The 115,516-nt window shown below is 34.7% G+C and overlaps 8 protein-coding genes across 14 annotated transcripts; 4 read left to right on the forward strand and 4 right to left on the reverse strand.

Annotated features, from left to right (window-relative positions):
* Nucleotides 1-28,845: 28,845 nt before the first annotated feature.
* On the forward strand, nucleotides 28,846-31,262 carry LOC100261057 (scarecrow-like protein 8). Its single transcript, XM_002272435.4, has one exon. It carries the CDS (start codon nucleotides 29,086-29,088, stop codon nucleotides 30,928-30,930), a length of 1,845 nt encoding a protein of 614 aa, XP_002272471.1. The 5' UTR covers nucleotides 28,846-29,085; the 3' UTR covers nucleotides 30,931-31,262.
* A 6,571-nt stretch (nucleotides 31,263-37,833) lies between these two features.
* LOC100262997 (proline--tRNA ligase, chloroplastic/mitochondrial) lies at nucleotides 37,834-54,164 on the forward strand. Its single transcript, XM_002272705.5, has 11 exons — nucleotides 37,834-38,220; nucleotides 38,703-38,759; nucleotides 39,760-39,870; nucleotides 40,016-40,102; nucleotides 40,234-40,347; nucleotides 40,429-40,635; nucleotides 49,382-49,519; nucleotides 49,712-49,873; nucleotides 52,890-53,089; nucleotides 53,635-53,718; nucleotides 53,808-54,164. The coding sequence occupies exons 1-11, from the start codon at nucleotides 37,879-37,881 to the stop codon at nucleotides 53,947-53,949; spliced, it is 1,644 nt and encodes a 547-aa protein (XP_002272741.1). The 5' UTR covers nucleotides 37,834-37,878; the 3' UTR covers nucleotides 53,950-54,164.
* Nucleotides 54,165-59,175: 5,011 nt separating this feature from the next.
* Nucleotides 59,176-66,117, forward strand: LOC104882192 (uncharacterized). 2 transcript variants are annotated; one of them, XM_059743323.1, is made up of 6 exons: nucleotides 59,176-59,668; nucleotides 60,730-60,807; nucleotides 60,958-61,044; nucleotides 61,522-61,825; nucleotides 61,934-64,371; nucleotides 64,454-66,117. In XM_059743323.1, exons 4-6 carry the CDS (start codon nucleotides 61,631-61,633, stop codon nucleotides 65,793-65,795), a joined length of 3,975 nt encoding a protein of 1,324 aa, XP_059599306.1. In that variant the 5' UTR covers nucleotides 59,176-59,668; nucleotides 60,730-60,807; nucleotides 60,958-61,044; nucleotides 61,522-61,630; the 3' UTR covers nucleotides 65,796-66,117. The 2 variants fall into 2 exon arrangements, with proteins under 2 accessions (XP_059599306.1, XP_010662691.1); XM_010664389.3 differs by lacking the exon at nucleotides 60,730-60,807.
* A 1,177-nt stretch (nucleotides 66,118-67,294) lies between these two features.
* On the reverse strand, nucleotides 67,295-80,675 carry LOC100247332 (uncharacterized). Its single transcript, XM_002272800.4, has 15 exons — nucleotides 79,797-80,675; nucleotides 79,586-79,688; nucleotides 79,267-79,452; nucleotides 78,691-78,925; nucleotides 77,695-78,022; nucleotides 77,364-77,607; nucleotides 76,546-77,258; nucleotides 76,306-76,441; nucleotides 70,967-71,196; nucleotides 70,592-70,880; nucleotides 70,275-70,509; nucleotides 69,309-69,636; nucleotides 68,908-69,151; nucleotides 67,916-68,628; nucleotides 67,295-67,522 (listed from the first exon to the last, which is right to left on the reverse strand). The coding sequence occupies exons 1-15, from the start codon at nucleotides 80,017-80,019 to the stop codon at nucleotides 67,383-67,385; spliced, it is 4,347 nt and encodes a 1,448-aa protein (XP_002272836.3). The 5' UTR covers nucleotides 80,020-80,675; the 3' UTR covers nucleotides 67,295-67,382.
* A 313-nt stretch (nucleotides 80,676-80,988) lies between these two features.
* Nucleotides 80,989-86,823, reverse strand: LOC100242195 (uncharacterized). Of its 2 annotated transcripts, none has more exons than XM_002272839.4 (6): nucleotides 86,137-86,823; nucleotides 85,610-85,836; nucleotides 83,630-83,740; nucleotides 82,883-83,038; nucleotides 82,233-82,474; nucleotides 80,989-81,471 (listed from the first exon to the last, which is right to left on the reverse strand). In XM_002272839.4, exons 1-6 carry the CDS (start codon nucleotides 86,559-86,561, stop codon nucleotides 81,148-81,150), a joined length of 1,485 nt encoding a protein of 494 aa, XP_002272875.1. In that variant the 5' UTR covers nucleotides 86,562-86,823; the 3' UTR covers nucleotides 80,989-81,147. The 2 variants fall into 2 exon arrangements, with proteins under 2 accessions (XP_002272875.1, XP_010662690.1); XM_010664388.3 differs by having other exon boundaries at nucleotides 85,610-85,831; nucleotides 86,137-86,226.
* A 341-nt stretch (nucleotides 86,824-87,164) lies between these two features.
* On the reverse strand, nucleotides 87,165-92,588 carry LOC100264478 (uncharacterized). Of its 3 annotated transcripts, none has more exons than XM_010664387.3 (6): nucleotides 92,166-92,588; nucleotides 90,949-91,175; nucleotides 90,322-90,432; nucleotides 88,767-88,922; nucleotides 88,174-88,409; nucleotides 87,165-87,558 (listed from the first exon to the last, which is right to left on the reverse strand). In XM_010664387.3, exons 1-6 carry the CDS (start codon nucleotides 92,453-92,455, stop codon nucleotides 87,235-87,237), a joined length of 1,344 nt encoding a protein of 447 aa, XP_010662689.1. In that variant the 5' UTR covers nucleotides 92,456-92,588; the 3' UTR covers nucleotides 87,165-87,234. The 3 variants fall into 3 exon arrangements, with proteins under 3 accessions (XP_010662689.1, XP_002273113.2, XP_019081363.1); XM_002273077.5 differs by having other exon boundaries at nucleotides 88,174-88,415; nucleotides 92,166-92,586; XM_019225818.2 differs by lacking the exon at nucleotides 88,767-88,922 and having other exon boundaries at nucleotides 88,174-88,415.
* Nucleotides 92,589-93,374: 786 nt separating this feature from the next.
* On the reverse strand, nucleotides 93,375-96,683 carry LOC100259304 (uncharacterized). 3 transcript variants are annotated; one of them, XM_010664386.3, is made up of 5 exons: nucleotides 96,520-96,683; nucleotides 95,140-95,236; nucleotides 94,141-94,214; nucleotides 93,913-94,039; nucleotides 93,375-93,824 (listed from the first exon to the last, which is right to left on the reverse strand). In XM_010664386.3, exons 2-5 carry the CDS (start codon nucleotides 95,194-95,196, stop codon nucleotides 93,516-93,518), a joined length of 567 nt encoding a protein of 188 aa, XP_010662688.1. In that variant the 5' UTR covers nucleotides 95,197-95,236; nucleotides 96,520-96,683; the 3' UTR covers nucleotides 93,375-93,515. The 3 variants fall into 3 exon arrangements, with proteins under 3 accessions (XP_010662688.1, XP_010662686.1, XP_010662687.1); XM_010664384.3 differs by having other exon boundaries at nucleotides 96,359-96,683; XM_010664385.3 differs by having other exon boundaries at nucleotides 96,469-96,657.
* Nucleotides 96,684-102,863: 6,180 nt separating this feature from the next.
* LOC100254190 (probable receptor-like protein kinase At5g24010) lies at nucleotides 102,864-105,960 on the forward strand. Its single transcript, XM_002272950.4, has one exon. It carries the CDS (start codon nucleotides 103,050-103,052, stop codon nucleotides 105,516-105,518), a length of 2,469 nt encoding a protein of 822 aa, XP_002272986.1. The 5' UTR covers nucleotides 102,864-103,049; the 3' UTR covers nucleotides 105,519-105,960.
* Nucleotides 105,961-115,516: the final 9,556 nt, after the last annotated feature.

The following is a 115,516-nucleotide window of genomic DNA, read 5'->3' on the forward strand; positions in this document are numbered from 1 at the left end:
TCCAAGGAAGAGCAAACGACGCTGGCAAAGCGTAGGCACCCGGATAGTCTCCACAACACATCCGGATAATCAGCATGATTCATCCGGATATAAATCGTCTGGATGGTCAATTAAAGTAAAGCGAGTCTTACACGCAATCACAACAAGCAGCCATGGCCCACATCCCATCACCTGCAGAATGAGAAGACAAGAGGAAGTGACAGCAAGTCACTTCCCACGATCATTCTACATAATCACTTCCCACGATCTCTGACAGCCGCATCACCTACCATGGTCTCTGACAGCCATTCGTAGGATGATAGTGCTCCTACTAACACCTATTGTCATCATCACAACAGAAAATATCTCCTCACCATTAATGAGAGGAACAGTACCCCTGAAGCTGTATATATATGACTTCACACGAAGAAGAAAGGGATGATGATCTCCTGGTAACCTCTTGATACCTAGTAAAAGGCCAACTGCCTCATATATCTTATTCTCTTACCATGGCTAACAACATCATCGGAGGGTGCATCCGGACACCCTGTCCGGATGCCTTTTTGCAGGTACAACCACTGAATCAAGAACCCCTTGTGTGTTGAGAATCGCGTGTCCATCCATCTAGCAGCAACGCGGCCCACATGATACGCGAGGTGACAACATTGGCGCCGTCTGTGGGAAAATTTTACTTTTTATTTTGATTCAGTCACTAGCAAAGATGGCCACACCTTCCCAAAGTCGATCATCTGGTAGAGAGGAAGAAGATAATCACGAATGGCGTCAAGCCATCGAAAAAAGACAGTTGGCGAGCGAAAAACAGCTAAGAGCTCTCCTCCAGGAGACGGAGAGGTTAAGGGAAGAAAACGCTGTGTTACGCATTCAAGCCTCAACATCAGGACCTCCTCGTCGTCAGCGCTCAAAAGGTCAAGTGGCAAACTCAAGGCCAGAGCCAGAATCAATATATCCTGGGTCAACAGGAGTTGTCCCAGGAACATACAACGCAAGGCCCCATGAGCCACGCACACCCATGCCTCGAGCTCCCCGTGAGGAAAGCTCAGATTCCACTCATTTCTCAGCAAAAAGACAACGTGATAGAAAATCACAGTTGTCAAGTTCTATGCGCGCAAGACTAGGCTCACAAGAGCCTGGGAGATCAAGGCCACCAGTAGCCACAACTCGGGCGCCACACCCCGATCCTATGATTGCTCCCATGGTGCAGAACGTACCTCCTCATCGTGACCCCATGGTCACCCCAGCGATGCGGAACGTTCACTCACACCTAGCGGAACGACCAGCTGGGAGAAACCTCCCAAACGAGCCACCCATTGGCTCCATCAGCAAAAGGCTGGATGACATGCTCTCCACGCCCTTTTGCTCTCATATCACCCATTACGAGCCCCCAAGAGGATTTCTCGTACCAAAGTTTTCCACATACGATGGGACCAACGATCCCTTCGATCACATCATGCACTATCGACAGCTTATGACGCTCGATATTGGCAACGATGCATTATTATGCAAAGTATTCCCTGCCAGCCTTCAAGGGCAGGCCCTCTCATGGTTTCATCGCCTACCTCCTAACTCTGTTGACAATTTCAGGGACCTCTCTGAAGCATTCGTGGGACAGTACTTATGCTCTGCTCGACACAAGCAGAATATCAGCACCCTCTAGAACATAAAAATGAAAGACAACGAATCCTTGAGGGAATTTGTGAAACGATTTGGCCAAGCCGTACTCCAAATAGAGGTTTGCAGCATGGACGCTGTCCTACAGATCTTCAAAAGAAGCATCTGTCCAGGCACCCCATTTTTCGAATCGCTGGCAAAAAAACCTCCTACAACGATGGACGATTTGTTCAGACGCACTAACAAATATTCAATGCTCGAAGATGACGTACGTGCAGCCACTCAGCAAGTTTTGGTTGCCGGACGGGCCTCTAGAGATAACGTGGACAGACATGCCAAACCTCCGGACCGGCCAAAACCAGTTGACCGGAGGCAGGACGGGCCGAGTCGTCCGGATAGGCCATCCATCACACCCCTATCCATATCATACGAAAAACTTCTCCCAATGATCCAAGGGTTGTCCGACTTCAGGTGGCCTAGACCCCTCGAAACGGACCCATCTATAAGAGACCGCAGCAAGAAATGCGCCTTCCACAAAGACCATGGTCATACAACAGAGACATGTCGGTCCCTCCAGTATCTAGTTAAAAGGCTCATCAAAGCAGGACATTTAAAACAGTACCTCCGCTCAGATACTGGAGGAAGGGACGCATCACAGCATCATAACTCTGGGGCCCCGAGGGCCCCAGTCGCCCCTAAGGTTGTCATAAACTATATCAACGGGGCCCATCTGACGAGGAATACGATTCCAGGCGGAAAAGACAGAAATTGCTGTGAGCCGCGTCAATACGCGAACGCATTAATTCCATCCGGCCGGGTCTTACTGGGGAGGGCCCTCGCCCCATTGATGGGACAATCATTTTCCCACCAGTAGATCCCACCCGAACGCTACAGCCACATCGCGACGCCCTCATCCTCTCTCTAGAAATAGGAGATTTTGATGTAAGACGTATCTTGGTTGATCCAGGCAGTTCAGCCGATCTAGTACAAGCATCAGTCATTGGCCATATGGGACATAGTCTCGCGGGTCTCGAAAACCCCGGACGAATCTTATCCGGATTCAACGGATCATCAACAACATCCTTAGGAGACATTATACTGTCGGTTCGAGCTGGACCAGTCACTCTCAACGTGCAATTCTCGGTGGTACAAGAGTTGTCACCCTTCAATGTCATCTTGGGACGCACATGGCTTCACTACATGAAAGTCATCCCTTCCACATATCATCAAATGGTGAGTTTCCTCACCAACGAAGGGCAAACTGACTTGTATGGCAGCCAGTTAGCCGCTCGCCAGTGCTACCAAATAGCACGTGAAGCAGTCGCTAACCAGGAGGATGCATCTCCCCCTGAATCTAGCGTTGCGCACGACCAATAGCAATTATTGGGTCCGGTGGACAAGGATCCCCCGGTAGCAGATCCCTTACAAACAATCCAAATCTCAGAAAAGAATGATCACCTCACAAACGTCAGTTCCCTCATGACACAAGAAGAAACCCAGAGCATACAAAATATCCTTCGAAGCAACCATGACATCTTCGCATGGACACATTCGGATATGAAGGGAATTCATCCCTCTATCGCCTCTCACAAGCTTAATGTCCTTCCAGCAGCCAGACCCGTTCGACAGAAGATTAGACGCTTTCACCCGGATAGACAAAGAGTTATCCAAGATGAAATTAACAAATTGTTGGAAGCAGGATTCATCAGAGAGGTATCTTATCCGGATTGGTTGGCAAATGTAGTAGTGGTACCAAAGAAAGAGGGCAAATGGCGAGTCTGTGTTGATTACACTAATCTCAATAATGCATGCCCAAAAGACAGTTTTCCCCTACCACGGATAGATCAAATTGTGGATTCCACTTCCGGGCAAGGGATGCTCACTTTCTTGGATGCCTTCTCCGGATATCACCAAATTCTCATGTCTCCGGATGACGAAGAAAAAACAGCATTCATAACGCCACACGGCCTCTATTGCTACAAGGTCATGTCATTCGGACTCAAAAACGCTGGCGCCACGTATCAAAGATTGATGACTAAAATCTTCAAACCTCTTATAGGCCGCTCGGTCGAGGTATACATTGACGATATCGTGGTTAAAAGCAAAACTCGAGAGCAGCATATCCTCCATCTACAAGAAGTATTTTACCTCTTGCGAAAGTATGACATGAAGCTAAATCCTTCCAAATGTGCCTTTGGCGTGAGTGCTGGCAAGTTTCTGGGATTTATGGTCAGCCAAAGAGGCATAGAAGTCAGCCCGGAGCAAGTCAAAGCAGTCATGGAGACACCTCCCCCCAGGAACAAAAAGGAGTTACAACGCCTCACAGGCAAGCTCGTTGCGTTAGGACGTTTTATAGCCCGCTTCACTGATGAGTTGCGACCCTTCTTCTTAGCGATACGAAAAGCTGGAACCCAGGGATGGACGGACAATTGCCAAAACGCGTTGGAAAGAATTAAACATTGTCTTATGCATCCACCCATCTTGAGCAGCCCCATACCAAAGGAGAAGCTATATATGTATTTAGCTGTCTCAGAATGGGCAATCAGCGCCGCTCTATTCCGCTGCCCTTCACCAAAGGAGCAGAAACCTGTCTACTATGTCAGCAGGGCATTGGCAGATGTAGAAACCAGGTATTCAAAAATGGAGCTAACAGCCTTAGCTCTTCGAAGTGCTGCCCAAAAGCTCCGCCCCTATTTTCAAGCCCACCCAGTGATTGTACTGACCGATCAACCCCTTCGCAGCATTCTACACAAACCAGATTTAACTGGGCGAATGCTACAGTGGGCCATCGAATTGAGCGAATTTGGAATCGAATTCCAACCCAGATTATCCAAAAAAGGCCAAGTAATGGCCGACTTTGTGCTCGAATATTCACGAAGACCCAACCAGCACCACGAATCAAGTGAACAGGAGTGGTGGACACTACGAGTTGACGGCGCCTCGCGCTCATCAGGCTCTGGAGTTGGGCTCGTATTACAGTCCCCAACTGGGGAACATCTGGAGCAAGCCATCCGGCTGGGATTCTCTGCGTCTAACAATGAGGCAGAATACGAGGCCATCCTGTCCGGATTGGACCTCGCCCTTGCTCTATCCGTCTCCAAACTCCTGATCTACAGCGACTCACAACTAGTGGTAAGGCACATCCAGAAAGAATATGAGGCTAAGGACTCACGCATGGCGCGATACTTGGCCAAAGTAAGAAGCACCTTACAGCAATTCACCGAGTGGACAATCGAAAAAATTAAGCGAGCTGACAATAGGCACGCTGACGCTTTGGCCGACATAGCTGCCTCTCTACCTATCAAAGAAGCCATTCTATTGCCCATATATGTGCAAGCCAATCCCTCTGTCGCAGAAAATTCCACTTGCAACACCATTGAGGCAACCCAAACGGATAATCAGGAATGGACGCAGGATATTGCAGAATATATCCGGACAGGCACTTTACCCAAAGATCTTAAACAAGCACACAAAATCCGGGTGCAGGCTGCCCGCTTCACCCTGATCGGGGGACACCTGTACAAGCGATCTTTCACAGGGCCTTATCTTCGCTGTCTTGGGCATACAGAGGCCCAGTATGTGCTAGCTGAATTACATGAAGGAATATGCGGAAATCATACGGGAGGACGATCCCTAGCACATAGAGCTCATTCACAAGGATACTATTGGCCAACAATGAAGAAAGACGCGGCAGCATATGTCCAAAAGTGTGATAAATGTCAAAGATACGCCCCCATTCCACATGTGCCATCAGCAGCATTGAAATCGGTCTCAAGCCCATGGCCTTTCGCGCAGTGGGGCATGGACATAGTGGGACCCCTCCCAGCAGCACCTGCCCAAAAGAAATTCCTTCTTGTCGCCACTGATTACTTCAGTAAATGGGTAGAAGCTGAAGCATATGCAAGCATCAAAGATAAAGATGTCACCAAATTCGTATGGAAGAACATTGTTTGCCGCTTTGGAATTCCCCAAATCATCATAGCTGACAATGGTCCACAATTTGACAGCATTGCATTCAGGAATTTCTGTTCGGAATTGAATATCCGGAATTCATACTCCACGCCACGTTATCCTCAAAGCAATGGCCAGGCGGAAGCCACAAACAAAACTTTAATCAATGCCTTGAAGAAAAGGCTGGAGCAAGCCAAAGGAAAGTGGGTGGAGGAGCTACCCGGCGTCCTATGGGCCTATCGAACCACACCCGGACGACCAACAGGAAATACCCCTTTTGCCCTCACATATGGAATGGATGCGGTCATTCCCACTTAAATAGGTCTCCCTACTATCCGGACTGATGCAGCAAAGCAAAAAGACGCCAACACGGAACTAGGAAGAAATTTGGACTGGGCAGACGAAGTCAGAGAAAGCGCATCCATCCGGATGGCAGATTATCAACAAAGAGCATCAGCGCATTACAATCGAAAAGTCAGGCCCAGAAACTTCAAAAATGGTACGCTAGTACTTAGAAAAGTTTTTGAAAATACTGCTGAAGTAGGCGCAGGAAAATTCCAAGCCAATTGGGAAGGACCCTACATAGTGACTAAGGCAAATGAAAATGGAGCCTATCATTTACAAAAGCTAGATGGCACTCCGTTACTCAGACCATGGAATGTGTTCAATTTAAAGCAGTATTATCAGTAGAAAGTGTACACGAGTGCAAATGAGAAAGAAGTAAGTTTTATTGATATGAGTAAATGTAATTACAAAGAGACATCCGGACCACAAAAATATACAGAAGGAAAAATTACAGCAGAAAAATTGCAAAAAGAGATAAACTATCAGGGAGCAGGTTTCTCATGGAGCTTCTTTTCTTCACTTGGAGGAATTGAAGGAGTATCTCGCTTTATACCGTTCTTCTTCATGCAGCAGCGATACCCAAAGATAAATGTATCATCCACTTGTTTCTGGTAATCCGCTGCAAGTTCCTCCCTTTCCACAGCAAACTCCCGTTCAAGTTCCTCTTTTTGCACATCCAGACGCAGCTGCAAGTCTTCCTTCTGTTTCTTTTCATTCAAAACCTCTGTCCGGAGTCGACTCAATTCATCCCTTAGCCGGGCTGCCTCACCCTCCGCCTCATGAAGGCGGCCCGCAGTTGATTCTTCTCGACCCTTTGCCTCAGCCAACTCCACCCGGAGGGCTTCATTTTCCTCTCGCAGGGTGGATAGACTGGCCTCAGCCTCCTCCGTTCTCAGACGCAGTTGATTTTCAATCTCTTGGTGCCGAGAGGAGAAGGTCCTCATATAGTCTGCAGTCTGCAGCAGCTGAGTAAAAAGATCGTGTTGTTGAGACATGCTGCGGAGGCCCCTCACCAGCTGACACACAAACAAGAAAAGCAAAGACATAAATCATACTACAACAAACACATCAGTACAACGAAAAATCAAAAAGCAAAAACACAAGACAACGATATACCGTTTCTATCATATCAAACATCTGAGCAGAGGGCTTGATGGCTTTCCAGTCGGGAGTAATCTGCTTTAACTTAACTTCCAACTCCGCGTAGCTGAAAGGGCTAGCGGGAGCGGCATCGTCAGTAGGTTCCTCCTCAGGTGAGGAAGCAGAGGGTAACTCTTGTCCCGGAATCGGAGCCCCCATATCTTCGTCCGGACACATAGGTCCGGATGCATCCTCAGCCGGAATTATTTCCGGGGCGGCTGAGGTCTCAGTAGCCATCTCCACCTCGCCTCCATCCGGATGAGCGTCATGGGCAGAAACGCAGCTAATTTCAATCTCTTGCTGCCGCTCTTGAAGCCGCTCAAAGAGTCCGGACTGTAGATCGCGTGTCAAACGCGGCTTCTTGAGGGGAGACCCTTTCACCAGGACTATAGCCAGGCGATCCGGGTCGTCGGAAGGCTGACTTTGGCTTTCTGCTCCCGCTTCCTCCAACGGGGCCGTTTCAGCTGCATCAGCATCCGGATTAAGGTTGCCCGGACGGTTGATAGATGCAGCTTCCTCAGCCACGTTAGCCAGACGCGCAGCCGCGACCAAGGAAGGACCTGAGTGATTCAACCCCGACATGCGTCCGGGGCCGCTTGAGATAGAGTGCGGAGCAGCATTTACTGGCTCCTCTATCATTACTTCCCCCTCATAGGTAGTTTGGGGGGGAGGAAACTCCTTGGGAGGAGTGGGTTCCTTCATGTCCTTCTCATGCTTCTTTACCAGCTTTCCCCTTTTTCCTGAAGTTTTCTTTGGAGGAGAGTCCGGACCCCGCTTCTGTCCGGGAGCCTTCCGGATAGTGCCTTCAGTTTTTTTCTGATCTCTATCCTCCAGGAGCTTTCGCCGCCTTTCAGCGTCAGCCTCTTTGGCTTCCTGATAGAGGGGGAGCTCCTTCACAGTATAATGCTCCCCAGGCACTATCTCATCCTTTGCCAGTTTCCTGGGAAGAATATTGATAACATATTCCTGGGGCTCCCGGACGACCTCCGTCAAATTCCGCGCGGAAAGCAATGTTTTGTAGGCCCTCTCCTTGGGGTCTATTTCAAATAATTTGCAGACGCAGGCAAAGGACGCCTTTTCCACCCAATCCACAAGGTGGCCCCTCAATTCCAAACCTGCATTATCAGCAACAAAAGGTGAGAATTCTGTCCGGAAAAATCAGGAAAAATCAGCAAAGCAAAATCCGGATAAAAAATCGCAAAACAAGATTACCCGGCATTTTTAAGGTATAATTCGGAGAAAAAGGCCTCGACGGATGCTGCGATAGCCCCGCCCATCCACCCCAGACTGCCACCAGCCCCTTCGCCCCTCCCTTTGTCGAATCTGGCAGTTCTGTCACCATTTGAAGGGAGGGCAGGTGAGCGGACACACTGAAGATATCATTCTTTGCTTTCTTCAGGGAATAGACAAAGAACAATTCCAGTAGCGTAAGGTCGAGGCTGTACAGCATGTTGATAATGCTGCATCCCATCAGCACCCGGACAAGGTTGGGATGAATGAAGATGGGTGGAATCTGAGAGAAGTGGAGGAATTCCTTGAACAAGGCTGGCAGAGGGAACCGGAGCCCCGCGTTGAATTGTTCCTTTGTGAAGAGGATAGCGTTTTTTCCACCTTTCTCAGTAGGAATAGTCGCCTCCTCGTTCACCAGGTCTATCAATACGTCATGGGGGATGCGGAATCGCTCCCGGAACTCCTTCGCATTTAGTTTATCTATCGCCTTTTCGCCAGCCTCGCTGACCCGGACAGACGAAACAGTCTTTTTTGGAGCCATTTCTTACCACAAAGCCAAAGCAAAATCTACACGCAAAAACAATGCAAACGGTTCAGACCAAGCAATCAGAAAATACACAAACTCAAAGCAGTCAGAAAAACCCCTCAAAAACCCCTCCAAACAAACAACAAAGTACCAACATTAAACAAACAATTGCAAGCGACTTGTTCAAAACAAAGCCAGGAACCAAGTTTAAAGAACCGGCAAACGCAACCAAAGGAATGACAATAGCAAAGAGGTACGTACCAAATAGAGCTCTGGAGAAGAAGAACGGTTACTCTCTCGGTATAAAATCACCGGCAACAAACAAACGAGGTCGTTCGAAGTTTTTCTCAGAAAAGCAAAGGACGGAGAAAAAGTAAGAAGAAGGAAGGCTCTCAAGAGAATGCAGTAGAAAAAATACAAAAGAGGTACAGTGCCCTATTTATAGCAGGACAGCCCCTCGGAAAGCCAAACCAACAGCCGTGTTATCATTGAAACGACATATTGCCTGGGGATACACAGGGTCGGCGGCTCGCCATAAATGCCTTTTTTGGCTTCCGCACCCCCACTCGCCACGTGGCCAAGTTAGACGAATGGACTTTTTCAATTTTCAAAAACCCAGTTATTTTTAACCCGCCCATTTTTTGGCAAAATAGGCAAGTTAAAAAGGAGGGCAATGTAGGGACCCCTCCCCTTGGGAAACACGTGGCACGCAGCTCATGGTGACGCGTGGCACGTGCTATCAGCCGGACCATCATCATCCGGATTCTCCTAAAGATATGCATGGTGCGGCTATCCTATCCGGAACCCCTCAAGGAAAGGCAAACGACGTTTCAGCTTCTCCTATCCAAGGAAGAGCAAACGACGCTGGCAGAGCGTAGGCACCCGGATAGTCTCCACAACACATCCGGATAATCAGCATGATCCATCCGGATATAAATCGTCTGGATGGTCAATTAAAGTAAAGCGAGTCTTACACGCAATCACAACAAGCAGCCATGGCCCACATCCCATCACCTGCAGAATGAGAAGACAAGAGGAAGTGACAGCAAGTCACTTCCCACGATCATTCTACATAATCACTTCCCACGATCTCTGACAGCCGCATCACCTACCATGGTCTCTGACAGCCATTCGTAGGATGATAGTGCTCCTACTAACACCTATTGTCATCATCACAACAGAAAATATCTCCTCACCATTAATGAGAGGAACAGTACCCCTGAAGCTGTATATATATGACTTCACACGAAGAAGAAAGGGATGATGATCTCCTGGTAACCTCTTGATACCTAGTAAAAGGCCAACTGCCTCATATATCTTATTCTCTTACCATGGCTAACAACATCATCGGAGGGTGCATCCGGACACCCTGTCCGGATGCCTTTTTGCAGGTACAACCACTGAATCAAGAACCCCTTGTGTGTTGAGAATCGCGTGTCCATCCATCTAGCAGCAACGCGGCCCACATGATACGCGAGGTGACAACACCATTGGTGTCATCTTGGCATCTTGACCTAACCCACCTTTCATATTATAGCTATCTTGAAGCTCTTTCAAGGTATTTTTGCCAAAGGATGGCAACTACCTAACATTTCTAGTAGGGTTCAAATAAAAATGAAGTTTTTCCATTGGATTTTGACCTACCACTTTATTAGTTTTAGATTGCGTTTTACTTCGAGTATTTTCAGTGAAAATATTTTCTTTAAAAGTGTTTTCAAAAGAATCACAAAATATTAACTTCGACTTCATTTTAATTAACCAAAACAGAAAATTATCACAAACAAGACCATAATATAAGTTTTTTTTTAAATAATTATCAAAGATATATTTTGTATTTATATTTAAAGATTAATTAATTATCCATAAAATTACTTCTAATAAAATTAATATTAACATAAATACTACAAGTTAAAAATACTATTATCATATTTGCTCATAATTGAAATCAAATTATTTATAAAAAAAACAAATACTTTTTATTACATATTTAGGTAAATTCATACATATTTAAATTTTTAAAAAAATAAGGAAGAAGAAGAAGAAATATCTCCTATATGTCATTTAAAAATAATTTTTAAATGGACTAACGGATAAATATTTTTTAAGTATAGAAAAAATACTATGATTTTCCTTAGATATATTATCCATATATTATCATTTTATGTGTTTTTATTGGTTTCATGTGAGAACTAATTGATATTGAATGAAAGGAGATCAAATCTTTAATGTCATTTTATACTTGTTCCAAAAAATCTCATTTTAGTGATCTAATGATTCATTTTTATTCTTATACATAATGCCCGATCTAAATCTAATAAACTCTTCTTATATTGAAACAAGTTTTTAAAGATCCCACTAAGAACACAAGCCTGGACAGCTATTTTCGAGAACCACATTTAACAATTAGAAACTGTATTTTATTTTATATTCTTAAAAATAGAAAATAAGATACTTTCAAAAAAACATTTTTTACTTGTTTTTTTATGACAAGTTTAAAAAAATATTCATATAAATATATAGAATAATTAAAAATAAGACACTATATATAAAAATTATTTTTAAAATATATTTAATATTATTAAAAATAATTTAAAAACATTCCAAATTTTCACACAGAATTTTGTTCAATCAAACATTAGAAAATGATTTTTAGTAAGGGTTGTAAAAAATTGTTTTTAAAAAAAATAGTCCTCAAACAAAGGAAATAATTTATTTTTTTTCCTATTAGAGTTGAAATATCACTGCCTGAACTTAAAAGGATATCATTTCTGCTGGCACACAATCTTTTCAACTATGAAGATACGATCACGATTTGGGGCACTAGACTAAGTCCAAGTACGTCCTTCCTCTTTATGCGTGCCTTTTTTTCTTTGTCTTAGACAACGACAATAATTTGTATCAGCACGGAAATGGTGAATTCCTTGGTTGATGACTGACCCACGTCTAATTCTTTGTTTGGAAGGATGCTCCATAAGTCAGACTCTAGCGTTTCGAGACAAGGCAAGCGCCACGATCACACTACAATGTAGTACAATTATATTGCAATTCCCAACTATCAGTCCTTTATGTCCTAAGCCACTTTGACTAGTTGCTTGTGTACAACAAAATTTGGATGATTTATGCACCACTTTGACTTTTTGTAAAAGCCACTTTGACTAGTCGGATCTGTACAATAAAATTTGGATGATTTATGCAACTTGGTAACCTATTGATGCCGATATTACATTTTTGGATAAGTGAAATAAAATATTCGATAAAACAATAAAACTTTGGCTTTTTTTAGGGTTGGGAAGATAAGTGATCCAAACACCTCTACATGGTCTCTACGTGGTGTCCTCTTTACCAAGTTATACAGTCTTAAAAGGTGTTTGTTTTTTGATTGAATAAAAAAAATCAAAATATTTAATTTTTTCTATTCAATTAAAAATAATATGTTGACATCATTCAACATAACTAAACTGAACCTATTGATAATAAGTTCATTTTAACTAGATTGGATGATATCAACAAATTATTTTTAACTGAATAGAAAAAGTCAAATATTTTAATTTTTTCTATTCAGTAAAAAAAACAAATAATATTAAATTTCCAATCAAAAGTCATGTGGAGCCCACAAGTCAGTGAAGAGGATATTGGACTGGTTGTTCGGAGTTTGGGTTAAGAATAACCCCCTTCACCAAACAAATGTGGATATTTATTGACCCTCTTTTGAATGTTTGTTCAAAATGGTTTCTTTCTCTCTTATTCTTCATCTTTTATGATTATTATTTTTAATTATTTTTTTAAAAGTTATTTGAAAAAAAAAAATTGAAGATGGAGGTGTGGGACTTGGTGGGGCAACCGTGGGCATCGTCAGGAAGGTCCAGCCATGAGCGACACCAACGGCATGACGTCGCTGGCCGACAGTGAGTAGCAGCAGGAGTCGGAGGAAAAGAAAAATGGGTATGGGTGTAGGATGGAGAGAGAGAGAGAGGAGAAAGGGGGTGCCGCCGGTCGAAGAAGGGGGCGACGTCGCCCGCGATGGGTGTGCAGGTGGAAGGAGAAGGAAGAAATGCAATTTCAATTTTATTTTTTTATTTTTAAATAAGAAGAAGGTTAGTTAGAAGTTAGAACACTAGTTTCAACACTGGCCTTAGATTCTTTGTTTGGGTCAAAGTAGCTGTTTGAGTCTTATTATAAGAAAAAAAAATGCATCTTTTTGCCCCAAACAGTTGGTTCATATTTGGTACGTTCCATATACAATTGAATAATATAAAAGAGGGTAGATCATAAGGGTGAAAAAGTTTGATATGATTTATTAATATGACTTAAATTCAACATATTTGTGGAGGGTTTAGATTGAATATAATTAGATTTAAGTCAAATTTATGTCAATCTGAATAAATAAATTATTTTTTGATCAATATGCATAACACGACTTTGAACTGAATTAACCCATTTAACAATTTTATTGATTAACTCAATTATAACAACTTTAAACTATTTAACTAATAATTGATTTATTTTAAATAAATAGATCAATTGAATCATAAGTATATTTGGTTGAAACATTAATCATATAAACTCATAAAACTCAACCCGATAAATTAAATAAGATGACTTAATTATTAAATGGGTTACAAATGTTACTTGTTTAATAAATAGATGGTATTTGAGTTCATATTTATTATTCCACCATTATTCGTGTTGGGCTTTGGTTAACCTATATAGTAGAATCTCTAAACTTTAACACAACCCAAATTGTCACATCTAGGATATTATATCTTATTTTATATTTGATGGTGATAAGATATGATAAGTTATTATCACTCATCTAATCACATGTTCAACAAAGCATGGGATATTATTACTTATAAAATTTAATGTTTATCCTCTTTTTTATATTCATTCTACATGGAATATGTTAATTTTGTGTTAAAATGTACAATATATATATCTCATATATCATAAATTTATATTTTTTTATCAATTTTTTTTTATATTACTTCTTTTGCAAAAAAATATTATTATTATTATTATTATTAAAATTTTGGTTAAAAACTAATATATATATATATATATATATATTTATAAAATAATATTAATGTTTATTATTTTATATATATTATTTTTATATATTGAATAACATAACATAAAAAAATTATTTATAAAGTTTAAATATTTTAATTATGAATATTATTAAATATAAGAGAAATTTTCTTTTTAAAATAAAAAGTATTGGAATGTAATATAATTTTTATTTTAAATATTAAAAAAATTATATATATATATATATATATATATATATTTTTATTTCACAAATTAAATATAAATATATATAAGAGAATAAAGAGGCAAAGAAAATCATTGTGTTTTTGTGATGTCATCTATATATAGATTCACCTTCAATATGATTGTACGATTTATTATTTTGGAATGCTATGAAAAAAGTTTTATTTTTTATTTAGAAAAAAAAAAGTTTTCTTAAGATACCTTAATTTCCTTTGAGTATTTCCTTAATTTCTTTAATTCTATTTTACCTTTTTTTTAGCTTTCTCTTACTTTCTATTTTGTTTTACTTTCCGGATCTACTTAAGATACCTTAAGTTATATTTGGTTCCTAAAAAATTTAAAGGAAAATATAAAAATAAATAAATAAATAAAGAGAAAAAATAGAATTAAAGAAAAAGTAAAGAAAAAAAAATAAAAAAAAAATCGAAAGTCAATAAATTATTTTTAAATGCTTAGAATTTGTTTAACAATAATTTTTTATAGTTTTTTTAATACTTAAATAATAATTAAAAATTTAAATATTAGAAAGATTATAAACGCTTCCTATAATTACTACCAAATGAGCTCATATTCAAACTCATTTTACTTACTTTCCTCTATTATATAAAAATTAAATAATTTTAAAATACATAAACTCTTAATTAATTTTAATTATATTTAATTTTTTATTTGCTATTTTCTAACGTGAAACCAAATATAAGAAAAACATTTTTCTTCTTTCCAAATACTTTCCAGGAACCGAACACAACCTTAGAGTCCCACGAGGCTAATCTCGTATGATTAGAAGTAAAAAAAGATATATAAAAAAATAAAAAACAAAACAAAATGAAACTTATTTATTTTCCTTAATAAATTGAAATCCCATACAATATTTTTTCCTTCACTTTAACTTTAAGCTTATTCAACACTTCTGACCTATGATTTTAGGCCCAGCCCAGTCACACCCACATCCCCATTTTCAAAATTGTAGACCCAAGTTAAAGGTTTTGTAACAATAATGGGCCCAACATTGGGTCCTAAAAGCCCATCTATCAAACCATTATTTTGAAGGACCCTCTGGGCTCAAAGCCCATGCCACAAAACCACGAACCAAGAGGCCAACCAGCTCTCTTCAATTCCTTTTAGCTTTATATTTGTAAGCCCGGTTCCCCACTAAAATGACCACCTTTTTTTTATCAATTTCATATATATATATATATCTATCTTTTTAACCAAAATTTTAAATTTCTTTCTTCTCCTTAAGCCTATCTTACTAGATTTTTTATTTTCTTATTCAACTAAGGAAGTATTTGATAAAACTTAATACTTATTACTTAATGATTTAAATTGACTTTAAGTTATATTATATTTAATTTGTTAACTTAAAACTTATTACTTAATTCTTACTTTAAGTATTAAGGTTATTTAATAAAATTAACTTAAAACATATTTTAAATCATCAAACTGACATTCTTATCGTCATAAATTATAATTAAGATAAAAGAGCCGAATAACAAAGAAGATCGTGAAGATAATTATAACAAACGAGGGTAAAAAGATAAAACAAGAATGTGTACTTAAAAATAAATAATTTATTTTTACTTATTGGTTAAAATTATTTTTTACTTGGAGTCATACCATTAAATTATTTTATCAAATATACTTAATTTATTTAATGACTTAAATTAAGTTATTAAGTTAGTTTATCAAACACCAATTAAAAGTTAAAGTTAAAGCTAAAATCATGTAACAATTTTTTACTAAATATAAAATATTTTTGTAAGAATTAAAAAAAATGAATTATTTTAAATATGGAATCTCTTTAATATTTATATTAAACTCTTTTTCAATTTTTATTTTTTTTAAATATCAGGTAAAATTCTCTTCTTAAAATTAAAAAATAAAAATAAAAATTTACCTTCTAAAAAGTCAATCCAAACATGATTTTGAAAGGGGATATTTTCTAAATTTATGTTTCATTAAACCTATCAATCCAAAATTAAGAACATCAACCATCATAATCAGTCTTTGGTGCCCACACGCTTCGTTGAGACTTGAGAGGCAAACAAAAGGAAAAACCAATAGCAATAATTGGGGAAAATATCCCATGACATGTGACATTAAAAAATTTATAAGCCCTCTAAGATTACTTAAAAGCATTCCTCAAAGTATAATTTGCTAATTCCCCATCTTGTTTAATAGTTTATTTTTTTTTTTAAAATGATTAAAATATAAGGCTGTGTTTGATAATTGTTTTTCAAAACGGGTTTTTGTGTTCCCAAAATAAAAAATAAAAAATAAAAACACATATTTAATAAATAAAGAACATAAAATAATTTTTTATTCTTAAAAACAAAACATGTTTGATGATTATTTTTTGGAATAGTTTTTGGAAAATGTTCTCTAATTTTTGTAGAACAAAAGTTTGTTTGAAATCTAAAATATCTTTAACACATTTTTAATAGTTTTAAATATGTTTTTAAAATAATTTTTATATCTAGTGTTTTATTTTTAAGCACTTTACATATTTGTATAATTATTTTTTAAAACATCCATAAAAAAAATGAAAACAGTAAAAAATAATTAAAAAGTGTTATTTAAATATGTTCTATTTTATGTTCTTAAAAATAAAAAACATGAAACAATTTTTTGTTATCAAATATGTTTTCTGTGTTTTATGTTCCAAATAATAAAAAATTATTCTCAAAAACAATTCTCAAGCCCAAAAAATAAAGTGTTATCAAATAACAATTTTTAATTATTTTTAATCATTTTCTAATTATTATTTTTTTAAATAATTATATGGAGAATAATTAAAAATAAAGTTATTTATAAAATATATTTAAAAATATTAAAAAATAAGTTAAAAATATTTCAAGTTCTTAAACAAACTTTTATCTTACAAAACATTCAAAACTTATTTTTTAAAAACACTTTCCAAACAAAACCTTACATTCTCCATTATACATCACAATAATGCAAATTTTTATTAATTTCACCCCAAAAAAATCACTCAATGAGGCCCAAAGAATTGAAAGATAACCAAGTTGAGAGACAAATAAATTGAAAGCAATAGCAATAATTGGGGAAAATATCCTATGGCATGTGACATTGAAAATGAACAAGCCCTTTAAGATTTCTTAAACTATTCTTCAACAAATAAAGTACATTTTTCCACTTCCCCATCTTATTCAATAATTTATTTTCAAAATTTTATTAATAAATACAACACTCTCCATGTTACATCACAATACTACAAACTTTCATAAAAAATAAAATTAAAAATTTATTTATTTATTTATTAAAAAGTTAGGAGCTTTGTGTTAGGTGTCCAAGAGAGATTGATACAATGATTAAAACCATTTAATACAATCAACCCATGATTATTAGTATAAGAGGCTCAATCAAACTTAAACAACATAAAGGCTAAAGCCCTTGAACTAAATTTAATTGCAATGATGTGCTCTTGATGGAATTGGGTTTTTTTTTGTGAAAAAAATAAGTATAAAATGAAGAATGAGAGATACCAATCAAACACTATTAGAAAGGAGAAGCATGGCCCCAAAAAAAGGGGGTTCCTCTTATATAATTTTTCCACACCCATAAGGTCACTTTCCATTATCTTTTGATTCTAGTGGTCTTGTGTCTAGTGTCTACATCTTTGGCCTCTAAGGGGGGCCATATTTTAGCTTGAAGCTATCTCCCACTCTCCCACTGCCCTATTTCTTTTGACACTTTGAGTTGGGAGAGGTGTGGCCTCTTTTTGCAACTTGTAATTGTGGCCCACTAGGTGGGTGGCAGCATGGCCTATCTTGGAATATGAATTTGGATGTGGGAAAAAGGCATTTTGGGCTTCATATTTTTTTATGCAGTGGTTAATAGTAGGGCAAATTGGCAAAATACCAATCTATTCCTTCCCCATCTTTATTATACTATTATTTTTACTAAAAAGTGATGGCATGCACTTACACCGACCATAAAATATCTCAACATATGAAAGGAATATTAATGGTGAATATAATATGTGGGGTGGCCTCATTGTTATTTAAGTCTCAAGATGTAAGGATTTGTTGAAATAAAAAATAGAAATAAATATAAAATAATAAAAATATCATTTACTTTCGATATTTCATATAAAAGTTTAGGTGTGTTTGATAATTATTTTCAATAACAATTCTTTATTTTTTATTTTTAAAAAAACATGTTGAACAACTAAAAACTGTTTTTTATTTTTTGTTTTTAAGGAAAAAAAAGTGTTTTAAAAGAATATTTTTAAATTGTTTTATATTATTTTTATTTGTTTTTTTATGATTGCTTATAGAATTATTAAAAATAAAATCATAAACATAAAAATTATTTTTTAAATATATTTAAAAATATTAAAAAGAAGTTAAAAATATTTTAATTTTTTTTAAATAAACTTTTATTTCATACAACATTACAAAACAATTTTTAAAAAGTATTATCAAAAACTATTTTTTAAAACTATTTTAAAAAATAGTTACTAAACAAATCCTTAGCCACAATGTTTTTGAAAATGGTTGTTAAAAATAGTTTTTAATTATAAACTCAAATATAAAAACAACTTTTTCACATTATTCTTCGTGAAAATACTGCATACTTTTATGTATATAGTATAAAAAATTTAAAAGATTCTTCATATTTTCAATTTTTGCTTGGAATATTATAAAAAAAAACAATTAAAAATACTTAAAATTTCTTCTAAAAAACAATATGTTTCAAAACAAATTCTTAAAAAACTATTTTATCTCGGAAGTTTGTCAAATATATTTATTAAATCATAAAATAGTTTTTATTTTTAAGAACATAAATTTATTTTCAAGATTAGTTAACAAATATGATTGAAAATTTTCATCTCTATATTTTAGATAAAATATTTGAAAATAAGACTAAAATAAAAATAATACAAGAGCTTGGTATTGTGTCTTTTAAGTTTGTATACAGGATTTTTAAAAAATATAAAAATTAGCCAGTTTTGTAAACAAAAAGAAAAAAAATTAGAAATATTATTAAGGGTGGAATCATATGTAAAAATATTATCAAAAAAAGGTAGAAAAATTGCATGTATATGTGAGTGGAAAAGTTGAGTCAATATAAAAGGACATAACAAGATGAGAGATGGAAAAAAAATTAAAAATTTAATTGATGTTTTTAAAATAATTTGAATTATTAATACTTTATTTATAAATTAAATTATCATGAAGTAAGAGCTAACATGGAAGCAAGCCTATTCGCTTTCCAATAGTATAAATTCGGAATCAATATTTTATGTTTGGGTTGTAAAAGTTGTTCTGATAATCATTTTTTTTTTTAAAAAAAAATTATTTTAATATCTATGCAAGAAAAAAAAAATATTCGTATGCTAAATGGGCTGAAAGAGGCCGGAGTTTATAAAGGCCCAAACTACTCCAAGCCATAGGGGGAGAAATTTGGGGTGGGCTGGGCTGAAGAGTAGGGTTTGGTGCACACACCTTAATATTTTTAGTATCAAAAATTAGAATTTAAGAATGAATACAAAAGGAGATATTTTCCATAATAATTGAGAGCAAGGGTCCATTTGAGATACCTTTTTTTCTTTCTGGCGTTTAGTCGCCAAAATCAAAGTAATACTTTTTAAAAAAATATATTAATAATACAAAAAATTATTAAATAATATGTGTATATATATATATATATATTTACATGGAAAAAAAAACTACTAATGTTAATTTTTTTTTTAAATCATAAACCATTTTAGAAAATTTCTAACAAAATAAAAGTTCATTTAGAGCTTGTGCGGAGCCATTGGGTAAGAAAATATATTTAAAATTTTAATTTCACAAAATTTTAAATATGCGATGTTTGGAAAGTTAAAAATATTTTCTAATAATTAGAAGAGTTTTTTTATTGGATATTTTTTGAAAATTATGTGTTTGTTACCTATAATATCGAATAAGAGATAACATGGGTCTCTCTGAACCTGGAAAAAACAATATCTATAATGCAAATCACTACAAAGGTTTCGATGTAATGAGTTGTTTAGACCAATGAGGTATGTTTGTTTGTTTGACTCTGTAATCTTATAAGACACAACGAGAACATTGTATCTGCATTGTGATATCTCACACCAGTTACTCACATTGCTTAGAAGAAAAAGTTTTAAGTATAAACTCTTCTTAATTTTATAGACGTAGTTTAAAACCATTAGAATTCTTTAGACGTTGAACCAATAATATTTATAAAATGTTGTCATCATTATTAAAAATAATATTTTTATTTATTTATATTATAATGAATTATGTTTTTTTTTTTTTTTAATAAAATCTAAGAACCTAAGTATCATATTCACATAGCTTACATCAATCAAAACTAATTTTACAAAAGTGACACAAAAACTCAAAAAAAAAAAAGAAAAAAAGAAAAAAAAAAGTTTATAAGTCTAGCTCTCAGTTTGGCAATTTGCTCCCACCATAGATTAGGTCCCCTACCAAGAAAATTAGACAGAACCAAAAAAAAAAAAAAAAAGAAGAAGAAGGGTAAAGCTGACAGCTTAATGAACCGCAAACTTCCAACTGTACCAAACCCAAACTAATGCCCATTGCCCACCATTAATTACACCGATTCCTTTTGCCAGAGGGATGCTAAATCATGGGTACCGATCACTGACACTTGTCCACAATCTTCTAACCGCCGTCGGACACGTGTTCCTGGCAACCTCTCTTTTTCTACCAATCCAACGGCTCCGATGGTTTACGGCGCAAGAAAAAGGCGAAAAAGGTAGGTGCATGGTATGCAGCTGTCACGTGACGTCGGGTGCCACGGTGTTCGAGAATGTAGGGCTGAGTGGTAGGATGCCGGAGGATGACCGGATGTAACCGGTGACTAAGGGGTGGGAAGAAGATGCGTACGGATAAAGTGGGTTCGCTTTCAGGAATTTCAACGTGGTAACGGAAATTATAACGGCTAACTGAAGATGGCCCTTTAATGACAGCTATTAAATGCTATTTAATAAAAAGTCATTCTTCGGGGACTCTGGTGATTTAACCTCAGAAAATACAGTTACTTTTGCAATTTATATATATATATATTATTTTTATCATTTATGTCCTCAAATTTTACTATTTTGCAAGAAAATTATTAAAATTTAAGACATTGGAGTGGTAAAGCATGTTATCATGAAAAATATTTAAATTTTGTTATTTTTATGTTTATTCCCATTTGAGTTTCACATGTATTTTCTATTGTAAGATTGCAAAATATTTATTCAATTGTTGAGGTGTATCTTAATACCAAATATAAGAAACATTCATGATCTACTTAGTGACTTTTTGTCCCAACATTTTTGAATTATTCTTTTGAAATGCTTCTTCCAATCAAGACAATAAATAAAAACTTAATTTTATTAAGTCACATGTGAATGCCTTGGGAACCATTTCAATATATTTAATAATGATGGAAAATAATTAGTTTTTTAAGTGCTTCATCCAATTATAATTATTATTATTTTCTGATTTAGTATTATTGTTGTATTTTATTTTACTTTTATTCTATACTATAAAACTTTAAGTGTTCCTAAAAATTTATTTGACAATTATTTTAAGAAGCGTTTCAATTTTTTTAGGATTTAAAAACAATTATTTTAATAAAAAAATTCAGGTATTATAAATATTAGAAATGTTTTCTAAAATTACTATTAAATAAATTCTAAATTTGTGTGAATTTGTGATTATTAGTAAATCCAAAAGGCATCATATCATCATAAGTTAAGTCAATAAAAATATTATAATAAAAAATTAAACGATACGGAATATTATTTATAGAAATTGTGTAAATTAACCTTATATGTTATATAATAATACGATACTATATTAAAATGATGCTTTTACCCCCGTTGTTTGTTTGTTTTTTTTTTTTTCTTTTAAGAAAAAAAACTACAAAGTAGAGTATTTATACATTCAGTCGAACAAAAAAAATGCAATAATCTTTGAAACCAAACTTTATAACATTTTCAAAAAAATTTGACCTCAAAGTGATAAATTCTAAATTACAGATATATTTTTTAGCTAAATAATATGTTGTTTTATAAAATATAATTGCATTTCCAATATTTGCTAGCAAATAGCAAACATAATTTGTATATCCAATGATATTTTATAAAATAAAATAAAAAATTATATAATATATATTGTTAAAAAAAATCATTTGAATAAATAATTCAAAAAAGCTAATATTACATAATTACCCATACCTAAATCATAACTTATTGTGGCACAATAAAAAAATTGGTAGTAAATAATAGAGAGTTGAAATTAGCTTAAAATATTGGAGGATATTTTAGAGATGGAAGAATAATCATAGCTATTTAATAAAAAAATAAGCAAAAGAATAGTCCAACTTCACATACTTTTAATAATTTGATTCATATTTTATATGTCTAATTATAAACCCATCTATACTTCCTTGACCATTCACATGTGATTAATTGCCAGAAATTCCATCTATATTTAATCTATACTTCCTTGACCATGTACATGTGATTAATTGCCATAAATTCCATCCATATGAGTTTTTTTTTTTTTTTTAAAAAAAAAAAAAACTTAGATTAGAAGTGAACTTAAACCAAAATCCTAATTTTAAATAATAAATACTGACAATGAGAAAATAATTTTTGGGGAAGTGTGTTTCGGTGCAAAAGTTAAATATATATATATATATATATATATATATATATATATATATATATATATATATATATATCAAAAAATAATTAAAATTTCATGTACTTTTGCGTGAAATGTGATATTTATTCGAGCCAAATGTATGAACTGTATTATTAAAAGGTAACACCTTCTGTCTTTAATCTAAAAGTATATAAAATAAAAAATAATTTTAAAATATGAAAACATGTATACCTTTTCTTGTAAGATTTTATAAGCTAAAACAAGACTTGGAGTCTTTTTTTAGAGCAATTTTGAAAGAGATTAAAAGCTTTTTTAATACTTAAAAATATTTTATTATAAAACTTAAGCATTTAATAATTTTAATTTTAAAATTACTTTAAAAAATCTGGTGAATCAATTGGAGTCAACTTGATAAGTGATTCTTTGAATAATCACCTTTTTTATTGTATAATTATATTACCGAAAAATTTTCAAAATAGAAATGAATGATTTTGTTTTTTTATTTTTTTTTCTATCATTTAGGGATAATTTTGTATTTATATGGTTTCATAACCAAATATTCATAATTGGCTAGATTGTTGATATAAATAATATTAGAATACAAAAAACGTCCTTATATGAGCTTCCCCGTAAGAAGAAACTCTCGGTAAGATTAAGAAAAAAAAGCTTGTTCTTTCTCTCTAATTAATTATTCAAAAAATTCTAAATCTAGTCTTTTCAAAAAAACAGGTTACAGTACTTTTGTGTTTACGAGCCAAAGTTCAAGCACAAAAAAGTTGAAGTATATATTTGATTATTTATATCAAATTACCAAGGTAGTTTTTGGTAAAACTTATTACTTAATTCTTACTTGTTTGATAAAATTAATATGAAATTTATTCTAAAATATCAAATTGACATATTTATCTTTATAAATTATAATTAGGATAAAAAAAGATTGAATAACAATGAAGGACATGAAGTAGAAAAAGAGATTCGTGAAAGTAATTAAGACAAATGTGAATAAAAATATAAAATAAAAATGCAAACTTACAAATAAATTAATGGTTTTTACTTATTACTTAACGTTATTTTTGGCTTTAAGTCATATTATTAAATTATTTTACCAAATATATTTAATTTACTTAATAGTTTAAATCAAATTAAATTATTAAGTCACTTTAAATTATTAAGTTGGTTTACCATAAGATACGATAACTCTTAAAAACTTACATTAGACAAGAAAAAAAAATTAAATTATTTAAAATTTTGAATATTTTTAAAATTTTAAAATAAATTTATAAATTTTTATATATATTTGGATAATTCTATTGAAATTTTTTTGGACATCTAGGTGTTAATGACTAGGAATAGATATTACTACGAATAAAATCATTATAATATGGAAATTGTCTTTTACCTAAAAAATTATTTATTTTAAATCAAATTTAGAATCATTTTAGGTAATTTAGATTACGTTTGAGAGTTATTTTAGAAAACGTTTCTATCATTTTTAATATTTGAATGATAAAATTTTTTAAGTATTAAAAATGTTAAAAACACTTTACACAATCATCATCCAACGAGTTCTTAATATTTTACATTATTAGTAAAAGGGTTTTTATGTTATTTCTGACCGTAGTCTAAATTCAAATGTTTTGGTACAAATCTTCCAACCAAATCTGAATTGATCTTCAAAATCCCAATTAAAAAAATGTCCACCGTCGATTACGTTGACCGTCACCGCCCATTCCCGTCAACCCTCTGACGAAACGAAAATGTTTATAAGGGCCAAGGGGAGTGTGGATTTCGTGTGCCCTGAAAAGCGTGTTGGGGTAAGAAGGTCGGCGTCGATGGATTCCACCTTCGAAGTTCGAACCCGGATATCCATGGTTTACACACTCACACTAAACCACGTAGCCAAACACGGCCCCACAACCCCGCCCCCCCCCCCCCCCCCCCCCTCCCCCCTTGAAATGACCATAACGCCCTCAGTCGCCACGAGTTAGGAGTGATTCGTTTTTCTGTTAGGCTGTCTCCACCAACTCCGAAACAGAACGCCCCCTCCCATATTATTAGAGAGATATGGATATATATATCCATAAATGACCAAAATGCCCCTGTCGCCCCAAGGTGGTTAGTTATGAATTTAGGTGAGGGTGTTAATCATGAGAAAGCGTTGTGGTGCATTATAGAACAGATAAGAGTTAGGTAAATTTGGAATTTCGGGATTTAAATGTGTCTTCTCGGGAAAAGAATATGCGGTGGAGGGCGTAGGTTGAGGTGGGTGTGTGACACGTGGCACTTTTGACAAATATCTTTGCCACGTGGCAACGCCAAAATGGGTTGATGCTATTTTGAGACAAGTGAAGATAAAGGGGGTAGCTTAGATGGGTCTTTTGCTAACCAATTTCTCCCAAATTTTGCCCACACGCAACAAAGAATGAGTTGGTTTGGTAGAAGTAATCTATGTGAAATTACATACTTGGTTTGTATCTCAAGTTGATATCATTGACCCAAAAACTATATCTACATATACTTTATATTAGGTCTTGGATTCTCTAATCAAGATTCTTGAATGATATCAATTTTTTTCAATGTATTCAAGTTGAATTAGGGAGACCCTAATTTTTAGGCTTATTATTGTGATGATAATAATAATAATGGTTATAATTATGAATGTTGAAAGTTTAATATTCAATTGAGGATATGATTTGACCTTTTAAATAATCAAAATTCAACCATAGGGAGTTGTAGATTAGGTTATGGGCATGGTAAGGATCATGTTCTTTGTTTCAAGCACCAAATAATAATAATAATAATAATAGTTGTTATCTATGACATTGGTTTAGACTTCATAACATTTTTCCACATTATATTTTTATTTTTCTACATAAAAAATTGAAATTTGAAAGACACAAGTTTTTGAGTAATTTTTTTATTATTTGAGTTCCCTTTCCACCAAACTAAAGAATTTAAGGGTATTTTAGAACAATTTTTGGAAATTGTTGTCTAATATTTTATAAAGTAAAAGTCTGTTTAAAAATTTAAAATATTTTTAATTTATTTTTAATATTTTTAAATATGTTTTAAAAATATTTTTTTTATATTTAGTATTTTATTTGTAATCATTTTACATGTTTATATAATTATTTTTTAAAACAACTTTAAAAAAATGAAAACAACATAAAAAAAAACTAAAAAATGTTATATATAACGAAAAATTGAAAACAATTTTTTATTATTATACATTTTTTTTTGGTTTCTCAAAAACAATTGTTAACACAGGCCTTCGAGAATTTTTTTATTTAATTTTTTTTACTACTTTCATAATTCAAATAAGAAAAATATGAGGGTATGGCATCTTATTAAAGTTCTTACGTTGAAGTATGGATAACTAATAGAGATTATAAATAACGATAGTAAGACACAAAAGAATTAAATTAGGTACAGATAATGGAATTAAGGCGTAAAAGAATTAGACCAAGTACAAAATGATGTAATCTCGCATGTAACATGATTGATTTTTTTATTTTTTATTTTTGGTATATACTAATTTGATATTCTATGTGATCCTTTGAATACAACCTAAAAGTTTAATTCGAGGTATAATTTGGTATGTAACTAGAAAACTTAAAGTGGGGAATTTAACTCAATGTAAGCGATTAATACCAAGACTTTTTGGAGATGGTTACCAAAATTGTGAATGAAGATTGTTGGAATATATAGAGAAGAAACGTTTCAATTCAAATCTAAATGACATAAGATCACACATGAAAAATGCTTCCCCAATGGCTTGGTGTTGAAGCCAAAGGAATTGGGAATGTGGACAAGAACTTTCACAATCTTTTTTAGCCACCATTTTGGGTTTCACCAAATATTTATTTGATTGAGAAATTGGGAGGTCACGCTTCTCATGAGGACCAACTTGCTCTCCCATCACATTGATTTAATACATAGCTCAAGCTCTCATGTTCATACCAAAAACATGTGTGCAAAAATAAATACAAAATATTATTAAAAAAAAAATAATTGGGGTGCCACCATAAGTAATTTATGGAAATGGGTCTTTTTTTTTTTTTTTTTTTATCACGAGAAAAAAAAATCAAAAAAACACAACACCCTTTTAATACTTAGATAACAAATCATCACATTTATTAATTTTCCTAATTACATTAGGAATTATTAGAAAGGATTTAAGATAACCTTTTTTTTTTCTAAAAATTAAACATTCTATTAAAATTTATAGAATAATTCTCAAATTAGCAATGATAGTTGTTTTTGAATACTCGTTAATTTTTTATAGAAATATTTTTAATTTTAATGTCATAAATGTGTTTACCATAGTTAGAATTCTTTTAACAATAATTTTAGAAAATATTTTTAAAAATATAAAAAATCACTTATAATATTTTTTGAAGAAACATTTGATAAGTAGGGTGGAATGGGCGGGTATGAAAATTTCCCCCCACTCTATCTTACCTCATCTCATTTAATTTTTTTTAATGGAACGATGATGATAAATTTTTTGAATAAACAGGACGGAATTGAGATATGATCGACTTGTCCCAAACCTATCTCAATGTCATTCCTACTCTATAATAAATCATCAATACTTTTAGAGTTTGTTTCTCATAACATAAAAATATCTTATGTCAAATTATAAAAAAAAAACATTATTATAATATTTGCATTTTTATTCGAAGTAAAAACGATAATTTTTAAATTAGTGAACATGTTATTTGTTTTTCTTTTTTATCAAATTAAATTATATAAAATTCATGAAAGAAACACGTGTAATGATCAATCCATTGCATGATATGATAAGGCAAATTACTTTCATTTTGTAATCATAAAATGCATGTGAAGATCACCTATCTTAATCATTTAATTTTAACCATTTAGAATCAAACATTTCATAAGTGAGAGCCTCGAGTATACAAATATTTCTCAATGTGTTAATAGTGTATAGAAAAAAAATTGGTGTCAAAATTCAAACATAATCATCTTCACTTAGTACTTATGCCAGCCCCCAAAACAACAGTTGGAACCCTTAAAAAATAAAATAAAAATATTAAAAAAAGAAAAAAGAAAAAAGAAAAAAAGAAAGTAAGCTTTGAAATCCATCTTATCTTCTTCATCAATCCATGAAGTGAAAAAACTCATCAAAAGATCAAATGGTTGGTATCTAATCATCCACTTTCAACCCCATTTTTCTGACATGGAGGCCAATTTCAAAATTGGTGGGGGTCCCCTTTTTACCCAACACCACCCTCTTGCAAAACCATGTTACAAATTTTGAGGGTATTTTCGTCAATTAATAATTATTTTGCGATTAAATTAATTGTGAATAATTTACAAAATTGAAGAGAATTTTACTTTAATTTGAAGCAATAGAAGCAGGATGGGCATTTTCTTGGCAGAAACTTTTAGGTATTTTGATTTTTATTATTTAAATGGTTGGGGTTTTGCCAACGTAGACAGCTTTCTGGTTTTTGAAATTCTATACTCAGACGTAAAGTCAGTACACTGGCAGGTGTAAGTCAACCCTCCTAAACCCACCGGCTATTTCCGGTTACGACAAACCCCGTTACTGGATTTCGAATCGACGAGCCGGAGGTGGGGACGTAAGGGTTACAGTGCTGTTATTTAAGTTTGTGCCCAGGACAAACTCGTGAGGTGCCACGTGTGTTATGGATTGCGTTCATGGGTTAATGGGGCTGGGGTTTTGTGAAAGTCTCTCTCACCATGCTGTCGCGGAATCATCGCAGTATAAAGATCATCTCTTGCACATAAACGGAATTCCAAGCGCACGCTTAAATTTAGCGCGTGCTTTGAACCTTTGGTTGGAACTTGGAAGTGGCGGCAGTGCCTTTGTCAGGTGGTTTTGAGAGAACCGACTTACTCGCATTGGATTTCAATTTTGAATTGCAGAGCCTGAACGTGCAATCACGCGTCAAAACACGAGAGTAGGGACGGTTACTCTCCTAACACCGAAGCGGGATAACAGTGTGAAAGCAAGGTGTTCGTCTCACTTAAGAAATCACCGTTCATTGTCTTCAAAAGCGGGAATAAGTCAAATCAGGGAGAATCCAACGGCTCAGAGGCGATGGCGTACGTACTCGTGAGCTTATAAGAATAAATACTATATATATATATAAATATATATGCATATAAAAAAAACTGAAAAACCAAAACCAGAGAACAATAGCTTGTTTGGAAACTGATCTCTGTCTATTTGAAACTCTCCCGTCTCGAAACGACGAGAATCGATTCAATCGCATAGGTGCAAACGCTCATTCTTTTTAAGTTCTCATGTATTTGGCGAGAAACGACGCCGTATAACTCTGCCGGAAACATTCTCGGCGGATCACCATGTCTTCAGGCTTTCCCGGCGGTGCACCGGACTTCTACGCCTCCGGTGGAATCGGTGGAAGATCCGTCGCCATGAACAACAACCCTCATGTTCCGTACAGGTCTCAGATGCCCGGAATTCTCGTCGACCCATCTTCTCAGATCGTTCAACGCCGGCCTGATTGGATCGGAAAACGGTCGCTGGCGGAGTTTCAGGCCCAGCATCAGCAACAGCAACAGCAACAGCAACAGCAGCAACCAGGTTTAGGGCTTCTTCTCCGGTCCGTGAAGCCGAGGATGTACCAGCATGCTTCTCCAATATCTCCTCTTTCACCGGTGGACTATTCAGCCTCCATCTCGCCGGAGTTTCCGTCGGTTTCAGCGGGAAGGTATGGATTGCCTCTTCTTCAACAGCTACGACCGCAACCCATCGCGCTTGGTAACAACGTGATGGCTCCTCGGACCGCTAATTTATCGACTGTGACATACCCAAATTTCCCTCACAATAGAGGTGCGTTACAAGAATCAGAGCCGGAATCAGAGAAGAAGATTATGAATCGGCTCCAGGAACTCGAGAAACAGCTGTTAGACGACGACGACGTCGACCAAGAGGGCGATGCTGTGTCTGTCGTCACGCACAGCGAGTGGTCGGAAGCCATACAGAGCCTCATCATCCCAAATCAAAAGCCCATTTCGCCATCATCTTCGTCTTCTTCAACGTCATCGATCGCTTCTGCGGTACCCATCTGCCCCAAGCAATCGGCCCACGAAGCCGCATCTGCCATATCCGAAGGCATGTTGGACGCAGCGATGGAGTCCCTCACGCGCCTGACCCTGGTCGCCAACGCTCGAGGTAATTCAGAGCAACGTTTAGCGGCGTACATGGCGTCGGCGCTCAAATCCCGATTGAGCGCAGCCGAGAATCCGCCTCCAGTGGCGGAGCTCTACAGCAAGGACCATATAATGGCAACCCAAATGCTGTACGATATGTCTCCGTGCTTCAAGCTGGGGTTCATGGCGGCAAACCTTGCAATTCTTGAAACGACGTCGTCGGAGCAGAGCGCCGCCAAGTTTCACGTTCTCGATTTCGACATCGGCCAAGGAGGCCAATACGTAAACTTGGTCCACGCCCTCGGTGCGCGTCAAAACGGGAAGCACACTTCCTTGAAAATCACCACCATCGCAGATCCCAGCAATGGTGGCACCGACGAGAGGTTGAAAGTGGGCGAAGATCTGAGTCAACTCGCGGAACGGCTTTGCATCAGCTTGAAATTCAAGGTCGTGACTCATAAAATCCATGAACTGAGTCGCGAGTCACTGGGCTGCGAGTCCGATGAGGTCCTGGTGGTGAATTTAGCGTTCAAGCTCTACAAAATGCCGGACGAGAGCGTGACGACGGAGAACCCTCGTGACGAGCTTCTCCGGCGGGTGAAGTCTTTGCAGCCGCGGGTGGTGACTGTGGTGGAGCAAGAGATGAATGCAAATACTGCGCCTTTTTTGACCAGGGTGAACGAGGCCTGCGCATACTATGGTGCTTTGCTCGACTCGCTAGACTCGACCGTGTCAAGAGACAGATCGGAAAGAGTCCAAGTCGAGGAGTGTCTGGGTCGCAAACTGGCAAACTCGGTTGCGTGCGAAGGGAGGGACCGCGTGGAAAGATGCGAGGTGTTTGGGAAGTGGCGGGCCCGGATGGGCATGGCCGGGTTCGAGCCCAGGCCCATGAGTCAACACATTGCCGACTCAATGAGATCCCGCGTCAACTCACACCAGCGCGGTAACCCAGGATTCACCGTCAAAGAAGAAACCGGTGGGATCTGCTTTGGATGGAACGGACGAACTCTCACCGTCGCATCTGCTTGGCGTTAACTTCACTCTCTCTCTCTCTCAAATTATCATTATTATTAATATTATCAATATTAATTGTTATATTTTTAACGTTTTCTCGAGAAAAAAAAAATGAAGGGTAAAGAAAGAAAGACCCACCAACAAAAAAATAAACGGGGGTTGTTTGGATGGAAGGAAAATTCGAGCATAGTGCATTTATTGATATTTGGTGGAAGGGTTGGGGGGGTGTTTGGTAATGGCTGACTTGTAATGGATGGGGCCTCACATTAGTGGCAAAGAAGGGGCTCCACTTATAGATTATTTTTTGTTTCTTTTTTGAGTTTTAGTTGAACTTATTTAGGTAATTTTAGTTATGCGTGAGCCTCGTGTCAACTTCTCATTGGTTACATCACACTTTTCCTTTTCTCCTTCTTCTCTCTCACCCATTTTTATTTTACAAATTACAACAAGGAGTGTATGGGATTTCACGTGCGCATGCTGAGAAATTCAGAAATCAAGATGTTAAATTCGTTGCCAAACATGCTCGTTTCGTTGTTGTTTGTGTGGGGCATAGTGAGTTCTGTGCCCCCAATAGGTGGTGACGTGGGCGTGCTGATGTAGCAAGCAATGACCCCAAAATTATGGAATGTTGTGTGCTTTGGGCCACCCTGCCATCTTTATCTCCATTCAAACTGGCCCATTTCACTGTACTTCCCCAACTGATTCAGACCATCGAAGTTTATATGCCCGGCTCTTTCTTTACTGTGGATTGGTTGAAACTTAAAGCTAGATTGTGTTTGTTGTCTCATTATATTCAAAAAAAAAAAAAAAAAAAAAAACTATGGATTTATTTTCCTTTCAAAGCATTGGCTTTATTTATATTCAATTTTTTTTTTTGGTATACTAACAAAAATACTAAGACTTTGTTTGATTTGTGAAAGAAAAAAAATAAAAAATAGATTCAAAACTAATAAATTATTTTATATCTCTTCAATTTATTTCACTTATTTTCCTCCATTTTATAAATATTAAATAATTTTAAAATATATAATTTTTAGTTAATTTTAATTATATACTATGAAACCAAATACAAGAAAATAATTTATCTTTAACTCTTTTTTTTTACTTGTCAAAACCAAACATAGCCCAAGGGTTATATTATCTTCATGATATCTTATGTTTGGTTTCCCAAGGGAAATACAAGGAAAATAAAATAAAAATAAAAAATAGATTTAAAATTGATAAATTATTCTTATTTACCATTTCAAACTCATTTCACTTGTTAGCTCATTGATGCAAAAATTAAATAATTTGAAATTATGTATGTTTTTAATTTGTTTTAATTATAATTGATTTTTTATATTTTTTATAGGTCAATTAAAAATGAGAATTTTTTTTTTAATTTTCTTAGTATTTTGAAATCATGAATTTCACATAAAATCCAATTTGGCACAAATTATAATAATTTTAGAATTTCTATAAAATGGGAAATATTAATGAAAATGGTCATTAATGATAGTAATGATGGAAAATAAAGAGAGTACAGATGTTATGGATTTTATGTTTTAATCACAAATAAATGCATAATAAAAGGGGGAAGAGATGGGAAGGAGTTACGATTATGATGATGTTATGGTAGAGAGTTATTGATGCGTGACCAAACAAAAATAAATTGAAGCAAATACTCATAAAAATCTTGGATATCAGTGGAAGATTTAACATAAATGATATTGATACCCAAATTTATTGATATTCAACAACATGCCCATGAGAGAACGGGAGAGTTAATTCTAATTAAATATGCATGATAAATGTCGGGATAATTTAGGATTTTTAAATTTAAAAAAAAAAAAAAAAACTACACTAAATTTTCAGGAACATTCTCATATTTTTATCTTTCATTGCAATTCTATGTATTAAATCTTGATTGACTAAGAGGGTAATTATTCATAATAGAAAAATATTCTAATAATTTCTTTTTTTTTTTTAAGGATAATATGCGTATAGACTTTTTTTTTTTTTTAAATATCCTTAATGTCTTTCTATTTTTGGTCATATTTATTAATCAATTCATTGCAATTTTTTTTGTTACTATAATAGTAATATTGATTTTAATTTTTAATTGGTAAGTGTTTTATTGTATTGATTTAATTTACATTTTTGTTTTTATATGAATTTTGACTTATTTAATTTGTAACCTTTCCCATCCAATTTCCTTTTATTTCATTTTATTATAAGAAATATTTTCCATTTTTTAATAACTTGGAAAATGTTCCTTGTATTTTTTTTTCTTATTATAATTATATTGCCAAATATTTTATTTTATTGCTTTAATTTCCTTTGAATATAATAATTCTTGCTTGTCATTTTAATTAGTGATTGTAGTTTGTAAGGAAGTTACCTTATTTTTAAGCTATTTTTATATTTTATGATTTTTATTTATTTTTAATTAATTTCAACTATTCCTTTCAATTCAGGGCCTTCCATGTTACCTTGAACCTTTGTTCCAAGGTTCAAGCCCTCTTCTTCCACGCTTTGAATTTTATTTCAATAAGCTACAATTCATCCCACATCGAAACTTCATGGGGATGAAAAGAGGTTATAAACCTCAGTCAACCTGAATAGGGCATGAGGATTTTGGGCCGTAGAGGCAATGCTGTTAGTGGGCTCTATCTAGTAAAAAGGTAAGGGGCCCATTATGACAGCAATGGAAAACAACGTGAACCAGATGTTTAGGGCCTGTTTGGTTGCTGTTTTTGAAAACTGTTCTGGAAAATAATTTTTGAGAACAGTTTTTGGTGTTTTTAAAAAAAAAATTATGTTTGGAAACTGAATTTTAAAAAACAGTTTTTGTTCTCAAAAACAAAAAAACATGTTTGGTTGAGTTAATAAAAAAAAAATTTAGAACAAATAAAACAAAAGACACGTTTGAAAGATGTTTTTTTTTTCTTTTCTAATTAATAAAATATTTTCTTCAAGTAATTTTATATTATAAATTTATAAATAATTTTTAGATATATAGTTCATTTAAATTAAAAAAATTATTTATTTTATTAATTTTAAAATAAAAATATTTTTTATATTTTTTTAAAATAAATCAAACATAATAAAATTATTTTTATTAATATTTTTTTTATTTAATCTTTAACTTTATTAAAAATGATAGCATATTCTATTAAATTGAGATAAAATTGTTCTCGTATTTGTTAATTTTTTTTTTATCTCTACTAAAACCAAAAATTAAAAATGTCATCCACTTCTCTCTCTCTCAGGCATCAAGAAGCCCTTTTCTGAAGTTGCCCTCCATCGGGCATCAAGAAGCCCCTTTCTGAAGTTGCCCTCCAGCCGAGAGAATCCCTAAAAGGCCCTATTTTCCTCTGCCACTCTCAATCCTCGCAGGTACTAATCTAATCATGTTATTATTATTATTTTTTTTTTGCAACCCCCGTTTGATTCCCAAGAAAATCCATCCCCCATTCGATTTCCGGGAAAATTCATCCTCGTTTGATTTCCGAGAAAATCCAAGCAAAAACCCCAAGGAAAACAAAAAAAAATGGATTTTCTTTTGCTCCCTGTGTTTTCTGGATCCGTTTTAGGGGTCTCTTTGCTATTGTGCCATTGGATTTAAATTTCATGAACCTTGAATCAAGACTGAGACTGTGCTGGAGAAGAGATGAGAACGGGAAGAAATAAAAAAAACACGGAGAACAGATGGTTTTTTTTTGTTTAATTTTGTCTTGTAAACAGTAAAAAAACGGGGAAAACAACATTTTGTTGTTCTCTAACAGTGTCATTTTGAGAACACGGGAAACAACAAAAACAAAAACGACCCTCTCAACCAAACGAGTTTTTTGTGTTTTTTGTTTTCAAGAACAGAAAACAGTTCTTGAAAACACTAAACAAACAGGCCCTTATATTTTGATTTAATTTTATTTTCCTCAACTTCTTTATGCTTACTATATATATATTATTTTCCAGATTTGTCCTTGCAATTACAATCTCATTATGTGCTTCCAGCATCAAGAAAACCAATGGTGAGTTAGCATTTTGGTCTTTTCCTATCCAATGCCCACCATTCACATTCCTCGTGTGAATGACTGGTCTTCCTCTTGTTTATAAATACAAGGAAGGATGAATTGGAAGAAATGGCTGAGCTATAGATTGAATACTCAAGTCCAGTGAATATAAATCATATCCTTCTCCTTCCTGAACTCCCAAGTTACCTTATTGTGAGCTGAAGAACAACGGTCTTGGTTTGATATGGAAGTGGGAATGTTTGATATAATTTATTAACACAATTCGAATTTAATACGATTTTCACGAGTTTTGATTTAGCATAATCGTGTTTTGGTCAACTTATTTAACATGAATTTGACCTAAATTGATGCATTCGATAATTATGTTATTAACCTGCTAATAATTCTAAATTATTTAATTCATATTTAACTTATTTTAAATCTATTTTTGAATAAATATGACAATTGAGTTATAAACACATTGTTTGAGACATTAATCATATAAATTTATATAAAATATAATTCAGTTTGATTATCAAATATGAAGATTTGACTACAAATGGATTAAACGAGTCACAAAATATGTTATGAATTTAATAATTAAGTAATATTTGAATTACGTTTTTAACTTGATTATTATTCGCATCGTGTTTGAGTTAATCTATTTAGTAAAATATCTAAACTTTAACATGATATAGATACGAACATTCGTTATGAATCGACACGATGTTTCTGGTAGTTAGTTGTTGTTTTCATATAAGACTCCCAAGTCATCGGATTCGGATATGGACTGAAAGGACAACTTTCTCTATTTCCTGCTAATGGAGCCCAATTGCACAATGATGGAGACATTGGTCTTGCAAGAATGCTAGTTATTGAAGCTTTGGCTCATGTGATTGTCTTTAATATTATGTTATTTCATTATTTTTCAATCTTCCTTTGCCCTCTAGAACACGTGGATGGATGAAGTGTTTACCCTCTTAGAAGGAAATGGTCCTAGTAACCTTGGGTTTTCATGACTAGATAATAAAAATATCAACAATCATCTTCTATCTTTTTGTTGATCCCCAAACAAATGGGAGCCTTTTCTCAATAATAGAATACTCTAAACCAAGACTTAAAAAAAAAAAAAAAAAAGTGTTTTCATACACTCGTGTCAAAATAATCATAAAATATGAATTCTCGAAACATCATTCACGTTTTATACTTTCACCGATCAAAAACAATACCTAAGATGGTTAGAAGTAGTACCTGAGATGGTTAGAGGTAGTACCTAAGATGGTTAAAGGTAGTACATATGTCATTAAAATGTAGTACTTGAATGATCAATTTGATAAAAAAATATATGAAATGCTAATTATTTTTAAATAACAGCTTGAAATTTGTATTTTATATGCATGAATTCCTATTTTGTGATTTCTTTTTTTAATATAAGTGCATGGAAACACACTTTTTCTCGATACTCTGCTCTCCGATATTTTTAGTAAATTTTCATATTTTGGAGTACTCATGATATTATGGTGGATGTTTTTGACGAAATTTTGAGAATTTTTTGTGATCTACTTAACCTTGTTCTCGATACTTACATTTGCTATATTAAAGTAACACTATGATATATCTATATACAAAATTAAACATTAAAGTAAACTTAGTAAATAGAATAATTTTAATTAATTTATTTTAAATTTGATTTAACTCACTGTGAAAAATATAAAAGCATCATTATAATTTTTATAGTAAGTCTTTTTTATAGCTTTTGTATATATACATATATCCATCGTATCATCATTGTATTATATATGCTATCAACTCCTACAAATTATTACTTAATATCACAAATATTATATATATTATTTTTAATAAAATAACTTTAACATTTATATTATTATTTATTTTATCACTTTTTTATCAAAAAATACAAGGGAAATAAAATAGAAGGAAATAAAAAATATGTTTAAATTTAATAAATTATTTTTATAATATTTTTCAAACTCATTTTACTTATTTCCCTCTTATATATATAAAGATTAAATAATTTGAAAATATATAAAACTTTGTGAAATTTTAATTATATATATATATATTATGGTGAAACCAAATATAAAAAAATTATTTTTTCTAATACTTTTCAGAAACCAAACGTAGCATAAGAGTTTGTAACAAGTGATCGTAAAAGTTTGTAGTTGAGATGTCTTATATTATATATATATATATATTTTATGGTGAAACCAAATATAAAAAATTTATTTTTTATAATACTTTTCTTAATACTTTCCCGGAACCAAACATAACGTAAGAGTTCGTAACAAGTGATCATAAAAGTTTGTAGTTGAAAAATTGTATACTTAAAATTAAAGAGACATTCACATTTTTGTTTATTTTATTTATAGCATTGTATTAATTAAATGATTGATTCAAAATTACGAATATATTTCTTAGTTAAACAATTTGCTGTTATAGTTGATTCCCCATAAATATGAAGACAATAGTAAATATTTAAATTCTTAAATAATTTCCAAATATCCTCTATTAATAACCTAATACAACTAGGAATATAATAATAATGTTGTCATCTACAAATTGTGATACAAAATTTATGAAAATTTATTAAGTTTTATTTATTTATTTATTTTTTCATTTTTTTGTTTTTCTCTTAATTTTTTGGCTCATAACTTTTTCGTCCTATTTTTTTCCTCAAATTTTCCAAAAAAAACTGAAGATAAGGTAATTTGTTTTTTCCTTTTATTAATTATTATAGCTCGTTGATAATTATTTCAGTTTTTTTTGGGAGTAATTTCAATTTTAAGAACGGCTCCCATTCACCCATCACCGGTTGACAAAACCATAGTATAGCAATCGTACGGTGGACAAAGATGAACGACCATAACTCACTATATAGTATATACGCCATAACACACACTTCCATGTCAAAACCTCATCTCCTCCGTTACACGGCCCTCAAAGCGAAAGCCGAATGGTGGTTCTGAGACTACCTTCTCTCTCCTCCCTCTTCTCGCCCTCGGCCGCCATCTCCCGTCGGTTTCCGGAGGTTCTCCGGAGCCGCCACCATGTCCGGCGCTTCAGCGGAGTCTCCGCCCAGAGCACGGCAGAGAAAGAGGCCTCGCCGGAGACCGAGCCGGTCCGAGTCGCGGCGCAGAAGGATCGAATCGAGGACCAAAGCGTCACGCCTCGGTCTCAGGACTTCAATGCTTGGTACCTTGACGTCATAGCCAACGCCGAGCTCGCTGATTACGGTCCGGTTCGCGGCACCATGGTTATTCGTCCTTACGGTTACGCCATTTGGGAAGCAATTCAGGTTGTTTTCTGTTTATTTTTTATTTTTTACTCCGTTATATTGTTTTTGAGTGATTTTTTGAAATGATTTAGGTTTGTTTAGAGTGTTGGTTGTAGTTATCTTGCTTTTGAAAGAAAAAAATTCATTTATTTGGTTCTTGTAGCAAGAAAACTGCTTCAAGATATGGTGAGTAATTGTCCTAAAGTTCAGGTACTTGTCTAGTAAACAATTCTCGGTGGTCTGGGTTCAATTGGTTTCTGTTTCTGATTGATTTTTCCATTGGAGGGTTGCGTGATTTTTGGAAGCTGCTATAGGTGTGGGAGTGATTTGGGTTTGTTGAGTGTATAGAAAGTACTTATCTCATCTTTGAAAAGGAAAATTGTAGTGAATTTTTTTAGCCTAGCTCTTAGTAGAAAGAAAACTATTTTTCGTAGGGTGTTGAATCAGTGCCTTATTTTGTGACTGAATTGGGTTAGTTTTTCTTACCCTTCACTTTGTTGCAGGATTATTTGAACGTGAAATTCAAGGAGACTGGCCACAGCAACATGTATTTCCCGCAGGTGCAGTTCTTAACCCTGTGCGTGGTTACTTAGAAATGTAGGGGAAGCAAAGATATTACAGCTGTGAATCTTGATATCTTCCTGCTTTTGTATATAGTTAATGCTTGTTCTTATTTATTGTCTATTGAAATGAATGGTAGATTAGGTTGACCAATACTTTATTAAAATGTTTCTTAAAAGAACAGCTAGTTATAGTTTTGGCTCTTAAAAATTTCAATATGGGCATTGGGATTAGCCAGTTTTGTTTTATTTTTTAATTAATATGGAATGACCATAGAGGCTTTTGGGTGCATTTTGAGCGTTCTCGATATTATTAGTTGGAAGCTTGAGCTAGCAGTCTCAAGTTCAATCTTCTTTGGAATAACCAGTGAGTTGTTGTCTTGTTTGGTTTTTATAGGAATAATTGAGAGAATAGAGGATATTAGATAAATGAGGGTCTGTTTGGTAACTCTTTTTGTAAACAATTCTGAAAACCAGTTTTTGAGAATCATTTTCAAAAACCGTTCTTTGATATTTTATAGAATAAAAGTTTGTTGGGAAACCTAAAATGTTTTTAACCAATTTTTAATATTTTTAAAAATAATTTTTATATCTAGTATTTTATTTTTAATAATTGTATATGTTTGTATAATTATTTTTTAAAACAACCCTAAAAAAACAAGTCAAAATAACTAAAAGATGTTATCTGAAAATGCTCTATTCCTGTTTTCTGTTTTTGAAAGAATAAAAAACAGAAAGTAGTTTTTGATTGCCAAATGTGTTTTTATGGTTTTTTGTTCTGAAGAACAAAAAACTATTATCGAAAACAATCATCAAACAGATCCCTATTTTCTGCTGTTTGATAGTAGCTTTGTGCAATTCCTGTAAGGCTACAGTACCTTTTAGTAATGCTCTTCCTGATTGGCAGTTAAATTACCAGTGATAAGCATGCTACAGAAAGGAAGAAGGTGTGATAGGCATTTCCAGTTGTTTGATGTCTTTATCCTGTTTTCCATTGCAGTTTATACCATACTCATTTATTGAAAAAGAAGCAAGCCATGTTGAAGGTTTCAGTCCAGAATTAGCACTTGTGACAATTGGAGGGGGAAAGGAACTTGAAGAAAAACTTGTGGTACAATTTTTCCTCACAACTGGTTCATAACAAGTGACCATTGTGTGCTTTATGATTAGAATTGAATTACATGCCAGTTTAAGTTCATGGCAAACTATGATCTGAGTTTTGGCTTTGATTGTTGCACTTCTTGAGGTTCTGGCAGGTTCGACCTACAAGTGAAACCATAGTAAACCACATGTTCACTCAGTGGATTCATAGCTACCGTGATCTTCCTCTCATGATTAATCAGGTGCATTGCTTTTTCTTTTTTCTTTTCTTTTTCCTTACAGACAGGTGCATTGATTTGCATGTTACTCAAATTGTCTCCTGTTATATGATTTATTACCTGTTCACCTTTTGTTTGTAATTGATTTCTTTCAGTGGGCAAATGTTACGAGATGGGAGATGCGGACAAAACCATTTGTGAGGACTCTTGAATTTCTCTGGCAAGAGGGCCACACTGCTCATGCCACCCCTGAAGAGGCAGAAAAAGAGGTATTCATGATATCTATCTGAAAACCACTCCTAATCTTTCTTATGTTTTCTTGTCTTCATTTAACAGATTGTAAACTGCAGGCATTACAGATGATTGATGTCTATACAAAATTTGCTTATGAGCAAGCTGCAATACCTGTTATTACAGGTCGAAAATCAAAAGTGGAGACATTTGCTGGTGCTGTTAGGACCTATACAATTGAGGCTATGATGGGTGATCGGAAGGCTCTACAGGCTGGAACCAGCCACAACCTTGGACAGAATTTTTCTCGTGCTTTTGGAACACAGGTTCTTGTCATTTGACTTCACTTGTTTTCTAATATTCATTCTAGGCCATGTTTTCTGATATTCAGTGCTCAGCTGCGAACTGAGTATATTGTTTACCTAGGTCTATCATTTCTCTCTTAAAAATATTTTTGATTTTTTTAAGCATAGAGTATAACATGTTTATCAATTTGTGAATGGATCAATGGTTTTTGTTGAGGAAATTGTAGAAGATAACAAGCTCTTTTGTTAAACAAGGAATTTCTGTGAACACCTCTCTACTTAGCTAACATCTTCATTTCTAAGTGAGTGCAAAATAAATGTATGGTGAAAACTGATTTTCATTGGTGATGAATAATTGAGATTTTATATGGGATTTTATACATGATAGTATATTCTAGGAAACTATATATTCTGCCTAGGCATAATTCTAGGGTCAATGACAACCTATTTGCTTACAAGATCATTACCTTTTAAGATAGAATGCATACAAGGAAATATACAAAATCTTAGAGAATGAGATTTCCTAATATTATGGAGATTCTATAAGATTATTAGGAATTTCATATGGCAGAATTTCAACACTCCCCCTCAAGCGGATGCAAAGATATTTGGCATGCCAAGCGTGTCCAAGAATTGATGAAATGTTGAGCTTGATAGACCCTTAGTGAGAAAATCGACCAGCTGCTTAGTTGAAGCAACATAAGGAGTACAAATTTTACCCATTGTCCGTTTTTCCTTTGATGAAGTGCCAGTCAATTTCTACATGTTTAGTTCTATCGTGATGCATCAAATTATGTGCTATGTTTGTGGCGGCTTTGTTGTCACAGTATATCATCATAGGCACTTGAGTCTTGACTCTAAGATCTGTAAGCATTATCTTAATCCAAAGTAAATCCCTTAGGCCATTGCCCTGAATTCAGCCTCTGCACTAGACCGAGCTACCATTGACTACTTCTTACCCCTCCAATGTGACAAGATTACCTTTAAGTAGAGTGCAATGCCCTGTAGCAGATTCCTATCAGTTAGGGATCCTGCCCAATTTGCATTGGTTTAGGCCTCTAATAGGACATTTCCATTATTCTTGTACAAAATTCTCTTGTCCGAAGAAGACTTGAGATACTTGAGTGTTTTATACACAACTTTCAAGTGAAGTTTTAGTGAAGAATGCATGAATTGACTCACAATACTAATCGCATATGGAGTATCAGGTTTGGTGTTTGAGAAACAAATGAGCTTCCCCACCATTCTCTCATAGTTTCCTCTGTTATGTCCCTAAGCTTGTGGTTGGCATCAATTGGTGTTTCTTCTGGTTTGCACTCCAACAATCCTGTTTCTTTGAGTAAATCCAATACATATGTTTGTTGAGATATAAAAATACTCTGTTCTGATCTTGCTACCTCAATTCCTAGGAAGGATCTAAGACCTCCTAAATCTTTAATTTCAAATTTAGTTGCCAAATAAGACTTGAGTTTTTCAATCTCTATTAAATCATCTCTGGTAACCATTACAACATCTACAAACACACAATTAAGGCAGATACCTTTCCATGAGTAGAAAGTTTGATAAATAATGCATGGTCACCTTGGCTTTGTTTATAGCCTCTTCTCACCATGGGCTTGGTAATCTCTGGATAGGCTTTTTATTTTTTTATTTTTTTTTATGGGTAAATAGCAATATATGAGAAAAATCAGGTGGAACATCTTTATATACCCCCTCTTCCAAGTCTCTATAGAGGAATGCATTCTTCACATTAAATTGTTGCAATGGCTAGTTTTGATTTGTTACTAGAGACAATAAAATCCGGATGGTGTTCATCTTAGCTACAGGGATAAAAGTGTTTTGATAATCAACATTATAAGCTTGTATGTACCCTCTTGCCATGAGTCTTGCCTTATACCTTTACACTGAACCATCAACTTTATGCTTAATAGTATAAATCCATTTCCACCCCATGGTCTTGCAACCTTTTGGCAAATCCACGATTTCTCAAGTCTTTGTTTTTCTTCAATGTTCTCATTCCTTCTTTCATAGCCTCCTTTCGTGGTTCCAAGCTTAGAGCTTCCTCAACAGTTATGGGAATTCCATGACTGAATAATTGTGTGGTAAAGGCCTTGTATTGAGGTGATAAATTTTGTAGGGACACAAACTGAGAAATAGGGTGAATTGTGCAAGATCCAGTTCCTTTTCTAAGAGCAAGGGGTAAATCTAGATCATTATTTAGGGTGAGATTTTGATTACCTTTTCCAGTACATGTTTTAGAGTCAATAATTGGGTCTTGCAAAGGAATTGCAGGCTGCTTTCTTTAGGAATACATTTTGACTATAGGAGGTGCTTTATTTTCAGCTACCATAGGATTTTCAAAAGTGATATTGGAATTTTGAATATATTCATTAGAAGAGGAAAAAATTATTTGAGGAAAGGGACCTTAGGAGTCATTTTAATTTAGTGTACAGGAGTACAACGAAGGTTCACATTCAAGATCCCACCATCTATCTTCCATATCATCTTTCTCCCCATGAAGATAGGTGTTTCCTTAAAAGGATTTGTTTTCCACTAAAGTTACATCCCTTGTAACATATTTTTTTTACGGGGTTGGATGGTAACAATTGTATCTCTTTTTTGTGGATGAGTAGCCTAAAAAAATGCAACAAATTGCTCGAGGGTCAAGTTTCCCTCTTAAATGATTATGAACATGGACATAGGATAGACACCCGACTATCTTTAGAGGCAATTTACTAAATCCCTGAAAATTAGAAAACAAAGAGTGGAGTCTTTTTGTGGGGGATTTGAAATCAAGACCCTATTAGGCATCATCGTATTTATGAAGTAAGTGGTTGTCAAAATGACTTCTCCCCATTATGTTTTTAGAACATTCATTTAATAAGTAGAGCACGGGTAACTTCTAATTAGTGCCAATTTTTCCTTTTGATAACCCCATTTTGTTGAGTGTGTCTACATATGATGACACTCTCATTTTGAAGATAAACAATCAATGTTTGGTTGAAATATTCCCTGCCTGTTATTTGTCCTAAGATTATGGATTTTCACTCCAAATTGGTTTTGGATAAAAACTATGAGAAGATGAAAAAATAGATAATACTTCAGATTTAGATTTCATAAGATGTATCCAAGTAGAACGAGTACAATCATCTATAAATGTAACAAACCATTGTTATCCGGAAATATTGGTGACACAAGATGAATCCCAAACATCAGAATGTATCAAACTAAATGGAGGAAAACTATTTCAAGTATATATTTGAAGAGGTATCCGATGATGTTTTGCAAGTTCACAACTTTCACATTACAAATCCTTGATATCAATATTTGCAAACAAGTAAGGAAAGAGTCTTTTTAGAACTGTAAAAGAGGAATGACCTAACCATCTATGGGAATGCCATATCTGATTTATTCTAGAAGTAGTAGTAGAAACCAAACCTTGAGGGTTCAGATTATTAAGCTCCAAATCTGCATCCAGGTAGTACAACCCATCCCTTAGTTTAGGATGCCCAATCATCTTCCCCATCACATAGTCATAAAAAGTGCAACCAGAAGAGGTAATAATCACATAACACTGCAAATCTTGGGTGAGTTTGCCTATAGATAACAAATTATAGGTCAAATTGGGAAAATGTAAGACATATTTTTGAAAACTAAGGATTGAGTTATTTGGATTGTTCCTTTACCAACAATGGGTTAAAAAGAACCATCTGCAACCTTAATTTTTTGTTGTCTAGAACAAATGGTATATGTAGAAAACAAATTAAAGAAACTGTTCATATGATTGGAGGCACCTGAATCAATGATCCAAGCATGAGACTAATTCATTTCAAAGGCATTTAAGGCAAAGATACTACTTGTCTGAGCTATGGAACAAAAACTTGTGGCTGTGTTTTGATTCTCAAACTTCATCAAGAGCTTCTTCAGCTTATCAATGTCATCTTTGTTCAGTAAGGCCTCTTGGGATTCCTCAACAACAGTTGAGTCTGCCCTGTTTTGGCTTCATGGCTGTTTCCAGTTTCCTTTTGAGCAGATTTGGTTTCAGGTTGTGGTCTTCCATGGAGTTTCCAGCACATTTCATTGGTATGTTGACGCTTGTTGCAGTAGTTGCACCAAAGTTTGTCCTTGTCTCCATGTTTCCTCCAACCAGGGGTGGTTTTGGAAACCATTGGTGGAGAATTCTCGAAGGTTGAAATCAATTTTTCTGGTTTCCTGGGCATGACTCCCTTTCAACCTTTTTTCTTCTCAAACATAAGTAAAAGGCCTCTCTTATGGATGGTAGAGGATCCTTGCCTAAATTCTACCACAAGCCTCATCAAATTTCAGGTAAAGTCCAACTAGAAAGTTGAACATTCTTTCTTGTTCAATCCCATGCTATTGTTTTTTTGTGTCATTCACGCATTCCATTTCCACATTTGATAAAGATCTAATTCTAGCCAAAGTCCCTCTAGAATATTATAATATTCAATGACGGATTTGGTACCTTGTTTGGTAGCAGAGGTAAATTTCAGATGTGTTCGACATTTTTCCAAAGAAGGATATGGACGAAATTATGGAAAGTTTGAGTGAATAGGCCTGGAGGAAAAACAAAATTAGAGAAGTTTTAGACCTCAGCCTGCTCTGATACCATGTGGTGAAAACTGACCTCATGAGTCCTAAAGGCTGTTTTATGGACATCTAAATCATGTACTCTGATTTGATGATATCATGATATGAGATCTAACTTGGAAAAATACTTTGCTCCAAACAATTCATCCAACTCCTCATTAATGATAGGGATTGGGAACTTATCTTTAATAGTAATTCGGGTCAGGGCCCTGTAGTTGACACACATTCTTCCTGTTTTGTCCTTCTTAACCAATAGCATAGGCAAAGAGAAAGGGCTCACACTTTTATGTATAGTCCCAGCTTCAAGCATTTCTTGTACTGCCTTTTCAAATTTTTTTTTTTTTTTTTTGTGTGCATAAACTTACCTCTACGGTGTAATGTTAGGTGTGGTTGTCCTTGGTTCAAGTGGAATTTTATGGTCATGTACTCTTTGAGGTTGTAAACCCTTAGGCTTGGAAATATTGTCAAGTATCGTTGCAACGGATGGGCCAATTCCTTAGGTTCTTTTCCTCTCTCTTCAACTACATTTTTCTTATCCGCTTGTATAGAGAAACTTTGAGTTGTAGATGCTTGAGACACGTGCCTTAAATCCTTTTGAATTTGACCTGCTGAAACTAACTTGCTGAGGCCTGTAGTGGCACCTCTCAACATGAATTTCCTTCCATCAACAATAAGTTCCATTCTAAAATTCTTGAAATCCCACAGGATGGATCACAATTCTGCTAGCCATTGACTTCCCAATACCCTATAGCACCCACCTAAAGGTTTGAGTCTCAATTCTACTTGAAATTCCTTTCCTTTCATGTTCCATGTCAATTGCCTTCAAATTGCATCTCTAGTGATTTTAGTTTTGTCTACCACCACCACCTTCATGGGGTTGATAGTTTGTATTGAGCACCTTGTTCTTTTGGCCACTACAGGATCAAGGAAGTTATGAGTGCTTCTTGAGTCAATCAACATGGTGATGGCCTTCTTCTTGATGTTGCCATGGATCCTCATGGTTTGATGAGAAGTTGAACCAGATATTACGTTGATTGAAACCACAAGATCATCCTCCTTAATATTGTTTTCAGCTTCACATGTCGCTTCCCCTTCACTTTCATCACCATCTAATAGAAAAATCTGCTTTTCCTTTTACATTTATGGTCAGACTCGTACTTCTCATCATAATAATAACAAATCCTTTTTTCCTATCTCTTTTGTATCTCTGCAGCTGAAATCCTTTTAATGGGTGGTCATTGACCATTTTGATTCCCGTAGAGTTCACTATATTCCCCCCACTTGTATTAGAGCCTTTGACTTTCTTGAGAATTGCCTCCATTGCCCTTTCATGCAGCAAGGTTAACCTGATGGCTTGGGCTGGCATGTTCAATTGACACATGGTGACTTGATTTTTAATTGCCTCTTTCAAGCCAGTAATGAAACATTGAATAGAAACTCCTTTGACAACCAACTAGTTATGGCCATCAATGCTTCAAACTACTCTTGGTATGCCCTAACCATGGGAACCTATTTTAGTTTGGTTATTTGCCTATAATAGGACTATCATAAGCACTAGGGCCAAACCTAGAAACAATATCTATCGAAAACTATCCTCAATCGATTTCCTTGTTACTAACCTCATACCCTTGAAACCATTCTAAGACCCTTCTAAATTTAAGGAAACCAATCCTACCTTCTCATGATCCCTTATTCCATTAATTTTAAAAAATCCATCACATTTGTAAATCCACCCACTAGAATTACCACCTTTAAAATTTGAAATACCGAGTTTGGAAAACCTAGTTCTGAAAGGAGTTTGTATCGTGTGAGTGATAGCCTATCCTACTTCTATTGATTAAAACACCATCCCCATTACCTGACTCCTCTACTCTCGAAGTCGCATGTTTCAATTTCAAGTTTATAGTTGCGACCTTCTTCGACAATTCTGACAAGGTGGCTGCTAGTTTATCCAATGAGTCCTTCAACTGTTTAACAAAATCTTCAAGTCTATGTTGTTCTTGCGCTCTTGTCCCTTCTTCCATGATTGGTGCTAAGACCATTGCTGATACCAAATCTTATGACCCAAGGAGAAGATGCAAATTGAGAGAACAAATTCTGGGTTTTTCTTATTGAGATTCTTTTTCACGCCTTTTCCCATTACACTCTCCTTATTTTATATAGGTTACTTGCCTTACAGAGGATAGGCAAGACAAGGAAACTAAATGAAATTAAATTAAAGAAAGCAAAGATACTAAAGGATCCTAGGGACCCTTGACCCTTCATCATGGCTGTGACACTCTACACCCCATAATAGTCACCGACTCCTCTGCATTAGAAACACTCCCAATTGTAATCAATTCACTTTTTTCCATATTTGATCTTCAGCCCAGAGATTGCCTCAAGCCACATCAAAATCTAACTCAGATACATCATTTGATCCTTCCATGCCTCACAAAAAATAGTGTGTTGGGCAAACAATAGGTGAGGCACTTTTTTCCTATGTGTTTTTGGAGAGGCACTTTCAGTGTTAGTTTTGTTTGCTTTATTGTCACTTTTTTCTATCTTCTTTTTCTCTTTCTTATTCATTTACAAGTGAATCTAGTCTAAGTTTGGAGGTCATTTTGCATTGGGTTATCGATGCAAGGTCTTTGGGAGTTTCTTGAATTATAGAATGAGATGAAAGGACCAACAGTTGCTGAAAAGAAGAAGGGAAATCCTTGACAATCACACCAAGATTCATACACAATCACATCTACCATTTGCTAAGCAGTCACACTTAGGCAGAAGACAATTACACTTAGGCAGAAGACAATCACACCTTCAAAAGGTGCACATAGTAAATGTAGTAAATTTTTATTAAAATTCTGACTCCCTACTTTGAAAGACTAAATAGATAGGCCCGAATTGAAAATTTTTTACTCTCTTCCCTAATAGGACAACTTTTCTAATTCTTTATCTTTCCTTATAGGAATAAAAATTGGTCTAGGAAAAGGAATAAAAATGGTCCCTCGACCTTAGTTGATTTTGTTGGTTGGGTGGCAACCCGTTAAGGGTGTGGGTAGAGAAGCTCCTCTGACCTTGGCGTTCAGCTAGGGTGTGAGAGGTGTTTTCTTTTCTTGTAATTTTAAGCCACTGCTTTGGTGGTTTTTTAATTCAATCTCTTTACTTATCAAAAAAAAAAAAAAAATATTAAGTTGAAATTAAAAGAAATATAACTCTTTCCTAAAATAAGTAGGGGACTAAGAATTTTTCTGAAGTTCTTGGAAAGTTTAATAGAAGGTGTGAGACGACGAGAATAGTGGGTAAAAATTGGAAGGAAAGAAAAAGTGAAAGAAAATAAGAAATAGGATTAAAATCAATAAAATTTTCCAACATGCTTCCCCCAATTTATTACTCTACTTCTCTCTTCTATATAAATAATGAATTTTAAAATGTATAAAATTTTCTAAATATTCATTATATTTGACTTTACTTCTTATTTCCCACAACAAACCAAACAAAAAAACTTTGATTCCTTCCTACCTTTTTTTCTCCTAGGACTTTCCATGATCCAAACGGAGCCTAAAAGAAATAGAAAGTGGATAAAAAGTAAACCACTAACCAAAATAAAAACTTAACGAAAGACTCAACTTAACCCACACTAACTCTGATCATCCCAAGAGGAATTCAAAAGATATTTCCAGAAATACTTCTGTTATTTGCATTGTGTCTATCATATGGCACCACAATGGCAAGATTTTGAATATTGGATTTTTTGAGCACAGCAAACCAAGTGACCTATCTTAGTTGCATTCTTAGTTAAATACTACTTTCACTTCCTGATCCATTTGCAACTCAACACTTGTCCTTGATCAGTAGTCTTGATATTGCCTTTTCTCTTTAGTGTTTTTTTGTGTCTTGGGTCCCAGTGATAATACATAACTAACAGATTCAAGAAGAGCAATCTGCATTTGTTAAGAGTGTGAAGTAAGAATGGCCTACTTGGTGCCTTACCATGTAACATGGGCATGGACGCTAGTGTCTTAACTTGTGCACGTACATGCACTCTCACATTTCAACCAACTTGAGCGTTTATATATTTAATTTTTATTTAAGTAGCTCTCTACATGCGAACATTATTTTTGTTCATTTCAACTATCAATGGATATAGTGTTGACCAAAATGAATGCTTGTATAGTTCACTGATGAAAATGGACAAAGACAACACATATGGCAGACATCATGGGCAGTCAGCACCCGTTTTATTGGTGGTATCATCATGACCCATGGAGATGATGCTGGTTTGATGCTTCCCCCAAAAATTGCTCCAATACAGGTATTACTTACTATCTGATCAGTGTTGTTAGATCCAGTTTATATACATTCCAATTAGAGACTGCTCCAAGTTTTGCTTCTTGCCATATGGTACTTGGAGATTATAACTCATTGTTTTAGTTCTGCATTTTTTTGTTCTTAATGCTTGTTGATTTGACAATTTTATATTTTAACACCTATTGCATTTTTCCAGGTGGTAATCATACCAATCTGGAAGAAGGCTGATGAAAAAACAGGAGTTCTCAATGCTGCATCATCTGTGACAGAAGTTTTAAAATCTGCAAATATTAAAGTTAAAGTTGATGACTCAGATCAGAGAACCCCTGGATGGAAATTCAATTTCTGGGAGATGAAGGTCTGTACATTCTTGAATCAATCCTCGCATAACCTAGTGTTATCAAAGGCAATTGCTTGGGTCGCCTAGGCCATCAGGTCAGGTGGGGCAGATAAAACTCGCCTCTTGAAGATCTAGGCAAGACAGCTTAAAAAAGGCAACGCCTAGGCAATATCCTTGAGATAAGGCACAAGGCATAGAGACGATCACCTTTGACCATGAGTTAAGATTAAATATACTTAGATTATAATTTCATTCAATCTAACATTGGATTAAACAAAGTATAAAATAAAATATTATGTAATCAATCATAGAGATAATAAGATGGAGGGCTATCAATCTAGTCTTGATGGAAGTGATGACAATTTTAATTTCAATGATGACTCATGATGATGACGCCTAAAGCTTCTCTAGAATGTTCAATCTCTTATTTTGTTTTTTATTTTGCTTTTTAGATGGTTGAAAAATTAGAATATGCATTTAAACAAGATGAATATCTTTAAACAATATGATGTTTCTTATGATATAGGGTATAATATTTAACATTTTGAATAATTATTACTATTTTGTTAATTTTATAGGACATCATCAGACATCAATGATAAAAAATTAATATTATTGATTGTTGAAGACAACATTTATATTGGTTGAGTATCGAATAGGTAAATATGTATATTTTTTATTGTCTTACTGTAATCAGGCTATCACCTTGTTTTTCACCTTTCACCTTTCACCTTAGGCTAAAAAGAGTTTTATCGCCTTGACATCGCCTTTATTTTTTGACAATAGTGGCATAACCTCAACTCAACTCAACAAAGCCTTAAAATCACAACTCAGCAACCTTATTATTTTGAGGCTGCCACTTCTGGCCAAGCAATATGGTCACAAACACAAAGCAATATGAGCTGCTTGCTGGTTGATCCATTGGAATCATGATGTTATATCATGCATGTTGTGAGGTTTATGGTTCATGCAACATTGAAGCCTCAGTTGCATCATAGTAATTTTTTATTTTTATTTTTTTGATCTGATGAGAAACAACAATATAATATATAGAGGTAAGGAAGAATAAGTACAATAGAAGGATGAGGAATCCTCTAAAAAACATACACAAAAAGTATGTAGGAACCTCCAAAATACTAAGAGGGTGTTTATTTTTTTAGCTTTTTGCTGAAAGTAATTTACTTTCAGACTTTAGGTTGCTTGTTTTTTTACTTTTTTATGACTTATTATGAACTTTTTGCTAAATAGGAAAGCCAAAATATTTGACTTTTTCTAAAGGGAAAAAACAACATGTTGATTTTTCTTTACTTTTTAATGCTTGTTAGAAATAGAATATTACAAAAAAAAAAAAAAACAACCTAATACTTAACATTATTAAACATTAAAGTTTTATTTAGAGTTAAGTAAAAAAACAAACACCAACTAAGTAAATCTATACAACTATGAGGTGCCACAACCCATATGGGAATATACAAAAAGAAATCAGTCCTTGCTAGTCCACACCTTTAGACTTGCATACCAACATCCAATCAAGTTGAATCATATTAAGGGGAATACCCTTAAAAGTTATGGTACAAGAGGTCCAAAAGGAGGCTAAGAAATGAATAATATCCCAAAGACTGAAGTTCTTGCTTTCTCCTAAAAAATCCTAGCATTTCTTTCCCATCACACAAGTACACAACCCACATCAAAGCAAGACAAGCGAACTGTCACAACACCTTGCTTCTACTAGAACTTCACAACCCTTTATATGAGATGGTCATCATGTCACATATATTCTTAGGAGGAACCCAATCCAAATGAGTCAATCTAAATAATCTTTGTCATAGCCCCAAAGTCAAAGGACAATGTACGAAAAGATGATCTACCGTTTCACTACTCTCCATACTTGACAAACAAACATTAGGATTGAGGGCTTTGTAGGGTCTTCTCATTTATAGCATGTCATTTGTGTTTACTTTCTTGTGTGCCACTAACTAAACAAAGGACTTGACCTTAATTAGGGCTTGTGATTTCTAAACAAAATTAATAGGGAAAAATGGAGTTGGATTGGTATGGTTAGACGAGACTTACAATAAAAACTTTATTGTTAATAAACCCAAACCCAAAGGAGATAAGGACCAAGCTCTCGCATTAGGAACAAATGGGGATAAGTGCAAACAAGAAAGAGAGGACATTAGTCTTTCAAGATTTCCCATCTCAAAATTCGAAAGATTGTGATAAATGTTTAAATTCCAAAAGAAAGGATTAGTGGACCCAAGAACTGGTGAAATAGTACTGTTTTTAGCTGTGACAATTTTGAATAGACTTGGGAATTAAGAACACAAAGGTTCATCTGCGCCCACAAGTCTTCCTAGAAATGAATTCTTGCCCCATCTCCCACAACCAATCACGTGTATTGGAAAAATCCTAAAAGACTTATGCAATGGCTTTCCAAGGGCAACGATGTGACCACTTGACTATAGTGTTGGCATCCCACCCATTAGTATGTGTCCATATATGCTTAGAATAACCTGATGCCAAAGAGCAAAACTCTCCTTAGGAAACCTCCAAATCCATTTCCTAAGAGAGCACGATTCCTTACAAAAATTTTCCCAACCCCTAGTCCCCTCTCCCCTTTAGACTTGTACACTATGTCCCAACTAATGAGATGGTCTCTCTTATGCTCCTCAACCCCTGACCAAAGAAAATCCCTTTGCATCATAGTAATTCTAACCATATGAATGTTTTATCCATTCCATGTTATTTCTACCCTGCAATGGCCTGCTGGTTAACTCATTGGAATCATGATTTTATATCATGCATGTTGTGACGGTTATGGTTCTTGCAACATTGAAGCCTCCGTTGCATCATAGTAATTCTAATCATATGAATGTTGGATCTTTTCCATTTTATGTCTACCCTGCGATGGTTCAAATTTATTTTTAGTTGAGGAGCTCTGTTGCAATGTATCTTTTTTCTTTTCTCTTACATTATGTTGTCACTTGATATGTTGTTACTATTGGTAGTGTGGTAATAGAATTTGGTTTTTCAGGGAGTTCCTTTAAGGATTGAAATTGGTCCTCGTGATGTTTCAAGCGGGAGTGTCGTCATATCTAGGAGAGATGTTCCTGGAAAGCAAGGGAAAGTTTTTGGGATATCTATGGAACCTTCAATTTTGGTAGCATATGTCAAAGATAAGTTGGATGAGATTCAGTCATCACTTTTGGAAAGGGCAACGTCCTATCGAGATAGGCAAGTTTTGCTTTATCATGTCTTATTCTGTGTAAACTGATGTTTTATTCTTCAAAATGATTAATATATTAGGCTTGAAGCATATACAATAGCCTGAAGCCTGGTCAGGTGGTAAAGGGAGTGGAAAAGGGGTCAACAGGTTCCAAATTCAATTCCATATATGTATATGCAGCATATGCTATAATGATACTTGGGCACCTTGGTGAGAATCTTGTAACCAAGATTGTAAGCTTCTGTGCTTCATTCAAATTGCTCCAAGTTTTATGTTGAATTTTATGAACCTAAGAGACAACAAACTTTTACTAGATTAAGAGTGTTTCGTGGCCACTCATTGGGTGGTTACAACTTACAACATTAATGTGCGAGTATAGAAACACCTAGCCATGCATTTTGATCTTGAAGCTCCCCTTTATTTTCCGGGTGTTAAATGAGCATCATTCTTAGGCCCTCCTTATTGCGCTTTGTTGAATTAAAATTTGCTTTATATAATTCTTGTTTCATTGTTTGCTTATTTATTGTGCTGACATCGATGGATATTTCTACAGTAACATTGTGGATGTCAGCTCCTATGATGAGCTGAAAGAGGCCATTTCTCAGGGAAAATGGGCAAGGGGTCCTTGGTCGGCTAGGTATTAAATTTGTTTCTTTCATTGTATTTTTGACTCATCCAACTTAATATGCTAGTGTTTCTGAGGCCATTCTCCATTTGTTGGTATAGTGATGCAGAGGAACTAAGAGTGAAAGAAGAAACAGGGGCAACGATTCGGTGTTTCCCTTTTGAACAGCCTCAAGGCATGAAAACATGCCTGATGACAGGCGATCCAGCTGAAGAAGTTGCACTTTTCGCAAAATCGTATTAAGTCTGCAGGCATGTACCCTCTTCTAACATTGGGACCTCTCTTGTTTTCCCCTCACATTCAATTTTGTTAAGGTTTTTTCTTCTCCTCCATAGGGTATATGATTTAGATTGAAATGCTCTAAAGGTTTTGTATCCTTAGTAATTAAGGGGAATTTTAAAGCCGTGCCTTCCAAAACCATCATAATTTATGTGGAAAATGTTTCTTTTAGAAAGCTTTAGGAATGCCTTATTATTTGCATAGATGTTACAATGATTTTAGTCTTGTGAGCACTTCCACCCTAAGGTCATGTTTTTGTTTGTAGGGTAGGCTTGGGAAGGAAGATTTTATTTTCTAGAATTAGACCTTCATGGGCATGCAATTCTTAGTTTAATTTTGAGGAAATGTCGTGAATCTGGGTTTTTATTTATTTTTTATTTCCATCTTAATTTGGTGGGAATTAATCTAAGAGTGTATTTGACGGTGATTTTAGAAAATATTTCTCGTCTTTTTAACATTTTATTGTTCCAAGTGTTAAAAAAACTATAAACACTTCCTCCGAATGCATTCTAAATTTACAATACAACCCATTGAATTGTGTGATGGATTTTTTTTTTCTTTTTTTTCTATTAATTGGAAATAAATCTTACCTTCTTCAGTGATATCTTGTATTTCTTGTATTTCGAGGAAATTAAGATTATTATATTTGGTTATTTATTAGCTAAAAAAATTGGGCTATTTAATTAAAAGGATTAATAAAAATAAAAAATTTAAAATTTAACTCATTATTATTATTATTTTGTAAAAATAACATTTTCTTTAAAAACTTATATAAATAGTAAAAAGTATTTATATAAAAAATAAATTATTTTTCAAGTAAAAACAAAGTTAAATTTATAATTGGAGGATTATTTCATCATTTTAATAAAATATTTCGAAAGAATTATATTTCTCATCTCTCCGTAATCAATTAACCGAATAAAAGAAGGCAAAAAAAAATAAAAACAAAAGGCCCTAGTATAATGCTCGATTTTTCCTAGAGCTGGTCATTCCTTGCCATGAGTAAAATACATGAAAATCATGGGGCAACAAGAAAATAACACAAAAGGACAGGGACACCATGCAAAAACACAAAATTCGGTGGGGTTGCCCCCTTAATGTCGAGGGGCTATTTTTCAACAAAGCGTAATGGCTTTGCCGGGTGGCGCACGCCGAGAGGGGGAATCGAATCTGTCAATCCGAAGGCAAATCCAAAAGAGGACGGTGTGGGATTAGGAGCGGCGCATGGAAGCCGAAACGAAGCCGAGCCGAAAAGAGAAAGGAATCTTTTGACTTTTTACCTGCCTGCCGTGGAATAAAAGCAAACGCAGAAGAGGAAAGAGAGAATAGGCAACCGAGAAAAGTAAGGTTTGGCCTATTGGAATTTTTGCAACTTGCTCTTTATTCTCTTTCTTTTCTCGTATCAATACCCTCTCTCCCTCTCCTTTTTTTTTTTTCTTTTTTTTTTTTTTCTGCCTTTCCAAGAAGCTTTCTGTTCTCTTGCAGCTGGCATCAAATTTGGCTTTTCTTTCTTGGTCTCCGTTTCACAACTTCTCTTTTTTTTATTTTTTTATTATTACCTTATGTTTAAAATTTTTATTCTAATATTTATATAAAAGTTATTATTTTATATTTTAAAAACTATCCCAATTTTTTCAAATGATGGTAATAAGGCGGGGAAAAGACAGGCAGTGCTCCTCGAAAAATACAAAGAAATAAAAGCCCTCCGGCAATCATTTGATACATGAAACTATTACCCTTGGAATCCCAGGCATCATTTGTCGTAGTGGAGCCACTCATTGTTCACCATTCCAAGCATTCTTACAAAAACGCGAAAATTAGAGGCGCGGGAAAATATAAATTATCGTTTTAAAAAAATATTTTATAAAATAAAAATCTATTTAATAACCTAAATTATTCTATTTTCTATGTTTTAAAAATAATTTTTATATATTAGCTTTTATTTTCACTTTTATATTTATATGATTATTTTAAAAAATAAGTGAAAATAATTTAAAACAATTAAAATATGGTTTTTAGCATGTATGGAAGAAGGGAGATTGACATATTGGGTTCACAATTAAAAAGTAATTACCAAAATAGGATGTAGTATTATTGACCCTACTATAATTATTAAAAGGCTAATAATCCAAAAATGTGATTAAATTAGCGACATCATTTATATATATGTATTCTCATCTTCTTGAATTATATGTTTTATATCTTATTTTTATTTATTTATATTTTAATTTCATTCTTCATACCTTAATCTCATTATTTATACAAATAATTTAAATTTTTTTGTGTACAGGTCAACAATGCAATAAATATCTTTTCAATAATCCAAATTGATTTTTTTTTCTTTTTTTTAGATGAGAAAAATGTGTCGTTTGAAAACCCGAGTTAGCTTTTTGATTCTAAAAACAATTTTTTTGATAAAACAAACTTTTATTTGGAAACTTAAACATAAAAAATAGGTTTCTCGATATAAACCCAAAAAACAAAACAAAGTAGAATTAATGACTAAATTAACTCGTATCAAAGTGATCATGTAAAAAAAATCAAATTGACTTTAAACAAGTTTGATTTGGTTCGGCTTTTCTATTACTAAAAAGATTATTTAATTTTGATTATCAAACCATGTTAAATGGATTAATTATCCTTCAAAAAATCAATTAAAATTACACATTTTTACTTATGTTGTGTTTAGAACTATAATTTGGATGAGTTCATTAAGTTGGTGACATGACTAATTCAAACTTAACTCGAATTAAGAAACCACCATTCCAAAGTTGACCCATGTTTTATTTGAATTTGGGTTAGTCAAGTTAAACCCTAGTTGTTGTATAATCTCAAATTAATAGGATTACATTTAGGTTGGTTAGATTAAACTTTGATTGATTCACTTGATTAGGTTGCATGATTCAAAATATTCATTCATTGTATTTTGTAAATAATGTTTTTTTATGTTATTTATACCAAAATTTAGATAATTAATAAAACAAAATTTTAAGATAATAACAAAAAAGTAAAAATAAATTTATATATCTTTTAAAAAAAATGTATATATGTATGTGATATAATTATAATTTGATTTTTTTAAAATAAATATTGTTGTACGATATAATATGCATTATAAATATTATAAAAATATTAAATCGGTTAGGCTCGAGTTATGTGAAACTTAGCTTGAGCTCAATTTAATTTGAGTTTAGGTTGAAAAAAAGTAAAAAACTTAACCCAAACCTATTATTTATTTTAAGTTATATTTTAAATTAATTATAAAAAAACAAACACAACCTCACCACTTAAAACAATTCTTAAAATATTATTATTATTATTAAACCGGACCATGTTGTGGCCACGTGGCTTGAGGGTGGTTACACCGCCCTTATATAATCTCTCAAAACAATTCTTAAATTATTATTATTAAACCGGTCCATGTTGTGGCCACGTGAGGGTGGTTGCACCGCCCCTTCAAACTCAATCAACCAAACCTAATCACATTGGATCCAAACTCCTCTTCCATTTATTTAAAATTTTAATTTTAGAAAATTTATTATTATATTGAAAGTATTCAAGGGAGTTGGAATTATTATTATTTAAAATTTTTATTATTACGTGAATATATGTTTATATTCACTTATAATATTGTTTAATAAATAAGCAAAATACATAAAAAATCATATTTTATCCATATTCATATGTCTTTTATATTTAGTTTAATTTAAAAATATTTTAAAATATATCAAATTTTTCACAAATCAAATAATTATTTTCTAAAATGATTCCTAACTTGATCATACTAAATAAAATTATAAAAAATGTTAAGTTATCGCAAATAAAAATGTCTTACAAATAAATTTATTCTAAATTTTTATTACATAATATGAGTTAGAAATCGTCTAAAAGTCCTTACCTAATAACTAACATCTTTTTTAATTATCAAGTTAATAATGATTTTATATTTTATATTATATAAATCCTTTCATTTTCTTATTTTTTTTAAATAAAATTGAATAAAATTTTGTTGATCAACATCAGCAATAAAATATTTTTTTTTTAAAACTTTAAAAATATAAAAATAAAATATCAGACTTTCACTTTGCTCTTGAAATACATTAGTTAAAAACATGGATATCTAGAAAGAGAAATACATAGGAGTCAATATTTTTAAAATTTTTAAGTTTTTATGTTTTAATAGTATTTTAAATTTTTAAAATTTCATTTTATGCATTGTTCAATATTTGTAAGGATGTTTGTCTTTAGAGAAAAAAAAAAAAATCCTAAATTAGGTTTGATGGTTAAAACGAAAAACAAAATTAAAAAGGAGATAAATTCGTACTTGTTAATCGATGTCATTAACATAACAAGTAAAAAAGTGATTTTAAGTGATTTTAGGTAGTAATTATATGAAAAAAAATGTATATATTTTGAAATATTTTTAAATGGTTAGAGATAAAATTAGAGTTTTTTTCTCTATATTTTAAAAAATTATTGAGTCATAATTTCCCATAAATTTACCCTAAAAATAGTAATTTTTTAAAAATGATTTAAATAATCAAATAATAAAATTTACTATTTTAGAATTTAATGATAATAATTATTAAAAAATAAAGTAAAATGTTTATTATTTGTGTATGAGTTTCTTTGTTCTATATAAAAATTATTATTATAATAAGATAAGAGGTTGGGGATTTTTTTTAATATATCACAAATAAGGAAATAATAATATTTATTTATTTATTTATTTTTTATTATTAACTTCCATTTATATATATATATATATATATATGAACAAGATTTTTTTTCTTAAAAAAAATTATTAACTTCCATGAGAGGCATATTTTATTTTGGATCAACTTGTACAGATTTCTCCTAGTCATCATATTTCCTCTTGGAACAAAAAAGGGAAAGTCAATAAAAAAAAAGGAAAAATAAAATTGTCATGAAATCAATAAAACAATTTTTGGTAACACCAAAAAGAGAAATTTAGAATTTGGTCCTTCCTTTTGAGCCCTCATGGAAGGGCATAAATGTAGAGAACTTCACGAAAGTGGGGAGGGGAAAACAAAATCAGGGAAAAGAGGCACAAGAAACCTAAATACAGGAAACCAAAGGATCACTTATTGAATGTGCCACGTCATGGTTATATATATGTATTGATGGAGGGGGGCAAAAGTCAAGATTTTGACTTTGGGAGCGCAGCCAAATCGAGACGCTTCGGGTGCCCTGAAAATGCCCTTTGCGACCACTGAGGCCCTCTCGATACAGGCAAGGACGAGGGTAGTTTCGGAATTTCATGAACTCACGAGGGTAGATACGGCATAGACTCATCCATAAATACGTGGTGTGTGTGAAGGACTTCCTCTCAGTTCATATCCAAACAGCGCAGAAGACGAAGACGAAGAAGAGGAAGAGGAGGTGAAGAGGGAGAGAGAGAGAGATAGAGATAAAGGGAGAGGGGAATCAGAAGAGGGGAGGTCCAGAGATCCGCCTATAACATCCGCAGATCTGACGGCTGTCGCTCAGCGATTCAGTTCACGAATCGGCGCCGGTTTTGTCAGTGCCGCCGGCGGTGATTTCAAGGCTAGAAGAAGAAGAGGAGGAAGGGGAAGAAGAATCAGGATTTGAAGATTTGTGCGAGGATTTGTTGTGTAAATCGTGGAAGGTTTTCGATCGCTGCGATTTGGTAAAAGAACAGGTATACAAAACCCTAGTTAGCTCGCTTTTGATTTCTACACTTTTTTATGGTTGTTTTTCACGGCATCGTTGAGGATCCGAGGTTTTTGATCGTCTCAAGCTCAGCTCTAGTGTGAAACATATAGAAACAGTGAGGTTTTCTTTGAGGATTCAAAGACTTCTCATGAAGATTTACAGGAGAACATCGATCTAAAGAGGAAGAAGCGGCCGCAGAGATTTTATTTAATTTTTTGGATTTTTAATAAATTAGGGTTCTTGATTGACTTATGATTGCAGTTTTGTTGAAGGCGGCACAGAACTGAATCAATAGATATATACACGTGTGTATATATATTAGGGGAAAGGGACGAATTGTTAGATGATTTGTTAGGGTTTTAATCAGGATCTATGAAGGTGACAAAGGGTGCTGATGCATCTTCAACAATTGTTTTTAGAACGAGTTCTTATATTAACTCGTATTTTTGCTATTGGACCTGTAAGTTAAGGGCAGTATCTTGTAATTTCAGAAGCTCTATGTCCTGTTTTGTGACTAAAGTGGACTTCAAAACTCAAGCTTCGCCTTTGCAGAAAAGGGCCAGTTTTTATGCTTTGGACGAGTTTAGGAAATTGGGGCTTTTGGAGTTCCCAACATAAGGACTGGAGATTTTGAAGTACAAGAGTTGCTTGGAGAATGACCAATTTGAAGATTATATCAACATGATTGATTGTTAAGATTGTTTTTCAAGGCTAGATTTTGACGTGAAGAGATGGCTTCAGCCCTTGTTGAGGGTTTTCCTTGTTGGTTGGGGCAGTGATCAGTTGGCACGGTTGAATGAAAATTTTGAAGTAATATTTTAGATAACTTTGCAGACTTCTTTGCCGAAATCTGAAGTAATAATAAGAATACTCTTATTTGGAAACTAATGTGTTTCAACTGGAACTGAAACTCTTTCAGAGTTACTCTTGGCTGTTAAATTTCACTCATTGGAGTGATGAACACATTGTGTTTGTCCTGTTTTTACATGAAGTATTTCATTGTCCTTATTTATTTGTTTGCAAAGAAGCCCTAATTCCGAATATTAGGAATCTGCTGTGTTGAAAGCTACAATGTGAAGAAGTTTTTGCAGGCCTTCAAAACTGGTTAACACTATCTGCCCCAAGGTAATGGCCTATGGAGGCATATGCTGGCAGTCTTGTTATCAGTGTTTGGGCTTGATAACGACGTTGTTTATCAAGCAAACTAAACTGCATTTTTGTATTTGCTTGCATTTGTTACTGGTGTTGTTGCTAATGTAAATCTGCAACTTACAGGTGAGGTGGCACTTGAATCCTGCTGACTGTCTGCAAAGAATCTATACACTTTCTCAAACGAGCACAATTGAGGGGTCTGAATCAAAAGTAAGTTTTTAGGATTTCTCACTATTTTCGTCCAATAATTTCCATGATGAAATCCTATTAACTGGGGTTAAGGGTTCCATAATTGATGCAGCTTTTGCAGCAAAATACCCCCTAAATTGTGGTTGGGTATGTGTGTGTGTGTTGAATCCCTAGTGACAAGTCTAGGATAAATATACCTAGAAAGCCATAAAACTTAAATCACAAGTATGATGATCAATGATGGCTAGTCCTACCATAAGAATACCTAGGGAACTATGGAAATTCTTTATATACATCAATAGAGTTTATTGGCATACATCAGTGGGTTGATCTAGGACTAGCCAAAAAAGTAAAAAAGGTAGCATCTTTGTAGGATACTTATGCAGATGTAATTTATTTGAATTATTTAAAATTAGTATTATGCATGTATATATCTAGTGCATGTGTAATTATTTGTTTTTTTGCTAACTTCCTGGCTCTCTTGTGTGATTGCATCAGAGGTTAGCCCTTGATTCTGGAGTTAAGCAGAGAGCACATAGCAAAGGCATCCTGCAAAACTTGTGGTGGCATACCATTAGTTAATGGGATAGGATCCCCATCTGCAAGCATGATGGGTACTGTGGGCCTAGAACTTACGAATTTTATAAATCCTGAATTGACTTGGAAGACGGTGGCAAAAGGAAACAGGAGTGCATCGAGGCGCTCTAGGAAGCCAGCCTCTAGAAACTCAAAAATGGGTGCTGGCCAGGCTGATAAGAGCCCCAAGAAAACAGAGAATGGCTCAGTTTCCGAATCTGAGAAGGTTGCTTTTGCATATTTGTTGGTTCATTTCCATTTTCTCAAACTCTTTTATCAAGAGAAGAATCCTAACTCTCATGATGTATTATTCCTCTATTTGTCTATTTTTCAGCTTGGTGTTGCTGTTCTTGGGAGACGCTTCAGTGATAAAGTAGAGCCTGTACCGATTAAGAAAAGGAGATTTATGTTTCAGTCTCCATCACCACCCCCACGAACCCCTTCTCCTCCCCATGAGGATTCTGAGCAGCTTGTAGATAGTCAGCATTCTTCAAGTCAGCAGTCTAGTTCAAATTCAATTTCCAAGCAACAAATCATGGCAACTCATGCTTCTAAGTTCATTCACAGTGTAGATGTAGTTGTTGATGGAAGGATTTCAGAGGTGACAAATGAAGAGATTGGCGATGGTGAGGACTTTTCAGGCATTGAGATGCTTGCAGCAGCTGCTTGCAATAACAGCATGGGTGATGATGTGACGGAATCAACTACAGAGGATGGTCCAGTTTTGACATGTGAAGGAAACAACTCATCTATTTCTGCAATGCCTATAAAAGAAACTGTTGCATCCCCTGCAACAGCCAATACCTTCCAAAAAGATGTGGCAATAGAAGATGATATAGAGGGCTCATTTTCTCAAGATAATTCAGTGGCTGTCTTGCAGAACCTTCATAGTGACAAGGATGATGGGGCATTGAAAAGGTCTGCTTCTTCACGAGATGATAGGTTACACTGGGACTTGAATGTTGTGATGGATGCATGGGAACAACCTGATGATTATCAAGTTGTTGATTCTCAGACAAACATTTCAGCAGTCTCTGAGGATGGAAAGCAGCAGAGTGAGAAGCTGGATAATTTGGAAGATTGCCAGATACCGAACTCTGGAGATATTAAAACAAACATTGAAACTACAGCGAAATCTATGACTGACACTGTGGTTTTAGGTGATGTAGAAGGCGATATCAACATGGCCTCAGACTCGAGATGTGAGGGTCTTAGGACTTGTGATTCTAACACAGAAGAACATAAGTTGGAAGCATGCTCCACAGCTAACACAACCTGCTCCCATGAAAAAGGTATTCCTACTCCAACTGAACATGCTCTGGAGTCCACAGTAGTTGCTGTTTCTGATGCTAAAGCTTCTGAGGAAGTGATAATGGATGCATGCCTCATGCAACCTGCCAGCCCCAGATCATGTCATATTGGAAATGCACAGATATCTGATGAAAACAGGAATACAGAAATTAGCGGTGTTATTGTGGATCAGAGCAGAGAAGATTGTACTTCTGATGTGCAATTGTATAAACCTGTTTGTTTAGAAAGTGTTGAGGTGGAGAAGAATGAAGTTGGGTTTTCTCCTCCACCAGTCACCAAGACAAACTGTGAAATTGACTGTCTTACGAATAAAGATGATGATAATTCCAGACAAATATCTTCTGGAGAGATGATGAGCACTGACATCTGTTCACTAGGACCTGAACATGCTGAGGTTCCTACTAATGAATCAGGTGAAGTACATGTTACCCATTCTTCACCCAGGTGTGATGATGTGTCTGCGTCTGGTGCATCTGCTATAGAAGGCCAATCTGTGGTAACTGTGGGTGTAAAGGAACACAATGACCAAGTTTCTGCAGATGATGCTACTGAAGTTGATCCTTCAGTGCATGTTGGGGCTAGAGAACTTGTAAACAAGTCTTCTGAGCATTCAACTATCTCAGGAGAACGATCTGAATTCATCCCTGATGAGGTAGGCAAGAATTGTGATGATGATCCTGCTAATTGCTCTGGCAAGGTTGATTTGGAAGATCCTTTTGATGATAGCTATGACACTGATGTTTCTCAGGATGATCGTGGTCATCCTGGCATGGAGAATGTGACTGAACTCGATGCTGGTTATGACTCTCAGATTGAAGATGGGGAGTTGAGAGAGTCAGTTGTCCATGCTTGGGAGGAAAATGATGCTGAGGATGGGGAAGCTGAACGTGTGGACTATGAATCAGATAACCGAGATATGTATGACTTTGATGCTGTTGACTACCCTGGCCCCATGACGGGGGAAGTTGAAGTGGGATCAGAATGTGAGAAAGAGAGACTTCTTGGGCCAAATCATCATTTTGGTTGTGGCGAAACTACTATCGACAATGGTGTGAAAGGAATCAGTGATCAATCTTGCTTAGGTGGTTCTCTGGCAAATGAAGCAGAATTCAGTAATGGAGGGTTAGTGAAAACTTCAAAACCACAATCATGGACACAGTTTACTAGGAAAGTTGACACAAATATTAAAAGAGGATCGAGTACTGGTACTAATGATGTGGCTGAAGAAGCTGAACAGCCTGCTGGAGGAGGAGGTGCTTTGAAGGAACAAAGCCAGACAAATGTTGCTCAATATGATCAGTTGCCGAACGATCGTGAAATTTCTACTGATAAGAATGTGGAAGTGAATGATGGCAGAGCAATTGGACCAAGGTCAACAAGGAGGGAGTTGCTGTCACGCATTGAAGGACCATCGTACGATATCTTACACAGGAAGGATGCTGTAATTTTGCAGCGTAGCAGGTAATTTTTCTAGATGTTCTTTTGATTATTTTTTAATACACCATCAGGAACTGCTGGATTGCTAATTGTTGTTATGTTTCAGATCCAACAACCTCGATGATTCAGATCCTCGAGCTGAAAGGGGAACAGATTCTGACAAATCCATGGGAAGGAGCAGATCTGCTTTGCATATTCACGGAAGAGGCCAGAGAGATGGTAACTGGGATCAACCTTCAACAGGTTATTGGGATTCGAAACGCCGTCATTCACCTAGTTATCATGCCCCCTATGGCTCAGGGCGCCCCAGACCAAGAAGCATTGTTGAGACTGGTGGATTTGTCATGACCTCAGACAGGACAATTTCAAAAGCAGGAGTTGGTGGACTTAATGGCATTCACAGGCAATCGATGAATTCTTCCTCAAAAGGTGTGTATCGCCCCCTAATAAGGAGGAGATCACCATCTGACAGAGATGATGCTTATGGGATGCATATGGGAATGGCACCTGGCAGAGATGTTAGCCCTGAGAGAAGTAGGGGCAGATCTAGAAGATACCAAGGAGTTCATAGAGGCCCTAGGGAGAACTATCATGGGTCCATTCCCGATGAAACTGATGAATTTCCTCTTCGTGTGCCTCATCATTTAGCAAGGAGAGAACGAAGCATTTCTCCCATTTTTAATAGAGGGGCTCCTCATTTTTCTGAAACCCACAAGATATCTCAGTCAAGATCCAGATCCCGTTCCCCTCCTGCTTGGCTGATGTCAAGGGAACGGAATGCTAGCTCAAGACACTTCAGTAGATCTCCAGATTTCAGGTCTGGGGCTCGAATGGAGAGAATGAGGTTGCCCTTTCAGAAGCCCAATTTTGCAGATGATTATGAAGAAGGTTTTCTGTCTCCACCAAGAGGTCGCATCTCCCCACAGCATAATTCCAGATGGATTGATGATCGAAATGGTGCAATGGATCATTTCAGAGATGGGAGATCTCCAGTGAGAATGTTCCAGCAGAGCCAACGTTTTGATTCTATGGGTCCCCCACGAAGATTAAAGTCAAATGATTACTATAGACCCATGATCCATCCTGGAAGATTACCTGAGATGGTTGGTGCTGGTAGGGGACGTAAACATGATGACAGTGATGATGATAGAAGAAAACATGGTGATAGATATGAGATGATTCGTCCAGTGCGGCGTTATGATACAGGTGGTGTTGTGAAGCGCTTCCGGTATGATACAGAAGATTGCGTTTTGTCACGCAACCCTCATAACAATGATGACTGCATTAGGGGTACTGACAGAAGGCCTAGGGATATTCCAAGAAGACCAAGTGAAGAGAAACGTCATTTAAGATATAATCATGAGAGGCTATATAATTCGAGCCCCAATTCATTTGGAATGCGAGAATATGATGAGGATGTATCACCCAGAAGGGGAAGACCTGCATGAACTTTCTGTCCATGACTTTTTTCCCTCATTGGGTGGGACTTGCCTGTAGCTAGGAGATGTTACTCCTCTTAACCATTTTCTCTCTTTTTTATAGGGTAGTATCTCTATTCTGCCGTTCTTCTTGCTTGCAATGCTTGTGGAATCTATTCTCACCATTTTGATTTTCCTTGGCAAGATTTTTATCCAGCCTGCTGTTGCTCCTAATTCTTTAATTATGTTTTTTTCCTGATGGTATTTTTCTTCTGGCCACTTGTGGCTGTTGTAACCTCTTTATGAGGCCATAATGATAGAATGACCAATGAAAATTCGATGTGTTTTGACATGCTTTTATTTATAGTAAATCTTATTATTCCTTGTCCAAGGCTAGACTGGGATTTTTACAATTGGGGTTTGGACCATTTCTTGATTATGTAATCTTTGTACAGGGACACATGAAGCTGTGCCCTGTATCGTTTTCTTTGTGCTAATCATGGTCTTAGTGATTGTTTTACCATAAGCTGAATCAGCATGAACTTCAAAATGAAGACTGATAAAACTTAATGTGCTGTTAAGTTCTTTTGGGTTTAGGTTTCTTCACCTTCTGAATATCTTCTTGTATGACTAATATATTTTATCATGATCTTATCCATGAATTTCACCTTCCTTTGTAGTTGTGAGTAATTTAGGGCATGGCCATAAAATTCAAGTGGACCTAGTATGGGAAGAGGGAAGATTTAACATCAACTACGATCATATGGTAATTGTTTATTGAACTATTCCAGGTTGAATGCAATTTACTGATCCTGAAACTTGCAACTGTGTGTGATGTATGCATTGGCATTACCTTTATATGCTCGTAAAAGATTTGTTTTTGGTTGGAATCGCTTCGATATGGCTCTGTTTTCCAGGTTTGCATTTTTTGGTGATTGTATTGATAGGGGTCTTCACAAGCAATGCTTCAAATCCTGAACATGGTAAGTTTCTTTGCCTCAAGCATGGATGATATATGGAGTTGCAGTGATGATTACTTTTCATAGCTATTTTTATTTTCGTATTCCAGTAGCTGCATGAAATGAAGCTTGTTGTGAAACGTTAGTGTAAATGAAACATCTGCTGGATAATTTGGAAGACTGAATAAACCTTGGTTTGATTCATTTGAGAAGAAGGATCAACTTCCTCATATCCTGGGGAAACATTTAATTGCGGTAGTCTACCTTAAGTGCCATTCAAAGTTTCTCATGTGTATGCTTTTTGCCTGTTGAACTAGAACTCTTCCTAAGACTTTTCTTTTTTCTTACTTATAAAAAAAAAGACTTTTCTTTTTTCTTTCTTTCTTTTTTGATGATCATCTTTTGAATTTCACCATTCAAATTTGTCATAATGAACTGTGGATCCGACAGGTTTGGCAGTAGTGATTTCTGAAATGAGTTTTCATGGTAATAATTTGATGAAAAAACCTTCTTACACTATATACACAAGGAAAGAATGATCGCTTGGGAATAATTGCATTCCTTGTTCTTAATCCAAAGGTCCATGGGCAGAATCTGACAAACTCTCACTCGTTGTGGATCTGGCGAAGTAAACATGAAGCCGATGTTTTTAGTATGTTCACCAGTTAAAGCTAATGGACTCAAAATGTAGGTTATCTGCCAAACCAGATGAACAGATAGCTGCAACTTCTTGCCTCATCTTTCTTGGGCCACTGACAAGAACTCCAACGCTAGATCCTGCACACTCAGATATTATTCCTGCAGGGGAGAAAAATGAAATTTATTTCAGTTACCTCAAGGGCTTAGAAACTGAAAATAATTTGCAATTGGGAATGTTACTGATGGTTTTTTGGGAGATGAAGAAAAGGGAAGAAGGTGAAGGATTCACACAATGCTGTGTGGGGACAAAACTCGGTAAGTGTTGTCTGAACTTGAAATAATACATTGGCAACTTTGTTTTGTACCTTCTTAGTGGTGGTGTTGCTGCTTTTTTCTCTCCTTTTTTTGGTTGTGTGGTGTATGCCTTCATTTTTTTTGAATAGTATTCTTCCATAGTCTTTTGTTGAGTATAAATATCACTTCATCAACTATTCTATTGTGCAAAAAAAAGTCTTCTGAAATCATTTAACGGATATCGAATGTTAATCTTACTTCTTAGGTTGGGTCTTTCACCATAGTGCACCTTGGTTGCTTCGACAAAAGACTGGTGTGGAAAGGCTTCCAACTCTCTATCTGCATTGTAAAACCATGAGCCTGGTGATGTGGTTGGTGTTGGTGCGGCCGTGTTTTGGATCTGCCTCATTTCCTTGGTTGCCTGTTTTTTGTTCCAAAGAAAAGCTGCAGTTGCAGGCATGGATATGGAGACACACATGAGTAACATGTTTAGAGCAGATCTTGCAGAGTAGGAGTAGATCATGTTAGTGTTATGGTCAATTGGTTGTATATAGTATCGTGTAAGAATGCCGATTATCAGAAGAAAAATGACGAAAGAAGATGACATGATTGTTCCAAGCCACAGCCAGCTATTTGGGCCTAAAATGGCAGAAACTGGTACATCCAATGTGTTGGGCTTGAAGTTGAACCATATGGTTCTAAGGAGTTTCTGGTTTTCTCTTGTGGGCTCTGTTTCTCTTGTTACATACACTTCAATTTGTAATTGCAACTGAGAAATATCAGAGGTTGTGCCTGAAACCGGGAGGAGGAGGTCTAGCATGGCGACATCCAGAGATTTCTTGAAAGCAGAAACGAGAAGAACCCTTGGAGTCTTGCTGCTCATTCTGTTGGCTCTGAAGAGGAGCTCACGGATGATGGAGATGAAAGGAGTAATGCCACTTCCTCCACTCACCATCACAAGCATGTCATGCCTGCATTATATTTTTCTCCATCTTAATCAAAGGTATGAAAACACATCAAAGTGGGTTACAGATTTTCTTGAGCTATTATCAATAAATGGTACTTGCTTTGTACTGTTGAAGCTTAACATATCTGATTTCAGAGCCTCTGGAAGTTAAGTCTTTAAGTTCTTAAACATGAAATATGCTTGTTATATGCAATAATACAAACTCATCTGAGATGATGTTTCTTTGGATGAAAAACGCTTCAAAAATTTGAACTTCCAAAAGGCTTTGCTTGTATTTACACACCTTAGAAAATTGGTTGAAGTAGGTCCATAGGGCCCTTCAATGCTGACCTCAAGGTGCTCTATCAGTGAGGGGGATGATAGCTTACAATACAATGTGCTGGACCAACTTCCTTCACTTTTGATGACAACACTTACCTTCTCAGGATCTGTATTACTGTTTGAGGTGATTGTAAAAGGATGCCATTGCAGCTTGGAAATGCTAGGCACATTTATAAAGAGGGTACTTGTTGGAGTATAGTTCAGCCCTGGTAAGAAACATCAGTAAAGTTTTTGTTCCTTAATTTTTATTTTATTTTCTCTGTTTAGTGTATTTTCAACTTAAAACTTCATCCATGATGCACTGAAAGGAAAATTAAATCTAAAAAAATGTGAAAGGATCATGTCTTATTACTGTACTTTTACCTGATGCTTTAGAGAAGTTCAACTCAACCGCTTCACAAGGTAAAAGGCGGGCTGCAACCAAGCGAACCCTTTGTTGGGATTGTAAGAATCGCAAGTACCGGTCTATCAAGAAAAGGTAGAAACCTGGAAGCATGATGCAGGAGTAGGAGATGCCCACATGTAACATGAAAAAGACGATGAAAAGGACATACAGATGATGGGTATAAAAGAAGAGCTCAAAGATCTTCTGCCTTATATGAGGGAAGCTTGTTGCCCACATGGCTAATCCAGATAGTAAGGCGAGCTCTCCAGCCACATTGGAGACCCCGATCTCATCCCATGTGAGCAGCTGCAGTTCCGCAAAAACACAGTGAGGAGCTAGCAAATGTAACATAGTCTGAATCATATACCAGGTACTGAATCACATTTAGAATCCCCTGTTCTGAGTTTCAAAATTATATGATTTCAAATTTTTGACAAACAGGAAATTTAGGGGTCCAAAATTAATTTTTTTCTGAAATTTTCTGATAGCATTAATAAAGTTTGCTTCCTCTGATACAAAAGGCCCTACATCTCCTTAGTTGGGAGTGGTACCCTTTGCATCAAAACTGTTGTGTAGGGTATAAAAATTTTATGGTCCTGGTTAAGAGTTGACAACCCTTGTATCAATGGAGGGTTGTTGAATACAAAAACAATAGATGCACTTCATTAAGTGGATACATTTTTGTATCGTACAAGGGTATAGAATATGTGCCCTTGTTTAAAAGACTACAGATTGCTATTCGCCTTTTTGTTGTAGAGGGGTACCCTATGCATCAGAACAGGAGGATAGAATACGACATTTAGCCTTTGCATCAAGACAGGGTCTTAAAAGTTAAAATATTATAATACTTAATGGTATAGTTCTATATCATATTGTTTGGCTATAGCAATTTTTTCTTCCCTTTTTGTCAAAAGAATTAAAAAAAAACGATATACTGTGTTTACCTCTGAACTTTGATGTGTTGCAGCCCAAAAGATAATGTAACATAAGCCATGGGCAGTGAAGAGCGTCATGACAGTGTGACCGAGCCAGATATGATATTTGATGCTTGACTCAGATGTAAGGCCAATGAGCCGCAAAACAGAAGATCCTCGTGTCACTGGAAAGAACAGAAAGGCTAGGCAAATGTTCCCAACAAGGCCTAGCATCAGAGCTGCACTTTCTAACTTGGCTTCCCACCTGCCAATTCCTCAACGAGTGAATGAAAAGGTACTGAAAAAACACTTGAAGTTCACAAAGAAAACATGGGAAGAATTCTTACACTTGCACTCCCATCTTTGCTGCTGATTGGCGGGTGATATTTGCGAACATACCGTGCAAATAAGCTGAAACAGACCAAACCAAGAGGACAAAGAACATGGATAAAAAGGATAGCTCTATCCAAGAAACAATCCCCAGAGTGCCCTTCACGAGCACAGGTCGTTTCCATAAAGCCCATCGAGAATTTTCATCTATGTCATGATCAACACATTTCTTTCCTAAGTGGAGATATAAACAGCCCAAAGTAGCAATGAGTAGGACCGGAAACGTATAAACGAGGAGGTTGGCACCTGTACCACACAAGAAGCAAGCAGCTAAAAGTGAACACTCTTTTTGAGCTAATTTCTTCAGTCTGGAGTATAGAAAGGCACCAAACCTTGTTGTCCAAAATACTTGGAATCAGTTTTTGCATGGATGTCAGGCAACCAATGCAGCCAAAACGTGTTGGTGGGCATCATGATCCATACCATAATGTAGCCAAGAAAGGCTGCCATTACAAACAACCTGATCACCGATCGAAGAGCATAGACTCCTAGCCAAGAGGACGTTCCTCTTATCACCTTTGGATCCATATCTCCTCTCTTGTTGCAAGGGTCTTGGTATAGGCTACCTTAATATATTAGCCAAAGGTTCCCACAAAAACATGCTCATAGATTTGACCAAAAGTTATAGCAGTCCAATTGGGGTCCAGTTCACATAAAATTTGTTTTGCCTGCCCGATTGTGGGTGAAGTCCATAAAAATTTGACTGCTATATGGGAGGCAACAATATGCCACAGTTACGGCCTTCTCTTGTTGTTCCTTCCATCCTATGTTCATGCAACATGCTCTGTTTTATTAATGTTTTCTGTCACCTTCTAGCTTCGGAAAACAAGTACCCAGCTGCTGTAAATTGTACTCTTCCCCTGCCCTTGCGTATGGAATATGATTTAGAAAAAAGTATTTGAATTTAGGTGAAGACTGGTTGTTGAATGCTAACATGGACTCAGTGATTTGTATTTGGGTGTCTACTTTGGCTTTACTATGTTGAAACTTAAACTTTTCATTACTTGGGTGGGCTAGCTAGCCTTTGGACGGTTTGGGCCATCAATCAATTTTGCTGTTGGGGTTGGGCTTTTTTAATTTTGGACTGGACTTGGGCCAACGATGATGTTTCTTAATGGGTTGAGTTGTCTGCCAAATTTGCAACCCTACTTTAAGATCACGTCACAAATTGCTTTTTCAAAAGGTTAATGGAATGGGTGGGAGACAATGTCCAAAAAGGAAGATTCCTACCAATTTTCATAAAGTAATATTTGTTGTCCCGTTAGGCAATCCCATCAATGGAGGAGTTATTTCATTCTAAATAACATGAGAAAGAAATTAAAATATTCTAAAATTTTTAAAATAAAAATTAAAGTGATGAATATAATAGAAATTTAATAAAATGACAATTATTCAGGGTTTTTTTTATTGTAGTTTTTTAAAAATAAAAACGATAATTATTTGTTGATTTTTTTGAAAAAATTGCCGAAAAATCATTGATTTAATTGGTGATGTATTGATGATTTTTTTAAAAATTCAATTAAGTTGAATCCCAATCATCTGATCTGTGATGAATTTTCAATTCCATGTTTCTCTTTCACATCGATCAATATCCAAAATTTTGCCAATGATACATGTCAATTTTTTAATCTTTATCAAAGCAACTATTTAGAAAATTTTTGTAAACTTAAGAGATATTGGGCAAAAAATTTATTCTTAAAAATAGATAGATATGGGTAAAAAGAAGAGTCATAACTAGTTAAAAGACCAATGTGGATACAAAAAAATGTATATGTGCATTGACGACTTATTTGATCAACTTGGTAGAACAAGGTATTTCATAAAGATAGATCTAAGATTGAGCTACTACTAAGTTAGGATTGCGGAAAGGGACAAGCTAATAAAATGTTTCATCCATACTTAGATAAATTTATGGTGGTGTACTTAAATAATGTCCATGTCTATGACAAACACCTTGGAGGAACATGTGGAGCACCTATGGAAGATATTTGAAGTGCTCAAGCGTAATGAGCTTTACGTAAATAAAGAAAAATGTTCATTTCCTATGGAAGAAATGAGTGTCTTGGAGCATTGTATAAAGGATGACAAGCTTATGATAGATGAAAGCAAGATAAAAGCCATCCAGGAGTGAGATTCACCTACAAAGGTACCTTAACTAAAGTTCAAATTGACTTAGTAAATTATTATTGCTGGTTCATTAAGGGCTACTCAACAAGGGACGTATAGATCTACTAAAGAAAAATAAGGCATGAGATTAAGACAATGAGTGCCAACAAGCCTTTGAAGACTTGAAAAAGGTTGTGACAGAGAACTAGTATTGATACTACCCAACGATGACATGGTATTCGTGGTGCACACAAATGCCTTTGACTTTGTTATTGAAAGAGTTCTAATGCAAGCATCCCATAGCAATTGAGAGTCACAGGCTTAATTTAAAACAAAAAAAACATTACATAATACAAGAGAAGGAAATGACAATTATTGTTCATTACTTATGTACTTGAAGATACTACTTGTTAAGGTCTTATTTCATAAATAAATCTATCAATGTTGCCACTAGTTACTTTCGACATGAAAGAAGTTAAGCCCTAAGCAAGCAAGGTGGCAAGATTTCTTAGAAGAGTTCAACTATACCATTGGAGTACAAGTTAGGGAATGTTAATCATGTGGCTAACACCCTAAGTTACAAGACAAAGTTAGCATCTATGACCAATCAATCCCAAAGAAAACTAAGGAATTTTCTAAAAGAATGTTACAACATGACTTGTTGGTTAAGAGTCTTATCACCTTAGCCCCAAGTGGTTTTGGGTAGAGGATGTCCTATCATAATACTAAAGGAAAATGAGTGTACATGTCCAAGTAGGGTTACTTGAGGAGGAATTTGATCAAAGGAATGTCATGACATCAAATGGTCTAGGCAGCCTAGGCAACAACACATAAGGGCATTATTAGAGTCAACATACTAGTAGTCTTAGATATGGGATGAGGTTAGGGTTTATAACAAGACTTGTCTTGTGGGCCAATAAGACAAGGTGGAGCAGCACTTGCCTAGATGCTTGTTACAATCACTACCCACACCTGAGAGACCATGGGAGAGTGTCACAATGGACTTTATTATTGGATTGCTTAAGTCAAAAGGCTATGATTCTATCATTGTAGTAGTAGACAGGTTCTCCAAGTATGCCATTTTCATAGTACCCCTTATAGTTGAGGAAATTCATTAGACATGTGGTTAAGTAATGGAGGTTTCCAAGGCACATTATTAGTGATTGATTTGCACTTATATTGAAAAGTTTTAGACAAAGGTCTTCAAAATAATGGGGTTAAGCTTCACTTTTCTATGAGCTTTCACTTGCAAAAGGATAGATAAATGGAAAGAGTGAAGATGCAATAGAGCTATACTTGAGGCACTTTGTGAGTGCCAACCAGAAATATTGAACTAAGTTATTGGATGTAGGTTAATTCTCATATAACCAACAAATGAGAGAAACAACTAACAAGAGCCCATTCAAATTGGCTATGGGACGATAACAATTGACTTCTCACACCTTGATGACAAGAGAAAAAGCTTGTTGACATTCAAATTCACTAAATGATAACAAGAGCATACTAACATAGTTTGCTCATACTTAAATATGACCACTAAAATGATAAAAAAAATGGGCTAACAAGAAGAGATGGCATATTGAGTATTAGGTCAAAGACCTAGTACTTGTCAAATTACTTCCTTAGTAGTTCAAGTCCTTAAGTGCATAAAGGAATTGCGAGGAGATATGAAAGCCCTTTTCCCATACTCGGGAAAGTCTGTACGTTGTCCTATTATGTTGAGCTATCTCCAAGGTTAAAGATTTATTATTTCTTCCATGAAAGTTACTTGAAGCTTTATCATAAAGACAATGATGACCTAAGCCATGAGTTATAAAAAAGGGCACCTATAGCCATAGTGATCTCATATGATAGGAAAATAGAGTATATCATAGTTGATCGAGTCTTTACGAGACGAGGGGTGCCTCCTACAATAAAATACTTAGTTAAATGGAAAGGACTACCAAAGAGTGAGACTAAATAGGAGCTTGCAAAAGTTTTATTGTAGTTTTAGGGGTAGATTGGGTGATTTCAAGTAAAATAAATGATATGAACATCTATGACTAATGACATTGATGAGGGAAATTATGACACCGTACTCAAATTACTCTTATCTTAATGTCAAAGACTTAGTTTTTTCCTAAGCACCCATGTGGTATTAAGACAAATTAAGCCACTTAAGTTGTTAAGTTGATCTTCCCCATGTACTTAGTTTGCTAGGCTAAGCAATATTACTTGACTTGGAAGGTAGACAAGAACATAGGAAGCACAAAAGTTTTGGAAGAAAGGAACTTGTATTGCACAAGAACATTTTACAATGCTTGGAAAGCTTTCAATTGCTTAATGTATTGGTCAAATGAAGTCTCCTCCAAAACAAATGAGGAATCTTCCTCATAATTCTATGCTTATTCCATGAGTTACAAGAACTTTCTAGAATTGTCCACACCTTTTCCTTATCTTCCATTCATTTGTGGAAATGTATGGATGCCTTTAGATTTTTGTAGAAGCTTCTTGCTCCCATGTGAAGCTCAAGTGAGGGATCATTTTGAGCAAGTTGTGACATTAACTCTATATATGGTTAAGAAGTTTATAAAGAGAGATAGAGGCGTTTATTCATCTCTAAAGATAGGTGAGAGTTCTTGGAGGTTTGTAGAATATTTTAGAGAACTCTTATATATATTTCGTATGTAGCTTGAAAACATGTAGGCCTCGAGAGTATTTTAGAATTATAAAGAACGACTTGGCACCAAGTGATGGAGAATAGGACTAGAGCACAAAAAGTTCGTCAGTTAGAGGATTCCATAAAGCGATTAAAAGATACCTCAGATCAACACTTGACAAAGCTGAAGGAGTTATCCTGTTTGATGACAGCGATGAACCTCAAAATAGATCAACTACAAGAAAAATCGTTGGCTCCGGCGGTTTCCATGGAGGCTAGTAGTTTAATTCCAACCAAGCCAAGAATAGGTTCTGCTTTTTGCATGAATCATACACAAACCAAAATTTTCAAATTGTATTTTCCAACTTTTGAGGGGGATCCTACGGGGTAGGGTGTACCAGTGTGAGAGGTTTTTCAAATACAATGAAGGGTTGGAAGATGAGAAGATTATTCAATAAAAGTTCTATTTTTCTTAGTCTACATCGTGTCTTCTTCTTCTTTCATTGAGAATTCCCATGATGCTAATAAATAGATGATGACCTCATTTGGCCAAGCCACTAAGCCTTTAAGAGCTTCCTTTGCTTCCATCTCTTCCTAAATATGCTTCTAAATTTGTAGGAAATAATTGGAATAAAAAATGACTTTTATCAATATTTTGGAAAAATAAATTAAAATTAATTTTTAAAATTAAATAGGCAGATAGTTTTTCACTTAATATATAACAAACTTAAATTTTAGACTTTGTTACAGAAGTATTTGGCTTATTCTTTTACTCAGTTTTTTTTTAAAAAATAAACATAATAGAAGTCATGTTCTTCTGCTTGTTTGGTTGAGAGGAAAAGAAAAAACCAAGAGAAATGCAAGAGAACAACACAAAATCAAGTCACAGGGCCTTCATTATTTATGAAGTTAACATGCATTCATCACCAGTTAAAGCTAATGGACTCAAAATGCAGATTATCAGCAAGACCAGATGAACAAATTCTTGCAACCTCATGTCGCATCTTCCTCGGCCCGCATACCAAAACTCCAACATCCGATCCTTTGCAATCAAAAAGTATCTCTGCAGAACCACGGATGAAATCATTATGGTAATTCACTGCTATTGTGAAGAACTGAGATTAGATTAGTCGATAATTCAATCACTTATAACAATTTAAAGCTTACTCTTGAGATCGGGTCTTGCTCCAAAATGCACCTTGGTAGCTTCGACAAGGGACTGGTGGGGGAGGCTTTCGAGCTCTCTATCTGTACTGCCGCATAGCCATAACCCTGGTGAGGCTACCGGTGTTGGCACTTCCATGTTCTGGATTTGCTTCCCTTCCATGGTGGCTTGTTTCTTATGCCAAAGAAAAACGCCGCTGGCAGCTAAGAAAATGGCAGCACATGGGAAGAACATGTCCCAGAGACATCTAAAGGAGAAATGATAAATTTCATCACTGCCATGTTCAATAGGGTAAATGTAGTAACGCGTGAGAATGCCCAAGAAGAGGAGGAACATGATGAAGGAAGATATGATTATTGCACATAGCCAGAGCCAGCTGTTTGGACCAAGGGCTGCGGAAATGGGAGCATCTGATGTGTTTGGTTTGAACCATATTGTTCGGAGGAGCTTCTGGGTGTCTGTGGCGGGCTGCTCTTTCTCTCTAGTGATATAGGCTTCTATTTGCAGCTGTATCTGTGAAATGTCCGAGGTCATGCCAGAGACGGGAAGCAAGAGGTCTAGCATGGTGAGATCAGCAGAGTTCTTGAAGGCACAAATGAGGAGGATTCCTGGAACCTTGCAGTTTGGTTTGGTGCTTTGGAATATGATCTCGCGGATTATGGAGATGAAAGGAGCAACACCGCTGCCTCCACTCACCATTACTAGCGACTCGTGCCTGTAAAAATAATCAACAAGCTTAGTAAGAATGGAAATTTACCCATAAATCATGGCTGCTCCTCTTGGGGCCTCTATCAGAATCTTGTTTTGTTATCAGACCGACCTTAGGAAATGAGATGAAGTAGGCCCATATGGTCCTTCAACAGAGACATCAAAGCGGTCTACAGCAGGAAGTGAAGAAAGTTTGTTGTAAAGCTTCTGAGACCAGCTTCCTTCAGTTTTGATGACTATGCTTAGTTTATCTGGCTCACTATTACAATTTGAAGTCACAGTAAAAGGGTGCCACTGCAGCTTGGAAATGCTAGGCACATTCACAAATAAGATGCTAGTGGGGTTGTAAGTTAGTCCTGCAAAACCAAACTCAGTTGATGAAATAAAACAGATTAATAGATTTGTTACATCCTTGTATGGGGCCAAGCTATTTGTTGGCTCACCTAGACTCTTGGAGAAGGTCAATTCAACAGCTTCAGAGGGTAAGATGCGTGCTGAAACCAGCCTAGCTCGTTGCCGTGACTGTAAGAATCTTAAGTACCGGTCGATAATGAATAGAAAGATCCCAGGAAGGATCATGCAGAAGTAGGCAGTGCCAACATGCAACACATAGAAGAAGATGTAGAGAGTGTATATGTGGTGGGTGTAGAAGAAAACTTCAAACATTTTTCGCCTCACCCGAGGAAAGCTTGTTGCCCACATTATTAATGCAAATAAAAAGGCAATCTCTCCAGCTACATTTGATACATAAGTTTTACTCCATTCTAGCATCTGCATTGCCAAAACCTCTTTTCAGTATGCAATAACAGAGTATCATCATCCAATTTGCACAGCTATTAGAAAATTGCAAACGGGGCCAATTTTCAGGATCTAGATTATGTCACTGACAATATTTTGACTTTTGTGTTTGATACTGGTAATTTCATAACTTGTAAATATTTTCTCACAGGTTATTGTCTTATTCATAGTAAAATATGTTGGCATCATTTGATTCATAACCTCCACTAAGGAAACTTTTAAATTTCGGAATTCAGAAAAATTTCACATTCTCTGATAGCAATGTCTCATGATACAACTTAATATTAGTAGATGATATTTCTCATGTCTAAGACAGCAGTATAAGCCAGTAGGGCCCCCTCAACATGATGCATATACCAATAATTCATTCTTGTTTTCCTTTTTGAAAGGAAAAAGGCAGGAGGAATCCAAGTCTCTCTTAAGATTTCTCACTACTGTCAAACAAGAAAGACAACAGACTCCAATTCCAGAAAAAGGAAAAGAAAAAGATGACAGTTCTAACCACATAAAAGGAAAAGAGATACCCCATCTTTCATCTCACTAAGAAAAAAAGAAGCAATAATCATGAGCATGGAATAATCATTTTAAAGATTTAAATGTTGACCAAAGAGACGAAAGGAAAAGGAATATTAAGCACGTACCTCAGCCATTTGATTGGTCATAGCCCAGTAGATGACAAAACCTATGCTATGTGCAGCAAAAAGGACCATGGAGAGATGCCCAAGCCAAATATGATACTTGATGCTAGACTCTGATGTGAGCCCAACAAGAGGCAGAATTGAAGATCCCCGAGTCACAGGAAAAAACAAAAATGCCCAGCACAAGTTTCCAATATACCCAAGTCTCAGAGATACGCTACGAAACTTAGCTTCCCACCTGCCAAAGCCAATCCTGGCAGATCAATTATCTAATTTGTCTTAAGAATTAAGCATAGGCTCAAACAATAAGAAAGAACTCTCTTTGTTTCAACTGAAGAAAAACTAGAAGGACTCAATTGGCAATTTGAATTGAATGTGTAGGCAGCCTATATTCTGCAAATATCTTTGAGGAAAAAGCATAATAAGGGATGAATAAAGCATGTATAGGCAGCCTATATTCTGGAACCCATCTAAAAATAATAATAAAAAGGAGTGGAAGTCAATCTACTTTTTGATGGTAACAGAGCCAGGCTAAATATTTATCATTGATAGTTGAAGTGTAGAGATGTTCCAACATACACTTTCTCCCCTTGTTTATGCATATGGAGGTGACCAAAGCTGACATATAAGTAATTGGCAAGAGACCAGATTAAGAGCATGATGAACATGGCAGCAAAAACAAGCTCCATGGCTGAAACAATTCCAAGAGGAGCCATCACAAGCACTGGTTTTTTCCAGAAGGCCAGACGATGGCTTGCGCTGATGCTGCAAACAGTTAAATATATGAAGGTATTGTTATTCCATATGCATCACATGAAGGCAAAATTATTTTTTCAAGTGAGAGCAAGGACAACTGAAAAAATGAAGGTAGCTGAAAAAAGATCAAGAGAATTTTTACCTCCTAGAGAAAGAATTTCCTTTTTTCTTCTGAAAGTGGAGATAAACACAACCCACAGCAGCTATGAGCATCATAGGGAATGTGAATAGCAAAAGATTTGTTCCTGTAGAATATGTTGCCAATAGTATTGAATCAGCAAGAAAAAAAAAGGGCAGATGTTCCCAGAAATCAAGCTAGTGAGCAGCATAAAAGAGGGTAGTGAGAAGCCAACCTTGTTCTCCAAAATATGTGGAATTGAGCTTGCTGTTTAGCTTGGGAGTCCATTGTTGTTTATACACCTTTGTAGGCAACAAAACCCAAACCATAAGCCACCCAAGAAATACAACAAGGAACATCATCCTTGTGACTGTGTGCCTGCTCTTCTTCTTCTTCTTCCCTTCATAACTAGGAGTAGCAATGGCAGGAGATTCCCTCACTAAATCAGAATCCATCATCAAGTACAATTCCAACTTCCGTCTATGACCTGAAAGGCTCCTAAGATGTATTTATAGAAGATGCAGTTGCTCTCTACATCATCATGCAAATGATGGAATGGGCAAAAAGAAACAGCATGATTCATGCATATATTATACACCATCTTTTGTGGATGAAGTTCATTTCGTGCACTTACAAACTAGTGATTTGGATGGTTACAGAAAGTTAAAATATTCCTTAACTGATGCCTCTTATACTTCGGAAGAGTCATGCATAAATAGAGTTTGTCAAATCTGCCCCTAAAGAATTTTTTTTTTATCACCAAAAAGAATGGCATATCCTAAATGGTAGTTAAATGCCCTTAATATGGTCACTAGCTGATTCATGATATAATCAGCAGGTTCTCTCTCTAATCAAATAGAAAAATCAGATTAATGCTGAGACCAATGATAAGCAGAAATGTGACCCTATTAGAAATTCATATGCATCTAAACACTATAAATATGGAACCCTATGGATCAAAAAAGTCAAAACTGATATATTACATGAGCCAATGGCTCTCCAATTTCATTATTCCCATTATTAAACAATATCAAAGTACTCTACACAAAAAAGAGAATTTGTAATGGCTACTACCAGTGCAAGTACAGTTGACATTTTTTGGAAATGCAAGTACAGTTGACCAATGGCTTTAAAAGTCAAAAGTATGGTACAGAAGTACTAGTATAGTAGCTTACACAAATTAAGATCTATTAATCAGGGAGATTCAGTGATCTAATGAAGAATCTGTAAACAAATCAAATCATGGCATGATAACAGTTCCACCAGTTACAATTTTTCCATATCATTGTCATCTGAGCTAGGACCTTACTAAGTTCTATCACAATTGCCAGGGATATTTGATATTGAGCCCAATCATTACCAAGAAAAAAAGGAGAGAAAAGATCCACAACCATCTAATTTTGGCAGTTATTCAGTGGAAAACAGAGTTGAAGGAACTGGATTATTGAGAAAATTATCAGCAGCGTACAAGCAAAGTAAAAAGTCACAAGACCCCAGAACTGAGTGCACAAATCGTATTATGAGTTTAAATTATACAGAATAATACGCTTCTGATATAGAAATAAAAAAGTATAAAATTATAAATTTTACATGTGTCTAAGAACCATGACTCCAAAACCAATGCCAAGAAAAGTTGCAATAGAGATTCCAAAAATGCCTGCAAGAATCCCAGGAACAACCAAAGAGCTCCATCCTTTGGCTGTGGCCATTCCACATGCTGTAGTAGGACCTCCAATATTGGCATTTGATGCCAAAAGTAACAGCTTTAAGTCTAAGCGAAATAGCTTCCCCAATCCAAGGATCACAGCAAGATGGACCATTACTTGAACAAGAGCAAACATGAAAATACTGGGAGCAGTATTGATGACATTCCATATGCTCCCACTAGCACCCACTACAGCAAAAAATACCTGTGAAGAACACAAAAATTGAGATCACATAAATTTATTCAATCAGTAGGTGAAACTCGGAGTTTTTTTATATGCATTTAGTGACAGTGATAGTTCCAGGTTCAGGAATAATTAATTGTGGGAATGATATAAAATTCATAAATTTATTGAGGAAAAATCAAGTTGTCAGGAGCCATTATATAATTTGACAACAATTTTAGAGGAATAATTAGAAAAAAAATAAAATAAAAAATTCAAGAATAAATTCATGTGGAAGGAGAGGCAATGTGTATACAGGAAAAAGAAAAAAAAAACAAGGAAAGAAAAAAAAAAACATGCAATGTCATTTGGCTCGCATATGAGGTTTAAAGCAATAACAAGAATCAAACAGAATATTCGTGAATTATTGGGGGGCATATAGAATTAGCAAAAAGAGCCTAAAAAAATAAAAAATAAAACAAAAGAAAAAGAAAAAGAAAGCCAAAGAAAATATCATTTTAGAAAAAGGAACAATAAAACCTATAATCCACAAAGGAATATAAGAAGCATTTCCCATAAACAGACAAGATTATAAACATACTGGAAAATGTAGAACTTTGAAAGTTTTAATATCAATACACTTTAAAATAGAGCAGCTAAACAATCTCAGTTGCCCCCCAAAAAACACAAGTTTCAGCCGTTAGGGAGAAGGTCAACAGCATATATCAAGCCAACATAATAACCCCCTATAAGTAGCAATTCTACATGATGTAAATCAAATAAGCTTGAGATATAACACTTACCTGCATCAAAACCACAGCAATAGTATCACCAGCAGGTGCAAGGTAACCAAAATACATTGGAAGGGCAGTTGCTAAAACAACAACAATTGCTGTTATGCTTGGTAGGGTGCCTCCTTGAATTCCAAACAATTTTGTTAGATATGTGGCAGACAGGCAGATAACAAAAGATACAGCAAGAGCTGTAGCTGTCTGTAGCACAGGGAGCTTGCTTCCAGAATCAGACTCCATATTCAGTGCAACATCTACCCAAGAGAAGATTTTGATAGAGGTTACATATCGAGAGACTAAATTATGCACATTTGATTGTATTATTCCTCTCTAAAAGATCATAGTTAAGTTGATGACACAAATCATTCTAACAACTGTTGAGTAGTTATTCTAGTAATCAGTATTTGCAGAGAACACATAATATATACAATTTTTCGATGTTGAAAAGTGAAGTTCATGAACAAAAGCACAGGCTCTTATTTGAACATCAGTATTGATGAATAGCTAAGTAGACTGGAGCAAGGAAAACAAGAACATTCATATGAATTTTTCAAAGGAAGAAATACTTGTCATAGACTAGGAAAAATCAAAGAACAAGAGAGAAACAGAGCCGGTGTATCTTATCATCCACCTCAAAGTGAATAAATTAAATTACTTCTTACCATTGGTTAATTTTGGAGTCTCGGGAGGTATTTTAGAAGCTAATGCAAACAAGATCATAAAATACAGAGCACAAATAACATTATCTGCCGCTATTCCTGCAGCCAAAACTGATGGAGAAACACCAAGAGCCTTTGAAATTGCAACATAATTAACAGCTGCAGAAAACCAGAAACAAATAGAGTGTTAGTTATGATAACGAATTAGGGAAAGGTAAAAAAAATATTACCAAGGCATCAAAACATTTTTTGATAGGCCCCAAGACATTAAAAGATAAGAAAGTGAGACATTAAAAATGTTGAACAAGAAGGGCCTAGTTCCCCTTTATTTACTGAAAGTAAACAAACAAGATTCAAATAGTGAAAACAAGAGATGTAGCTTATTGCACTCAAGGTACCATAAGTTGCAGCACTCCTAAAGTAAGAGGTCAGCATGACCTTAAAGCACTAGGAAACCTACTTTTCTGATAGTAAAAAGGACACCACATTTAAAATTGGAAAAGATACATTGAAGCAAAGATTGCACTCCACATCAACCAAAATTATTTTTAAAAAAATGCATAATGTAGTTGGACCTGTAACAGATTGAGTCGATCAGATACCAGTGTCATCAATCAGACAAAAATGGTGGTGATTATAAACAATTACAATTGGGCTGGCATGCCCAAGTGAACATCATTTTATCTGCTCACACTTGTTGGGAGGGATTAGTCCAAAAGCAACATGCGACAATATCTCTCAACAAATTACCTCCACCAATATAACTACCCATGAGGGCAGCAGCTATTTTCCAACTATCTTGACCCAGTGATCGCATAGGCACTACCAGAAATGCCACAAGAGTTCCAGCAATTGTTGCAACTGCCATACAAAAAGAATAAGTAAATGGTCTGTTTCAATATAATAATAGTCATTTCTTTTTCTGATCAAACAAATATTTGTTTCTTTTCTATGCAGCAGACAATTTTTAAGGTATGGAAAATTAGTCTAATAACCACAATCAGGTATTTCATCTGTTCTAAAAATAAGAAAAAACAGTTGAAATGAAACCATATAAGCATCTGATACAATCAGTAAATAACACAAAGTGGAACCGTTTAAGGAAAAAAAAAAAAAGGAATGTAGCCAATTAACAAAATTGTAAAATTCAGCCTATGCTTTCCAAACATTTTAGTGTTCCTTTCTATCCTTATAATTGTTAAACTACGAATTACCCTTAAAGCTTAAACTTTTAGCAGGTCAATGATATATCTCAATCAAACAACAATAACAGTCTTGCTTTAAAAATAAAAAAACCTGAGGTTTGGTTCAATAACAAGGATCTTAAGCATGGCAAGGTAAGTTCAATTTGGAAAACTAACATTTTTCCTAAACCTAAGATGCTCCTTTGGTTTCTTAACTGACACAAGCCTACAAGAACTTGCAGGGAAAAATGAGAATGAAGGACTAACGATACCTCCCCAACTAGACTGCAATTTGCCTTATTTTCCTTCCAAACTATAGCATTAGATGAAAAAGCTTGAGTTTCTTGAAACTCAAATCTGACTTAAGATGATTTAAGGTCCTACTACTAAAAAATTGCAGCACTAGTGCAAGAGGCCTAAAAGTCCAACACACGATCATGATTTTGTATGGGGATGTCACCCAATTAGGAGGCTCATGAAACTATGATTTGGGTATGTAATTAATGACTCAAAAGCCCAAAATATAGTTGCTTAGGGCTTGTAACTATTAAATACCATTAAGGCACAGAATACAGTAAACACACTGCAAAAGGACATCAACAAATAAAAAGAAAAAAAGGGCCTTGTAACTGAATAAGACTAGTCACAGGATGGTGCTTCTGTTTCCATTGCATAGTAGAGGCATTCAATCCAGCACATATCAGTATGATCACATGCTAAATCCAAAAACAGATTTGGAAGAATTCATGTGTTTGTTGATACATAAACAAAACCCCAAGTGAAGGATACTTTTCTTATCATGGAACTTGAACTCTGAAACTACAGCAATAAAAGAATAGAACTGAGATATCAATGAAATGAATAAAGAGGAACTTACAAGATTTGAAATTAAATTAATCTGCCACTCCTTGCAGCACCATTACATCCATTAATTCATGCACATCTCCATGCAGAAACTACAAGCCTATTCCTTTGATGATCTAGCTTAGAATGAAATCCAAGACACATATGTCAGACTAATTGGATCCAAATCTGTACAACTATGGATTGGAAACGTAGAGCATATTTTCATAACATATAGATTGTATATTCTTCATAATCAATTTCGAATATGTTTTCTAGATCATCAAAGTCAAACAACATAATAGAAGCCCTTTTGTCCTGGATTGGCGACAATTATACCAGTCTTAGATAATCTTCTTCACAACTTTTGCAGGCCGCTTAAACAGGTTGTATTTTTGTGTTTCCCTTAGAGATTTCAAAAACAATTGGTGAACTTTGGTTGCATGATTACACATAGTTTCAAGTTCAACTCAATAATAATAATAATAAATAAAAAAAAACAGCAATTCCTTTTCTCGCTTCTCAACTGATACACAAGCAACAGGAAAGCCATGGCCGGAAACAATTATTACAGTCATTATTAGTTATTTGCATATCTCCAAAAACGGGATTTCAACCAAAATAGCCACTAATATAACCAAACTCAAACAAGATAATACAAAGCTCAAGGACACGAAAAAGGTTGCAACACAACAAAAATGACCTGATCCAAGCAAGAAAGCCAAGAGCAATGTCCCAGTCGACTGCATCACTTGACGCATGTCTGCTCTAAACAACAGTAGTGGAAGAGTAATAGGCAGCAAAAACTCCATCACAATCGAATATGCCGGTGCATCATAAGGAATAATTCCAAGATTACTTGCGGCCATCCCAACCAAAATGCTAACCAGAGCAGCACTCACCATGCTCCCAATCTTCGTCTTCTCTGACCTCCAATCCCACAGAGAGAAAATCAACAATAGAGAAAAGAAGGAATCACACCCCAAAAAATGCTTTGAAACTCCAGGAAAAGGAAAATTCAACTCAATGAAGTAAAAATAATAGCAGTAAGCCTAGTTGAATGAAGATTCTTTTGTTTTCTCGGTTGATAAATGATGAAATATCCAAGATCGAAAACTTCAATTGCTTTCATTTTTTTTGGCTTGCGTTTTCTCGCCATCCAAACAGAATCAACAAAATAAACAAAAATTAGATTCAGAAAACACCAACGATTGATGTCAGAGATACTACCAGAGGCCGAAAGCACCAGTGGCGAAGAGTGCGGTCCATGTACCCCAATGGTCTTCCGGAGAGATGATAGGGCCACTCAGCTGTGACCGAACCTTCACAAAACGGTGCCGGTTTTGGTTTGCATGGAAAATCAGAGGCTTGCAGGTAGAGCAGTTGGAGTAGCTATTGCGATGGGAGATGGATGACGGCGGAAGTAACGGCCGGAGCAACGGTGAGGGAGAGATAGCGTTGAGTAGTGGAAATGGTGACGGTAACGATGACGACGACATTGTGTGACGAGGCCGTCGCGGTTTTCGGAGTTTGCTCCTACTTCTATCTTCTCCATCGTTGTAGGGATGATGATGTGTGGGGCCTTTTGGTACACGTGGCTTAGTTGGGTCCAGCAGAAATCGCGTGGGATTCTGGAACTGGAACTGGACCCTCATCACCTTTGTCTACGGTTGCAACGCATGCGGTTCGTAAAGTTAGGCACTTTGATACCGTAGATCTGGACGATGATTCTTATTCTAATCAATAAATCCTATTCCTGACTTTCTTTAATGTAGAAAATTCATATGATTTGCAATTGGTTTTTTCGAAAAGTTCAAGAAAGGAATCAGGAATCATTTTTTTACTCTATGTTTTTTTATACGTCGTTGTCTGATTTAAAAGAATAATTTGTTTATAATAAGATCGTGGCCGGTTTCCTAACTTTTTGCGAGTCCACATTCAACTGGATTTCTTTTGGTCTGCCTATGTATTCTTAAACAAATAAGTCCATGTGACAGGATATTTTTTAAATTAATTTAATAACTTAATAATTTAATTTAAGATATTAAATAAATTAAACATATTTAATAAAATAATTTATCGTAATTTAATATTTAATACCTGATTTATTTTTTATAATATATATTTTATAGTTATTTTTACTTTTAATATGTTTGTTTAATAAGAAATACCAAATATTAAATTTTACCCAAACCCTCTAAGCAAAGGTATGGTAAGAAGCTTTTCTCTACAAGGCCTGACTGTAGCTGTCCGGAAAGTTGCTCCCAACATGATGCTTCTATCATTGCATAAAATTAGACCAGTCCTGGTAGTAATGATAGTAAAGTTTTACATGAATTTAAGGACTGTTACTCCAAAGACAATGCCCAGAAAAGTTGCAATTGCGATACCGAATATGCCAGCAAGAATCCCAGGAACAACCAAGGAACTCCACCCTTTGGCTGTGGCCATTCCGCAGGCTGTTGTAGGGCCTCCAACATTGGCATTTGATGCTATCAGCAACAGCTTTAGATCAAAGCGGAATAGCTTTCCCAGTCCCAGGATCACAGCAAGATGGACCGCAATCTGGACCAGAGCAAACATGAAAATACTGGGAGCTGTGTTCATGACATTCCCTATGTTCCCGCTTGCTCCCACCACTGTAAAAAATACCTGTCACTCAAAAGCAAGTTGCAGAGACATGGAGTCAAGAACTAGGGCTTCTCTGTTTACTTGACTATAGCAATACACTCAGCTTCTAAAGCTCATCAATGGAGTGAATTATGATTTGAGAGTGTACTGAGATGGGTACAGAAAAACTTAGAAACTAGGAGCCTGTTTGGGAACGTTTTTGAAAACAGTTCTTAAGAAATACTCAAAAACTAAGAGCCTATTTGAAGACACTTTAAAAAATAGTTTTCAAAAATAGTTCTAATATGTTTTTTAAAATAAAAGTCTGGTTCAGAACTTGGAGTGTTCTTAACCTGTTTTTTATATTTCCAATTTTATATATAGTGTTTTATTTCCGATCATTTTAAACATGATTTTGGCTTGATTCTACAAAACATTTTCCTTTTTTTTCTTTTTGGGGGGGGGGGGGATTTTAAGCATAGAAAACTGATTTTAAAAACAGTCCAAAGCAGGCTCTAATGCTTATTTATTTGAGAAAGCAATAGAATGATTAAAATTTTCGGAGAAATACTAGTAGCAAGATCCCAAATTAAATAACATTTCAGAATGATGCACATTGACTGAACTGGGATTACTTCTCATAAGAAATTAACTCACCTGCATCAGAATCATTGCCATAGTCTCACCAGCAGGTGCAAGGAGACTAAACTGCTTTGGAAATGCAGTTGCTAAAATAACAACTATTGCTGTAATGGCTGGAAGACTACCTCCTTGAATTCCAAAATATTTTGTGAGGAAAATGCCAGCCTTGCAGATAGCAAAGGATACAGCAAGGGCGGTAGCAGTCAGTAGCACAGGAGGTTTGTTGCCAGGCTCGGGCTGCTCATTCATTCCTGTATCTGTCACAGTTGCATCTTTCATTAGAGGCAAAAATATCAGTTACACAACTAAATTCATCTGCTAAAGTGGTGTTTGATGTCTGGGAACTTTGTAAAAGAAGACATATAATTAATATTTTTGCAAAAATACAGATAAACAGGAAAAATGACCAAAGTCATTAGTTTTTGTTTTTACATCAAAATAGAATGCAATAAAAATGCAAAATGAAGTGTAACCAAGAAACTCCAAGGTTGGACCATAACTAATTCAGAGGGGAGTAGGCTAAAGTGAGCCAACAGATCATCCACCTTGACAAATGGTCGATTTAGTTTAGCATCAATGAAGGGTTGACTAGTTAAAGTACTACACACCATTTGCAGATGTTGAATCCTCAGGGGGTATTTTTGAAGCTAGTGCAAACAATGTTGTAAAATAGACTGCGCAAATAACATTGTCTGCAGCTAGACCTGCAGCTAAAACTGATCGAGAAACACCAAGAGCTTCTGAAATGGCAACATAATTGACAGCTACACAAAATCAAGACAAGAATTTTATTAGTTAGACATATACAGTGAAAGTATATCATGTTGACTAAACACAAAATCCAAAATCAGGAAGTAGGAACACAAATAAGCAGGTTCTCAGGATTTTTTACTTCTAAAAGGTGGAAGATAGTCAGAGTTCAAAATTTTGTGTATTAGATTAATAAAAATCATTATAGCTCAACACAACACATGGAAATGTGATGGATCAAGGTGTCGATCTGGTCTTAGAGGTACAAACCTGAGCATGGTTAAGCCAGAATCAGCTTGACTCCCCCATTCAAGCCACTCTTTTTGGGCAGCTCTTTTCTCAAAAATTAAACTAAAAGAGTAAAAATGTAACCCAAATGAAAGCAAGAAAAAAAAACACGAATAAAAACTTCAAAAATTAAAAATAATTAAATAAAAAAAGGAGGCGAAAGAACTGATTAAAGAACATGAGCTCAGACAAAAGGTGAATACTGAATAACCTAATCAAGAATAGGCTTCCCAAAGAAGCAAACTTAAGTGCCAGGCCATGCTATTGCAAGGAAATTGGCATCTATATTGATCCATCCTGAGGCCCAAGTGAAAATGCAACACAAGACTGCTGAGAGCATGAGAGACTGGATGCCCACAAGAATGAGCAAAAACCTCCAAGGTTCTAAATCTACTCTAATGTCCCAAAAACAATCTCCCAATTTTCCATTCCAAGCCTCACAACACCCCTAGATCCCTGAGTTCCCAATTGAAAGCAAGAAGTCTAGCCTCACAAGATTATCACTTTCTAACTGATTTTAGTAGGTGAATCATATTCCTAATATGGCCCATGAAAATGTTTCCAAAGCCCAGTTGACCAAGATTCTAGGGATACAGCAGTGAACATGCAATTTCAAGCTACCAGTGCCCTGGGTTTCAGTCTCCTCGCATAGCAGCCTTAACTGGGTAGGAAGCATGCTTCCACTTCATGGTATGATAGAGGGGGAATATCCTATAACCCCTTAGAAATTGAAGCCTGAGAAGATGAACTAACCATTCCATAATAGACTCCTAAGCTTGTAAGATTACTAAAAATCTTTTTTTTTTTTTTTTTTTCCCACCAAAACAATACATCTTTGAAACAGCTGCTACCTAGGACCTCCAAAACCTAAAGAACACTCAAGTAATATGGAAGACTACCAAGGAGCAAGCCAATTGACCCTCACTGAACTAAATAATGAGGTCCAAATCGAACAACAGTTTATTCTATTAAGTATATCCGATCAAGATATAGTTTTTAAGCACACAGGAAGTGTTGTGAAGGTCCAAATCAAACAACAGTTTATTCTATTAAGTATATCTGATCAAGATATGGTTTTAAGCACACAGGAAGTGTTTTGAATAGTGATGTTTCCTTGAAAATTACCTCCACCAATATGTCTGCCCATGAGTGCAGCTGCTATCTTCCAACTGTCCTGACCAAGTGATCGCATTGGAACCATCAGAAATGCCACGACAGTCCCAATTGTTGTTGCAACTGTCATATAGCATCCAAAATTAAAAAATAAAAAGTCAAATAGAATCACTAGCAGACCCTGCAGAAAACCTAGGTTTACCAATGTCATCAAGAGCCATTCTGTCAAATCTAAAATGATTTCACAATATATAATATGTAGGTGAGTTTTTCTTTAGATTGAAACTTGATTACTGTTCTTGACAATTTTTTTCTTCTCTTTTTATAAAACTTCATTTTGAATTTTAGTTGTATAATTTCATAATGCAAGACAACCTTCACACTGAAGAATGAATGTTATTGCCTGTGTGATCCAGACTCAAAACATACTTGATACAACTAGAGCAATTTTTCCACTTCCCATAGAGGGAAGAAAAGCATTAATCACACTCCATATTCAAGTTCTACCAGTAGATGAACAAATCAAAATCTCTTTGGCATTATCAAAGCACATGATATCATAGAATAAATAACTTTTTAAGAATTTTGAACAATATTAGAAGTGCAGAACAGAAATAATACAATATCAACACATATGACCTGATCCAATCAAAAAAGCCATGAGCAGTGCCCCAGTAGATTGTATCACACGACGCAAGTCTGCTCTAAACAACAGCAGTGGGACTGCCAGTGGCAACAGAAAATTCAACACAACCGAATATGCTGGCGCTTCGCAAGAAATAATCCCTAAATTACTAGCTGCAAGTCCAACCAAAGTACTCACTAAGGCACCACTCAGCGCACTCCCAATCTTCGTTTTTTCTGACCTTCAATCCCAAGAATTACTATATAAATAAAGGAAAAACCCATAATCCTCTTTTTGGTTTCTGAGTTGATACAGGAAACTGAAAGAAATTAAAATTTTCAATATCAAATTTTCATTATTTAGGATTTGATTCAACCAAAAATAATTCAGAAATTAAACCAAACTAACAGAAACACAATTAAGACTCAAATGTTTGACTTACTTTCTTTTTCTGCCCTTTTCTCAGTAAACAAATGGAGGAAAATGCTCAGTTTGCTTGATGGATTAATGTACGAGAAGAAAATACTAAAAATTTGAATATTTGATTCTTCTAATCTTCTCCATTTCAGACCCAAGAAAACAAACCTCCACTCAACTTTGTCTAATACAATTATTAGTAAGGTAATTTTTCCATTTCTGGTCCATTTATTAGTCAATGAAAATAATAGTGGTTCAGTTATTTTTCTCAGGTCCTAAACAAAACTGTCATCTATTTCTATCCTTTTTGTTTCTTGAAAATTAAAACTCAACTCAACTAAGCCAAACAGTTGTATCACCGCTCAATTGGTTCAGTTATTTTTCTCAGGTCCTAAACAAAGCAAAATGTGATTTTCGCAGTTCTGAATTCTTTCGTTTTCCTATGTTTTCTCAACCAACAAATGGAGCTTCTCTTCCTCAGTTTAGCAAGAAACACACAGTCGATTAAGGGATACTACTCAGCTCGGGTCCTAAAATATAAATCAAAATAAACAATAATTTCTTCTCCTCATCTTCCATTTTCTCACCAACCAAAAGGAAGGTAATACTCTGTTTAGGTTCTGAGAAAACAAAAAACTCCACTCAACGGAGCCCAATACAATCATTCACCTCACTTGAGTTAAATTTCCATTTCTGGAAAGCCAATATATATATATATATATATATATATATATATATTTTCTTTTCTTCATTTCCCCGAAACTTTCTCAGCAACCAAACAGCGGAAAAGAAAGAGACAAAAAAGGGAAAATACCAGATACCGAAAGCGCCGGTAGCGAAGAGAGCAGTCCAAGTGCCCCATTGATCTTGCGGAGAAATGATAGGGAAAGTCAAACTGGATCTGACGGTCACGGATCTAATCGAATCAGAACTTTTAGGGAAAATCAGAGGCGAGAGCTGCGTTTGCTTCTTGCTACGCCACAGCGATGGATCTTCAACAGTAGAACAACTGCTCGTAGAGACGGTTGGGAAATTCTGGCGGGAACACGTAACCGGTTGTGGAATCGACAGCGGAGCGCGGAGAGTCAGAAACTTCGACGCCATTGAGTACGAGTCGCCGGCAGCAACCTCAGTTAGAGAGGGAAATAATGCGCAGAAACGGACACTTCGATGGAGCTTTCCTCCACACTTCAGTTGACTTCACAGTAAATGAACTGCCTCCATTTTCGGAATCATTTTTAAAAAAAAAAAATTAGAAAAAAAAAATATTGTGAATATTTCATTTAAGGAAACAAAAACAAATTCCTTTAAATGAAAAATATTTTTTATTTTTTGAAAATTGAAAAATTTATCATGACAAGCAAAATATATGAAAACACCATTTAAATATATCTCTATTTTTATTAAACATAATTTAATTTTAAAAAATAAATAAATAAAAACTATATATAATATTTTATTAAAAGAGAAATTATCTGTTTCTCTTTATGAAACTTAATAAATATTTAATAAATCAATTTAATAACTTAAAGAGATTTTATAACTTAATTTAAGTTAATAAGTAAATTATATATATTTAAATAAATTAATAATATAATTTAAAATAAAAAATAATTTTAAATAATAAATAAAACAATTAATTTATTCTTAAATTCATATTCTTATTTTATCTTTTTAACCTCATTTACATTAATTCTTTCCATAATCTTCTTTTTGTTGCTCCACCACTTCCACTTACTGAATTTCTTTTATCCTAATTATAATTTACAAGAATAAATATATTAATTTAATAATTTAAAATATATTTTAAGTTAATTTTATCATATAACCTTAATACTTAATATAAAAATTAAATAATAAATTTTAAATTAATAATTTAATATAATTTAACTTAAAATTAATTTAAATCAATTATTAATAAGTATTAAGTTTTACCAAACAACCGAATTTTCCTGTCTTTTTTTTTTAAAAAAGAACGAGACCTGGAATGACGGCCTTAACATGAACTCTAAAAGAAGAATGATGAACCACAGCCAAACTTCGACACTTCTTATTATGTGTGATATACGTTCCTCAAAAGCCCGGGAAAAGTACCATTCCCATTTGTCTTGAAGAGATTTGGAACAACTCTCCCACTTGTATGGTTCTCTTTTCCTATTTCTGCTTATGATTCTCTGGTAGATGATCGGTCAAGACCATTGCTGCAAGAAACTTTATCAGCAACCTTCTGCCTCTTGGTGCCATTGCTCTCTTCCTCCATTTCCTTTAACTTGTTCTTTATTGCAGCTATTTTAGCACTCCGGCTCATTTGCCCTGAACTGCGGCCAGTGAGGCTTGATTTGTTTGATGTGCCAACCCTTTGGGGAGCAGCTTCTGCTGTTTCCATTAAGGATTTCTCATTAGCAAGACGAACAGTCAATGGTCGGCCACAGATCAATTTTCCATGCATCTTTTCCTTGGCCAGTTCAGCTTCCTGATTGTACACATTAATGGTGGAAATCAGGAATTGCTAAAAGAAAAGGAAAACAAAGAGAGAGGAAATATGTAACGATGTAACTTGCCTCTTTTGTGCTAAACTCAACAAAAGCGAAGCCACGGGGCTCCCCTCGCTTCGGCCCACGAGTATGCCACATGAAGTCCTCTCCTACAATCTTTCCAAATGGAGAAAACATCTTAATCAGAGCAACCCTGAAAGCAGAAATGAAAATTTCGTTCAAGCAGCAAACTGTAACTAGTTTTCACAAGCAGTGGAATGATAGAGAAGACAAACTTTTGAATATTTTGCTTACTCTGATACTCTCTTATCAAGATTACCAATGAAAAGCCTGCATTCACACTTCTTGTCGGTTAAAGAATTAGGGTCCTGCACCCAAATTACAATTCTAATAAGTAATATGTAAAGAACTCACTGCTTCAATTGTTGGCTTCCAAAAACTAGTTTCACACCTAAAGTGAAGTCAAGGATGCTCTTAAAATTTTTCTTTGGGCTCATATAGTGTGTCAAAGTCTGAAACCTTAATACCTATATTTGATGTTTTAATCTATGAACTCCTATAAACATAAAGAACCCACTGCCAACAGGGCTGCATTATATTGCAAATAATGGTAACACCTAGGAGATTTATATTGCAAAAACTTTGAAATGCTTAGATTAATTTCACCATCATATTTTGCTTTTTGAAAAATATTTTGAAGTGCCAAAGGAAGTTATTGAGTATCATATAGGTAAGAATAATTAAAACATGTTAACATGGGAGAAGAAAATCCCTCGATGCAGCAGAGCTAAAACCTGCCACTAGTTTCACACTACCCTCCATAAATGGCCATCATGGAGTTTTAGGGTCCATGTTTTGAGTCTGATAACAGAGAACATCTTAAAATGAGATGTGATAAGGTGAGTGACTGGACACGAGCCACTCAAAGCAAACACAGCATTAAGAGCCTGTCTAACAATCATATTAAATGCTGCAAATACGAAATATTAGTGGTTTTGGGCATTCAGGGCCCGTGATAATGCATGATAGGCTAGCACTCAAACAAATTTTGCTGAAAGAAAGTCCTGAAATTAGCAGTTGGGTTTTTTAGCTTAAGCATATTTAGTAGATTAAAGTTTTTAAATCATTAAAATTACGATTCCCAAATTTTAGTCCTACAAGTGCTGCCTGGGATGTATGTACATGTTTGTATAATTTCCAGTAAAAACCGTTGGAAATATGAACATGGGCAAAGCAGAGAATCCAAAATGAAAGATTTAACTGGTACAAGTATGCTTAGGGCATTAAAACTACCATGATACTGCAAAGGCAATCAATCTGGTGGCAATTGAAGTCCCGGACCACACACATAAAAAGTTCTGGGAGTTCAGAGGATTACAGCTGTATGCACCTGCATTTAAACAAGTTTTACAAGGAGAGTAAATGCTCTGATCCTTCAACAACAAATAAATATGGTAAAACAGTTCCTAAATTATTTTTCACCACATTATTCCTTTCAATGAGGTCAAAGAAAACCAGCAAAGATATCATATAGTATGCTTAGAGATCTTTACAAAGTAGACTGGATAGATAGATAAGTACACAACGGGTATTTTTGGAGATGAAGTTATAGGGCAGAAGGGAGTTCATCGATAAGCAGTTGCATTTTGCATAGAAAGATCAAGTTAGGAACAATATTTGTCAGAATGCACTGCATAAAAGACTTTGGTTTACGAGTTCCGGCTTCCTAAAGGTCCCCTTTCCCATTTTACATGCTATGAGTAACACCTAATATATTGTTTGTGTTGTATTATTATGCATTACAGATTTTTGATACGCTTCGATATAGTGCCCATTGCACTCTCTTATCCCTTTCCTAATCACTTCTCCTAAATCAAATTCTTCATCAGCTGATTCTTATTTGCCTCTCACTCTCCCTACTTTTCTGCACCAAAGCTAAAACAGCATTTATATGTAACAGATGTTTCAGATGTGAACCAGTCCCATTGAGACTCCATTTGCTTAGTCATAAAATGTTTGAACAGCCTAAGAGATGCGAACCCTTTTAGGTCAGCATAAGGAGAAATAATTCAAAGTGGAAGAATTTGGAATCTAGGGCCCAAATCGTAATCCTTTATTGAGAATTTAACATGGGCGTTTCAGTTTCAGACCCGAAATCCAATCAGACCCCTGAATTTGTGACCAAAGCATATAAAAATTTGAAGTTTGAATGCTAAAATATGCTGATAAACAAGTTTCACTTGCCCCAGCATTCCGAAAAATATTATGCAAAATGAAGGATATAATCTATCTAACATAATCGCAAACTATGACATTTTGAATGAATTAAGCATACAAGATTCCTGCTAAACAAAAACTTTAATCTTTGTTTTGCGGCTGGTAATATGTAGGCGAAGAAACTAAGAAGTTCAAAATTTTGATGTTGATTGACTCACTGCTGGATGCCCGATATATAACAAGAGGTTGAAATGAAAGAGCGCAACTCAACGTGCAAAATTAACAAAAATTTTACCCAAATGCAAATTCTTTGATTTTGTCCAGTTTTCTCAGCAACCAAACGCAGGGTCTCAAGAAAATAATGAGTTCTGACGATAGAGAGAGGACAGGAAGGAGGGTGGATACCGGAGGGCTGCCGGAAATGATGGTCGTACGTGGAGAGCGCAAAAACCCTACCTCTGTTTTGCTCCGAGTAGCAAATACTCTGTTTGGGAACTGAGAATCCGTAAGAAGAAGGGCAATTTTAGAATTTCACAAGTCGGGCTTCGGCTTCGACTTCGAGTGATATCTACACCCATCTCCCTCCACACCCGACACCCCTTTTTTACTGAAGACGAATTGCTTATAAAATATAGATAAGAGATGGTATTAATTTCCCAAAAAGGTTTTGAATTATAAAAAAAAACCACAAAAATTATATTATAAACTTTTTTAATTCTTTCATAAAATATAAAAAAATAAATATTTTCATTTTTATGATATCCCACATTAGATAAGTTCTTAACACTATAATATAAGTATATGTCTTTTTTAATATTGTAGACATGTTTTAAAATCGCGATAATATCTTTAGATTCAAAACTAATAATATCTGCATAATTGAGTATAAATCGTCACAAATTATATTAGAACGGATCATCGACCTCATGTTTGTCTGGAATAGTATTTGTAATATCTCACGTCGAATAAGAGAGATAGTTTATGATATTATATAAGCATGAATCTCTCTTAATTTTGTAAACTCATTTTCAAGCCGTGAAAACCCATTTGAGTCCAAAGTGGATAATATGTACACGATTGAGACATTTACCCCTTATGTACTATTGAAGGGTCATACCTTATCCTTATTTTCACTAATTTAACGTCCAACCACCAAATAGTTCAAATAAAATTTTTGTTGCCTTCCTCCATCTTGGATAGATAGATATTTCAATTATTGCATTCTATTCACCCTCATGCAAAATGGACAAATATTTAACCTCTATCTCATCTCATAAAGGTACGTATGAAAGCTAAGATGTTGCCAACGCATGAAAGTCAAAGTCATGCATTAATAACTCATTGGTTGGTCTTAACTACTCGTAAATAATTAGCTTAAGGCTAACACATGAGAAAAGTTAATTACAAAGAAAATTCTCTCTTCTTCCTCTTTTCTCTCCATTATTTCTACAACCAAAATGCTAACTTCATCTCAAAGGGATCTACTAAACCATCATCGTTCTCACATTTTCCTTTATTTATAAAAAAAAACACTAGCAAGAAGCCCACAGTTTAACGATAGATAAAGTTATTGCACTCACCGTTAAAAGTCACAAAGCTGAAGTTCTTAAGAAGTAGCCAAACCCCTTCACTTTGGCCTATAACATGAAAGTTGGCATAATGAAATTGTAAAAGTTACTCTAAATTAGGTTGACAAATATAAAGAGGTTTTCCTTACTAAGCTAGCCCATTGTTAGCAACAAGTTGCCATTTACTATAACAACAAACTCAAAATTAGTTAGTTTAAGGTGGGAAACTTAATGCTTCGACATATTTTTCTAACACAGTTAGTTTTAAGGATGAAAAGTTTGGACCAAATTGGGGAAGTTCCTATAGAGTGACATACATCGGCAAATTAAGATCTATCATCTAAAGGATATGGATAGCTAAAGTATACCACGTCCTTGGAATGTTTATAATTTTTGGAAATATTATTTTTGGCCCTTAAACACTTATAGTCCACTTTTTTTGCCTTCTGGAATTTTTGTCCACTAAAAAAAAAGACTTATTTGCTTGTATAATGAATGATAGCAAGTAATAAAACAATGCAGCGAAAACTAAAATCTACCTAATCCAACACAAAACATTTTATGCGTTCATTCAATAAAATTATAATTAAGACAATGGAAATAGGCAAGCAATACATGCATCAAATACGATCATTTAAATGAGTCGAACATTAAACAATAAAAAAGGGTGCCCATTAAATGTCTAAAAGTACAAAGTAATCACATATGACCATCCCTCTTTATGTTATAGCATACAAATAATTGTATTACATTGTTTTTCAAAACAAATAGGAGAACCTCAACGCCCTATTATCACTAGGTTATAAACCTCCTCTTGTCCATCCAATGTTATAGAACAATATAAACATAAATAAAGCCCAAAATGTCTAAATTGGAAAAACCCCACAATACCATCCATAAGACTAGGATTTCCTTACCATCCAAGAATGTTAAGAACCTTAAGAAAGGGTGCGCCAATTTGGTCTATGGTCTTAAGGACAATAGGTTAATGATCAAATGCGAGAAACTTGCAAAAGGTAAGAAAACCTCATCCACTATTGAGTTGTGAGGGTCTTATAGTTGAACCATTGAGAATGGGAAGCTAAGATCTTTATCAAAAAGGACTAAGAAAACATCCTCGAACCACTAGGTAGTGGGGCAGTCACCTTTCCCATCTTTTGAAGATGACACAAAAGGAAGTTCTTTATTTGAAGTCTTCGATTTGTCTCCTTCATGTGCTTAGTACTTCGAATCCATACGAGCCTCATGAAGTTTAGATTGAACCATCTCTTCAAATGTCCACAAAAACGTGGAAAGAAAAAGTGATGCTGAGAGTAAGGTTATGCTTGGTATTGAGAAAATTAAGGAAAAATATAAGGGAAAGATAATAGAGAGAACATAGAAAAAAAAATAAAGAAAAAAAAAATAGTTAAAATTAATAAATTATTTTTATATATTAATTCATATTTATTTTAACTCTTCAATATAAAGATTAAATAATTTGAATGTAAATTTCTAATTAATTTTAATTATATTTTATTTTTTATATATTTTTTATAGTGCAATTAATTATGAGAAATTGTTTTTAAAACGATTTTTAAAAATTATTTTTTGATGTTTTATAAAATAAATATCGTCTATTCCGAATTTGAAATATTTTTAATCTATTTTTTATATTTTAAAAATATGTTTTAAAAATAACTTTTATATGTAGTGTTTTATTGATAATTATTCTTCATATTTATATAATTATATTTTAAAACAATTATAAGAAAACAAGTGAAAATGACTAATAATGTTCTTTAAAAACATCATATTTTCTAATTTTTTTTTTTTAAAAAATAGTTTTACATTTTTCGATTGTCATATGTATTTATTTATTTATTTTTTATCTGGATTGTAAGAAAATTTTGAATTACTTTTTTGAAATGCCCACAATCCAAAATAATAATAGTTGTTTCACCATTCACCTTAAGTCGTGAATATAGTTATACTAAAATCGAGTACCACTCCGACATAAAAGTTTTTCATCTTCTTTTTCAAATAATTTTTTGAGGTATCTCATTTTTTCTTGTTCTAGAAAAAAGTAATGAATGAAAAAGATCTCTCATTTTTTTTAATATGATGGTTATTGGACAATTTCTGATAATTCTAATTTCTTGAAATTGCTCGCTTGATATTTCATTTGGTTGGATCAGGTTCGATCAATCCGACTTAGACACCCACTTGGCTCCAACATGGATGATAGAAAACTGTTTTCAAAACTATTACTGATCACACTTACAAGTTAAAAGTAGTAATATGGATTCTTATGGAAAATATATACCAAGTAATCATAGCTTAAAACTATTCATAAAAAAACTTATTTCATCCTAGAGAGAATAGTGACAATACTTTCCTTTTATACATATATATATATATATATATATATATATATATATATATATATATATATATATATATATATATATATATATATATAGAAAGCAATGAGAATTTTTCAATATGTTATAACGATAATATCTGACCGACTGAGAGTCGTATGTCCGTGGCTCTTTGTGTTTTGTTTGATAGTGAATGATCACAACCCATCACAAGCTGTCGAATAGACTTTCCAATTCACAATACCACCGCACCTTACCAATTGGTCAATTTTGATCTCATCTTGATGGGGTGACGTCACTGAGATCACATTTGCATGCTAGCTATGTGCCAACTTCTTAGAGGACCATATATTACTTGTAAAGTATTCTAATGTAAAAATCTAATGTGCTGTCACATGCTCACATGCCAACTTCTAAAACGACCGTATAACAATAGAAATTATTTTATATTTCATATCTTAATCTTCACTTAGTGTATATCTCTAATATAATTATTGTTAGTTTGAAAAAGAAGTGTGAATAATGCCCCGAGACTACATACAAATTCTCTAATGTTTGGCCTTAATAAAATTTTGTACTTATCTATAATTTCAATTGGTCAACCTCCACTCAAAAGCTATTATGAAATGAAAACATACATGTCCACAATTTAACTACTATAATTATTGATTATAAAATCACGGTATACGAGGATCAAAATCGTTCAATAAATGGATTCTTATTCGAAGAGTGCATAACCGTATGGATAAGCTTATACTAACCCGTCAGTTTGGGATCCATTTCAGAATTTTCCTTAGGAGGTATCAGGAAGGAATTGAAACGTAATAATATTGATTCATATGGATACAAAATAAAAGGTTCTCTATTGATTTAAACGTTGTACCTCTGGAATAGGGATAAAAAAAAGAGGAAAAAACCAAAGATTTTACATAATACTTTTGATAAAAAAATCAATCTAATTTATTTCATACCCTTCGCTCAATGATAAAATAGGTCATATTCTATAGGATCAAACCTATTGGAATAAGGGAATGATGAAAGGGAATATATATATATATATATATATATATATATATATATATACTTGTAATGTGGAAAGGAAATGGAATAGGGAATGAGAATTGAGAAATCCATTCAATCTCGTCAAATATAAGGGCTACAAATTGGGTAGGATGGTCGGGTTGATGATTAATTCAAACCCAACCTAAATTAAAAAATAATCAACCCAAACTCCAACAGAAGGTACTCAACCCAAATCAAGCATAACCTCATTTTTCTAAGCTCGAGTTGAGTTTAGATTGTTTAAGTTATACTCTAGATGCATAATTCAAAATCTATTTATGATATTATTTTAATGTATTTATATGAAAAATTAAATAACAATTACAACAAAATTTCAAGATAGCAACAAAATAATAAACATAAATTTATGTATTTTCTAAAAATAATGAAAAACATATGACATAATATAATTTAATGTTTTTCTTAAAAATAGAAAAAGAAAACAAATATTATTATATAGAATAAGATGAATTATAAATATTATATAAACATTAAATCTAAGTTAGACTTGAATTGCTTGAACCTTAAACTCAACCAAAATTGAGTTCGGATTAAAAAAACCTAACTCTAATATTGAAAATGATTTCTCAAACTCACCTAAACATCGGGTTAAGCTCAGGTTGGATTAGGTTATTCCAGCCAATTGCACTCCTATCAAATACCATGTTTGAATTATTCACTATAAATAAGAGTATAAATTAAACAAAAATTAATTATGGGAAGAATAAAAAATAAGAATTTGTATTTAAAAAGAAAAAAGCACTTTTAACCCAAAAAGTGTGTTTGAAAAAAAAAATCAAATATTTGGTAAAATTTAAAATCACTTTTAATTTTTTTTTTAATATTTTATAGATGATTCTTCTAAAAACACTTTTAAAAGCATTTTTGATATTTTCAATATTTTGATTTCATTATTCCCATTCCAATTACACCTTTAAGGATTTTGCATCTTTTTCAACACTTTAATTGCTTTATAAATTCGTTTCTTGTATTTATATTATTATAATTTTTGTATAATGTTTATCTATTTTTTAAAATTATCATAAATTTGATAAAACATTTTTTTTTGAAATAAATAAAACATTATAAAAAATTACAGTGGTGAAAATGAGATATTTCTTATTTAATAGAATAAATAAAACAGATTTATTCTCCAAATAAATTTCATGGTAATGTTAAAACTCTTATATAAAAATTTTGGAAAATGTTAAAGTATCGAAGCAGTACCTACCGAATAAGAAATCTAGACCGTTAAAATATATATGATGAGATTTAAACTTTTAAATAAAGATACAAATAAATAGTACCAAAATACAATAATAAAAATAAACGAGATAAGAGTACAAATAATAAAACAAAAAATTATATTCGTTACACCACCCAATTAATGATATATTTCTGGTAAGTCTAAAAAAAATATCATAGGTTATTAGAAAGTTTCCTTTGAATTAACTCTTAAAAGTTATAAGCTTTTTTTTAGGTTTAATAAAAATATTATTTATTTAACTAAAAATTTTAAATTTAAAAAGGTTTAAATTATTTTAAATTTTAAGTAAAAATATGAATATTAATTTTTCAAAAAAGGCGCGAAATTGCGAAAGAAAATGAGGACTAATTATAGAAGTATTAGCTCAAAAGAGGGGGGTTTTGGAAAATTAAATTAAAAATATATATATTATTTGAACTATTTGAAAATTTATATACTTTGAAAGGTGTCTTTGGATTTTGTATTGACATCTGCCAACGGCTGAAGATTGACATTAATCTCCACCCATATGGACGGTCCAAAAATGTCAAAATTTTTAAATAAGTACAAGAAATCATGAAGTGTCCATGTCTGGATTCGGACTTTCTGCCCTCACTTTCTCACCAGCCAAACACACAGTTACTTACACAGTTAGTTCACGCGCATTCTCTTCTTCTCTGACTCCTCACCACCGCCTCCACCATGAACCTCAGTTTCTGAATCTAAGCTCTCTTCATCACCATCAAGATGCTTCACTTTCTCTCTCTAACCCTCCTCTCTCTCCTCCACTTCTCTTCATCTTTCACACCTCTAGACAACTTCTTAATCAACTGCGGATCAAGCTCGAACTCCACTGTCGATAACAGGGTCTTTGTTGGTGATTCAGCGAAACCCATTTCGGTTTCCGTCTCTGCAGGCAAGTCCATTTCACTCACAGACTCGAACCCATCTCCAGGCTCGTCCAATCTGTACCACACTGCCAGAGTTTTCACGGGAGCTTCAAGGTATGAGTTCCGTATCCAGCAAGCAGGTACCCATTTCGTTCGTTTCCATTTTTGGCCATTCAATTCTCGAAACCATCGTTTGAAATCCGCAAAGTTTGGTGTTTCTCTTAATGGGTATCCGATTCTGAGGAATTTTACCACTAAAAATGCCGTGATAAAGGAGTATATCCTGAGGGTTGATGATAAAAAGCTGGAAGTTCTGTTTTCGCCTGAGGGAGGATCTAGGTTTGGTTTTGTTAATGCAATTGAGGTTTTTTCAGCTCCTGGGGATCTGATTCCTGATTATGGGCCTAGATTACTTAGTCCTAGTGGATCTGAAGAGTTCTATAATCTGTCATCGAAAATTTTGGAAACTGTTCATAGGATCAATGTCGGTGGTTCAATATTAACCCCTTTTAATGATACTTTATGGAGGACTTGGATCAATGATGAGGATTTCTTAGTTCTGAAATCTGCAGCAAAACCTGCACTCACCACACATACCCCTAATTACCAGGAAGGAGGCGCAACCCAGGAAATTGCACCTGATAATGTTTATATGACTGCACAACAGATGAATAGGGATAATGTGACATCGGATTCGAGATTCAATATAAGTTGGAAATTTGAAGTGGGTTCTCATAGTGCCAGGCACTTGGTTAGGTTGCATTTTTGTGATATTGTTAGTAAATCACTTAACTTGCTCTACTTCAATGTGTATATTAATGGGCTGCTTGCGGTCAGGGATCTTGATTTGTCTGTCCTTACATTCCATGAGCTTGCATCACCTTACTATATGGATTTTGTTGTGGATTCGGATAATTCAGGGGTTACGAGGATAAGTGTTGGTCCTTCTGACCTCAGCCCGGTCTCAGCAAGAAATGCAATTTTGAATGGGGTAGAAATCATGAAGTTGGTGAATTTTGTGGCTCAACAAAGCGAGGATAAGAAGAAAAATATCTGGGTTCTGGTGGGTTCAATTGTTGTGGGGTTTGTTGTTGTATGTTTGATAGTGCTTGCAGTTTTGGTTGCGTTGAAATGCAAGAAGAAGAAACCAAAACCAAGACCTGCTGAGAGTGTAGGTTGGACTCCTTTACGGGTAGCCAGTTCCTACAGCAGGATGTCTGAAGGGACGGCCAATCCATATCTAGGTCCAAATTTATACCTTGGCTTGAAGATCCCTTTTGCTGATATACAACTGGCTACAAACAATTTTGACAGGAGTTTGGTTATTGGTTCGGGTGGCTTCGGTATGGTTTATAAAGGGGTTCTTAGAGACAATACTAGGATTGCCGTGAAGCGAGGTGTGCCGGGGTCTAGGCAGGGCCTCCCTGAATTCCAGACTGAGATAACTGTTTTGTCCAAAATTCGCCATCGTCATCTTGTTTCACTTGTTGGGTATTGTGAAGAACAGTCAGAAATGATACTGGTTTATGAGTATATGGACAAAGGACCATTGAAGACTCATTTGTATGGTTCAGAATTGCCTCCTTTGACTTGGAAGCAGAGGCTCGATATATGCATAGGTGCAGCAAGAGGTCTTCACTATCTTCATACAGGTTCGGCACAGGGAATCATCCATCGTGACATTAAATCAACCAATATTTTGCTTGATGAGAATTATGTTGCTAAGGTGGCTGATTTTGGTCTTTCAAAATCTGGCCCTTGTCTCAATGAAACCCATGTAAGTACTGGTGTAAAGGGTAGTTTTGGCTATCTTGATCCTGAGTATTTTCGGAGGCAGCAGCTCACAGATAAATCAGATGTTTATTCATTTGGGGTTGTGCTTCTTGAAGTGCTTTGTGCTAGACCTGCCGTTGATCCGCTGCTTGCTAGGGAGCAGGTGAATTTAGCTGAATGGGCAATGCAATGGCAGCAGAAAGGCCTGCTTGCTAAAATCATTGATCCTCACCTTGTGGGCAAGATAAAACCAAGCTCTTTAAAAAAGTTTGGAGAAACAGCTGAAAAATGTTTAGCAGAATATGGTGTCGATAGGCCAACCATGGGTGATGTATTATGGAATTTGGAGTATGTACTTCAGCTTCAGGAAACTGGCACACGAAGAGAATCACATGAAGATAGTGATATTAATACATCAGAGCTTCCATCACACAGTGCAGTTCCCTTACCTCATTCTAGCAACATTAGAACAGAGAGAAGCCATGGCTATGCGAGTGGAGACATATCAACAACCCAAGTCTTTTCTCAATTGATGACCAACGAAGGAAGATAGTGTTTAGTCTCACAATGCACCATATGCAGTCCACAGAGTCCCAAATAATATCGTCTTCTTATTTCTTTGGAAGTGCTACAGAACCATATCTTGGAGGTATCAAATGAAGTTTCAGGTTCTTGATTCATTTCATATCATCTGTATTTTATTATGATGTTCCCATAATAGTAATGGTGTTTCAGGCTGTCACAGGTTAGGTTATTTATTCAGTGTCATAGGATATAATTTCTTGTACTAGATAGAAGCAGCATTAGTTATGATGATAAACCCCATAATTGTATATGATTTCATAGTTCTTGTAGCCTTGATTCGTTTGATATTATGAATGAGGCCTAGATATCTCTCTCCCTATGTTGTTTCAGGTGTTAAATCTAGAGTCCATGGCGTGTTTGGATGCTACATGGAAATAAAATCTATCACTCATTCTGTTTGTTTTCCATAACATTTGAAGCCACCATCCATCCTTGAGAGAGAAGTCAATGCAAAAACATGGAATAATTACCACAAAATGATGATAGAAACATCATTTCATGAAATCCAAGTGATTCTATACATGCAAATGATGTAGTCATCTTGAATGTTATGAAAGACAACATGGGCACATTCCAAAAATTATACATGTAAGACAAGGGACTGATTTCATTGTCATGCAACATCCACACATTCCCTAAATACGATATTACAAAAAGGTTTGCATTAGATTACTTTGTCTCACATAAATACTGTTTCTGTAAACATTACTTTTATTGCTACTTGTTCACCATCTATACGACATTTAATTACTTTACTAATATCAGCTATCAGATTTAGGTTCAATTTTTCCATCACTTTCTGCACAATATTCCTGCATTAGTGACTCCTAACAAGCAGTAAGCAAGAGATGACCATCAATAGTGCCAAGTTTGCTTATCATGAAACAGAATATTTTGGTATTAAAAGCTTAGTTGGAGGCAAGGTTGCTTTTCCACCTTGATTGGTAGTCTTAACTCTTATCGGTAACTGGGTTATAGATTTTCCCTTCTGCATTGGCTGGAACAGTATTACTCACAACTATATATGAAGTTGCCTACTCTATCGATCAGAAGAGTCTTATTCTCTACTTTGATTTCATTGCATCATGCTTAAAACCATAAAAACCTCATACAGGTATTGTGGGTGAAATCTCTATTATAAGAGATGGGTCTGTATTTCATGAAAGCACATAGCATATTAAAGTTGATTGTCACTTTTTCTAAGAGATATGGCAACAGAGAACCAGATTACTATGCCTTTTTGACCCCTATTTGAAATTTGAAAATCAACTTGGAGATCTTACCATTGAACTTTAAGGGGAACGAAAAAAAAGACTACTCTCCAGTATCTGTAACAAGTTGGGCATGATGGATATTTGTACTCTGCTTGAGGGGGAGTGACAGAGTATGAATCAAGTGGGAGATGTTTCCACTAAACTCTTAGGAAAAGGGCTGTTCTCCAATCTGTCACCAGTTGGGCATGATGGACAGCTGTGCTCCAGCTTGAGGGAGATCTCATAAACCAATTTTTGGGTCAAGTGGGATGAATCTTCATAAGCAGGTTTCCTTTAATTCTTATTGACTTAGCAGATTTAGTAGAACAAGTAAACAATGTATAAGACGTAACACTTTTGCTTCCAGAGCACATCAGTGGACTTGGAACCCATGAAAGCAGGAATATCTCACATAAGTAAATTGCTAAAGACACCTGTTACGTAAATAGCATCCAAACCCATTTGAATTGAGCAGTTGAATGGCTGTCATCAAGCTTCACATATACATAGTATGAAGAATGATGAACCTAATTCATGATTGGTGTAGGTTCCATATTGGTTAGAAATAAAAATTCTTGCATTTAATATGTAGTGGCTCCTTTCACTTGTACAAACTCATTTTTGGGTTGTGTAGGTTTTAAAACAAATAATATCTATATTTCAAGAACTAGACAGATGGGTATCAGACCCATCTTGATTGGATGGAGCAGCCCAATGATGGCTACCAATTGGGATGGAAATGATGATGAAGATATGGATGGGAAAAAAATAGAAGAAAATATAAGTGAAAATTATATTAATATTATTTTGTATTATTAATTTTTTAAGGGTGGAATAAGATTTCTTCCTTTTGTGGGGATGACCCCAAAGCTTTATTTTTTTCATTTTTTTTTCTAGAACAGAGAGTACAGGGCCATGGATGCAGTGGAAACCAACCAATAAAGTGCTTCTAGATATGGGCACAGATATATTCCACTCAATAAATGGTGAGCCCAGTGGGGCAACTTCATCTTTCCACTCAAAACTGTCCCCCCTACCCTACCTATTTTTTTTTTTTTCCCCTTTTTCTCTTTTCTCTTTCTTGGTATGAAGGCAGGCCTCTCTAGCTTTGACTCTATTATTTATGATAACTGATGCTTTAAAAATAAATATTTTTAAAAAGTACCTCTGGGTCACTTTCATACTTAATCATTAAGATGTCCAATTTTTTTAGGGCAATGCATAATATTTCTATTCAAGGAGGTGATTGTTTTACAATAGTACTTGGAAATTTTCAACCCTGCATTTCCTATTTAAAAGCAAGTGTTGCTTTTTCCTAGTGGACAGAAAATTATGAGGTAACATGATTCCAAGGTGATATTTGGATTCATTCATGAGATATCAAAAAACTTTTTTAGGTCCAATAGCATCCATATGGGATAGGTTTATTATTATTATTAAATCTCTAAAATAAATTTAAAGTCAAAAGTCATTATTTTTCAAAAAATAATATTGATATTGTAAAAGTTTATGAAATATGTAATAACTTTGCATATAAGTTTGACTCATTTGGATAATATTGTATAGCTATTTGACTAATTTTGTTCAAAACGTTCGTGATTTTTTTTTAAAAAGAAATAATAATTTGGAAATCAACAAAATAGTTATTTATTTATTTATTTAATTTTGTATGAAAATAAACAACGAAGTAGAATATCTACATATTCAATTGAAAGGAGAACCGTAATAATCTTCAAATTCAAATTTAATGACATCTTTAAGAAAATCTGATCTCAAAGTGAAAAACTTAAAATTATAGATGCATTTTCTAGCTAAACAAAAAAATTACTTCTTACAAAAGTTTTACATTATCTTATGCACAAAAAAAAAATTATATTCAATGCTAATATTACTTTTTAAAAATTATAATTTAGGCTCTTTGGGCCTCATTTGGGGTAGTTTCTAATTTTTTGCATTATCCTAAAATTGAAATTGAAGTCAAAATTATATTTTTTGTAAAGGGTATTATTGATATAATAAAAGTTGTATTAAATATAAAATAAATTTTTATATAAATCAAAATAGATCTTATGTAAGAAACAATTTTTTTTCTAACTTTGCTATTAAGCCTTTTAAAAGTTACAAGCTTTTAAAACAAAATTAACCAAACAAATGTAAAGTTCTTACTAGTTTTCAGCTTCTCAAAAATTAATTAAGCAAAGCTTTAGGACATGTTTGACAATTGTTCTTTAGAATAGTTTCTCTTATTAAAAACAAAAAATATAAAAAACACGTTTAAAAACTAAAAACTGTTTTTTATTTTCTGTTCTTAATACCAAAAAATATAATGTTTTTACATAACATCTTTTAATATTTTCACATTGTTTTTTTAGGGTTGTTTTAAAGAAATAATTATACAAATATGTAAAATGATTAAAAATAAAATACTAAATATAAAAATTATTTTAAAAAAAATATTAAAATAGGTTAAAAAGATTTTATGTTTTCAAATAGACTTTTATTTTCCAAAACTTAGAAAAAGGTTTTTAAAAATTATTTTCAAAAACAGTTACTAATCACACCTTTAATCATTTTTATTTTTGTTCAAAAACTTATATTAAAAAAAGTATTTTAAAAAGAAGTCTTAAAAAGTTATTATTTTAATTTCAACTTTAACTTCTAATTAAGTAAAAAAAAAAAAATTGTCTTAATTCAAGTTCAGGGTTTAGGAGTTTGATTCAGTTTTGCACTGCAACAATGAATATAATTGCAAAGGAACAAGAAGCATTCCCATGTGAGATGTTATCATCATTATTTCTAAATTTAGCAAAAAGTCAAAACTACTAATTTGCTTTTGGACTTTTTTGTCATTTGTCAATGCCACTTAAAAGTGTGCTGCACAATTGTGTGTCGGTCGAATTTGTAAACAGTAATGAATTACATAGAATAAATGCCCCTGGTTTCCTAATTTATATCACAACTGCCATTATCATCTTTTTTCTAAAAGAATCCAAATTTTTAGAAAAATTCATCAAAATGATTCCTTTTGAATTTACATGCTGTAAATCAAATTCAAAACAAGTTGTTTTTAAAAGTAAAAAAAACATCTTTGTCGTAAATTTTCTTCCTTTTTTACCCTTTATTTTTGCTGACTATTTACTCAATTACCAACCGTCCTTGTCCCACCTTGATTCCTAAACACCTTTATATAGTTTGTTTTCATTTGTTCATTCATATTTAACAACTCAACTTTTTCTATTTTCTCTTATCTTCATCTTTGTTTTCTACCTTTTTTCTCATTTTGTTGATGTGCAATAGATGTTAAAGCTATTCTGACCTAGTATTAGATTTAGGGCTGTAAATTTCAACGGCTTTTTCCTCTACATTTTCTAGGTAACCAAACAAAAAAACCAAAGGAAAAGATGTTAAAAATCAAGAGGAAAAATGAAACAGAGGTCTTCCATATGAAAAACATGATTAGGAAATAGTTTTAAAATTTATACCATTGTTTAGTGTTATTTTCTATAAATAAATTTGAAAAATAAAGTGAAATATAAAATATTAAAAGTAAAAGAAGATAGCCAATAGTTTTGGAAATAAAGTGGAATAGAAAAGTGCTTTTTGAAAACAAATGGGAGTTTTTTTAGACAAAAGAAAATAATTATGATATAAAAAAGAAATTTTGAAAAATAAAAAAATAATTTTAGAAAAACAAAGAGCCAAAGAAAATATATAATTATTATTTTAAAAATAATTATGATCAAACTAGGAACATTACTCCATTCTCATGCCAATATAGAATAGTTATTGTTTTTCTCCTCATTTAGTTCGCAATTTTCTTTGTTTTTCTCCTCTTATCCATGTTATTTATTGAGAACATAGATTACTTTGTTCTCATGTCCCGTATCTCATAGGATGTTTGCATCTATCCCTAGGGATCTCTAAATCTAACATGGCGAAAAAGAATGACTTCAACAACTATATTATGGTAATAAAGATCTAGAGAAAAAGTGTTCATACCTGAATATGGATGTTCCCTGATCAATTCTTTGTGGTGAAGAACATGCCTAGAAAAATTGGAGAATCTCTCCTCATGTTGTCATCCACATGAGAATCTTATATGATTCTCGTGCATGTGGCATGTGCACATCCCATGAGATTCCCGTGCATGCAGCTTATGCACATCTTATGTGGTTCTCGTACATGTGGTTTGTGTGATTCTTCTTGCACACCAAAAATCTTTTGCTTGATAACTCTTCTTTATGTCTACACATTGAGATGGTGGAGATATCAAGAGTAAAGACTAGGGGCCTGTTTGGTTCCTGTTTTCAAGAACTATTTTCTGTTCTTGAAAAAAAACACAAAAAACTTGTTTGGGGCAGGGGGTGTGTTTTTGTTTTTTGTGTTTTCCGTATTTTCAAAAATCACTTTTTTTATAACAATAAAAAAATGTTTTCATTATTTTTTCACTGTTCAAATAATAATAATTTTTTTTTGTGTGTGTTTTCTTAGCTATTTTTTTTGTGTTTCCACAAAGGTGAATTCCACCCAACCATCACACCCTCACCCGCAAACCCTTTCTTCTTCCTTAAATTATTGAAATTAATATACTTATACATGGTGACAATGTCATAATTTGTTTAAGAAAATTATAACTTGTGTAAAAATTTCAAAATTGAATAGTTTTTTTTTAAAATTTAAATGAATTGTGCATATGAAAATTATTTATATACTTATATCAAGTTAATGGAAGAAAACACTTTATTAATTAAAAAAAAAAACTTTCAAACATGTTTTTTTGTTTTACTTATTTTTAAAAACTTTTTTATTAACTCAATTAAACATGTTTTTTTTTTTTAGAACAAAAACAATTTTCCAGAATTCAATTCCCAAACACAATTTTTTTTTTTTGAAAACACAAAAAACTATTCTCAAAAACTGTTTTCCAGAACAGTTTTCAAAAACAACAACTAAACAAACCTTAGGGTTCTCTCTAGACTATAGGGAAAAAATGACAAGCTATCGAAATCTTAACCCTTAAAGGATTATTTATAAGTTTCCTACTAGGCTTAAGTGACTTAAGCTCACCATGGGCTTGAGCCCTTAATCTAGCCCAAAAAGGTTGTTAATTAATTAATTAACCATACAAAACCCTAATTAATCAATTAACCGAATCCAGAGATACCACTCACCTATCGCTGTGCAACTTTGTGTAATTATCAAAACACTCTTATGCACAAAAGTGAACTAAAAACTTATCTAACCCTTATAAACCATATCATCAAAGAATATGAGCTTAGAAAAGGGATCATTGAAACCCGTTACAGAGAGTCAATTGCATTCCAGTACCCTATGTTTATTACAACAAGATACCAAGTGTTTGGGTCTGTGACCTACCATCCACTGTATGCATGCTCTTTATGAATTGGTATTCGTAATCTAATTAGGTAGTACTATCACCTATAAAGATTATTTCTCAAATCCTTGAGTTATAGATCTCACTTATTATGTAATCAACTAACATACTCTAGCACTAAGAAGCATATGTCAAATTCCACTAAAGAAATTACTGTGACCACAAATTTCATGATCACATGTCCTTTGGATCACCCAAGGGGACACACTATCTCAATCCTATGAGATATCATGGTGCCTCTATTGATAATACTTATTATCATCAGTCTCTATCAACAATAACTTAATCCATAGGGATATACGACTACTTTAGGGTCAAAGCTTCTTATTGATTTTGGTGTAGACTTAATATTCTCTCAAAAATCCATACAGTATAGTAGTTTGGGGAATAATGACAATTGCGGACTGAAACTAACTGTGGACCCCGCATTTCGGCTCATGCGTTTCCCACTCGATGGCGAACTCGATTTTTTTTTATTTCAAAAATGATTTTATTTACTGATTAAGAAAATGACTTGGAGTCGCCACTTATTTTTGTTTTATTTTTAAAGGGTAAACAAAATAAGAAAGAAAAACCCTAAGTGTGACTCCTTATTTTGGAAAAGGTGGTCTGTGAAAAACCGGATCGGGTTCGGGGGTCAGGTTACTTATCGGGAAGGTACGGTAAAGACCGTAGCACCCCTCTAAGTCCCTAAAGTCGGGTCTCTACTAATAAAATGAAGCTGACGTGGCAATGATGAGGAAATCAATGAATACTCAGCATGATCGCACATATGAGAATCAGTACATGCATAGAGAATTACAAGAATGGGAGTGGACACGTACCTAGGTGACGAGCCGCCATGCGCTATCAAGAAATAGGGTTAGAGCACAGTTAAGAAATAATCTCATGCATGTCACGGATCAAAATAAATCAATTATGCATGGCAGTCAAATCAATCAATCAGTCAATCAATCATGAAGTCACATATGTCGGGCCCCCCACCAAAGCCCGTTTATTTTGCATGAATTAATTTCATAAGTTCCATTAATTGGAATTACAAAATTGAATTCATGTTTATTTCAAAACGTTTTAAAATCATGGAAGTTGTCAAAATTGCATGCCGAAGAAAAATGGCAGCAACGTTTTATTGAAAATGGGGTTTTGAAACTTAAAGAAAAATGCTAAGGAAGAAGGATGGGATAATTGAGACTATTTGAAAACCAAAACGTAAAAGAATTTATCACATGAGATTTGGGGTAGTTAATTTCAAAAATCAAAGAATAAGGAAATAAGAAGAGAGAACACGTGGCCCAAAGGTGGCCATGCATGCCATGCTAGAGAGAGGGAACGGGTCTGGAGTGCAAATGAGTCAGTATAGTCACATCCCCTGGGGATCTGGGTGAGGTCTCAGTCTCCATTCCCAAAACAGTTGCTGACGATGGATTTCCCAATTGTTTAAGCTATGTCCTCGGATGCCAAATGAACACCAACTTCAGTGAAAACGATGACTTTATTTGTCTCCTAACCTTGAACTCGTAGCTTGGAGATCCATTGAGAAGACTGAACAACTGTGATTTCAGGTGAGTCAACAGCCACGGTTGCATGCGAATCTCGGAAATTCTTCAAGTCCCCTAAGGACTTTAAAAGTAATCCTATACTCCTCCAACTAGCAATTGGCAGCTAATCTAAAACCCGTGGCGCTATGATATCTCCGTCATGAAAGTCCAGAGGCAAATCTTGGGTATAAATCACATTAAATGATCACACAGTTTCTGGAAAGGATTCTAAACATGCTCGCAACTGAGGTCCCTCACAGGTGTGATTTTTATGAATGCGCTGTTTGAATGACCAGTTGCCTCAAATTTCCCTTTGGCCCATTTGACTTCCTTATGTAGGTGACGATCATATCCTCTGCTATTGAACCTGCCGCTTTCTCAACCTTTGAATAATTTGCATGCCTTTTTTTAATACTTTCGCCTCCAGATGGGATGAACAGCCTTTGTACCATTTACTATCTCCCAAAATAATGCAATCTGGTATTCCTATTCTGTGCCAGAACGCCACCACGAATGACCACGGTCGCCTTGAGGATCTGATCTGTCTATTCTTTGCATTCTACGCATGACTATCTCGAGTTGACTCCTTTGATGATTTATTTCCAGTTAAATCAGGTTGAATAGCCTCCTCTAGATCATTCAGTTCGCCTTAGGAGCTTCTGATGATCCGGGAACACGTGGCATCTTCAGTTTTTGACCACTTGAGAGGATGGGGCCCTTGCACCATTTGGCTGCCCACAACGTATATACAATTCTCTAAAAACGCCAGGATGTGTGCATGTATCCTTTGCGATAGTTACTTCTAGATTGTGCTCTAAGGATCCATCTGAAATCGACCCTGGATGCTCCTTTAGATGTAGGGCAAGCACATGCTGTAGCTGCAAGGGTACATCTATAAACTCATAAAATCCATGCGGGGCCTTTATGAAGACTTTCCGGATCTGGAACGCACTAAGAGCAGCGGGCAAGATTCGCATGCGCCCACACTGGAGGTATGGTTCTCAACCATCAATCTGTCTTCAACATCCACCAGTTTACTAGTGGATTCGTCTAGCCAAAAGATTACAAGAGCGAGAGTGGGTCTTTCATTCCCTTAAGAACCAACATTTCTTCAATCAGTGTACTCTCTTCTTCCTCTGGGATATTGACATTTGCCACTGGTATGATAAATAATGATATGCATGAACCGGTATCAAGACATGGTATGGGGACCCTCACTAGAATCCTTCTCCTTAATCTATTTCTTTCAAAATAATCTCTCTGCCCATTTCTGATTCAATGTTTAGACAGCATGAATACCAAGTCTCAATGGAACAAACTCTCATTTGCGTTTATCATTCAAATCAGATCTGTAGCTTGACCTCAAAAACCCCACCAACGTCAAGAACTCTTGAATATTGACAGCTATATAGGCCCATTCATGTCGCCAATGCCGAAATTTGCTCAAAATCGCATTCATCCTTTGTCTCCTGCAAGGAAAACCCCTTTTAAGCCAAGGGATCCTCTCTAAAGATACCTCTGTAAAATCCAGCAGCGCCCAAACACCACCTCTCCTTCTCACTCTCCCATGCATGCAAATGCCACGTGAGTGTGGACGAGATGGCCAGGGAATAGCTAAGGAATGGTAATCAGGGCAGTGAGAGAAATAGGTTTGTGGTGAGGTGGAGGCGCTTCGCCGCCGGCGGCTTGGACAGCTTTGCTTGCTCTTTCCATGAACCGGTTTTTGTGATTTTCAAGTATTGAAAGAATGATCCCTTGAGTGATGGTGGTGAGAACAATG

Source organism: Vitis vinifera, chromosome 16 (genome assembly GCF_030704535.1).
Source record: "Vitis vinifera cultivar Pinot Noir 40024 chromosome 16, ASM3070453v1".
Lineage (NCBI taxonomy): Eukaryota > Viridiplantae > Streptophyta > Magnoliopsida > Vitales > Vitaceae > Vitis > Vitis vinifera.

Bases quoted from the DNA above. Each gene is read 5' to 3' on its own strand.
- LOC100261057 (XM_002272435.4), top strand. From the start codon at position 29,086: ATGTCTTCAGGCTTTCCCGGCGGTGCACCGGACTTCTACGCCTCCGGT.
- LOC100262997 (XM_002272705.5), top strand. From the start codon at position 37,879: ATGGTGGTTCTGAGACTACCTTCTCTCTCCTCCCTCTTCTCGCCCTCG. The intron at 49,874-52,889 runs GTCTGTACATTC...TTGGTTTTTCAG, and splicing joins TCAATTTCTGGGAGATGAAG to GGAGTTCCTTTAAGGATTGA. The intron at 53,719-53,807 runs GTATTAAATTTG...TTGTTGGTATAG, and splicing joins AGGGGTCCTTGGTCGGCTAG to TGATGCAGAGGAACTAAGAG.
- LOC104882192 (XM_059743323.1), top strand. From the start codon at position 61,631: ATGATGGGTACTGTGGGCCTAGAACTTACGAATTTTATAAATCCTGAA. The intron at 61,826-61,933 runs GTTGCTTTTGCA...TCTATTTTTCAG, and splicing joins CAGTTTCCGAATCTGAGAAG to CTTGGTGTTGCTGTTCTTGG. The intron at 64,372-64,453 runs GTAATTTTTCTA...GTTATGTTTCAG, and splicing joins GTAATTTTGCAGCGTAGCAG to ATCCAACAACCTCGATGATT.
- LOC100247332 (XM_002272800.4), bottom strand. From the start codon at position 80,019: ATGATGGATTCTGATTTAGTGAGGGAATCTCCTGCCATTGCTACTCCT. The intron at 79,689-79,796 runs GTTGGCTTCTCA...CATATTCTACAG, and splicing joins CACATATTTTGGAGAACAAG to GAACAAATCTTTTGCTATTC. The intron at 70,510-70,591 runs GTAAGAATTCTT...AGGAATTGGCAG, and splicing joins GCAAAGATGGGAGTGCAAGT to GTGGGAAGCCAAGTTAGAAA.
- LOC100242195 (XM_002272839.4), bottom strand. From the start codon at position 86,561: ATGAGGGTCCAGTTCCAGTTCCAGAATCCCACGCGATTTCTGCTGGAC. The intron at 83,039-83,629 runs GTAATTTGTTGA...GGTTTTCTGCAG, and splicing joins GGGTAGTTATATTGGTGGAG to CTGTTAATTATGTTGCAATT. The intron at 82,475-82,882 runs GTAAGAAGTAAT...TCTCTTGGGTAG, and splicing joins GACTCCAAAATTAACCAATG to ATGTTGCACTGAATATGGAG.
- LOC100264478 (XM_002273077.5), bottom strand. From the start codon at position 92,455: ATGGCGTCGAAGTTTCTGACTCTCCGCGCTCCGCTGTCGATTCCACAA. The intron at 91,176-92,165 runs GTATTTTCCCTT...TTGGGATTGAAG, and splicing joins ACCGGCGCTTTCGGTATCTG to GTCAGAAAAAACGAAGATTG. The intron at 88,416-88,766 runs GTGTGTAGTACT...CAACTGTGACAG, and splicing joins GGATTCAACATCTGCAAATG to ATACAGGAATGAATGAGCAG.
- LOC100259304 (XM_010664386.3), bottom strand. From the start codon at position 95,196: ATGTGTGTGGTCCGGGACTTCAATTGCCACCAGATTGATTGCCTTTGC. The intron at 94,215-95,139 runs GTAGTTTTAATG...ATTTGGGTGCAG, and splicing joins ATTGCCTTTGCAGTATCATG to GACCCTAATTCTTTAACCGA. The intron at 94,040-94,140 runs GTAAGCAAAATA...TTCTGCTTTCAG, and splicing joins CTTGATAAGAGAGTATCAGA to GGTTGCTCTGATTAAGATGT.
- LOC100254190 (XM_002272950.4), top strand. From the start codon at position 103,050: ATGCTTCACTTTCTCTCTCTAACCCTCCTCTCTCTCCTCCACTTCTCT.